This window comes from Pinus tabuliformis, chromosome J (genome assembly GCF_031772625.1).
Source record: "Pinus tabuliformis cultivar Carrire ecotype Pingquan chromosome J, CPIR1, whole genome shotgun sequence".
Taxonomy (NCBI): Eukaryota; Viridiplantae; Streptophyta; class Pinopsida; order Pinales; family Pinaceae; genus Pinus; species Pinus tabuliformis.
Genome location: NC_142295.1, coordinates 377,909,807 through 378,053,985, shown reverse-complemented (window position 1 = coordinate 378,053,985; position 144,179 = coordinate 377,909,807). Strand labels below are relative to the sequence as shown.

Sequence of the window (144,179 nt, the reverse complement as noted above, 5' to 3'; positions counted from 1 at the left end):
AAATGAAAAATTGACTCTATCAAAGTACTTCTAAAAACAGTTACGAATGTAAACGTTTTTCATAACTTCTTAAACTTGAGTGTTTTCGTGGGGTTTTCTATCTACTCATTAGATGTGATGTTGGGTTGCAAATGTTATATATTATATATATATATATATATATATATATATATATATTTATTATATATTATTTTATTAATCATATTGATTAAATGTATATTAAATGTAGTCACATATATTATATTATACAATATTATTATTATGCATATGCTAAAACTAGCCTAGATCCATCTTAACTCCACACTTAGAGGGATCAAATATTTTTTCTCTCTAAAAGAGATTTGCATCTTAAGATATTTGATCCCTCTCTGCCCTTGGTAGCTCTGTAGTTAAGATGGATCTAGGCTGGTTTAATTTGCCCCTTTAAATAAGCTATATTCCACATGAATACCATGGGTCAATACCATGGGTGAAAATCATGAAGTTATTTTTATTTTAACATTATTTTGTTTTATTATTTATATTTTTATTTTCACTAAGTAAAAAAAAATTCACATTATTAATTTAATTTTTATTTTTATGTAATTTGAGCAAGTCAAAATGTTTACCGGACATGACATTACAACATTTGTTCCATACTAGGATGGAGAGCTTGTTGGTGCAATAAAAATATTAATATCTTGTCCATGTGGCATAGAGCTCACATGGTGTTTTGTTAAGGAACTCCATGGTGTAAAGGTCACTCGTTTGAATTCCATACTAGGTTGGAGAGCTTCTTGGTGCAATAAAAATATTAATATCTTGTCCATGTGGCATAGTGCTCACATGGTGTTTTGTTAAGGAACTCCATGGTGTAAAGGTCACTCGTTTGAAACTCTATGGGCAAAAAGTTCATCCATACTAAGGGCTGGTGTGGCCTAGACCTAGTATAATTATCGAGTAATTTTGATGATTTAGATTCCCTTAAACAACAATGACTCAAACCACAAATTAAATATACCAATCATCTCAAAATTCATATAACCTAACAAACAAAATCTTAATAACTTAATATTATCAATTTAAATCTATAATTTATATAAACATATACTTCCTTTCTTAACTTCCTATTCACTAAAAACAAAAAATTATAAATTTCATACATTTTAAACTTATTAAAAATGTAAATCTCATACACTATATACTCATCAAAATTTATTTACCCAACAAAGAGACATCCTCACTTCCTACCCATTAAGATAAAAGAAAAATGTATATGCCATACCTTGTACACACCCAAACAAAACAAAATACATACGCACGTATGTCTAATGAAATTGGCGGGCACATGGCATTTCATAGTCCCAACCCATGGGAAGTCACCTTGTCATAGATTTTATGCTTACATCCACGGTACCACATAATTAGACGTGGTACACCATTGATGTTCTTCTAAAACAATGCCATGACATTGACTTTCTACATAATAATTGAATTAAATAATTAATAAATTAGAAGAAAAAGTAATTAGTTTTGCTGTGTGGATGGGGGTGGTTGTTTTCTTAAGATAAAATACACTTTAAATTAGTATTAAATTGAATTATCAAATAATGTAATTAATGTAATCATATAAATTAAATAAATGATAAAATTGATAAGTATTAATCCATAATAAATATCAAAGTATTTATTTTATAATATATTTCATATTATTAAAAAAAACTAACTAAATTATAATTTTATTATTATTATTATATTTGTGTATAGTATTAAAATTTCGGTTGTTCTTATCAACCAGTATTATTTTGTTTTTCACCAAAAAATAATTCAATTTCCCTATAGTTTAACATTCTGTATTGAATTTTATTATTTTTTATTAATATTTAAAATTATTTATGTGCAATATGATTGGTTTAAGTTTTATACTATAATGATTGTTATTGCAGTTTTTGCACAACACGATGCAATGTGATGACTACCTCGGATTATTTTGCCATACTTTTTTAATGTAGTTGCAATATTTATGCCATGATTTTTAGATATTTTAGATTTTTCATTGTTAAGCTTCATAGGAAACCACCAAAAATTAAAATCCTTGAAAATAGCTCCTACTCATGTAAATACCATTTATCGACTATAATTTAAGAAAGTATCTGCATAAAAAATGGATAGGAACAAGATGTAATTTTTTTTTTGCTAAGTAAGTTTAATCTATTAAAAGAAAATAAAAAGATATTTACAAAGGGGTTCTGGCTGTGAAGGAATACAGCCTATCTCAGCTTGCCGAAGAACTAGATCTAGGACTGCCCCAACAGAGGGGAAACCAGTCTGATAGTGAGGGAGATACAAAAAAGAAGACATCACTGAAAATTTTCCATAGTTTTCTAAAGAGTGCCAATAAACCCACATAAAACCAACAATTCATCCTCCTTGGAGCTCCTACGTGGACAAAAAAGAGGAAGAAAAACCAAAAGTTAGGAGAAGTGCCACCTGGCATTGGTGACTCTGGTGATGAAATCCTCCGTGGCAGGTTCCTCCACTATCGGGAAACCCCAATCATCTGGGTTGTCTGGCTTAGTTTGGCCCCTGTCCTGTTGCTCGCCTTCTCTGCTACCTGCGTCCAGCTGCGGGTCCGACCCGTCCATTGTGCGCCCCTCCATGGCTTGCGTGGCATGCTGTGGTTCTGAATCCTCTTGCAGGCTCCCAACAACGGCCTTCCCATTCCGTTTGGGCCGCCCACCGTGCCCTTCATGCTCGTCTTCCTTATCTCTGTTCCGACTCGGTCCAACTTTGTTTTGACTCTGTCCAGCTCTGTGCGTCTCATCCACGGGGAAGGTCATCGGGATACTCTGCTCCGCTTCCTCAAGAAAGGAGATGGAAATGGTTGCGGTGATGATCGGTTTATTGAGAGTGCTTCTGAAGTGGAATTGCGTGGTATGGGGGTGTGATGCAGGGGCAGAGGGAAGGGAGCAGAGCGAAGGCCTGCTCTACCACAGCCGCTTCTAGTATTGGGATAGCGGGGATTTTCCACCGAGGAAGACGGAGAGCCCGAGGTGCTTCGCCTCCTGACCTGATGCCGAGAGCTCCCACCCCGCGAGCCGCCCCTTCTACTAATCAAATGTTGTCGAACCATGATGGGATGAGAAACAAAGAGAGCACAAGGTAATCTGAGGGGGGAAAGAAAAACAAATTGGGAACAGGTGGAGGGCATGACGCAGAATTAGCCAAGCATAACCAAGCAGCATACCATAGCACAACTTTGCCAGACCAGCTATGCACCAGAGGCTTCCAAACGAGTCCATAGCTGTGCCTAAATTTAACATCAACCGCCTTTCCTTGGATTGCCCCCGCCATTACTCTAGCATTCAATAGAGCCGATGCCCAGCTCGGGCCAAAGCATGCAGAAGTGATGGAAAGATCAGAGTACAGGTTGTGCATATCAGCGCCCTAAGACGTGAAACTAATTGAACTCCCATACCTCTGTTGAAGTCGTGTCCGGCTATAAACCAGGTGGTGTTGGGCAGGCAGGTGTCGTCCAGCCTTGCCGCACCCCTGTCCCATCACCTTAATTAGCAGTATAAGCACCCGCATCCGGGGGGAACAAGATGTAAATTAATGCACTTACTAGAGTTTTATGTTTTCTTCGACACTTTAATAAGTATGAGTAAAAATGTAAATGTGCAGACTTAATGAGTAAGAGTAAAAATGTAAATATGCAATTAGTGGTTGCTACCCAACAAATTTTATGCAAATATTTACCTTTAATACGTAATTAATGTTTCAATTTCATATATCAATTTGCACATTTATAAAAAAAATTGTTCGCTGAGTTCCAATTTTTTTTATTTAATATATATTAAGAATAGTTAGATACTTCAAAAAAAAAAATATAGATTCATTTAATTATTATATAACGACTTATTTATATTATCTAGGTATTTATGGTTTATTATCTAGGGAATTTGATCCTAAAAATGACCTATTAATTAAAAAAAATATTAAAATAATAGTTAAAATAATAAAATAAGAGTTGTGAATTTTGGAGGGAAAAGAAGAAAACTATTTTTTTTATTGTATTTTTGGGTTAATTTACTCAAATTTCAAGCACAAGTTGGGTGCGGAATTAAATTCCACATCCAACGAGTACACATTAGGCATACTTATGAGAAGATAATCATTGATAAAAATTAAAAATACATTAAAAAAACATGGTTGCACAATTAAATCATACAATTATAAGAAAAATAGTTTTCTTCTTTTCCTTCTAAAATATTTACATGTATCTCTCTTTAAATTTAAAGGGTTTTGATTGGTTTACATGTTATGTACATGAAAATTTCATGGACACTTTCAAGCTGAAATTTCTAATGTAAGTGCATGAAAATGAATTGAAATTTAACACATAAATTAAATTATAGTAAAAGAAATTATAAAATTTTACTTAATATCAATAAGAAATTAGTAAACAAATATTAATAATAAATTCAAATGATTATCAATTCAAATAATAAATAACTAAGTAAATAAAACAACTTCATTTTTAATATTTATATTTTTTTAAAGGAATATATTTAGCCTATCTTTCACATATATATCTGGCAAGAATTTAAAATATATCTAGCTATACTTCACACATAAAATGTAAAACCTTCTAGACAATTTTCTCCACAAGAACATTATCACTACAATAAGACATTTTATTGCCACTGGGTAGGACTGGATTCTCCATGGCCACAATGCAGAATTACAATTAACAAAATCCCTGAATTTTCCAATCAATACAACCTAAATTCACTGATTCTAAACCTTAACAGTTACTTGAATTCAATATTTTTACTTTAATTTAGCTATATTTAAACTAAACGGTAGGTACTAGCTACTATGTAGTAATTGTTAATTATAAAAATAATTGATATAGAAGCTATATATATATATATATATATATAAACCACAGGGGCTTCACTCATGAAACTCTGACCTATCACGTGCGTTCGTGGCATATTAAACAATACCCCTAATTTGACTACATATTGGAAAATACCCCTAAAAATCACATTATATAACCCCCTGCCAATACAAACCCAATACATCTTCCCAATTTAAAAAAACCCTACATCCACTAGATATTGCAGGTATCCAATTTTTCATTAACATTTTTTATACCCCTTTATATTTTTCATTAGCTTTGAGCTCCATTTTTTATACCTACCCTTATAAAAACCCTTTATCCCCTATATATTCCCCAATATATTATGTCATTTTTTCTTCAATATAAATTCCCAATATGAACCCACCTAGTATGGTATTTCTCCCCCGGTGAAGCCCCATGATATAAACATGGAACACTATTCTTATCTATGAAGATTTACCCCCACTTTACCATGGATATTCTTAATATGTAAATATACTTTGTTACAGTACCCTGCGCCAATACTAGAGCTTACCGCTATCTCATTCCCAAAAACCATAACTCATTTCATATAACACTTGTTGATATGATAACATTTTTTTTAATTAAAAAAATGAAAAGAACATAACTACTTTGTAGATAAATCTCACCCTTTGATTTGTGTATGCTACTAAAACTATTCTAGAATGTTATGTGGAGGTTAAATTCCTACCATCCACCTAATATTTATTGATAATTAAATTAAAAATTTGAAAGTTTTATTCTCAAATAGATATGTCTATAAACATAATTAACATTTATGATTTCAGAATAATTGACTTTATTATTATGTTATTAATAAAAGTTATTTACAATAAATTAATTATATTATTAATAAAAATTGCAAAAAATAATATGATGTGTAAATATGAAATTATCGCCATTAATACAAAGAAAGATTTACAAAATAGATATACAATCTTTCTTATGAAAATGACTACAATTTCCCTTTGGTGTTATCATTATTAATGTTTTCCATAATTCTGAAATTATGAATATTTGTTATAAGTGAAACATACTAATCATAGTAAAGGAAGAAGTTAAACCTCCATAAGATACACATGGGTGGTTGAAGTAACATTTGAATTTACACATAATTAATTACCAAACATAGCATAACACATTCTTTAATCACAACAAAATAACAAGTATTCAGTTTCAACATATATCAGTGTCAATCAAATCATTAGTATGTTTTCTCTCATATTTCCCCTCACTCCTAATATGTTTTCTCAAATATTTCCTTGTTGTGGGGAAATATGAGAGAAAACATATTAGGGGTGGGGGATATATGAGAGAAAACATATTATCATTTATTTGTTTAGTGAATGCACTTGGGAAAAGAGTTCCATGGGAGCAATTTTTCTCCCAGTCATAGGCACCAACTCATGTAGATGTAATTCTTGTGTTGGGCAACAAAACAACAAGGTAAATTCATTAGCTTTGGCTTTGGTCTTTCTTACTTAGATCAATTTCTAAACATCACAAATGATGAATTAGCATCCCAATCCTTTCCTAATCACAATTGTGTTACTCAACCAACATCTCTTTCTCCTCAACCTATAGGACATAATAAATGGGATCCTCTTATTTTCTAAGAAGTTCCTTAAGTTACCATCACTTCCCTATAATGCTCAACTATAAGCTAGCCAAGGAATCTTCATTGGTGTCCACAAAGAATTTTAGTTGTGATTAATGGCTTAATCTATACTTTTTCATGGTTGCAACATATGGCAGCATAGGACAAAGTAGAATAATCCTAATTGAATCAACAACTAAGAATTATCAAGCTAGATTCCCTTCACTCCTTGGCATAGCCAACCTCAGCACAAACATTCAAGAATAATTTCATCCAAAGATTGAATGGATCCCTTCTCAAAAGTTTTCATGAATTCCTCAGTTGCATGGATTGCATATGTCCTCCCATGAAGCTTGGAAAAACAAAACATGGGACATATAAAACAAGAGGATAAGAAGGCTTGGAATAATGACACCTACATAGTAGCAATAAAACATTAAGGCTCACCATACTTTGCCACTTATTGGTTCATTTCACACATTATGTTCAAAAGAAAATATAACCCTAAGTCACCTTATTACTATTATTATTTTATTGTAGGCCAAATAAAAACCAATAGTAGAGTACTTACATCACTTTTTTTCAATTGAAGAAATCACACTTGGAGAATCTCTCAGGCCTACATAGTCTTGCTCAAGATTAGACTTCAGGACTTGTGGGGACTAAACCTCCACACGGATCCGTTGGACCAGAGCCTCTGGACTAGAGTACTTACATCACTTACCATAAGCTTATGATACTTATCCCACTAGGGCTTGGCTTATCCTCGAGAGCATGAATCATTAACACACTAAAACCTATATATAGTTCATATATGGTATTACATTGGACATTCACCACCAATCTTAGCATCTAACCAATGCAATGTGTTATTATTTATATTTCTTCATCTTGTCTTTGATGACCAAACTCTTAATATTGAATTTTGCCTTCAAATTTTTCTTTATCTTTTGATTAATTAGAAGTAAACTCCTATATGAATCAAGGAAATATGACACTTCAATTACCATTCTCTAGCATCTTCATTACTTAGTGAAATTAGGGCATCTCCATCTCCTTCTTGTTGAACTTCCAAAGTTTTTCATCTTCAAAGTTAGGTTCATATTTTCCAAACCAATCTCTTTACCAACCATATGTTCAAATTTGCCAAAACCTTTCTAACATACATCTTATTATCACTTTTACTAACAAGAAGGTCAACGACATGTCATTCTCATTGTGCTTCTTATGATCTTTTTCACAACATATTGTCCAACATAAAATGGGAGAAGAAGTATGACTAGTGTGATAAAACACAAGGCACAATCTTAATATAGAACCAGAAAGCACATCATACTTAAAGAGGAAGCATGTAAACAATGTTAACATTGAGAACAAAGTGGAGTGTGTGAGATAAAAAGACAATTAGTAGACAAAATGAATATAAACATGAACATGTGGTATAGACATATGATAAGAAAAAAACATGAATATATTAAAAATAAAAACTAAAAGAAGATGAAGAGTTGTAACATAAAGAAAATTGAGTAAATAATTATAGAAAAAGATATTGAGATAGATGAAACTAAATAATTAATGTTGAAGAATCTATAAGATTGTAATAATTATAATTTGATTGTTAAATGTATTATTAGAGTTAAGTAGAGAATGGACAAGAGTCAATAATTATAATTTGATTGTTAAATGTATTATTAGAGTTAAGTAGAGAATGGACCAGAGTCAATAAACATTAGGAAGTGTGAAGTTTGTAATGTTCATTTTCTTTATTTTAATAGTAAAAAAAAGTGAGTAGGTCATTGTCCCTATTACATGTAATCTAGATATATATTATTATAGTTATTGTATAATTGTTTATTTTGGTGTATTTTTAATCAAATTTTAAATAGTTTTGATTTATAATATCATATAGACAATTAGTTAAATAAATATGCTATATGTTTAGTTGAATTCTTCAATACAAAAATCTTTAATCATTTTTTCAAACTAGGTTGAGCCTAGACCAAGATCAACCATAATGTTGGATGAAATAACTATCTACCTCAACGTGGGATGTTGTCACTAGGATTATGTGAGACTCATCAAACTTGGATGCCCCATAGAACAATGTTACCCCCAAAATTGGCTACCACCCTCAACCCCTCCCCATGATATTTGAATCAAAGACCTATGAGAACTAAACCCCACACAAACTCAAACAACCTTTAATCATTTTACCAACTATTTGACCATCTAACAATTCAACCAATTACATAATTAAAAACAACAACAAATCATAAGTGACATGATACATGTTATTGTCTTATTACTCAAATTATAGAGTACAACCCTTATTGCATTACATGTATCTGCCTTATTGATCTTCAATGTCATATCTAATTAACAACTTTTAGATTTTTGTCCATTACATTCTAGCAAGGAATACTTTAATCATAAATGTGATGGCTAATAATAATGTGCACATGATTATAAGTGGTTATATTCTAAGCCAATTTTTTATAGTTGTCTAAACAAATGGCCCTTCAAATCTAACTTATTATACCTACCGCAGGCATAAAATATTGTATCTAGTTTTTGGGTTGACTAGCTATTAGTTTGTTTTGACTAAAAAAAATTGTATCTTGCAAATGGCAGAAAGGCATCAAACACCATTTGGAAAATGCCATGTGAACCAGATGGATGGGCTACCACGCATCAGCAACTTGCCAAATTGGGGGTCTCACACTTCAAGCAACAATTCACTGCACCGAATGTTATCAATCTTCCAGACATCATTAATCTGGCAGGCAACTTTCCTCGTTTTGTGGGACAGGAGGACATTGAAGATCTTACTCAACCGGTCACAATACAGGAGCTGGAAAGCACTCTCAAATGGTTTAAAAAGACAAAAGTCCAGGGCCTGACGGATGGCCTGTGGAGTTCTATCTTGCTTTCTATGATTTGCTGGGTGAAGATTTATTGGAAGTCATTGAGGAGAGTCGGATTACTGGACACATCCATCCGCCTATGAACCAAACTTTTATTGCCTTGATTCCTAAAACTGATGATCCCTCATCCTTCAACGATTTTCGTCCTATATCATTATGTAATTGCCTCTACAAAATTATTGCCAAAATCATAGCAAATCGCATTAAGCCCATTCTGTCCACACATATATCTGCAGAACAGTTTGCCTTCCTGCAAAACCGCCACATCCAAGAGGCTATTGGTACTGCCCAGGAAGCCTTACACTCCATCAAACCTGAAGAACCTCAAAGGCATATCACTAAAGATTGACCTTGCAAAGGCTTTTGACAAGGTTAATTGGCTCTATTTGAAAATGATCCTCACCCATTTGGGTTTCCCCCACATGCTCACTAACTAGATAATGGGCTGTATATCTACTGTCTCCTTTGCTATCCTTATCAATGGTTCCGCCTCTGGCCGTTTCAACATAAACAGAGGTATCAGGCAAGGATGCCCTCTTTCCCCCCTTCTCTTCCTTATTGTCATGGAAGGGCTCAGTAGGCTTATTGCTACTGCCAAAAGGAATGGCGACTTCAGCGGTCTTAAGATTACTGAACAGTACTATCTTACTCGCCTATTATTTGTTGATGACATCTTAATCTTTTTGAATGGAAGTATCAGGGACTCCATAGCTCTGAATAATATTCTTCAGCTATTCTGTAAAGCCACGGGCATGGTGATCAATGGGGAGAAATCTACCAGGTCCATGATGGGGTGCACATATCAGGAATCTCAGCTGGCGGCCCAGCATTTCCCCTTCTTGGAAAATAATTTGCTGGAAGGCATCAAATATCTTGGTTTCAGACTAAGGCCGGATGGGTACAAAATTGAGCACTGGTATTGGCTCATCAACAAAATTGAAAAAAGGATAAACTGCTGGCATCATCGCTTTCTGTCTAAAGCTGGTAGACTATTGTTGATCAAAACTATTCTTGAGGCAACCCCAGTTTACTCGATGTGTCTCACATGGATCCCAAAGAACATTCTTCAAAAAATACAACAACTCTGCAACAGATTCCTATGGAACGGCAACAAAAAGGGGAAGACTTTTGCCTGGACAAGATGGACTTTGGTCACTACACCAAAGAGTTGGGGAGGATGGGGACTGAAATCTCTATCGGAATTCGCCCACGCGCTAACAACAAAGCAAGGATGGTCACTTCTCAAACCGAACAGTTTATGGGCGGAAGTCATCCACCAAAAGTATATCTGGCCCTCAAGCATCATTGACTGGATCCGCAGACCCCATTGGAACCGTCAAGGCATCTCTGCGATCTGGAAGGCCACTCTAATCGCTATGCCGCTCATCAGAGACAACCTGCTATGGCGAATTGGTAATGGATCACAAGTCCGCATCGGTTTAGACCCTTGGCCCGGCTCGGGGAACGCGCACCTATTACCCGATGGTTTGGTCCGATACCTCAACAACAGGGGTATAAAATATCTTGCACAGATTGGTGATCCGCAGCAATCAACCATTTTTACACAGGCTTGGATAACTGACCGGCAGTGGCAATTGACAGATGAATGGCAGTCCAATTGGAAAGGCTACATACAGGCACTAAAGGAAACACACATTAAGCTACAGGAAGCAGAGGATGAATTAATCTGGGCGCATTCAAAATCTGGTTACTATGCTCCGAAGTTTGGATACCACAAGTTGATCGAGGCTAAGAAGCCCGAAATGCTAAAATCCTGGTGGTCTGCCATCTGGCATTTACAAGCTCAACCAAGAACTCGATTGCTCATGTGGAATATTCTGGCTTACAAACTACCAACTGGCTCCATACTCAGGAAAAGAGCATTTGTTGGACCAACATGGTGCGTCCTTTGCAGAAAGGAGGAAGAATCTACTATACACCTTTTTCTTACCTGCGAAATTACAAGGGAATTATGGAATCAGGTCACACATGCCCTCAATTTAAATACTGTTTGGCAGGGCGCGGACATTCCTTCGGCCTGGGAACAGTGGTGGTCTGCTGTGGCCTCAGAAAAAGCTAGGAACCTACCGCTGGTGGTGTCCTGGTTCATCTGGAACAAGCGCAATGCCATAATCTTTGAGGACTGCATAGTCAATTGGCACCAACTTCCACCATCCATATGTGCGGCATACACGGAGATCCCATTTGAGAATAAACATATCACCCCCAGGAACATCTTGCCCGAAATTATAAACAAGAATATGCCATGGGCATATTTTGATGGCGCAGCGCCGAGACAGGGCTGTGGGGGGGGCATCCTTCTTCACCTCTCAGATACACACTATTTCCACCTGAGATTGGGACTCGGTCCGGGCACCAACAACCATGTTGAACTCATTACTCTGAGACACCTCCTCTATTTTGCTTTATCCAAAAACTGTCGGCAAATACAAATTTTTGGGGACTCAAAGATTGTGATTAATTGGGCAAATAACAAAACTATCTGTCATGCTTTTTCTTTGAAACATATCTTGGAAGAAATTGTTTTTCTCAAAACACATTTTGACCAGATCACTGTTTCTCATATCTACAGGGAAAGAAATTCAATTGATGACCGACTCTCGAAAGAAGCGGCGGATCGACCTCTAGGCGATTGGCTGATCGAGGAATATAAGCCGGATGGGATGCACAGATTCTTTCATCGACCATATATCGACGGCCTCCTATAGGGGGGAAATGCCCCCACCTGATTTTGACATGCTATGTTTTTCTCACTGTATATAACAGCCACAGTACAGCTGCGATCTTCTGCTTTTGCTATGATTTTCATTGTACCTAACAGCCACTATACAGAACTTGTTTCGGTATAGCGGATACACTCTATCAGTTTCGGTACATTATTGGTTTTTTGCTGGGACATAGTTTCCTCTCTGAGAGATACAGAACCATCATATCTCTGTTTTGGACTTATTATGATGTAATTTTGTTTTTTTTCCTGAGCAGTGGTATAACCACACTACAGCATATGCCAATGGCATCAACAACATGTAATTTCTTATCTAATAGAAATTATGAACTCTATTTCTTCGGAAAAAAAAAGTGGTTATATTCTAAGCCAATTTTTATAGTTGTCTAAACAAATGGCCCTTCAAATCTAACTTATTATACCTACGCATGCATGAAATATTGTATCTAGTTTTTGGGTTGACTAGCTATTAGTTTGTTTTGACTAAAAAAATTGTATCCTTTTCCAAAGTTTAACATTAGAAATTCAATTTTATTAATTTTTAATGATGTTTTAATCTATTTATTTTTAATATGATTGGTTGCACTCTTATTGTGCAATCATTACATTGTACACTCAAATATTTATGCAATTTTGTTACATACCAACAAATAGATGGTTGCTCCATAGCATTCATGTGGGATATTTGAAATGGTGATTTGAAATGCTGGCCCACAACATACACATGTCATTGCACGCATAAGCCTCACAACCCCTGTCCATGTGAACTCTGTGTGACTATTGTGCTTGGAACCCTCAATGATAGAGATTTAATTTGTGGAAACCAAGGGCTGAGATTGAATTGCTTAAACCTTAACCATTTGGAAAATGCCATGTGAACCAGATGGATGGGCTACCACGCATCAGCAACTTGCCAAATTGGGGGTCTCACACTTCAAGCAACAATTCACTGCACTGAATGTTATCAATCTTCCAGACATCATTAATCTGGCAGGCAACTTTCCTCGTTTTGTGGGACAGGAGGACACTGAAGATCTTACTCAACCGGTCACAATACAGGAGCTGGAAAGCACTCTCAAATGGTTTAAAAAAGACAAAAGTCCAGGGCCTGACGGATGGCCTGTGGAGTTCTATCTTGCTTTCTATGATTTGTTGGGTGAAGATTTATTGGAAGTCATTGAGGAGAGTCGGATTACTGGACACATCCATCCGCCTATGAACCAGACTTTTATTGCCTTGATTCCTAAAACTGATGATCCCTCATCCTTCAACGATTTTCGTCCTATATCATTATGTAATTGCCTCTTCAAAATTATTGCCAAAATCATAGCAAATCGCATTAAGCCCATTCTGTCCACACATATATCTGCAGAACAGTTTGCCTTCCTACAAAACCGCCACATCCAAGAGGCTATTGGTACTGCCCAGGAAGCCTTACACTCCATCAAACTGAAGAACCTCAAAGGCATATCACTAAAGATTGACCTTGCAAAGGCTTTTGACAAGGTTAACTGGCTATATTTGAAAATGATCCTCACCCATTTGGGTTTCCCCCACATGCTCACTAACTGGATAATGGGCTGTATATCTACTGTCTCCTTTGCTATCCTTATCAATGGTTCGGCCTCTGGTCGTTTCAACATAAACAGAGGTATCAGGCAAGGATGCCCTCTTTCCCCCCTTCTCTTCCTTATTTTCATGGAAGGGCTCAGTAGGCTTATTGCTACCGCCAAAAGGAATGGCGACTTCAGCGGTCTTAAGATTACTGAACAGTACTATCTTACTCACCTATTATTTGTTGATGACATCTTAATCTTTTTGAATGGAAGTATCAGGGACTCCATAGCTCTGAATAATATTCTTCAGCTATTCTGTAAAGCCACGGGCATGGTGATCAATGGGGAGAAATCTACCAAGTCCATGATGGGGTGCACATATTAGGAATCTTAGCTGGCGGCCCAGCATTTCCCCTTCTTGGAAAATAATTTGCTGGAAGGCATCAAATATCTTGGTTTCAGACTAAGGCCGGATGGGTACAAAATTGAGCACTGGTATTGGCTCATCAACAAAATTGAAAAAAGGATAAACTGCTAGCATCATCGCTTTCTGTCTAAAGCTGGTAGACTACTGTTGATCAAAACTGTTCTTGAGGCAACCCCAGTTTAGTGGATGTGTCTCACATGGATCCCAAAGAACATTCTTCAAAAAATACAACAACTCTACAACAGATTCCTATGGAACGGCAACAAAAAGGGGAAGACTTTTGCCTGGACAAGATGGACTTTGGTCACTACACCAAAGAGTTTGGGAGGATGGGGACTGAAATCTCTATCGGAATTCGCCCACGCGCTAACAACAAAGCAAGGATGGTCTCTTCTCAAACCGAACAGTTTATGGGCGGAAGTCATCCACCAAAAGTATATCTGGCCCTCAAGCATCATTGACTGGATCCGCAGACCCCATTGGAACCGTCAAGGCATCTCTGCGATCTGGAAGGCCACTCTAATCGCTATGCCGCTCATCAGAGACAACCTGCTATGGCGAATTGGTAATGGATCACAAGTCCGCATCGGTTTAGACCCTTGGCCCGGCTCGGGGAACGCGCACCTATTACCGGATAGTTTGGTCCGATACCTCAACAACAGGGGTATAAAATATCTTGCACAGATTGGTGATCCGCAACAATCAACCATTTTTACACAGGCTTGGATAACTGACCAGCAGTGGCAATTGACAGATGAATGGCAGTCCAATTGGAAAGGCTACATACAGGCACTAAAGGAAACACACATTAAGCTACAGGAAGCAGAGGATGAATTAATCTGGGCGCATTCAAAATCTGGTTACTATGCTCCGAAGTTTGGATACCACAAGTTGATCGAGGCTAAGAAGCCCGAAATGCTAAAATCCGGGTGGTTTGCCATCTGGCATTTACAAGCTCAACCAAGAACTCGATTGCTCATGTGGAATATTCTGGCTGACAAACTACCAACTGGCTCCATACTTAGGAAAAGAGCATTTGCTGGACCAACATGGTGCGTCCTTTGTAGAAAGGAGGAAGAATCTACTATACACCTTTTTCTTACCTGCGAGATTACAAGGGAATTATGGAATCAGGTCACACATGCCCTCAATTTAAATATTGTTTGGCAGGGCGCGGACATTCCTTCGGCCTGGGAACAGTGGTGGTCTGTTGTGGCCTCAGAAAAAGCTAGGAACCTACCGCTGGTGGTGTCTTGGTTCATCTGGAACAAGCGCAATGCCATAATCTTTGAGGACTGCATAGTCAATTGGCACCAACTTCCACCATCCATATGTGCGGCATACACGGAGATCCCATTTGAGAATAAACATATCACCCCCAGGAACATCTTGCCCGAAATTATAAACAAGAATATGCCATGGGCATATTTTGATGGCGCAGCGCCGAGACAGGGCTATGGGGGGGGCATCCTTCTTCACCTCTCAGATACACACTATTTCCACCTGAGATTGGGACTCAGTCCGGGCACCAACAACCATGCTGAACTCATTACTCTGAGACACCTCCTCTATTTTGCTTTATCCAAAAACTGTCGGCAAATACAAATTTTTGGGGACTCAAAGATTGTGATTGATTGGGCAAATAACAAAACTATCTGTCATGCTTTTTCTTTGAAACATATCTTGGAAGAAATTGTTTTTCTCAAAACACATTTTGACCAGATCACTGTTTCTCATATCTACAGGGAAAGAAATTCAATTGTTGACCGACTCTCGAAAGAAAAGGCGGATCGACCTCTAGGCGATTGGCGGATCAAGGAATATAAGCTGGATGGGATGCACAGATTCTTTCATCGACCATATATCGACGGCCTCCTACAGGGGGGAAATGCCCCCACCTGATGACATGCTATGTTTTTCTCACTGTATATAACAGCCACAGTACAGCTACGATCTTCTGCTTTTGCTATGATTTTCATTGTACCTAACAGCCACTATACAGAACTTGTTTCGGTACAGCGGATACACTCTATCAGTTTCGGTACATTATTGGTTTTTTGCTGGGACTTAGTTTCCTCTCTGAGAGATACAGAACCATCGTATCTCTGTTTTGGACTTATTATGATGTAATTTTGTTTTTTTTTCCTGAGCAGTGGTATAACCACACTACAGCATATGCCAATGGCATCAACAGCATGTAATTTCTTATCTAATAGAAATTATGAACTCTATTTCTTCGGAAAAAAAAGTGGTTATATTCTAAGCCAATTTTTTATAGTTGTCTAAACAAATGGCCCTTCAAATCTAACTTATTATACCTACCGCAGGCATGAAATATTGTATCCAGTTTTTGGGTTGACTAGCTATTAGTTTGTTTTGACTAAAAAAAATTGTATCCTTTTCCAAAGTTTAACATTAGAAATTCAATTTTATTAATTTTTAATGATGTTTTAATCTATTTATTTTCAATATGATTGGTTGCACTCTTATTGTGCAATCATTACATTGTACACTCAAATATTTATGCAATTTTGTTACATACCAACAAATAGATGGTTGTTCCATAGCATTCATGTGGGATATTTGAAATGGTGATTTGAAATGCTGGCCCACAACATACACATGTCATTGCACGCATAAGCCTCACAACCCCTGTCCATGTGAACTCCGTGTGACTATTGTGCTTGGCACCCTCAATGATAGAGATTTAATTTGTGGAAACCAAGGGCTGAGATTGAATTGCTTAAACCTTAACCGATTTACCCTAGTCCTCCAACCTCCTTTGACTTTCATTTGCATTTTGGGTTTCACTAGAGCACCACTCTGAGGTTTTGGTAAGGTGTGAGCGGTCAGTTAAGAGTTTGTGGCCATCTGGCTTCTATTACACTTGTAAATTACTACCAAGGAATGCCTAATCTTCCAAAGCTAGCTTGGTGTTGCTCATATATTTTGTTATGCTCTTGACTTGCAAGAAGATACCAGAATACCAAATATGCGAAGAAACATACCCAGAACACAGAACAATAAGAAATAACAGCAATTATTTTATTATTCAGAAAGGAAAGCAATGTTCACTTGCCTCTTCGAGGGGGCAACCTCCAATAGAGTTGGGCTCAATTACAAAATAAGACACAATGCTCCTCGAGGGGAGTCTTTATCCTTTATATAGGATTCATACATGCAATACCATGGGTCAATACTATGGCTTTTATTAATAACATCTATCTAATACCATGGCCCATTTGCAACTAACTATGGTCCATTCTTTAAATCCGGGTCAACCACTTACAATCATTAATATAGGCTTTATTGACTCTTTACTTAACTATAACTATGACTCGATCCTATTACATAAATAAGGGGGTTAGGGTTGGACCCTAACATGCCCTCCCCCATAAGAATAGCCTTGTCCTCAAGGATGAAGCTGCAGAAACTGCTGAAGGATAGTGGTTGGTTCCCAGGTCGCATCTTCTAGAGAGGTGTCTTTCCACTTGACGAGGACTTCCTATGAAATATATCCATGTATTCCTTGAGAAGTCATCTATAAATAATACATAGTACACAGACTTTCCCAGTGATGGAATTGACACGGGTCTAAACACATCACTGTGCACAAGCTCTAATATATGTTTCGCCCTATTACCTGATTCTGCTTCCCATATACACAATTTTCACAAAAATCAAAATCCAGAGAGCTATTAGACATACCTTCTATCATACCTTTACCATGAAGTATTCAAAGGCCCTTCTCTCCACTATGTCGAAGCCTTTGATGCCATAGCATGGTCTTTTCTCTAGAGATCACTAGATTGTTTGCTCCTTTTTTAGGAAGCACAGAACTGTTGCGCCCATCACTAATAGTGCCACCTTGAAGCTTGTACAAAGTTCCAATCCGAACTCCCCACATCAATACTAGTGCTCCCCGAATAATCTTACAGGTATATTTCTCGAACACTATTTTTACACCTGCATCATCCAGCTTGCTTACAAAAATCCAATTTCTGGCCAATGCAGGAATATGTAGAACACCCAGAAGTGTTAGAATCCTTCTGCCTTTCAACTTCAACTTGACTCTTCCGCGACCAACAATTCTAGCCTTCCTGTCATCCCCTAAGAACACATCAACACCATCATATTTCTCATACTCGCAGAACCACTCTCTATGGGGAGTGAAGTGAAAGGATGCACCTGAGTCAGTAAACCATGCCTCATGATCTACATGTGTACTTGAGTAAGAAGCCAAGTACACATCCTCACCTTCATCTGAGGTGGTTTTCGCCTCTGCAGAAGGAGCATCATCAGGTCCATTTCCTTTCTCAAGAGCTTTAGATTTACAGTCCCTTTTCAAGTGCCCTTCCTTTCCACATTTCTAGCACACCTTTATAGGTTTCGCTGGAGATTTAGAACTCCCTCTAGATTTAGATCTCCCACTCGAGGACTTATTTTTGTTTCTGTGCTGGGATTGTCCTCGTACAGGCAAGGCATCACCATTCTGGCTCTCCATGTTTTCCCGTCTCATCTCCTCCGACAACAAGGATGAAACTATTTCATCAAACTGCAAGGCAGTTGCATTGCTACCTATTGCAACAACCAGACTATCCCACGAATCTGGTAGAGAACACAAAAAACTGATGCACTTATCTTCATATGAAATTTTAACATCAACAGATAATAACTAGCTTACCACATTATTAAATATGTTCAAATGCTCTGTCACTAAGTCTCCATCTTTCATCCTCAGGTTATACAACTTTTTTCATAGGAACAGTTTATTCACCAAAGACTTATATTGGTACAAAGTCCCTAACTTGTCCCACAAAGCCTTTGTCGAAGCTTCCCCTGATACATTCAACAATACTGAATCTGAGACACACAATCATATTGTGATCTTTGCCTTCTAATCCAACTTCGCCCAGTCTTCAGCTAACATTGTTGTTGGTTTAGTGTCAGGATCTACCACGATCCATTGACTTTATCCACTAGCAGATCCTCCATCTTGAGTTTCCACAACTTAAAACTCTAACCATTAAATTTTTCGATCTCTATCTTTCCACTACTCGCCATCTTCTTTCACCACAAGAATCAATCCCACAAATCTCCCACTGAATAGGGTCTACCACAGGCCCGAGAAAAAAACCCCTTAGTAGTAAAGATGCCCCTTGAAGCCAAAACAACTCTGATACCAAATGTAGGTTTTAACCCCGTACAAAAATTACCTGCATACGAATTCTAAAAACAAAAAATAAATAATGGCGAGAGTATAAAACATAAAACAAATATACACAGAGATTCCCCCCTAGATCCCAAAATCGGGAATACCAGATTGATTTTTCATTATATTCATTTCAATGTCACAATACATATATATACATGCCTATGCATTTATAAACCCCAATCCATTAACCCTAGATTAGAACATAATCGTAGTTCCCTTAACCAGATCTACAAAATACCATGGGCTAAAAACCATCATGCCCAAAACCATGGGTGAAATCCATGCACAAAAACATAGGTAGGTCTGCCCACCTAATATAGGGTCCAAAAAAAATTTCCTGGGGCGCTGCTCCAGACCCCGTGCAGGGGGGCTACCATCCCCCTCCTTACCCCCCAACAAAGGGGGTAACCACCCCCCGGTAGCACCTGTGGCCCCCCTCCACGTGGGGTAGTTGTGCAAAGAATATAGCACAACCTAGCAGTAACCAACCGAAAAGAACCAAACAAGCATGGATGCTACCGGAGTTCTCCACCTACACCGTGAGGAATTTGAGTGCCTCCTAGTCTCTCAGGCTTTACCGTAATCCACAATCCAATTTAGGGATCATTAGGCCCTACACCGAGACCCACTCTCCAGGCTTTACCGTACATCCCATCTCAGGACTACTAGGTCCAACGGAGAGCAATCCACCTCTTGGCTTTACCATATATCCCGCCATTCATCAACAAGGATTCCTAGGCCCACCGAGGCACACAATCCTGGCTTTACCACAACCCAGTGGCTTTATGTGATCCACAGTTCGGTTTAGGGACCACTAGGCCATGTGTTTGTCATTTAGGAAATCCACCCCACTCAACTTCGAATCCATCCGGCGATCCAGCTCAACCGAAGTATGAGAACCCATCTCATCAAAGCTATCAGGAAATGGCAAGGTTAGGCTAAAAAACACTATCACACCTGGCAAGATCCATGACATAACAACAAAAGAACCACATGCAATACCATGCATGCCAAATCTAGCAAGGAAATCACACATGCAAATCAATACCCGCAAAGAATCATGTTGTAGCTGCTTGATCTTTTTTTCCCTTGCTTGATCTTTGCTTCCTCTTGCCTTCTTTTCCTTTCTTGATCCAATTCCCTAGTGCTCCAAGAAAACTCTAAGTGTCCAAGAGTGAGAGAGAGAGAATAATGAGAGAGCTCCAAAACTGAACTGATCAAGCTTTCCAACTGATCCTCATAAGCCTTTTTATCAATGAGGCCTCTATTTTCTTCATTTTCCATTATTTTCCTTCATTTTCCTTCTAACATGCAACCTGTAAACTTTCACCTCCCTTTTCTCCTAATTTCCATTATTTTCATAAAAAAATGTGCAAAAAATGTCATTTTGCCTTTCCAAAGCCTTTTTCATTGCCTTTGCCATTTTCCTTTAGCCATAATAATCGAAATGAACACCCACTAGGATGCCTTGCCCACCATTAAGCTTGGAATACGTGTCCCATTGACCATGGTCTTATATTTTTTTTACATGGATTTTTAGCCAGGGCTGTTACATTATCATTATGGTACTGTGTAGTTTACCAATTTCAAAAATCCCATAACGACAACCTGAGACCTCTAAGAGAACCCGAGACTGCTTTTCCAAGCTGCTACCTAGCGAGTCAGGCCTGGTAACTAACTCGGGTCTCTACGGAGGCTAATGAACTGTTCACGTGACTCATGGACCTTATGTCCACACTCGCACATCATTTGTCATTATAGAAAAAAAAATCCTTTCTTTCTTCGAAATTCATTTTCCAAAAAAAAACCATAGGAAGTGAGGTAGACCTTTTAAAGGCCACAAAAGACCAAAATAAAATCTGCGCAACTTAGCCCTTGCAACAATTGATACCATCCCAAATCGAGCCCAAGAGCCCACCAACATTCGCCAACCACTCAAAAATACTATGAACCCCCCAAGTAACAGAAACTAGAGGAAAAGCACATGCGCGCGCGCACACACACACACATATTATTTTCTCTATAATTTATTTAAAAATCTCATATTTTAATCTCTATTTTCTACCATTATTTTATATTTCAATTTTTATACATATATCTTCAAATATATTTAAACCTATATCTTTTGTTTTTTATGTTTGTATTTTTCTATTTAATATTTATAATTTCTTTTTCCTAAATATTCACAATATTCTATAGTTATAATGTTTTTAGCTACATTGTTTTACTAATATTTAATGTTTTATCAATATTTAATGCTTTAACAATGGTTTTTTAATGTTTAATGTTTTAATTATGTTTCATGTTTTATTAGTGTTTAATCTTTAATTCATGTTCAATTTTTATTATTAATGTTTAATATTTTATCATATTCAATGTTTAATGATTTATTAATATGTTTTAATAATATTTTATTAATTTTTAATGTTTTATTAATATTTAATATTCAATGTTTGATTCATTTTTATTAATATTTAATATTAATTAATATTTTATTAACGTTAAATGTTTAATGTTTTAATAATCTTTTATATTTTAAAATTTAACAATGTCTACATAATAATCTGTAACAGTTAATCTTTGATGTTTTATTATTTGTACCGCAGACATGCGTCACAGCTCATGTCTCTCTTAAGCACATACATGTTTTTCTTTGTGCAAACAACTCAAAGATACAAACTACTCCAATCATGAACTCATGAGTATATTTAATGTATACTTTTGAAAATATAAAAATTCTGGCTTGCTTAAAAAAATGTTTACCAACGGATATTCAATTTACATAGTAAATATAATGAATAATTAAATGAAAGGTGTTTGGGAATAAACATAACTACCTATGAGCGTAGTTAATTATAATGATGAAGGGTTCAAAATTAACAAAATGTTATGGGAATCATGGATAGAATTTGACTTTCAAACTCGATAATTTGCCCATTAAATAAAGTAAAACCATTAACATTGTGTGCTAAAATAATGAAAATAGGGTTTAGAGTTGCAGATGGTGACATTGTGTGCTAAAATAATTAAAATAAGGTTTAGAGTTGCAGATGGTGATACTCACATTTGAAATTCCTAGTTAATTGGAGCCATTTGGACAAATTTAAACGGAGCGTCTTCCAACATAAAAAAATGACCCACATAAAAAAACGTGTTTTAATTATTAATGCAGTTATTACAATTGGAGGGCCGATTGTAGACATCTCTTTGTCTAATTTAAAATGGAGTCGTCTATCGAGGCGGAGGAATTGCCGGATGGCCAAAAGTAGCTGGAATCTGGGCAAAAAAATTTCAAAAAATCTTGTAGAGGTAGTGTTTGAATCCTGTTTTTGATGGTAGAAATAGATTCAGCACCATAAAAAACGTTTAGGAACCTTAAAATTTTGAAGTTTAACAACTATAACTTGGATTTACAAAAATCCTTGCCGGATTTTTTCTAAATATGACTGGAATTTCCATAACTTTCCGGGCAATTCCTCCAGCTAGTTAGATTACGACATTTAAAATGTGCATTTAGTGTCAGCCAACCCCCGAGTGGGGCATTTCTTTGGAGTCATCTACCGAGGCGGAGGAATTGCCCGGACGGTCAAAAGTGGTTGGAATCCCGGTGAAAAAAATTCAAAAAATCTTGGAGAGATAGTGTTCAAATCATGTTTTTGATGGTGGAAATGGATTCAGCACCATCAAAAACGTCTAAGACACCTAAAATTTTGAAGTTTAACAACTATAACTTGGATTTACAAAAATCCTTGCCAGATTTTCTCTAAATATGATAGGAATTTCCATAGCTTTCCGGGCAATTCCTCCTTCTAGTTAGACTATGGCCATTTCTTTGACTATGCCTGGATGACAACAATTTAAAAATGTGCATTTAGTGTCAGCCAACCGACAAGTGAGGCAACAACCATTTAAAATGTGCATTTAGTGTCAGCCAGCCATCGAGTGGGGCAACAACAATTTAAAATGTGCATTTAGTGTCAGCCAGCCGGCGAGTGAGGCAACAACAATTTAAAATGTGCATTTAGTGTCAACCAGCCGCCGAGGGCAACGCCTATTTCCAACTCTATAGATCCATTAATACACTCCCTACGGACCTCAGGGCACGGACACTCTGACATCTATTTAATTTTCAAGCAAACACTTTCTGGTTAATAGGGATGGAGATATGCATGATGTGATCATCCATCTCGTTGTTTGTATTGATGCCCATTGAAATGAGCGGCATGTCTATCATGGCATGTCGTGTATCATATGCTATCCATTCCCCATACCATCTGATATTAATTGCCACCAAATTTTGAATTGTATAATGGTGCTCCAGATTGGAATTTTGAATCTCAGAACCCGCGCTGCCATATTTTGTTGAACTTGAAAGAAGCTTTGGTCGGTTATAGTTTCTTTGCTCAGCATGAGCTTCCGGACGAGTTCGGTGCTGATCGCGATTGCGGTGGTTCTGGCTATCGTTGCCTCTGCTGGTGAGAAAACTCATTTTAGCGTTTGTTTTGTAAGGGCTTTAGCTTTAATTTCTTCGATTATCGTTGTCTCTGCAGCCGAGGACCAGACAAGAAAATGCATTTTCATTTGGTTCGTCCAGGGTTTAAGCTTTAATTTTTTCAATTATCGTTGCCTCTGCAGCTGAGAACCAGACAAGAAAATGCATTTTATCGTTTGGTTCATCAAGTGTTTAAGCTTTAATTTCTTCGATTATTGTTGCCTCTGCAGCTGAGAACTAGACAAGAAAATGCATTTATCATTTGGTTTGTCAGGGGTTTTAGCTTTAATTTCTTCGACTATAGTGCCTCTGCAGCTGAGAACCAGAAAAGAAAATGCATTTTATAGTTTGGTTCGTCGGGGGTTTTAACTTTAATTTCTCTGATTATCGTTGCTACTGCAGCTGATAAAATGCATTTTCTTGTCTTGTTCGTCCGGGGTTTTTGCTATAATTTCTTCGACTATCGTTGCCTCTGCAGCGGTTTTAGCTTTAATTTCTCCGATTATCGTTGCTTCTGCAGCTGAGAAAATGTATTTTCTTGTCTGGTTCATCAAAATTTCTTTTTGAGCTTTGATTTCTGTGATTGACCGAGTAAATTTCATTTTTTGTTTTGTTTTGGTTTGCAGGGGCTGGCACTGTGGGTATCAACTATGGTCGCAAAGCAGACAATCTTCCCCCGACTTCCAAGGTAGTGCAGCTGATCAAGAGCCAAGGCATCAACAAGTTGAAGCTCTACGATGCAGACCCTGCAGCTCTACATGCATTCAGTGGTACCGAATTATATAAAAAAAAAATATTAAACAAAAATAAATATTTTTTCTATTTATTAATTTACCTATTAAAAACTTTAAAACTTCATTTTACACTAGAAAGTTACTTATAAAGTAAAAAAATTTAATTTTTGGAAAATTTAAAACTATTATTTTATATATTAATGGTTTCCTAAAACCTCTAGATATTCAATTTACATTAAAAAGTTGGATATGAGTTAAGAAAACATTGGTTTCAAGAGAAAGAAAGTTCAATTTTTACTTCTAATTACTTAAAATTATTATTCATAAACAAAAATTCACAAAATTTATTTTATATTATAAATATTTTAAAATTATTATTTATAAACAAAAACTCACAAATTTTATTTTATATTATAAGTTTCTTAAAATTTTTGTTTTTTGAAGAATCTTTGGCGAAAATCACATAGAAAAACTTTTGTCGACGCGTTTCGAACCATCCAGTGTGGTTCATCGTCAGGACAAGTTGAATGAGCGTGGTTCATCGTTAGGACAAGTTGAAGTAGGGCCAAATTTTCTCTTAATTCCACAGATGCACGGATTCAAACGAGGACGGTGCAATGTAGGCAGCAACCTCCATTTCTTTGCTATTGGATTACAGACTGCAAGATGGTGTGATGCAGTCGACCTCCCTTTGATAAGGAGCTGTTGACCAATTGCTGCCACAGGAAAACAAATGGACGGGGGAAGAAAACAAAGAGGAATTGAATACCATCTATTTGCATTTGGATTATAAGCACAGCAGCAGTCCCTGCAGTTGTATTTAGAGACTACAAATAACCAGGGCACAACAGTACATAGTCAACCTATATTTGAGTTGGGAAAATCGTTTGAAGATTATAGTGGGCACAACACAAGGACTTGCATATCTACACGAGGATTCCGATGTCCGCATTATACACAGAGATATCAAATGTCCCAATATACTTTTAGATCACAAATTTCATGCTAAAATAGCAGATTTTGGATTGGCAAGATTCTTTCCAGAAGGCGAAACCCATGTTTCAACCAAAGTGGGAGGAACAATGTAAGTTGTGTAATTGGTCTATTGACTTATTAACATTGTAAGTTCAATGATTCGGAGGATACTTTCAATTAATTGATTCAGCAACCACTGAGCCCTCATTTTCCTGCCACTAAATACGTAAACCATCTAAACATGTACATAAATAGTGTTGAAAGGGATGAAATGGTTCAGAAAATCTTTCAAAAACCCTTTCAACGACCTCTAGGAAAGCACACTCTTCATTTTTGCCATCGACAGTAGAAGGTTCAGAGGTTTTAATGAAAATTTCAATACCATTAATATTTAGAGTGCAGATGCTAAGCAAATACTTAATACAACCAGGAACCAGGAAAATGGGCTACACGGGTACCTGCAAGGCTTACAGATTCAAGGAAGAAAGCTAATTTGTTCGACGCAGAAAACTGATTTAACTTGTACCTGCCATAAAAAAAGCCCATAACAAAACACTGGGCTGAGATTAAAATGGTGGAAGCAAAATGAGAGAGAATGGGATCAGAAAACCCATTTTTGAGAGCACTAACCTGAAATTTGAACAGAAGAACTCTGAGCACTTGAGCGAGCAATTTCTGAACAAGAAAACAGAGCTGTAAACAGGGTATACTGAATAACTAAGGGATAGGTCGTGCACAGCAGAGTGCATAGCAGAAACGGGACATATTATTGCAGCAGGTAGTGGAAGATCCCGGAAACATTATTGCAGTAAGGCATGGAAGAGAATAGGAAGAGCAGAAAGCGGAAAGAGGAGGAACAGAAATGGTCATGGAAGAGAACAGGAAGAGCAGAAAGCTGAAGAGGAGAAACAGAAATGGAGTTGCATGACAGATTTCAACCATATGCCAGTTGAAGGTGCACACCAGCTGTCAATCATAGAAGCAAAAGGTAGACGAAAAAGCTCACTCAAAGGAAGGCCTATCAACCTAAGTATTTTGTTTTTATTTTTTTAATGTAATTTTCATTATGGTTGTTGGTACCATCCCATGACCTCCTTTTCTTCCCCTAAAACATATCATTTTCCTACTTCTTTTCATCATATATCTCTTAAATTCCTTGAAAATTGATTAGTTAATAGTCCTATAGTTATTAAAATGCATTGAAATTGATTTAGGAGTCTTGTGTTAAAGAATTAGAAGTTTTTGGTAAAAAGGTTATAGGAAGTTCCAACATCCTGTAATTGGCTCATTGTTTGACATGTGGCACTACAGTTGGGCTAGAGCGAAAGGCAGGGATGAAAAGTAGAATGTCCAAGCATGGACGAATACCTATCCTACAGCAGAATCGACCTTCCTACATGCGCGGTCAACACAGGTCAAAGCATGGCATACTGGCGACAAAGGCAGCAACAACAGAGCATTCTAAAATTGATTTAGTTTTTGTTCCTTTTTGAAATCAGTTTAGGATGGAAACATTTTAAAATCTCGATGTAGTAAAAGCGGCAACAGCCATATCATGCATGTACATTCGCTTTCGAAATGTAAGGGTTGTAAAAAGACATATGTAAATATAGTCCAGTGTAATAAACAAAGGTTAATCGTTGTATCATTTGAAACAATCTTTCGAACTTAATATCAAAACACAGTTACAGTCGATCCTTGTCTTGTGCGTTGATTTGATAACCGGTTGAATACAGTCCAGTATACCTCTGGAACGCGGACGGGCCCTGCGTTAAACTGGTATACTGTCCTTTTCGTTTCATTCGCACTTAGGGTATCACATGGTTTGCACAGTAGTTAAGATTGGTTTCCGATTTCAATAGTTCAGATTGGTTGTTGATTTCAATCGAATGCACATGGTTTGTGTTTGTGATAATACTTGAACAGTCATCACTGAGATTGTGAAGCGCGTCCTGTAAGGGATTCGATCTCTGTGTTGTCTTTTAAAGCAATGTCATGAACTTCATTTTCATTTTAAAATCTGTTTATGATCTCTGTATATTTTTATCTTGTGGTAATATTAGTGAATGCTAGGTATTTGCTAAACAAGGGTTTTATGTATAATGTCTCTGTAAGGAGATTGAAATCTTGGTTTGCAGTGATACACAGTGTTTAATTTGGTAAATGAATTTAATGACAGTATTGTAATCAGGTATATTAGCAGTGTGACCTGAGTGTTTGGATGATAGGTAACATACCCCAATCTTCCGTAAAGAAGTTATGTGACCTACATCATAACCACTTAGCTAATAATCCTTTATGTCTATATACTTTAGACGCATGCCTCTAAGCTTACGCATCCTGGTCGATAATAAATATGGTCTAGTCTAGTACCCTAGATAGAACACTACATTTTGGCACCGTTGCCGGTGAGGCGTACTTAAAGGATTTAAAAAAAAAAAATCAATAAACAAAAATAAACAAAAACACAGTTAGAAATCATGTCCATTTATGCCTAGATTTAGAGACAATCATGGTAGATTTGTAAAAACCCCCCACCATCTAAAAACTAACCCATCATCATCAGGAGCAGACTCTCTAGGGAATACAACACCAGCTGAGGAAGTTATCCAAGCATTAGAAGAAAAACAAAAATCAGGACAAAGACTTACTCTTATTGAAAGACAAACTTTATTCACATATAAATCGCAGAAGAAGCACTTTCCTAGACCTTCCACCCAAGGGGAAAGTAGCACAGTGACCGAACAATCTTTCTTTAATCTCCTTTTTCAAACAAGTGACACTGACACAAAGAGACCTATTAGAATGGCTGAGGAAGGATCTGGATCAGTACCACGTCAAGGAGATGAAGAGGAGTCAACTTTTAAGTTTCCTATACATGAACCACAGGAAGATGATGAGATCAAAATGAAAAACATACCCCCATCCGTGCTACCAAACTTCTATGGGATGGCTTCGGAGGATCCAGACTCATTCTTGTTCGAGTTTGACATTGTATGTCGAACATATGGGTATACAGATGATGCTCATAGGCTTAGATTATTCCCAGCGACATTAAAGGCATCATCCTTAAGATGGTTCATGAGGCTAGGTGAGCATGCTATAGTTGATTGGGATGGCATGAGGAGAATATTTCTAAGGAAATATCAGCCTTATTGCAGATCCAAAGACTCTAAAGATGATATCTTTAGAATGAGCCAGCAAGAGGATGAAACCTTAGAGGAATACTTAGAACGGTTTGTCTACAACTTACAAAAATCCAAACACCGAACTATGCCTCTTGATCTGATCCGCACAATATTCTTGAAAGGTATCCGAGAGGAATACATGGATGATCTCAACTTGATGGGAAAAGGTGACATTTCTGCCTTACCCTTTGAAGAAATAGCTGAGTTGTGCGAAAAGTATTCAAGGAGTAAAGCTAAAATGGGAAAGAGAACCCTGTCATCCAAAGTCATAAAATCTGCCTCTGCAAGTGTCACAAGGGCTGAAATAGGGAACCTTTTAGAAGATTTTAAAACAGATCTGTTAAGTACTCTAGGGAACCAAATTGACACTTTAAAAGCCAAGAAGAAACAAGAAGATGAAGATCAGATAATGGCTATTTTCTGCCCAAAGTGCCGGAAGAAACATGCATTAAAAGACTGCCCACTAGACAATATCCAAGTTTGTGCTTTCTGTACTGAACATCATGATATGTTTAACTGTCCTAAAGTTAAGGTTTTGCAGAATTGTAATATGGCAGCCAATGCAGAGATGGACAGCATGTATTACATGGGCACAAAGAGACCATGGCAGCCAAGGCCAGCACCTCAAGGTATGTTTCCAAATCAAAATTTGCAATTTCCTATGAATGATCCAATGTATGCACAGAACTCATGGAATGTACCCATGCCATGGCAGCACCAAAACCAACCTCAGCAACAATGGAGACCATCTCAACAGTACTCCCAATCTTATCATACATATCCTCAATCATACCCACCATACTCACAACCATATCAACAATACCAACAGCTGTATTCATCACATTCTCAACCATATCAGCAGTATCCTCAGCAAGTTGTTTATCAGCCTCAACCTATCCAACAAGCACTGCCTGCTCCTTCACCAATAAATCCACCACAACTGCAATTTCCAGCTAACTGACAACCTCCCAAACCCACTCAAATTCCTGCTCAAACTGTCCCAAATCCAAATAATAGAGCAGAGAGGCCAGCTTACAATGTAGAAGAGGGAACCTCATATTCTACACTGCCTTTGCAAAATATTAACTTGAGGTCTGGTAGGGTACTCCACAAAGATTCTCCAATAACAGATAGGCAAGAAGAAAACACAGAAAATGAAAATGAAATGACAAATCAAAGAAAACCAAACAATGATACCAAAGATAAACAGGTGCAACCACTGCATCCACCTTTTCCAGACCGTTTGGTCCAAATAAAACCTCCACTGTCTATACCACAGTTTGATGTCTTAGATGAACTCAAGAATGTCTACATAAAAATTCCACTGCTGCAAGCTATAAAAGACATTCCTATCTATACCAAAGCCATCAAAGACATGTGCCTCAAGAAACCTGCTAGAAAAAGGATTGATCCTCAAACCATCCATGTTTTAGGAAATTTAGCAGGACTTATGACCAATACCATCTCCATGGAGAAGTATGTTGATCCTGGCATCCCCAGAGTGACCACCATCATTAACAACATACGGATTCCAAACACTTTGATAGATCTTGGAGCCGCAATCAATGTCATGACTCTTGAAACCATGAGAACACTCCAGCTCATAAATTTGCAACATACAACGATTGTTCTAGAACTAGTCGATAGGTCCAAAGTGATTCCTGAAGGGATTTTGGAAGACATTATTGTCTCATTGGACTCTTGGGAGTATCCAATGGATTTTTTAGTCCTTCAACCCAAATCCAATTTAGGAGGTCACCCTATCATCCTTGGTAGACCTTGGTTAGTGACTGTTGATGCATTTATAGGATGTCGATCGGGCAACATGATCATTTCAAGAGGGACCGAAAGAAAACAACTCACCCTCTATCCATCGGCACAATCACCAGCAGTAACACACAATTTGTGGCTTGATGATAAATTCAATGATAAAGAAGAAGTACAATTTGTTTTTAGCATTGACCAAGTCTATGATTTCCAAGAACATGACAATAATGATTTGGTAGAATTATTCCTTTCTCAACCTGATATGTCCGAACATTTGAGAAATGAACAATATCATGCTGCAGATGTACTTTTGGCCCAAAACTTCCAGGAAACATGCACCATCCAATCTTTGCAAACCACATTTCACGACATTTTTCCAGTTCAATCCATCACCAACACACAGAGTCAGATCATAGAGATTAGTCCAGGGAAAACACTGAACATAGGCAATCACCTAGACTCATCTCAGCAAGAGAAATTGATTCGACTCTTGAGAAAATACCAAAAATCCTTTGCTTGGGACTACACCGATATGCATGGGATTCACCCCGACACGTGCACTCACCATATCTATACAGATAGCACCATTAAAAAAGTGAGGCAACCACAGAGAAGAATGAACCCCATGCTCCAAGATATTGTCAGAGAGGAATTGCAAAAACTTTTGAGAGTTAATTTTATATATCCTATTTCTGACAGTCAGTGGGTATCCCCATTGGTTATAGTGCCCAAGAAAAATGGTAAGTGGCGCATTTGTGTTGATTACAGACAGTTGAACAAAGCAACGCTCAAAGATTATTTCCCACTACCATTTATTGACCAAGTGTTAGACACCCTAGCTGGAAAATCATCATTTTCTTTTCTTGATGGTTTCAATGGCTACAACCAGATCAGGATCGCCTCAGAAGACCAGGACAAAACCACATTCACCTGTCCTTGGGGCACTTATGCTTACAATGTTTTGCCATTTGGACTTTGCAACGCTCCAGCTACATTTCAGAGAGCTGTGTTAGCTATTTTCGCTGATTTAATTCATGATTGTGTTGAAGTTTACATGGATGATTTTTCAGTATATGGCAATTCATTTGAACATGCATTAGACAACCTTGAGAGATTTTTGAAAAGATGTATTGAAGCTAACCTGTCCCTCAGCAATTAAAAGTGCTTTATGATGTTAAAAGAAGGGATAGTGTTGGGCCACTATATTTCTTTTCAAGGCATCAAGGTTGACCGAGCAAAGATCCAGATCATTGTTGATTTGCCAATTCCACAGAATCAGAGAGAGGTAAGAAGTTTCCTTGGGTATGCAAGCTATTACAGAAGATTCATTGAACATTTTAGTAAAATAGCTTTACCTTTGTTTAAACTTCTAACCAAAGATGTACTTTTCAACTGGAATGAGAACTGCCAACAAGCATTCGAACTACTCAAAAAGAAGTTATCAACCGCACCAGTCTTGAGAGGGCCTAATTGGAGCTTACCATTTCATATCTTCACAGATGCATCTGACACTGCAGTGGGTGCATCATTAGGCCAAAAAGAGGAATCTTGTACTTATGCCATTTATTTCATTAGCAAAAATTTAACACCTGCAGAGTTAAACTACACAGTTACAGAAAAGGAAACACTTGCCATCATTTATGCTGTGAATAAATTCCGACATTACATAACTGGTTATGAAGTCTTTGTACATACTGATCATTCTGCCATTAGACATTTAATGAATAAACCAATAACTAGTGGCAGAGTTACCAGATGGTTATTATTGTTACAGGAATTTAATATCACAGTGTTAGATAGACCATGCAAAGAGAACCAGGTGGCAAATTTTCTTTCTAGACTGCAAAATCCAGGTGAGGTTGTTCCGGTTGAAGATTCTTTTCCAGATGAAAATTTATTTGCAATTTCCATAGTAAATCCTTGGTATGCTGATTTGGCCAATTATTTGTCTACAGGAAGGACACCTCCACACTTTACTGCAAAGGAAAAGAAGAGACTAGTCAAACAAAGTGCTAGATATTCATGGCTTAATGGCGATTTATTTTACACTGGTTATGATATGATCATTAGGAGATGTGTAAGAAATGATGAAATTATTGATATTTTAAAATCGTGCCATGATGAACCGTGTGGTGGGCATTTTGCAGCTAAGCGGACAACATTCAAAGTTCTCACTCTTGGATACTTCTGGCCATCCATTTTCAAGGATGCCAAGAAGTATGTAAAGAGTTGTGACAGCTGCCAAAGAATGGGCAGGCCAACAGCTACAGATCAGATGCCCCTCCAGCCTCAAGTCCACATAGAGCCATTTGACAAATGGGCTCTAGACTTTATAGGACCCATTAACCCAACCTCCAATGGTAAGAAGTACATCTTAGTATGTACTGATTACGTCACAAAGTGGGCTGAAGCAAAAGCATTGGTTAGAGCCACCGAACACACAGTAGTAAATTTCTTTTTTGAAGAAATTTTTGTGAGGTATGGAGTACCAAAGGAAATTGTGACTGATCAAGGTACTCAATTCACCTCAAAGCTAGTGAAGGACATCACAGACAAATACCAAATCAAGCATAGGAAAAGTACCCCTTACCATCCACAGGCCAATGGGCAGGTGGAATCCACAAACAAAACTTTGGAAGGGATCATTACTAAAACTGTGGCAATAAACAGGAAGAATTGGGAAGATAAGCTCAAAGATGCACTCTGGGCTTACAGAATTACGTGGAAAGATACTACAGGATTTACACCATATCAGTTGGTGTACGACAAAGAGGTAATGCTTCCTATTGAGTTTCAAATACATACCTTTAAACTGGCTGCAGATTTGCAAATTGACTTGGACCAAGTGGTGAGCTCCAGTATTGTAGCAATAATGCTACAACTCCTGGGGCTTCCTATCTCTAATTTTATCAACCCGGTAGTTCGTACAAACTTGGAAGCGATGGTGCTATATGCACAGGTACTAGCTCTTGTCGCAGCTGTCACTTGGTCAGCTGGCACAAGTCCGCTAGGGCTCAAACCAACTTCTATAGGCTCTCAGAAGAAGTTTGCTAAATGATGGACGAAAGCTAGCTCAAAGAAAACTAATCTATTTGGCAAAAATGAACTGAAAGCAAACCAAAGCATGGAAACCCTAGGAAACCCTAATCTGACTAGTTTAACTTCTATGATGCAATAGTGAGAGTGCAGATGTCTAAGAATGATGCCATTACCTCTAGTTATGTGAAATGTATGAACTCAAACTACTTTCATGGAGAAGGATGTTGTTTTTATGTTTTTGCTTTAATGGTTGGATTGATTGTGATTTTGTTCTTATTAGGGTTTGGCTGTGCAGAGGTGGATCAAGGAGGAGAAATTCTTGGGAAAGGTTGGGAAGGTTCATAGAGGGTCAAAGGGGTCCCTAACACCCTTCCGGAGAGTCTCACGAAGTTTGGCTGTCAAGGAACCGTGTTTATGGGCTTCTACAGGAAGTCTGCAGGGGTTTCTACAGGAAATTAAGGAATTTCTACAGGATGTGCTGTAAGTGGAAGTTTTGGGTGATGGTGAAGGGGTGGAATGGTTTGGGTGGATAGGTAAGGTGGAGATGAGACTTGTGATGACTCAGGGGCAGAGAAATAGGACAGAGAATGAGTGCACGAAGTGGTTGGTGGATAGAAGGATGGGATCAACAAAAGGACCAAAGGATGAAGCTACGTGATAATGAAAGAGTTGGAAGGTGAACCAATGAACAGCAGTGCAATTTGTGGAAGAAACTCGTGCATGGAAGTGGTGATGAAGGTGTATGGTGCAAGAGTGAAGTGCATGGAAAGATCTGTCATAAACGAGACTATGTTGCAGCATGTATAAATTGAAGAACTGCGTATTTTTGTGGTTGGTATAGGCTGCACTCCAATCTCCAAACAAAGATGGCAGTGGAGACTCCCTCAACCTTTTTCCTTGGAGCTCCAATGTATTATCAACCTGCTAGTCTAACTAAACAACCGAAAGCAATTCAACCATAAGCTAAACTCATTCAATCTCATAAAAACTAACTCAGCAAACCTGTAATTTCGAATTTCATGGTAAAGCAATGAACTAAAGTGCTGAAACAAAAGGAAATTAACATTACAACACAGAGGAGGTCTGTTGCTCTCTTAAAAACTCAGAATTGGATCAAAAGCTGCCTGTCTTTATTGAATAATCATGAATCTAATGACATGCCAAAACTGGCTTACAAGGAGCAAAAACCGAGCTACAACACGACTAACCAAATTGACTAACTAGCTAACCCCAAATTAACTAACTAGCTACACAAAATGACTACCCACTAGCTAACCAAAATGAGGCCCCAAGCCTTCTTATTTATACAATTTGAGGACCCAACAGTCCTCCTAAAAGTTAGGGACTTGGCTGCCCAAGACTTGGAGTTAACAGCAGTCCAACTTGACTTGCTTGGCTGCCCTTGAGCTGATTGATTCGGTGGCCCTTGAACTCCGAGCTGATGGTGGAGAATTCGAGGTAAGGGCCCATAAATGAGGGGGACACCTTCCTACAAATCCTCTAGCTTGTTCTCCCACGAATTTGGCTGCCAAGTGCTCATTAAGACCTTCAAATTTGTCTCCAAGTTGACCAAAAAGGCTACACAAAGCACCCATTAAACTTGTTGGCATAATGACTAACCAAATTCACTCTATTAACATAAAAATAATCAAAAACATGCAATAAACAAATGAGAATGGTGGACTAAGCCAAATTAGGAAGTTGAATGAGCCCAAATAATTGTACATTTTTGGGGCTCATCATCACCCCCCTACTGAAAGTGTTGCTCATCCTCTGAGCAACCAATCTCTCTCCTCATCTGATGGCCCTGATGGCCTCCTTGTCATGCCAAGCTTCTGAAGTGATGTCCTCTTCTCTGTCATGAAACCATGCTTCTTTGCTTCTTCCCACTACTTGCTCCTTTTCCTAGTGAATTCTCAACCTTGGTATGAGTGTGCAAGCGTATTCAATCTGATGGTAGCAATGGTGGCGAAAGGAGATGAAACCAGTGGAGGATGGAAGAAAAGAGTGTTTGCATGCCTCCTCAACAGACTTCAAGCTTCAAATCCCTCTCCATAATTGATTCTGGCCTGCCAAAAGGCTTCTACAGGAAAGTCCTGTAGCTTCCTGTAGAAGGTTGAACCGTGACTAAATTGTGCCCGAACCTTGAAAGAAATGAGTGTTCATGGAGGGGATGGATGTGCTTAGGGTGGCCAACACAGGTGCTGCCTCCTTAGCTAAAATCTTGGCCGATTTCTCCTTTTGCTGCCCTCTTTTCAAACTTTCCTGTAGAAACTGTTCGCTGGCTTCCTGTAGAAACAATCCTCTGTCTTCCTGTAGAACAGTCTGCTGCTTTTCTTAGTGAATCCTCAGCCTTGTTATGAGTGCACACGTATATGCAATCATATGGGAGAAATGGTGCCCTCTTCTCTGTCAAAGACATTCACCAGCACTTTGTGTGAAAGCAAATATACCATCAACTATCACCTCTCAGCTCCAAAGTAAGATCTTCACATAAATCATCAAAGATGAACATCTTGCCAACAATCCTCAAATGCTAAGTTGGACCAGTTAGCAGAAGCCATCACCAAATCACCCCACTTTTCAAAGGCTTTGGCAAGTAGGTTATTGTGCTTAAGCATATTAGTAAATGGAATAAGTAGCAACATACGAACACACCCAAGTCCCAAGTTGAAAACACTTTCCTCTTTTATAAATTTCACAACCATCAGTGAAACAAGGAGACACAAGACAATCAATCAGAACCAAGCCAAAATAGTGTTTTCAGGACTTCCTGTAGAAAGTCCTGTAGCTGATTTTTGGCTTCCTGTAGAACCCGTTTTTACACTTCCTGATTTGGCTTGCATGGCTGGGGTGTCTTCTTCTTCAATTTTGCTATGGTTGCCTTGGTTTTGTCTTCACTTGTTTGGACTTTTTCAGTCCTCTCTACCCTGCTTTGCAATTGTTTCTTCCGGGGTGTTTGTGTCTTTTTTTCACCCGCAGCTTTGGCCACAAAAGCTTGTCCTGTTTCTTGCTTTTCCTGTGGCTTCTCCTGTGCTTTTTCTTCTTGGTTCTTATGACAGAGTTTCATCACTGTGTATATCTCTCCTCTCACCACTGCCCGGGTTATAATACTGCTGTTGCCCCAAAACTCGACTGATCAACAAGAATTAAGCTCTCACAGACATAGTGCAGAGCTAATTTTTACACCAACCATGTAACAATTGCAAAACAGAGATTGGACATGTGCATAGGTGAGTGTTACAATGGTTTATCGCTTCCAACAGAGGAATTTCTTAATAGGAACCATGGAAGAGAATTTGACGCAGAATCAGTTGAACATTCCGTGCACACACAGGAGAACTACTATTATGGATTCAAATGCAAGTGCAAATTAATCAGCGGATGGTGAGGGCATTTCACGGTTGCGTTCAATTGGCTGTTTATGGAAGCTTCCACTGATGGAGGGTGAGCTGGCGAAGTGCACGTTGGCCCCATGCAAACTGTAGTTCTGCAATGGCATAAGAGTTTTCTGCAGCAATCTTGATGGCGGCTGCTCTTGTGCTAATAAAAATTACCAACAAAATCCACACTTCCAGTTGTGTGCAAGTTGACTAACAGCTGAGCGCTCATTCTGCGTGATTTTTGGGGTGAGGTGGCAAAAACATGCGCGTTGGCTTTTTCGAATTGAAGTGATGTTATGAACTGCTGTTGTTAACTATTTGTTCTCTACTTGTATTCAATTCCATTAGTTGCACTAGAGTTTAGAATATTCCCAACTGACTGTGTTTTGTTTTTGAACTTCACGTGAATGGCTGATCCATGCATGCGTGATTTTTGCCTTGCTGAGTGCAATTGAACGTGGCTCCCTTCTTGGCTGAATCCACTCACCTCATTCATTCATGCATTGCTTTAGATTAGATCTATGCAAACAGAGGAACAAGGTTAAGTCACGTACCTGAAATCAAACGGCTGCTTGCGAAGCTTCTTACTGCTGCATGCTTAGTTTTTCTGATTGCATGGGGCTTGGCTGCTAATCCTTGATTGCTTTTCCTTGTGCAGGTGTCCTCTGGCCGGATATGAGCTGCATGCAATCGTTTCCACGTTCAACTCTGCCCGTTCAAGCTGCTGCTACTCCCTGGTCACAAAACCAGAACTTCTTTTTGCCATTTCTCCCAAACGGTAGATCGGTTTGATCTGAAACTTGGTGAGCATGTTCCTACCATCATTATGCATCTCCCATAGCAAATTCGTGATCAATGGACGCACGGATTTCGAGAAAAATGGAAAATGGCTGAAGATTTCAGAGCTCGATTTCTCGGAAACCGTGCATCGGAATCGGCTGAAACTCCTTGGGTAGGCTACTATCACCCACGTGCATCTCCCCATGAAACAGGTTTTAAAACGGATGCACGGATGTGGAGAAAATGCAAAAATGGCTGATGGTGATGGAGGCTGATTTCTTGGAAACCATGCACCGGAATTGCATGAAACTGCTCAGGCATGTTGTCATCAACCTTGTACAACTCCCCATAAAACGGTTTGTCAAATGGATGCATGGTTTTCAAGTTATGGCAAAAACAAATTCTGCTCTATGGATTTTTGCTTCAAGGCACTTTGCATGTGTTTGCATGGTATGACAAAATGAATTTTGGCTGTGATGCAGGTATGGAGATGATGGAGGAGGAGTGGGAAGAGTGCATGAGGGCTTCTGAACCCTTGAGGAAGATACCATGCTTGCCAAACCACTTTTCGACATGTATGCCTAGTCTCCCACAATTTCTACAGGAAGTTCCTGTAGAAGCACAATGAGAAGCACAAGGAGGTGGAAAGAGTGATGGATGAAGGCAAGGGATGGACACACAAGTGCTTGTAGGCCTAATCAATAGATTCCCACCATTAGATTCACTTTTGAAATTGTATTTGGCTCGTCCAAAGGTTCTACAGGATGTTTCCTGTAGAAATACAGAGCTTCCTGTAGAAGACACAGTTTTGAGGAAAGAAGCATAACGACATGAAAAAATGATGGAAAAGGGGTGAGGAATGGAAACATGGATGTGGGTAGGCCTCATGGACATATTCCAAGCCTTCAGGTCCTCCTCGGAGATTAATTTGGCTTTTTTGTAAGCTTCCTGTAGAAGATACGAAACTTCCTGTAGAAGGCACAAAAACTCCTTTGACCTTGATTTGAGTGCTCCTCCCGTCATGAAACGTCCTTCTTTAACCTACAATGTCACTGCTGCAACATGAACTTATTCAATGGAGATTAGCTTTATTTTCTTTTTCTTTTTTCCTCCTTTTTTTTTTGAAAAACAACTAGGGCGCCTCATGGAGGTTTTCACCCTAATTGCCTGCCTTGGGCGCCTCCAAGGGAGGTTTTCACCCAAAGATCTTATTCCATTTTTATTTTCTCTTTTTTCCAACCCATTGACCGCCTCATGGAGGTTTTCAATCAATGAGCCAATCTAAGGTGCCTCCGAGGAGGTTTTCACCTTAGATTTCTATTTTCCTTTTTTTTCATTTTTTCTTTTTTCTTTTTTCTTTTTCTATTTTTTCTACCCTACCCTACTTGAAAAACAAAATCATTTTCAAGTATAAGAATACTTCCAATGGAGCCATGTGCACATCGAGATTAGAGAAAAAATGATGTGAAGGCTCGAAATGCATGCTTGGACAAGTATCCAGATCTCAAAGACCAAATGATCTAGTGTTGAAGGGATCAACCAAAACTGAGGAAGAAAGTACCGCTGCAACTTAGTGACCTTTTGGAACCATATCTCAATATAGCTTTGATATCCTTGGTTCGGTTGCTGATCTGGATCATTCTTCATGTCACCTTCTATCATGACCTTCTGATCTTCCTCTTTTTGTTGATCTTTCTCTTGAATACTTGGAAGATTTGATGGTAACCATGAGGGAACTCTCTCAATCTCTGAATCTGATCTCTTCCCTTCATCAAGTGCAGCCCATGGTTCTTTGATCTCCTCTTTTGAATCTTCTTTTGCTGGATGTGGTCCTTCAATGCTGTCAAGATGATCTCTTTTTTGCAATGCTTTTCCTGAGCTGGTGAACATCATTGAGCTCACAAGGAATCATTTGCACATGTTGTGCTTCAGATTTGCAATTGAGTTGAGCTGCTCCATTGCATGGTTTTGGAAATGGAGGTACGGGTAGCTGAGTGGAGGTGTGAAATTGAGATGGAGATGGATGGCATTGTGGTTGGGTAGGCATTTGGGGTTGCCTTGGTGGAGGAGGAGGCGATGGTTGTGGATGAGCAGGTGGTGGAGGAAAATGAGCGGGATGAGAGTGGTACTGGGGCCTCCACTCCTGATAAGGTGCATTCCACTGAGGCTGTGGTTGAGCATAAGAGTGAAATGAATGAGCAACTGGTTGGGCATAATATGGATCTGTGAAGGAACAAGGAGAATATGACCAAGGAGGAGGTGTAGACCAGGAAGGATGAGCAGGGGGATCCCAAGAAGGCATGAAAGTGGCTTGATAAGGGTCATAATAGGTCTCGGGTATCCCTTGCAGTTCCTGCTGGTAAGATCTAGGTCCATGTGGCCTCCTTTGGTTCATATAATAGAGTGATTCAGTGGCTCCCTTGGCTCTTTGATATGCAGCTTTGATTCTGGGCAAGGAAGGGCACTGATCTGTAGGATGGTATTCTTCACATACAAAACACACTTCTAGGGAGTGCATTGGACATTCGTTCCTAGGATGCTTTTTAAGGCACCTAGGACAAAAAATGACCAAAGCCCTCTTGGCTTCTTCTTGCTTCTTTTGGATCCGCAAGGTATCCAGTTGCATGGCAAGAAACTGCCTCATATCACTCTTGAAATCTTCGATCTGATTTTCAAATTCATCTTTGGACAAGATGTTGCTCCCAACATTTCTACTTGTAGCCATTTGCTTCAGAGGAATGTTTCTTCTTCTTCTCCCTTAGAGGTTCTTCAGATATGTCTTGATGTCCACCCAGGGGTTCTCTCATCACAGCCATCGAAGAAGAACGTTGGCTGTGTGAAGCAGTGGGGGTGTTGTGCAATCATTTTTCTAACTTATCTCTACTCCTACAAAGCATGAAATGAAATCTTTTTGGTTGATTTTTGCTTTTTTTTTCTACTTCTACTTGCAAAATTGAAATAAATTGAACTGCAACTAACTGTCTTGCTAAAATGAAAATGCGGAATTGAAACGAAAGCAGGAAAGGACTAATCTATTTTGCTCAAATGAAATTGCAAGAATGGAAAGGCTAGTCTACGCTTGCAGAATTGAAATACTAATCTACGCTTGCAAAATTGAAATTGCGGAATTGAAAGGCTAATCTAGGAAAGCAGGAAATGCTAATCTATGAAAGCAGGAAATGCTAATCTATGAAAGCAAGAAATACTAATCTACTTTTGCATAAATGAAATTGCATAATGAAAATGAAATAAACTACTTAGAAGAAGTTTGTAGTGGAAAATAGAAGAAAAACGACAATCACCAATACTCTGACGCTTCCCCGGCAACGGCGCCAAAAAGATGGTGAGCTCCAGTATTGTAGCAATAATGCTACAACTCCTGGGGCTTCCTATCTCTAATTTTATCAACCCGGTAGTTCGTACAAACTTGGAAGCGACGGTGCTATATGCACAAGTACTAGCTCTTGTCGCAGCTATCACTTGGTCAGCTGGCACAAGTCCGCTAGGGCTCAAACCAACTTCTATAGGCTCTCAGAAGAAGCTTGCTAAATGATGGACGAAAGCTAGCTCAAATAAAACTAATCTATTTGGCAAAAATGAACTGAAAGCAAACCAAAGCATGGAAACCCTAGGAAACCCTAATCTGACTAGTTTAACTTCTATGATGCAATAGTGAGAGTGCAGATGTCTAAGAATGATGCCATTACCTCTAGTTATGTGAAATGCATGAACTCAAACTACTTTCATGGAGAAGGATGTTGTTTTTATGTTTTTGCTTTAATGGTTGGATTGATTGTGATTTTGTTCTTATTAGGGTTTCGCTGTGCAGAGGTGGATCAAGGAGGAGAAATTCTTGGGAAAGGTTGGGAAGGTTCATAGAGGGTCAAAGGGGTCCCTAACACCCTTCCGGAGAGTCTCACAAAGTTTGGCTGTCAAGGAACCGTGTTTATGGGCTTCTATAGGAAGTCTGCAGGGGTTTCTACAGGAAACTAAGGAATTTCTACAGGATGTGCTGTAAGTGGAAGTTTTGGGTGATGGTGAAGGGGTGGAATGGTTTGGGTGGATAGGTAAGGTGGAGATGAGACTTGTGATGACTCAGGGGCAGAGAATGAGTGCACGAAGTGGTTGGTGGATAGAAGGATGGGATCAACAAAAGGACCAAAGGATGAAGCTACGTGATAATGAAAGAGTTGGAAGGTGAACCAATGAACAACAGTGCAATTTGTGGAAGAAACTCGTGCATGGAAGTGGTGATGAAGGTGTATGGTGCAAGAGTGAAGTGCATGGAAAGATCTGTCATAAACGAGACTATGTTGCAGCATGTATAAAGTGAAGAACTGCGTATTTTTGTGGTTGGTATAGGCTGCACTCCAATCTCCAAACAGAGATGGCAGTGGAGACTCCCTCAACCTTTTTCCTTGGAGCTCCAATGTATTATCAACCTGCTAGTCTAACTAAACAACCGAAAGCAATTCAACCATAAGCTAAACTCATTCAATCTCATAAAAACTAACTTAGCAAACCTGTAATTTCGAATTTCATGGTAAAGCAATGAACTAAAGTGCTGAAACAAAAGGAAATTAACATTACAACACAGAGGAGGTCTGTTGCTCTCTTAAAAACTCAGAATTGGATCAAAAGCTGCCTGTCTTTATTGAATAATCATGAATCTAATGACATGCCAAAACTGGCTTACAAGGAGCAAAAACCGAGCTACAACATGACTAACCAAATTGACTAACTAGCTAACCCCAAATTAACTAACTAGCTACACAAAATGATTACCCACTAGCTAACCAAAATGAGGCCCCAAGCCTTCTTATTTATACAATTTGAGGACCCAACAGTCCTCCTAAAAGTTAGGGACTTGGCTGCCCAAGACTTGGAGTTAACAGCAGTCCAACTTGACTTGCTTGGCTGCCCTTGAGCTGATTGATTCGGTGGCCCTTGAACTCCGAGCTGATGGTGGAGAATTTGAGGTAAGGGCCCATAAATGAGGGGGACACCTTCCTACAAATCCTCTAGCTTGTTCTCCCACGAATTTGGCTGCCAAGTGCTCATTAAGACCTTCAAATTTGTCTCCAAGTTGACCAAAAAGGCTACACAAAGCACCCATTAAACTTGTTGGCATAATGACTAACCAAATTCACTCTATTAACATAAAAATAATAAAAAACATGCAATAAACAAATGAGAATGGTGGACTAAGCCAAATTAGGAAGTTGAATGAGCCCAAATAATTGTACATTTTTGGGGCTCATCACCAAGCACAAAAAGAAAGAATTCAGCAGTTAAATCAGCTGGATGAGATGAGGCAGCAAGCAGAGGAAACCACAATCCTCATGCAAAAACAAATGAAGCAGTGGCATGATGCACACATCAAGAAGAAGCAGTTCAAGGAAGGTGACTGGGCTTTACTTTTTGACTCTAAATTCAGAGATCATAAAGCCAAGTTCACCACCCATTGGATGGGCCCATATGAAATTGTTCAGGCTTACGACAATGGTTCAGTCAAGCTCAAAACTATTGATGGAGAAGATCATTCCTTTACTGTCAATGGTCATCGCCTGAAACTATACACTAAGCCCATCAGCAAGCAAGATTTTCTCCAAACAGTATCTCATCAAAGAGAGGTTGAGATATTGCAGCCCTCAGCTGCAGTATCACTGCCTTAGTTCATTTCCTTTCAATTTCAGAGTCAAAAAGAAATAAAAATAAAAAAATAATATAAAACAAAAACTAAAAAAAAATAAAAAATAAAAAATAAAAAAATAATGGGTTAGATGTGAAAACCAGCCTCTGGCACACTCTAACCCCGAATTCCTACTTGAAAACCAATTCGTTGGCGGGTAAGAATTCTCTTTCTTTTGTTCACTGTTTGATTTATCAACTGAATCATGACTTGAGGACAAGTCAAAATTTTAGTCAGGGAGAGAGGCATCAGCATTTTGTTCTTTTATCTCTCCATTGTAAATTCTTAAAGATTTCTTATCCTATCTCTTCACTGTAAATTTCCAAAGCAGCTTGTTCCAGCATTCCAGAGTTCAATAAATAAGTTGTTTTGTCATTTTTTTATCTCAGAGGGACCTGGTTATAAACATTATGCAGGGGGACCTGTTCTGTTCAGAAGACCATGTTATCAACACCAGCAGTAGAGGGACCTGTTTAAGACACATCAAAGGGACCTGTTAAAAGAAACTGTTACTTCAGGGTTACTTCAACAAAGCTTCATCAAGTTCTACAAGGATTCACAGGTTGCTGGGCACTAAAACTCCATCAAATACCCAGGCTCAAAGAACCTGCACACATATAAGGAGCTGCATGAACATCTTCAAATTTTTCCCAAGGGACCTGTTGCATTTAATCTTTCACAAGGGACCTGTTGCATTCAATCTTTCTCATGGGACCTGTTACAACAAGCAAAAGAGACTAGTCCTACTCAGCATGTCAATACAACAACAACCAACAAAAGAGTAATATGTTTCTTATTCTTAACATTTGATTTCTTAGATTAATTTTTAATGTAATTTTAATGACTGTGACTGTTATGATCGATTTCAAGGGCACTACATCTTCCATCATTCCTTATTTCACTGTTAATTCCTATCATCTGCCATACCCCAACCTATTTCACACTTCTAAATACATCACCATACCCCTACAGCCATACCAACATCTCCCATTCGGCCGAATGCCAATCGAAACAGGGCACGTGGTGAATTTTGTTTTTTAAAAAATAAAGGGAAAGGAACAAGTGGAAAGCGGCCTATTCATTGTATTTTACATGGCCGAATTATGATTCCACCACCTCATTGTATTTTACATGGCCGAATTATGATTCCACCACCCGACGTAGCCAAATGACTCAGAGGACACCTGAAATCATACCCAGCATTGCATATACGCCTTCAGCACTCTTATGGCGACATCTATACAAGCGGTACAACACTCCTCTGTTCTAAAAAATGAATACGCTATGAGGTAAGTACAACTGGGTATCCCACCATCATTCTCGGTTATCTTACGCTGGCATTTGATTTCCCGTGACTTCCACAGTAAGAATCAGAAGCAGTGAGCACCGAAGGAAATATTACCATTTGGGTTCGACTTACACAGTGAGGATTGGAAGCAGTGAGCGCCACAAAAAGGGAAATATAACCACTCGGTTTCGACTCCCACCAAAGTCATAAGACAGTCGACCGACCGAGCATCATACTGAAGATTAAGGGAGCGACACACCAGGTAACAAATTGAAATTTCTTTGTTAAAATTGCAAGACATAAACAGAGAGGGGTTAGAGCACGACCCTCTGCCACTATGACTAATAGGGTCGAGCCGAGTGTGTTCGACAGTTCTCAATATCATGAAGATTGCATTGCAATCCTCAGAGAGATACAGTGGTTACCATTTTTAGAAAAATTTCATGGAAATAACGAAGAGGTTACCAAGCAATTCGCCTTCACATTTAATGGAGAAAAAGCCCTGATAGGTAACTTCTCGTTCAGGGTTTCTGAGGATACTATAGCCCAGTCAATAGGGATTAGTCCAGAAGGGGAGAAGTACTTTAAAACAAAGCAATTTAAAGAGAAATCGTGGACTCAGTTTATGTCTAGATCCAAAGTCTCATCAGTTAACTGGAAGAAAGGGGTTCCAAGAAGTTGGTTGATGCATCCCTGGGATGAGATGGTTTATATTCTCCAAAAATTCATAACCTGCGAAGGCCGTTATAGTATTGTCTATCTATACCATATTAAGTTGCTGCTACACTTGAAAAGACAATGCATTATCAGCCTACCATATTTTCTATTACAAAGCTTAACCAAGATGTCTAAGACCATCCAAAAGCAGAAGGGAAATGAAGACAAGAGCCTATATCACTTTGGCTTAATTAAAATTCTTATTGAGCATGAATTGCAGAGAAGAGGGAAACCGTGGAAAGATTTCTTAGCTGCTAACCAAATTAGAGATGAGGAGGACAAAGAAGAATTGCAGGAGGACTCAGGGTTCATGAAGGATATTGATGAAGAAATCCCAGTATCCAAAGCCAGCAAGGCACCTCTACCTGTGGGCAGCATAAGGACTAGGAACATGAGAAAGGAAGATGCTAAGAGGGCAGAACAAGATAAAATTTTCACCACTTACTCAAGAAGAACAAGGAGGACACCAAAAGCCCAGTTACAAGAAGACCAACTTGAATCCAATGCACCTATGCCAATGGATGTTGAGAGTGGTGACCACTCACCACCAGGGCCAGGAGCTGATATAGAGGTAGAAAGCAATAACATGCAGGCAAAAGGTTCACCACCTCCCATTAAGAGACAGAAGAAATTAGAGAAACAAATTGAAAAATTAAAGGAAGAGCTCATGGAGGCTAATATGTTAGAAAAAGTTATCAAGAAAGAAAATGAGGTGCTCCGAGCGCACAGTAAAGAGATCCAGCAGAAGAATGAAAAGTTAAGGGAGAGAATCAGTGAACTGGAGGCTGAGCAAACGGATATTTGTAATTGGGCCACCAAGTGGTACAACCAGAAGAAGACCCTCAAAGAAAAATACAAAAGATTAAAGCAGGAGCTCAAAGGTCAGAAGGAAGCCCAGGTGAAAAAGAATGTGGACACACTGCTAAAGGCAGCAGAGGCTGAGGCAAGGACAAAGTTCAAGGGAAGTACTTCGGGGTTAGCATGAGGACATGCTAAATCATTCAGTCGGGGAGAGATGTTGGTACCATCCCATGACCTCCTTTTCTTCCCCTAAAACATATCATTTGCCTACTTTTCATCATATATCTCTTAAATTCCTTGAAAATTGATTAGTTAATAGTCCTATAGTTATTAAAATGCATTGAAATTGATTTAGGAGTCTTGTGTTAAAGAATTAGAAGTTTTTGGTAAAAAGGTTACAGGAAGTTCCAACATCCTGTAATTGGCTCATTGTTTGACATGTGGCACTACAGCTGGGCTAGAGCGAAAGGTAGGGATGAAAAGTAGAATGTCCAAGCATGGACGAATACCTATCCTACAACAGAATCGACCTTCCTACATGCGCGGTCAACACAGGTCAAAGCATGGCATACTGGCGACAAAGGCAGCAACAACAGAGCATTCTAAAATTGATTTAATTTTTGTTCCTTTTTTAAATCAGTTTAGGATGGAAACATTTTAAAATCTCGATGTAGTAAAAGCGGAAACAACCATATCATGCATGTACATTCGCTTTCGAAATGTAAGGGTTGTAAAAAGACATATGTAAATACAGTCCAGTGTAATAAACGAAGGTTAATCGTTGTATCATTTGAAACAGTCTTTCGAACTTAATATCAAAACACAGTTACAGTCGATCCTTGTCTTGTGCGTTGATTTGATAACCGGTTGAATACAGTCCAGTATACCTCTGGAACGCGGACGGGCCCTGCGTTAAACTGGTATACTGTCCTTTTCATTTCATTCGCACTTAGGGTATCACATGGTTTGCACAGTAGTTAAGATTGGTTTCCGATTTCAATAGTTCAGATTGGTTGTTGATTTCAATCGAATGCACATGGTTTGTGTTTGTGATAATACTTGAACAGTCATCACTGAGATTGTGAAGCGCGTCCTGTAAGGGATTCGATCCCTGTGTTGTCTTTTAAAGCAATGTCATGAACTTCGTTTTCATTTTAAAATCTGTTTATGATCTCTGTATATTTTTATCTTGTGGTAATATTAGTGAATGCTGGGTATTTGCTAAACAAGGGTTTTATGTATAATGTCTCTGTAAGGAGATTGAAATCTTGGTTTGCAGTGATACACAGTGTTTAATTTGGTAAATGAATTTAATGACAGTATTGTAATCAGGTATATTAGCAGTGTGACCTGAGTGTTTGGATGATAGGTAACATACCCCAATCTTCCGTAAAGAAGTTATGTGACCTACATCATAACCACTTAGCTAATAATCCTTTATGTCTATTTACTTTAGACGCATGCCTCTAAGCTTACGCATCCTCGTCGATAATAAATATGGTCTAGTCTAGTACCCTAGATAGAACACTACAATGGTATGTTTTTAAATTTAAAAATCATATTTTTGATGGTCTATATTTATAGTGTGGGTAATCTTCTTTCCTCATGGCTTGGTTTTATTTATGCATTAAAGGAACAATTTTATCCCTTAGGTTATAAGCAAAAAGCCTTAATGGATTGGCAATACTTAAGGCAAGGCAAATGCTAGGATGTTCAAAGCTTTACCGAGGAGTTTAAAAAACAAGCACTTAATTTGGGCATTGCACTTGACTCACCTGAAGTAGTAACTAAGTATACTGGATCATTACATAGTTATATTAGACATTCATTAATATTGTTTGAACCAACTACTATTGACTCAACCAGTGTAAAGGCCATTCATCTTGAGAATAGGGGAAAAAATGAAAGAGATGATCATTCCAAGAAACCACCTTTCAAACCTCCAAATGGCAAACCCAAAGTGAAAGGAAAGGGAAAGGAGAAGAGGATGGCATCAACCAATAAAGATGAAGGAGAAAGGCCTTATTGCACTCACTGCAAAAAGCAAGGTCATGACGACGATCATTGTTGGAAATTGTACCCGAAAAAGAGACCAAAAAAGTATGGAGGAAAAGGAAAGCAAATGACAGTGGAAACTATGTAGCAAGACCTTGGATCCGATTCTAGAGATGAAGCATTGATCACGACAGCAGGAACAAAAGGTACTCTTACACCTCATGTTAATTCTGAATCACATGAAAGCACTAGTTCAATAGATGAGTCTCTTCCTAATGAATGAAAGAGAATTGAGTTATTTAATATTAGAGTTGTCATAAATCATACAAAAGTGGAAACTTTATTTTATACTAGATCCCAAGCAAATTTAATTTCAGAGTCCTTGGTAAAGAAGCTAGGCTTAGAAACCAAACCACATCCAAAACCTTACCCGCTTGGATGGATACATGATAAAGCAAAATTGAATGTAACTAAGGAGTGCAAGGTTAAATTTGTGATCGCTTCTAAGTTAGTGGATGAGGTAGAACTTGATGTGATACCATTGGATATCTGTGGCATGGTGTTAGGGAGTCCATATCTATATGATATAAATTCCAAATCAAAAAAGATGGGGTAGAATATATTGTAAGGGCTCATCAAACTAAAATCAATGCCAGCCTTGTAAGTGCAGGATAAATGAAGAGGTTGGTGAATTCCAGTGAGGGTTGCATGCTTATGGTTGTAAGGGAGAAGGATGAATAATTATCCGATGCTTTCCATGGTTGTGATCATGTGCATAAAAAGGAATTATGTGAATTAATTTCTAACTATGATGAGATGTTTCAGGAACCAAGGGGATTACCTCCGAAGAGGGAAATCCAACATGAGATCCATTTGTAGCATGATGCTCCTTTACCAAATATTGGCATGTACAGGATGTCGACTATTGATATGGAGGAGATCAAAAAACAAGTGCAGGAACTATTTAACCAAGGGGTCATCAGACCGAGCACTTCTCCGTGCGAATCACTGATTGTCTTAGTGCCAAAAAAAGATGGCACATGGAGGATGTGCGTGGATTACCGAGCACTAAAAAAATCACGGTGAAAAATCGTTACCCTCTCTCGCGCATTGATGATTTACTAGATCAATTAACGAATGTTATCTATTTCACCAAATTGGATTTGCGTAGTGGTTATCACCAGGTCCGAATTGCGGTGCAAGATGTGTGGAAAACTGCCTTCAAGACCAAACAGGGGTTGTTCGAATGGATGGTGGTGCCATTCAGACTTTGCAATGCTCCAATCACTTTCATGAGGGTCATGAATGATCTCTTTAGGCCTTTCACTGATGAATTTGTTCTTGTATATCTAGATATATTCTTGTCTTTAGTAAAAACTGGAATGAACATGTATGCCATGTAAAGAAAGTGCTTGATGTATTGAAAAAAGAAAAACTCTATGTAAAATTGTCAAAGTGTGAGTTTGGGAAAACCTCTTTGGTTTACCTAGGTCATATTGTTGGTCATGGTCAGTTAAAAATTGATCCTTCCAAAGTTGAAGCAATTGTAAATTGGCCTAAGCGTACTAGTGTAACCGAGGTTCGCAGCTTTTTGGGTGCAGTACAGTATTGGAGGAGATTTATTGCCACTTTCTCTATTATTGCAGCACCTTTACACACATTGACAAGTGTAAAGAAAGTCTTTCAATGGGGAGGAGAGAAGTAGAAGTCCTTCGAAACATTGAAAGAAAAGATCAGCACCACACCGGTCTTGGCCTTACCAGATCTCCAACAACCATTCGAGATCGAGATAGATGCCAGCGGATATGCCATGGGAGCTATACTAATGCAACAAAAGAAGATCGAGATAAATTTTTTTCTACGAAGGTTCAGACTCTGAAATTAAAACCCATTTGAGTTGAAATCTTGGTGAAGCTCTGGTCCAAATTTCAGACCTTGTCTCACTATATTTTTGGAAATATAATTTGAGGAAGTTGGGGATTTTGCAGACTCCCGAATTATATTCTAAACAGGTGACCTTGGGAAAATCGTCATAACTTTCTCTCTAAGCATCAGATTGAAATTTCGTAAGAAGCTTCAGAAAGAGGACAGACTGTACGTTTTTGTATATTGTTTTTAGGTTCAAAGGTCGAAACAGTAACACGTGGAACTTCGTACATGTTTGCTCTACTGAATAGGTATATAAGCAGGTCATCTTGGGAGGTGGGGAATAACTCTTTCTTGGAGAATCCAATTTCGATCAAACTGGTGACATTAGAAAGAGGGCATAGAGTGATACTGCAGGTCACAATTTCAGACCTTGGAGATCCAAAATTACAGAGTTATAGTCGTTCAATATTGAGCTCCTACAAAGTGAAAAAAGGTGTGTAGTTTTTTTAAATTTTTGCATAAGTTTGGTTTGAAAAATTAGTTTGAAGGAATTCAAAGGGCATAGTGAATAATTATTATCAGTAATTGATGCCCCAAAGAAAAAAATGGAAACACCTAGTAAGAAACTTCTTGAAATCTCTAGCATGACTCATGAAGAAGAGGAAGAAATGCAACATGATATATCAAAATTACGAGAACAAGTGCAACAAATTTCACTCGCACAAAAAGTGACAAAAGCTAAGATGGATGGTTTAAAGAAAGATGTAGAAGCTAAGTTGTATGGCGTGGAAGCTAAGATGGATGGTTTAAAGAAAGGCGTAGAAGCTAAGATGGATGGCGTGGAAGCTAAGATGGATGACTTAAAGAAAGGTGTGAAAGCTAAGATGGAAGATTTGACAAAATTTCTACAAGAAATGCTTACTAATGGCACAAAGGTAGTAAAGGAAACTCATGATGAGAATAAAATAAATGTTAATCATGATTTCATAGACTCTAACGTTGGATTGAAGAAACACCATGTTCCAAAGATCGATATGAGGAAGTTTGATGGCAAGGATCCCGCAACATGGATACTACAGATGGAGCAATTTTTCGATCTCCATAATGTTCAAAACACACAAAAGGTACACATTGCAACCTTATATTTGGAACCAAATCAGTTTGTATGGTATCGATGGCTTTGCTCTCGTAAACAAATTGTCACTTGGGCTATTTTTATGGATGAAATGATAGCGCATTATGAGGATACAAAAAGCAACATTTTTTTTAGCTAATTGATAAATCTCAAACAAAAGGGTTCAATGATGGAGCACATTGAGGACTTCCAAAAATTGAATATAAGGGTAAAAGATACTTCAGAGGAGCATATGATTGAAGTGTTCATAGGGACTTTAAAGGATAACATCCAACATGAGGTTCGCCTTTGCGAACCTGATTCATTGGACAAGGCATTTAGGTTGGCAAGAAAAATTGAAAGAATAATTATCAGATTGATCCAAGTAGATATCCAGACACTAGTGGCATGAAAAAGGCTCAAAATAAAGTGGCAGAAATTCGATTACCTTGACATCGTCGCCCTGATTCCAATGGCACGAACGACACTCCAATCTGATTCCGTATGAAGAAGATAGAGGTAGTCAAAGTTTGGGGTTGACTTACCCATGTGACAGGCTTAAGGAGGGCACAATTTGGCAAGAATCTAGCATCTGAATCGGCCAATTTTCTGGGTGAAATTGTGGGTCTGTTAATTTGTCTAATATCGCCTAAGGTTTTGGAAAATTCCTAAGTGGGTGGTGGTTATTTTTTTTTAAATAAAAAATATAAACAAATATGGGGCGGACGACCATGACCCCGCCGCCCCTGGAACCTCCATAACAAAAATGATATTAAATGGGGTGGGCAGCCATGACCCCGCCACCCCCCGGAGTCCACCAACAAAAAAATACGCATATGGTGGGGGCGCAGGCTGTCAACCTCGCTGCCCCTCCACCTCACATTCAAACCGCCGGAGATTTGGGGGAGCGGGACACTGGGATCGGCGGACCCACCTTTGATTACACACTACACTCAACTTATACGGAGGCAACGACGAAGGTTTAGGGGAGCGGGCCACCATACCGGCGGACCCTCCTCCCATTTAAATAAACTATAACTGTTATGCATTAAAAAAGGGAGGGGCGGGATTTGATCCCCTGACCCCCCTCAATGAGTTTCCTTGTTTGCCAATGTGCCCAACGACCTTCCTTGGTTGATTTTCCCACCAAACATTATATCAAGACTTTTGCACAGTGCGCCTGGGGGAAGAGAGCGCACACGTATTTCGAGACATATGATTTGCAGGAGGCAAAACTGTGAGCAGGGCTTTGACAGGGGGCGGAACTTTGCCTGAGCACATTTTCCAGGGGGTTAGTTTTGGTCCAATGTCAGAATTGGGAAAGTTTTATATCAATTTTTCACATCTTGGCGACATGAACTCAATGGTGATGCCAATTTCTACAACAGAGCTTTCCATTTTTTGGCCATTTTCTAGATTGGAGGTATAAGACTCCTTTTTGTAAATGTCGATTGTACTCTTCTTTCTCATGCCACTTAATGAATGAAGGCCTCCCCATTGATTGAGCAGGGCCTGGAGACGTAGTCCAAATTGGACGAACTTTGTTATCAAGTCTCTTGTCTTCTTTCATGCTTTTATGTGTTTCTCCTCTTCTCTCATGTGCACATTAAATTTCTATGGTTACACTGTAATTTATCCGTGTAATTCTTTAATACATCTATAATCAAAAGATCTTGGATCATTAAATCCCTTCAAAACGAGTCAAATGGCCTTCGAACTTGTAGATTTGAATAAAACCTGTTCAAATACAAGAGAGAGATTTTTGGAGCGAGTATATTGGAATTTATCAAGGAGATTTCATAGTAAAAAAGTACATATTTAATAATGATTCGTGTTACTATGCCAATGTGACCTGTTGTCATACTTTCAAAAACCTTAAAAGCATATTATTAATGTTTAATAAAGAGCTCAAAAACTTGACGAAGGAATGTCAAAAGTTGATTCAATGTAGTTTTTAATTTGCCCACCAATATATTTGGAGACCTTTGAAGCAACATTGCATTGCACGAGGCAATTGTCGAAACCTTAATAAGATTTTATTATTTTGGCTTTTCATTGAGTGTTCAACAACTCGTATGAGAGGTGGGTGTCAAAACTGTCCAAGAAAATAAGATTTTTGTTGTTGTTGTATTTGTTGCTTTTTCTTGAAAACCCAATTTTTGGAATTGGTGATTCTTCTAGTAATGAAGCATCCATTTATTATAAGTTTAGTCTTTTATTTTTAAAAGATTCACATACTATGCATTCAATCTTGTTAATATTAGTGTATATCCTATGATCCAATGCCAAAATACACTATGAAAAATATATATTTTATCTTTTAGATCTAATAGTATGTATTAAATTATGTAAATCACAACATAAATTGTATTAATTAATCTACTTTTGAGTTCTTATTGATAACATTCAATAGTTTTATTATGTTGGTCATCTTATATGTCCCATAAAGTCTCCTTTAGATCTCTTTAGTCATATCTCATATATACAAATGCTATGGCATGCATAGGTCAAGAACATTTAATTTCCACTTTTGAAGATTTTATTATAGAGTGTTCCATACGATTTCAAACCAAAACTCAAAATTTAATAAATCATTTGTGTTATATAATCATTTTGGTTTTTTATGATAAATATATGAAATTTTTAAACAACTATCTTATTGAAAAATATTTTTTTTTTTTAAGAATTTTTATGAATAAAAAAAATCTGTATTATATAACCATTTTGGTTTTTTTTTATGATAAATATATAAAAATTTTAAACGTAACTATTTTATTAAAGATATTTTTTTATGAATTTTTATTGATTAAAAATTCCAACGCATATCTCCAGACAATTTGGTACATTAAATTTGGAATGTGCCATTCACCGACAGCTTTATCGCCATTTCTTTAATTTAACCAAAAGCAAAAGAATCTCGACCCTGCCCTCCATGTGCTTATCAACATCAGTTCAACTTTATGTAAAGCGGGACAGCTTCGTAAGTTCAATTTTGAAAGTGTCATTCATCACTATTACTCAGAAAGTCTTGCCAGTGTGGCCATTGTCATTTGCATTGAAAAATAAATATATTTTATTAATGCAATTATTACCATGGGAGAAAAATGCTCATCCTACGTGGATTGCGGATTCAGGAAATCTAACCTAGGAGATTAATTATTTTTTATTCCGAGAATTCCGCAACCGACGCACGTTATTGCCATTGCCCCGTTTTCTTTTTTAGCGCGTGAACCCTAAACCATGGACCCGTTTTCTTTTTTAGCGCGTGAACCCTAAACCATGGACATATGATATCCCAGAGGAGATCAACACTTCATCATACCCAAATCAGAGCAAAAAAGGTCTTTTCAAACCCTAAACCCTAAGGTGATTAAAGATCCTCATTTTACATCAAGTTTTTCTCGCGCATTCATTCAACTCCCTCGCTTTGGACTGGAGTATGGAATTCTAAACGAATGTGTGTTTGAACTTTGGATCGCTGCAGCCAGAGGTATATTGTTATTGTTTTCTGTTCGTTTCAGTTGATGTCATTTTGAATCAGATTTTCTGTTCGTTTCAGTTAATTCCATAGCTTCCAATTACCCTAAACCTTGTTAGCGCGTGAACCTTAAACCATGGACATATGATATCCCAGAGGAGATCAACACTTCATCATACCCAAATCAGAGCAAAAAAGGTCTTTTCAAACCCTAAGGTGATTAAAGATCCTCATTTTACATCAAATTTCTCTCGTGCATTCATTCAACTCCCTCGCTTTGGACTGGAGGATGGAATTCTAAACGAATGTGTGTTTGAACTTTGGATCGCTGCAGCCAGAGGTACATTGTTATTGTTTTCTGTTCGTTTCAGTTGATGTCATTTTGAATCAGATTTTCTGTTCGTTTCAGTTAATTCCATAGCTTCCAATTACCCATGGCATTAAGTGCAATGATCTTTATGCCTTCAATAGTATCAATGTTATGTCATCTGGGTTGTAGCAACTGGAGTTGGATATTTAATAGACTATTTAAGAGTTCACAGCTTCATAGTTCTTTTCACGCAGTTCTTAAAATGGTATATAATGGTCATGAAAGGTTGTATTCTTCTAATGTTATGGACCATCGTGATATATGTTTTGATCAATTTTTTGTTCAATATGCTGGTGGTAGTCCCTTTGCGGGTTCCTATGGATGAAATTCTTGTAGTTCTTCTCTATCATGATTGGGATTTTCGGCTTATATTTCTCAAAATATGGATGAAATTGGTATTCTTGAGTTAAATGGAGACCCTTATAGATGACAACTCGTGAATAAAGTTCTAGAAGTTAAAACAAATGGGTTTTCTCGCTTACTTGGATTATGAGCTCTTCGCCGAATTCTATCACCAATACTTGTAAAGGTTTTTTTTTATAGTACTTTGTGTGCCATATACCTTTGCTTATGGTTTGTTTCCTATGTTGGGGTACTTTCTTATTGTAAATTTTTTAGTTTTTATTGTAAATTTTATTAGTTTTCCTACTCTGGATGCCTCGTGCTAGGGTTGTTATGGTGTTGGAGAGGTTCTTTTATGGCACTATAGTTGATGGTATTTACACCAAAACAACATATGCACGTGTTGATCTTGTTGGGAAGGTTGAGAGGAACATTCTTTAAGACCATCCATGCAGTAGTGATGGCCATTGGCATTGTGGGAGAGGCAACTAAAGTTATATTCGGGTTGGATTTGGGATACAATTTGTTAGTATTTCTAAGAATTTTTATCAGTTTTACTTTGGCTTCCATGTATGGCATTGCAGTAGCTTCTTTGTTCATGCTCAAAAAAATTGCAATAGTGATTGGTCATTGATGTATATATTGGACCCATAAGTGACAATGCTAGTGGAATTATTGAGATGGTTGGCATGAGTCATAGGATCCATGAAAGGAATGATGCCCTTGATGCAGCTGAAAACACTACTATCGCCATTGGAAAGGGTGTTTCTATTGGTTCAACAATGTTGGTAACATTTGCAATTTTTGGAGACTTTGTCAACCATGTTGCAATTCAAACTATAGATGTCTTGACACGAAAAGTGTTCATTGGTTTAATTTTTGGATAAGTGCTTCCTTACTAGTTCTCCACAATGACAATGAAAAGTGTCTTCACTAGTGTGGGCTCAGATGAAGTTGAGTCTTCCTTCGATTTTGTGTACTTAACAATTGATTTCAAAAATAGGTGCAACCTAGGGTATTGTTTTGTCAATTTCACCAGTTTCGAAGCTACTTTGATATTCTACAAATATTTCCATAAAAAAATCTCGAAGGGTTCAAATCGAACATGGTTTGTGAGATAATCTATGCATGCTTGTAGGGACTAGAGGTCTTAAACGAATAATTAAGATTAGATAAGTAACCTTGTGGGATGCATCTCTCTAATCTAAATCCTATTAATGAAAAAGAAAGGATGTTAATGATTTGTACTAGTTATGTTTTTGTCTTCTGAATGAGTATTATGGGCTATGCGATGTTGTTTATGAAATGAAATGATAAATTTGGTTTTAATGGCTATATAGCCTTCATATTCTTGCTTTTGGATCCTTATATGCTCCTATCATGTGTTTGTAAGAGAATAGGATTGTTAGATGTTAGTCTTGGTATTGGTTAATAGTTCATCATTTCTATAGGCCTTATCTTATATGAAGTCAAGACTAAGAAGATAGGGGAGGATGACTCCTCAACCCCGTGGAAAACTAGGATGGTTTTTTTTGGTATGAAAGGCCCTTTGTGAGTCTTAACAAGTGAGTTTGGTTAGGACTGGTTAGATAAAAAAAGATCCGAGTTAAATGTTTGTGGTAATTAGAAGGTCATTGTTGGTGTGGAATTAGGTGTAAGAGTAGAAGCTTTCATTTCAAAGAGGAGACTCAAAAGAAGTATTTCTCTCAAAATAGCTAAAAGAAAGTACTATAGAGTTCACTAAGGAACTCTTGAATTCACGAAGGAACTCTTGAATGGTGGAAGCCTCTTAAAGGGATTGAAGTTTCCTGTAAGTGAAAGTGTTTTCCCATTTACGACGCCAACTGGAGGTTTAAAAATCCATGATGTACACCTAATTGGATTGTTGATTAGTTGTAAGGATACCCTAGATTGAGAGAGAAGGCATGGAGGCTTTATAGGAGGGAAATTATATACAATGACTTCTTTGAATTCATTTGAGAATTGATCGGTTTATGCTTGAGAGATGAAGTATATGGGTACCCCCATGGTTGGTGAAGATATCTATAGTTTCAAGAAGTATCTATTAGGTAAACTTGACTTGGGGAAAGAGTCAATGTTGACTAGGTCAACAATAGTGGTTTTGGGTCCATGGTTTTTTGGTTTCCCATGGTTTTGTTCCCATGGATTTATGTGATGAAGCCTTTAAAAGGCTAGGTGAAGACTCTATTGTAATGGGATAGGGGATGCCAATAGTGAAGGCTCACTTGGCTGGTTTGGCTAGGGTTTTGGCCAAGATATAAAATGGAATTATGTTAGCTGGATCACTCCCTAGAGTTGGGGTTTTCCTAGTGTAAACATGGTGTTATGATTGCGTGTTTGAGTTTTGTGGTTGCGTTGATGTTTATCTTAGTAAATTTGGTTTTCTCTCTGGTTAATTTTTAAGATGGTATCAGATCCGAGTGTGGATTTAGGGGGACACCTCTATTGCCAAGGGTTATTTTTTCCTAGTGAAAAATGTGAAGAATTGTGCCTGTGTGTGATTGATGCATAAAGGATACTTGGAAAACCATTTTTTGAAGAGATCTGTGTAGAGGATAGAGTGGAAAGTTATAGTTGAAGAAATTCGAAGGAACCTACCTCACTATGGAACATAGAGGACAAGAGCCATGTGGAGGCCGTGTAAATAAAAAAGGAGATTAAAGTGCATGACTAGTTAGGTATAGTTCAAAGCTTAAACATTTTCATATCACAATGACAGGTACAAGACTTTCTGAAACATCTATCGCTGCCTAGAAGAACTTCACATTTACTTGATGTGGGAATTATGAAAATCTTCGTTGGAAGCAAGTGCAATCTAATGAAGGCAAGATAGGTTCTTGTAGAGGACAAAAATCAATGTAGTTGAGACATTTATAAAGACAACTAGAGTGGAGAATGGGCCATTTGAATTGTAGTATTCGAGTCAACTCTGGTGGCCATGAGTGAATGAAATTATTGGCAAGGAGATAAATGGGCCCATCAATATGGTTGTAGGTGAAATTAATGTGAGCAATGCATTATTCGATAGTACTGTAGGGGATCAGGTGAAGATACAACTAGGGATAGGGTCACATGGGGAGAGCCATAGTGAAAAGGAAGCGTGGAACCTTCTTAGATATTCTATGGTAAACCATTATGGGAGTCTCATTGGAATGATTGTTGAAAAGGATCCTACCAATCACACTATCAGGATTTTATAGTTAAGGAGTGGAGTTTATGCTCCAAGGAGAGAGTGATATCGTCAGGAATTATATGTTGCAATTACAATTTTTCACACTTATTGGGAGCATGTGCTCCAATGCCCAACAAAAATTGGCGAAGATCACAATGATGTTATAGAAGCTTGATAATTCCTAGCATAGGACATCGTGAATAATGCTATTATTCGACCACTGCATGAAACAACTGTAGTGGAATGAAGATATTATGGAACAATGTTGTATCGATTACAAAATACAACATGTGATAGAGATCGAGGGTTTGCATGTTTTATGCCACAGGAAAGCATGGTTGAGAGCCATGGAAATGTATGTCAAGGATGCTCGCAAAGTGTTTGGAAAAATGTTTCAATGAGATGACAGTTTTATTGGTGAGATGTTGTTATGAAACCAACTCACAAAATATAGAAAAGATAGATCAACGACTTCAAAATGAGCCTCTTGGAGAGGGGAACCTCTTTTACATTACATAGATGAACAATTCTTGGATGATACAAATGACAAGACCTCCTTTTTATATATAGGAGTCTAAGGGGTCATAATATAATCAGAGTTGACATAACAATAATAATGTAAGGGTACAACAATAACAATGGTGGGATTCTATGGGGCACAATAATAACAATATGGGGACTACATGGGAACAACAATATAATAAGGGGGTTGCACTAATAACAATAAGGGGTTACACCAGTAGTATTGGGACCTAACATGTCCCTCTCCTTAAAAAAGTGTTGTCCTCAATGCTTGAGTAGTTATGGATACTTCTATATAAAATTCTCATCCTCCCATGTGGAATCTTCAGCGGGTAAGTTTTTCCACTTGATGAGATACTCTGAAATTGATTTATTTCGTACCAGGTTCTTGTTTCCGTGACTGCTTGAGGTTCCATTATGATTTTTCCTTCCTCGTCAAGTTCTGACAATATTGTTTTAACTGAGAGCTTGTCACCTACAACCTTCTTTAAGCATGAAACATGGAAAACTGGGGGCACTCTAGAAGATGCATGAAGCTCCAATTTGTATGCCATAGTACGAAGCTTTTGCAACACCTTGTAAGGACCATAGTACTTTGGTGATAATTTATTATCCTTCTTATCTTGCTTGAGGGATATTTGTTTGTATGGTTATATTCGTAAAAATACCCAGTGGCCTATATCAAAACTTCTTTCGCTACGATGTTGATCTGCCTGTTGTTTCATTCGATTTTGCGTGAAAGTGAGGTTATCCTTTTTATTCTTGATATGTCCTTCTATCTTGAGATTTTGAGGAGTGGTAATTCCTGCCAATGCATTACAAGATATGGCCAGATTCATTTCTTCTTTCTCTGGGGTTGATTCCTTGTGTATATCCTCTTCTTTTGACGTTTTTTGATTCTTTTCTTCCTCCTCTTCATTATCAATGTAAAATAATTTCTTCTTAGCACAATTATGACCTTTAGTATATTTGCCATCACAATTGTCACAAGGGTCGTTTTCTCCTTTTTCTTCCAGATTCATTTCTTCTTTCTCTGGGGTTGATTCCTTGTGTATATCCTCTTCTTTTGACGTTTTTTGATTCTTTTCTTCCTCCTCTTCATAATCAATGTAAAATAATTTTTTCTTAGCACACTTATGACCTTTAGTATATTTGCCATCACAACTGTCACAAAGGTCGTTTTCTCCTTTTTCTTCCAATTGTTGTGGTGTCTAACTTTGTAGGTTGTGGAAGGCTAGGAGCAACAACACTTCCATCTTTATAATTGTGAGTGGTAGGATTTCTTGTTGCCGTAATTTTGCTTTCAATTTTTCTTTCCAACCTGAATGCCTTCTCCAATGAATCAAGTTCCCAAAGACGAACCTCATGTTGAATGTTATCTTTTAAAGTACATATGAAGACATCAATCCTTTACTTCTCTAGAATATCATTTACCCTTATATTCAATGTTTGGAAGTCCTCAATGTGCTCTGCCATTGGACCTTTTTGTTTGAGATTTATCAATTGGCTAAAGAAGGTGTTGCTCTTTGTATCCTCATAATGTGCTATCATTTCCTCCATGAAAATTGACCAAGTGACAAGTGGTTTACGAGAACAAATCCCTTTATACCATAAAAATTGATTCGGTTCTAAATATAAAGATGCAATACATACCTTTTATAACAGTTTCACGTCATGTAGATCAAAATATTTCTCCATCTGTAGTATCCATGTTATGGGATCCTTGCCATCAAACTTCCTCATATCGATCTTTGAAATATGGTGGGTCTTCAATCTAATGTTAGATTCTATGAAATCATGATTAACATTTTTTTCTCATCATGAGTTTCCTCTACTACCTTTTCATCATTAGGAGGCCTTTCTTGTAGCAGCTTTCTCCCACCTTCCTTAAAACCTTCCATGTCTTTCTTCAAATCTTCCATGTATACCATCGATATTAGTTTCCATGGCACATATAAAACTATTTATCTTAGTTTTGATCGCATTCTTCAAATCATCCATCCAATTGTGCTTACTAGGTGTTTCTATTTTCTTGATTCGAGTCAGTATTTTTCTTTCTTTTAGGAGCTCGATATTTAAACGACTGTAACTCTGTAATTTTAGATCTTCAAATTCTAAATTGCTTTCCTGTGGGAGCCCTCTGAGTCCCCTTTATAACCCCACCATCCTGATCAATATTGGATTCTCCTACGATGACTTGATTATAGATTGGTTCAGTAGAGCTAACTTGTACAACATTCCACATGTCATTGTTTTGACCTTCATACCTGAAAATGATACACAGAGAACAATAGTTCGTCCTCTTTTTGAAACTTATTGTGAAATGTTAATCCGATGCTCAGAGAGAAAGTTATGATGATTTTTCCCAGATCACCTTTTTGGTATGTAATTCGGGAGCCTGCAAAAACACTAAATGTATTGGACCATATCTACGAAACGATAGTGAAACAAGATCTGAAATTCAGGCCCGAGCTTCATCAAGATTTCGGATCAAATCTGTTTTACGTTCAGAGTCTAAACCTTTGTAGAAACATAATTATGGCGAAAATTCCATGATGACCTGTTTGCTATGGAATTCTGGAGCTTGCAAAAACCCTAACTTCCTCAGATCATATCTACGAAAATATAGCGAGACAAAATCTGAAATCTAGACACGAGGTTTCGAACAATTTCTGCTCAAACGGGTTTTGTTTTTAGCATACAACTTTGTAGAAAAAAAGTTATAGTTAAAATTTCACGATGACCTGTTTGGAGTAGGGAAACCCTAGAATCCAAAGCTCTGATACGAAATGTTATGAAACCAGCTACGAAAAAGATAGAAAAGCTAGATCAATGACTTTAAAATCAGCCTCTTTGAGGGGGCAACCTCCTTTACATTACATATATGAACAATTCTTGGATGATAAAAATGAGAAGACCTCTTTTTTTTATATAGGAGTCTAAGGGGTCATAATGTAATGAAAGCGGACATAACAATAATAATGCAAGGGCACAACAATAACAATAGTGGGATTTGTTAGCTCTGATACAGTGTGCAACATTTGATGGATAAAAATAGGTGTTGGGCAATACTGATTTTGGTGGAAAAGAGTTTGCAGCAGTTTACTTTATCATTCTCCTTAATTTTCCCTTTTCTCTTTATAACTCCCACCTCTGTTTCATGCTTCCCCTTAAATTCCCCTTATTCTCCTTTAAACTCCTTTATCCCGGTTTTTGCCTCAAAACCCCGCATAAACTCTTTTTCCCCGGCTCCCGCTTGTTTTCTGTTCAAACACTTCAAAACCCCGTGTAAGTCTCATTGTTTGGTTAAAACCTTTATTTGCTTAATTTCAAAACCCATATGCTATTATTCTCATAACCACACGTATACAATAAAAACATAACTTATTGGTGGGCCCTTACCTATCACATCACCTGTCATATCAACCAATATACATGTTAATTCTGGGCCGTCCGATTACCCGCAGAGATCTAACAGTTATCGCAGCCCCTGCTCCCATAAACCGGTCGACTGTTATCCCACGGGGAAGCAGTTTCCCACCTGCCACACGGCGCTATTTCATTGCATCGCTCCTCCATGTACGTAAACCACCCATCCCCGGTAGGTGGTGCGGGGAAACCGCTTTCCGCCCTTCCGGTACGGTCCCCCGCTTGCTAACTTGTGCGCATCTTCCTCGTGCGATGGTCGTTGGTCAATCGCGCCTTGATCTGACGGCTCTCGTCTATCCCGATTTTGTAATCTCCCTATATCCCTCATTAAACGATCTACGCTGTTGATTTTTGCGATTCGACGGTGGAGCTTCGTTCATCCATTCTTGTCTACGCCCGGTAGCTCCCTAAATCCAATCTGCACTGTTCATTTTCGCGATCCGATGGCTGATGTTTCCTCTGTGTCTTCCATCGCCTCTCGAAAGTTTTAATGCAATTTTTGTGTTTTGAGCAGTCTTGCGCACCTGAAGGAGAAAGGAGCCCATGTTTAATACTTTGCGTAGTTTAATATTTTCAGCTGCCACATTCAAAGACAGCATGGTCAAGGACAAGAAGGACAGCTTCGAGCAGATCAAGGTATTAATCACTCATGGAGCCTTGTACACATTACATTCCATATGCTCAGAAAAGGACAACAGAGCAGAAAAAAGGTCGATTTATTCATTAAGACCATCAGATTGTAGCAGAAAAATTATCAGAAGAGTTAATATGAGTGGGTGGTCCATTATGACCCCTCGTGGAATTCATCCGAGTGTTTTTGTAAACAAATTCTATATATACTCAGAAAAAAGATGTAATCAGGTTGATGAGTGTTATTTTGCTGTAACGTTCAACTTTTGGAGATTGTAACTGTTGTGATACTTGCAACGTCTGGTCTTCATTTTCAGCTAATGCAAGTTTCTTTTGCTGTTAATTGCTCACTGTCCACTTCTTCTTCTTGTTCCAGGCTATGCCTGTTTTGCATTTATTCATGTACTGTTAATGTTTAGCATTAGAGGGGCTGTCATCCCACCTGTGTTAGGATTTAGCACGTATCATTGAATTTGTTTGCAGGTTTCTTTTATTTTAATGCCAGAGAGCTATCATCCTATCTGTGTATTTGAAAGCAAATTTACAGACCTTTTAACTGGTTGCAACTGGCCATCACAGGGTCCTGTGCATCTGCTGGTGTGATCAGTGTTCTCCATCATCACATTTTCTTTAAAACTGTGACTAATTGGTGGTTAAAAGCCTTGTAGTCTGGGGGTGTTCACTCATGTCTGGGGTTAAGCATAGTAGAAGTGGTTATCTCGCTTGAATATGCAGCATTTCTTTCATTCATCCACCATTTATCCAACTTTTTGTTGAGTTTGTAATGTTCCCAAGCATCTCTGATATACAACCTAGGAGAGTTTCTTGGGGTGATAACATTAATTGGCGCCGTTGCCGGGGAGAGGATAATTGAAGCTCAGCGTCCCTGGGAGAACGACACAGCTTCAAGATTTGATGATAGACAAGGTTTCAACACAGTTTTTGGTTTTAATAATCTATTTGGCGACTCCATTGGAGGAAGACCATCCTTTGGTGACTCCACATTGAAGTTTTCGCTCAGTTTGTGAGACACACTCGAAGAAATCCTTAGAAATTACCAGCTGAACCAGTGCCTGAACCTGAGAGGACTATTAAATCGAAGAAAGCTTCACAGAAAGGGGCATCAAGATCAGGTAAGCCTAACAAATCTTATTCATCTCTAAAAGATAAAGTTATTGCTGAAGATTTACAGTTTGAAGATTTAGAAATCGACACTATTAATAATGAAATTCTTTCAGAGATTAATTCAGCCCCTTGTTTAGTTAGTTTCCCTTTGAATCTCCGTCCAAAGAAAGCTTTCCATTTAGTCCAAAACATCCCTTTATCTCTGCCATCCATCACATTACTCCCTACCATTCAAGCTGCTAGTATTCTTCCAAATATTCCAATCATGGTAGGACAACAAGCACTTACGAGGATAGAAGAATTGTAGTTGCCAGATATGGACCATTGGTATTGCCTGTGCCTTTAAATCCTATGCCTGTGGGAGAATATCAGAAATATATGCCTAAATTCACTGGTACAGAGGGAGTAACAGCAGAAGAACATCTTGAAGCTTTTTACAGTTATGCTGATAATTTAGATATAAGTGAAAATGATGTGTGGATGAGAGTTTTTGTCCAGAGCCTTGATGGAGAGGCTAGGGAGTGGTTTAGAGATTTACCCTAGAGATCTATAACAGATATTGAAGCATTAGATGATGTTTTTGAAGCAATGAGGAGATAAAAAAGACTTGTTGTATTATCATATTGATTTTGGTAATTTGAAGAGGGAAAATGGTGAATCTTTGCCTGATTTCAATAAAAGATTCAATCGAATGTATAGTAAGATACCAGCTGAGGTAAAGCCTACTCCTACCTCTGCCAAACTCACTTACGCCAATGCTTTTGACTCTGATTTCTGCTTGTTGTTGAGGGAAAGGAGATGTGCCACTCTAGCAGACTTGCAGGATGCAGCACTAGAAGTAGAGTCTAATATTATGGCTGCAGAAAAGTTAAAAAATCAAGTTGATAGAAGGAGGCAGAGAGGTCAGGCTTCTACTTCTTCTACATCATCTTCAGAGCCTAAATTAGACAAAATGACTAAGATGATAGAGTCATTGGCTGCTGAAATTTCTAAGCTGAAAGTTGAGCAGAACTCAGGGAAAACAAGGCAGCAGAACACATTTGCTCCAAGAAACCCCAATCCATTCAAAGAGTAAATGAGCAGTTACAAATAATGCAGAGGGGTGAAGATTCAAAAGAAGATCAGAAAGTTAAAGCTCATTTCCAAAATGTAGTCATGGAAGAGGAACAACTTGAAGAAGATGAGGATGAAATTCACTGCATGGAAGATAAAGGCAGTGCCGCATTTTTGACTTTCGCCGCTTATGAAGAGTCTTTGTTGCAGGAACAAGACAATCAAGAATGGGATAGAGAAGCTGTCCTACAAGCTGAACAGCAGCAGAGGTATAACCTGAGATCAAATGCAAAAAATGTCGAAGAGAATCCTGCCCAAAGAGCTGTTGTCCAAACAGAGCCACAAAATATTAAGCAGAGAAGACTAGCAGCTGATCCAGTCATCCTCAAAGCTCCAGTTCAAGAGGTAAAAAGTTCTGATAAGTCATCTTCTTCTTTCAGCTTTGAGTCAGAAGTTTAGAAATTGAAAATATTTGTGCCTCTGGTTGAGTTGGTGAGGAGTGAAGTATTTAGAAAGCCTATCCTTGAAGCCCTTGAGCTAGAAACCACACAAACCTCCATTAACTTTGTCAATTTGCAAGATGACAAGCCTGCCATTATGTTCAGTCCTATGATTGAACCTGCTGATAATAATTCTCCATCTTTTTATGTCTCATCGACCATTCATGACAAAATCCTCCATAATTGCCTGCTAGATACAGGGGCCAGCCACAATTTAATGCCTAACGCTGTCATGGAAGAGTTAGGCCTTCATATCACTAGACCCTATCATGATTTATTTTCTTTTGATTCAAGGAAGGTGAAATGTCTTGGATTGATTAAAGATCTGGCCATTACCCTAACTCAGCTGCCCATGAAGAGTATGATGATGGATATTGTGGTAGCAGATGTCCCTCCTAAATTTGGCCAATTGCTATCTAGAGGGTGGATTAAGAGACTAGGTGGGATATTACAGAATGATTTATCTTATGCAACTGTCCCAGTTTTTGGAGGGGAAAGCAGGAGATTGTACAGAGAAGCACAGCTGGCATACATCATTAGTGATGAGAAGAATCCTACAAATCATCCCATTATGCAGTGGACACTGATTTTGGAGCATGTATTCTCCAAATAGAAGAAACTCAGAAGGCCTCAATTCAGCTCTGGAAACCAACAGTTCAGGCTGAGGAAGAGCAAGGAAGTCAGGTTTGGGAGATGTTCTTTGATGGAGCATGTTCCAGGGAGACTGCAGGAGCAGGGGTGGTGCTAGTATCTCCACAACAAGAAAGCATTCAACTGTCTTTTAAGCTTGTTTTTCAAGTCACAAACAACAAAATAGAATATGAAGCTCTGCTATTGGGCCTTAACGCAGCAAAGGACAGAGGAATCAAGCATCTGAAAGTGTTTGGAGATGCTGATTTGATCATACAACAAGTAAATAAGACATTTCAGGCAAAACACCCAAGGCTGAAAGCATACAGAGATGAGGTATGGAGAGTCAGAGATTCTTTTGATTATTTTTGTATTTCATATATTCCTATAGCCCAAAATCGGCTTGCTGATTCCCTTGCTGTGTCTGCTAGTCTATTTATACCTCCCATGCCTCCCAAGCTAGTTTATGAAGTCCAAATGAAGTACAAACCTTCCTTGCCTGATAATGTCCAGCATTGGAAAGTTTTTAATGATGATGATGAGATAAATAGGTTCCTTCAAATCCTTGGTGAATTTTCCGAAATGCAAATTGACCAAGATAATGAAGCCTTGGAAGAAAACCCCCAATTCCAGCTTAGAAATAAAATTGGTAAAAACAACATTGTTCAGCTTCCCAGCAATCATATTCCAAAGGGTCTAATTCCTCTTGAAAGACTGTTTGACCAGAAGGATGTGCCTTACAAGGCTGCCCAAAAAGAAGACCAATCTGCAGTTTGTAAGTATGATATAGGAAGTCTAGGTCAGCCTAGATATGTAAATCTGTCCACTCATTTGTCAGCTGATCAAGGCACTGAATACTGCAATTTAATGAGGCAGTTTTCTGATGTGTTTGCCTGGGAGTATAGTGACCTGAAAACTTATGATAAGAGCATAATTCAGCATAAAATCCCTCTGGAGAAAGACACTATTCCCAATGTTCCACCAAGACTCCGGTGCGGGGAGACGCGGGTGCGGGGAGACGCACAGGGGGGACGTGTGGGAGTACCCTCAAATTTTAGGGAAATTTCGGGGGTGCGGGGAGTCGTCGAGGTATATATATATATATATATATATATATATATATAATTCAAGTTCATATTCATTGTTCACTATTCAATAATGAAAGCATAAAAATATTAAATAGACAATTGAAATTTGAATCATTGATCCATCCTCATCATTCATTTTGATACATACATCATTCATATGACATACGCAAGTGACAAGTCTCATTATTGAATTAATTATTATTCATACATACCATGAGATTCGAAAAACAAAAATAAAAATCAATAATAAAATATTCAAATACATTGATTGATATCATTCATCATTCAATGGTTCATCATTCTACAATCTACATTGATTTAAAAACTAAATTCATCATCCATCATTCTAGAATCTAAATGGAAAGCAAAACATACTAGTATATTTTCAAAGTTTGAACACTAAATCTATATAACTCAAAGTTTCAAAGTTCAAACTCAAAAATGGTTAAGAGTGAAATGGAAATGACTTTGGGTTGAAATGAAATGAGCTTTTAACTTTAAGGTTTAGGCTTTTAAGTTTTAGTTATTTAGTTTTAATTTTAATTTTTTTTTTAGACTTTTAAGTTTTAGTTATTTAGTTTAAAAAAAAATAAAATTTAATGGTTTTGAGTTTTGAATTTTTGATTATTTTGAATTTTTAAGTCTTATTAGACAAATTTAAAGGGGGACGCCCAGGCGCACCCTTTTTGGGGAGTCTAAACTCCCATACTGAAGGGGGACGCCCAGAAGCACCCTTTTTGGGGAGTCTTGGGGAGTCTAGACTCCCACACTGGGGAAACGCACCCCCTTGCGTCTCCCCAAGACTCCCCAAAAAGGGTGCGTGGGGAAACGCACCCCTAAGAGACTCCCCGTCCCGGGTGCGTGGGGTGCGAGGGGTGCGTGCACCCAACCCTGGGGGACGCGTCCCCGTGGAACACTGACTATTCCTTTCAAACAGAAGCTGAGATCAATAAATCCTATGCTTCTTCCACTAATTGAAAAAGAAATTAAAAAGTTGCTAGCTGCCAAGATCATAGTTCCTCTTAGATATTCTAAATGGGTAGCTAATCTAGTGGTGGTGAGGAAGAAGAGTGGAGAAATCACATTGTGTGTTGATTTCAAAAATCTAAACAAATGCTCCAAGAAAGACAACTATCTTCTGCCAAAGATGGAGCATTTGCTACAAAAGGTCTTAGGAGCTAAAGTGATGTCTTTCTTGGATGGATTTTCAAGCTTTAATCAGATTGTTGTGCACCCAGATGATCAAGAAAAGACTGCATTCACCACTCCTTGGGGCACTTTTATGTATGCCAAAATGCTTTTTGGGTTGATGATTGTTGGAGCCACCTTTCAGAGAGCTATGGATATAGCATTTGTGGGAGAAAATGAGAAATTTGTGCTTATCTACCTTGATGATATAACAATTTACTCTAGCAGCCATCAAAACCATTTGCAACATTTAAAAAAAGTGTTCTTGAAGTGCAGAAGGTTTGGAATTTCAGTCAATCCAAAGAAATCTCAATTTGCTTTAGATGAAGGCAAGTTGTTAGGACATATTGTGTCTGCTGCAGGTGTTCAGATTGATCCGGAAAAATTCAAAGCAATACAGACTTTGTCTGTCCCTAGATCAAAGAAGGATATTCAGTCTTTTTTGGGCAAAATAAATTTTGTAAGGAGGTTTATTCCAAATTTTGCTGAATATGTGAAGCATATTACCTCCATGTTGAGAAAAGGGTCAGAGGTAAGATGGACTGATGCAGCAAGAAAATCATTTGATTCCATCAAAAAAGCTATTATGGAGGCTCCCACTTTAATAAGTCCTGATTACAGCAAGGAGTTTCATATATTTTCTTTTGCCTCTGAAGACACCATTGCAGCAATTTTATTGCAGACAGATGAAGAAGGTTCAGAACGTCCAGAGGCATTTTTCAGCAAGAATTTGAGGGATGCTGAACTGAGGTATGATATTATTGAGAAACATGCATATGCTCTTATCAAATCCTTAAAAGCTTTCAGAGTTTATATCTTGCATTCAAATATAGTTGCATATGTACCCTCTGCTGCAATTAAAGATGTCTTGACACAACCTGATGTTGATGGAATAAGGGAAAAATGGATTGCAAAAATGATTGAATTTAATATAGAGTTGAAGCCCACCAAGCTAGTCAGAGGTCAGGGGCTTGCAAAGTTATTGGCTGAAGAAAATTTCAGGTCTTTAGGTGTTGATTTCTTGTGCACAATGGCAGAAAATGGTCAGGCAAAAGAAGAGGAAATAGCTGAAACAGAGAGAAAGCAGTTAGTGGCCAAAAATCTAGCTTCATGTAACTGGTATGCTGAAATAATTAATTTCTTGCTGAAGCTAGAGATCCCTTCAGGATTTACTCAAAGTCAGGCCAAAACTTTAAAACTTAGAGCAGCAAAGTAGTGCATTATGGAAAATCTACTGTACTGGAGGGATTCATCTGGAATATTTTTAAGGTGTCTGGACAAAGAACATTCAAAAGAAGTTATGCAACAGTTTCATAATAGCGTGTGTGGAGGGCACCATTATTGGAAAACTACAGCCCATAAAATTTTCAGAGCTGGGTACTATTGGCCCACTTTATTTTCTGATGTGTTTGCTGTTGTTAAATCTTGTGACAGGTGCCAAAGATTTGGAGGAAAACAGTTGAAATCCCTACCCTTAAAACCAATACTTGCAAAAGGACTTTTTCAGCAGTGGGGTTTGGATTTCATTGGAGAAATCAATCCACATTCCTGTGGCCAGCATAGATGGATATTAGTAACCACTGATTATTTTACCAAGTGGATTGAAGCAGTCCCTACCAGGAAGGCTAATGTGGTAATGAAGTTTTTAATTGAAAACATCTTCAGCAGATTTTGTTGTCCACATAAATTAATCACAGATAATGTAGCAGCCTTCAGGGCAAAAGAATTGGTGGAAATGTGTGATTCAATGGGTATTAAACTTGTTCATTCCACCTCATATTATCCTCAAGGAAATGGTCTGGCAGAATCCTCTAATAAAAGTCTGATCAGGATAATTAAAAAACTGTTAGAGGACAATAAAAAGAATTGGGATTCAAAACTCAAGTATGCACTATGGGCTGACAGAGTGACCATTAAAAAATCCAGAGGAAGTTCTCCTTTCAAGCTGGTATATGGCACTGAGGCTGTATTGTCAATTCAATTAACTCTCCCTGTGGCTAAATTCCTTCAAACAGAGCAGAATGAGGTAGAAGACATGGCAAAAAGGATCATTGATCTAGCAGAAATACATCAGATTAGAGAACCTCTGGTTGAAAAGGCTACAACGCATCAGAAAAAGATCAAGGAAGCCTTTGACAAAAAGGCTAAAACAAATAATTTTCAGATTGGTGACTTGGTTTTGAAATGGGGTGCACTAAAGGAGAAGAAAGGCAATCATGGGAAATTTGATGCTGTTTGGACAGGGCCTTTAATCATTTCACAAGTTCAAGGGAACAACACCTTCATATTGAAAAGTATGGGAGGAGAAACAGTTTTTGATGGCCCAGTTAATGGGTGGTTTTTGAAAGTTTATGTTGTTTAAGGTCTTTTGGCCTTAAACACTGTAAATATTGTGTTTTTATCAGTTTCAGTTTAGATGCAGTAGACTCCATGTCCAATGGAACACTGGGAATTTTGGTTAATGTGTTTTCAGCTGGAAAGGAAATGGTTTGCAGGTTCTTGAGACCTCACAGGGAGGATCTCATCCCCAGAAGGAGCCAGTGTTAGCTCTGCTACAGTTTGCAACATTTGATGGATAAAAATAGTTGTTGGGCAATACCGATTTTGGTGGCAAAGAGTTTGCAGCATTTTACTTTATCATTCTCCTTCATTTTCCCTTTTCTCCTTATAACTCCCACCTATGTTTCCTGCTTCCCCTTAAATTCCCCTTATTCTCCTTTAAACTCCTTTATCCCGGTTTTTGCCTCAAAACCCAGCATAAACTCTTTTTCCCCGGCTCCTACTTGTTTTCTGTTCAAACACTTCAAAACCCCATGTAAGTCTCATTGTTCGGTTAAAACCTTTATTTGCTTAATTTCAAAACCCATATGCTATTATTCTCATAACCGCGCGCATACAATAAAAACATAACTTATTGGCAGGCCCTTACCTGTCAGATCACCTGTCATATCAACCAATATACATGTTAATTTTGGGCCGTCCGATTATCCCGCGGAGATCTAACGGTTATCGCAGCCCTCGCTTCCGTAAACCGGTCGACTGTTATCCCGCGGGGAAGCGGTTTCCCGCTTGCCACGCGACGCTATTTCATTGCATCGCTCCTCCATGTACGTAAACCACCCATCCCCGGTAGGAGGTGCGGGGAAACCACTTACCGCCGTTCCGGTATGGTCCCCTCTCGCTAACTTGTGCTCATCTTCCTCGTGCGATGGCCGTTGGATTGGTCGCGCCCTAATCTAACGGCTCTCGTCTATCCTGATTTTCTAATCTCCCTATACCCCTCATCAAACGATCTACGCCGTTGATTTTTGCGATCCGACGGTGGATCTTCGTACATCCATTCTCATCTATGCACGATAGCTCCCTAAATCCAATATGTACCGTTCATTTTCGTGATCCGATGGCTGATGTTGCCTCTGTGCCTTCCATCGCCTCCCGATAGTTTTAATGCAATTTTTGTGTTTTGAGCAGTCTTGCGCACCTGAAGGAGAAAGGAGCCCATGTTCAATACTCTGCGCAGTTAATATTTCAGCTGCCACATTCAAAGACAACACGGTCAAGGACAAGAAGGACGACTTCGAGCAGATTTAGGTATTAATTAGTCATGGAGCCTTGTACACATTACATTCCATATGCTCAGAAAAGGACAACTGATTAAAAAAAAGGTCGATTTATTCATTAAGACCATCAGATTGTAGCAGAAAAATTATCAAAAGAGTTAATATGAGTGGGTGGTCCATTATGATCCCTCCTCATGGAACTCAGCAGAGTGTTTTTGTAAACAAATTCTATATATACTCAGAAAAAAGATGTAATCAGGTTGATGAGTGTTATTTTGCTGTAAGGTTCAACTTCTGGAGATTGTGACTGCTGTGATACTTGCAGCGTCTGGTCTTCATTTTCAGTTAATGCAAGCTTCTTTTGCTGTTAATTGCTCACTGTCCACTTCTTCTTCTTGTTCCAGGCTGTGCCTGTTTTGCATTTATTCATGCGCTGTTAATGTTTAGCATTAGATGGGTTGTCATCCCACCTCTGTGTTAGGATTTAGCATGTATCATTGAATTTGTTTGCAGGTTTATGTTATTTTAATGCCAGAGAGCTGTCATCCTGTCTGTGTATTAGAAAACATATTTACAGACCTTTTAACTGGTTGCAGTTGGCCATCACAAGGTCTTTTGCACTGCTGGTGTGATCAGTGTTCTCCATCATCACATTTTCTTTAAAACTGTGAGTAATTGGTGGTTAAAACCCTTGTAGTCTGGGGGTGTTCACCCATGTCTGGGGTTAAGCATAGTAGAAGTGGTTATTTGGCTTGAATATGCAGCATTTTTTTCATTCATCCACCATTCATTCAACTTTTTAGGGTCTATAATGTATTTGTTAGTTTTTATATACATTGGGTTCATAATATTAATCCCTAGGGTTTAATATTATTCCCTTAGGCTTTTAGTATAAAACCCTACGAATATGAAACCTTACATTAGTAAACCCAAGCGATTGATATTAAAAACCCTTGGGAATAAGAAACCCTAGGGTCAATACTATAACCCCAAGATATTATAAATCCAAGGGACTAATATTCTTAAACCCAATGAGCTAATATTATAAATGCAAGGTATATAAACCCTTCGCTGACCATGATTGACCTACGAATAATATTAAACCCAAGGGAAATATAAACCTATGAATAATATTATACCCTATGAATATGAACACTTAGATTAATATACCAAAGGGATTGATAATATAATACCTAAGGGGTTAATACTAAAAACCCAATGGAATATAAACCCTAGGGTTTTTAGTAATAATCCCTTCAGTTAATATTATTCCCTTGAGCTTATAGTCCCTTGGGGTTTTAGTATAAATCCATTTGGTTTATAGTAAAAACTGTAGCGAATATTAAACCGAAGCGAAACGAATAAAAAACCCAAGCAAATGATAAACTGAAGCAAAAAATATTAAACCCAATTGACTTGTATTATAAACCAAAGACATAAATATTCAACCCCTTAAATAAACAAGTTTGAGCAAAGTTCACCACTGTAGTTTTTCGATAATAGAAGCATTTTTACAATGCACAACTCGGTTATGGTAGACTATGGTTCACTATGGTGACTATAAAGCCAAGGGGTTGGAAAAAATCCTTCTCTTTACATTATCAATCAATAGGGTTAGTAAAAATGTAATAAAAATATTACTACTATAGCATTAAAAACCAAAGCGAATAAAAGTAAACCCAATGAACAAATATTATAAACCCAAGTTATATAAACCCAAAGATAAATATTATAAACCCTTAAATGAACATGTAAAACCTAAAAGATTCGCACAATCCTTCAAACACTAAGAAATGTTGGCTTGTAACAAATGGATGACTTGCCAAATATGATGGAGCTCGGCAGGGACCACGAGATGGCTCCAAGTGAGGCAGGAACGGAAGACCATGAATTGCAGGAGATTCTAGAGAGGGAGAATTTAGATCTAGAAAATTTTCTGGAGTAGGGAATCATTAAAGGGGTTGAATCTTTTCCAAAAGCTGAGTTTGACAAGGTTCAACAGCTCTTCCTCTGGAGATCACAAAAAAATTGATCTGGAGTCAAAAGAAACCATGACAGCCAGGAGAATAGGGGAGTGAAAACGATGGAAGATACACTGGTTCTTTCTACAAAGAACACGGGTAGGAAAAGAGGAAGGAAGAAACATAATGAGCTACTGTCCGAATGTGGAAAACTTATGATTAACTCAGGTAAGATGAAGGATCTTACCAGTTACTCCTTTACAAACCTTTCTTAATGAAGCTTCCAACCTGGAACATTAGGGGTCTAAGAAGTAAAAGGAAACAAAGAAACTTTAGTAATCGAATAAAAGAAGAAAAATCAGATACGATTTTTATTCAGGAAACCAAATGTTCGATGGATAAGATCAGAGAGACACAGAAAATGGTTAATCAAGTATGAGTATCTAGAGGTAAAAGCAGATAACTTGGCGGGTGTAAGGATCATGTTCCAGACTGTATATATTTTTTTTTCAACAGCAAAATGCAACTAAAAGGGAAATACATTAGGATTTCATTTCAAGAAACATATCATAACATTTTCATATTTTTAACTAAGATCAATAGTAATGAAATACATATGTACCGTTCACCAGAAGGCGAGACTCCACTTGCTCTGCTATTGCTGGTATTTCCTTGTAGCTGGTCACCTCCGCGAGTGAATGTTGACGCACTTGATCCGAATGCGAAGACCCACCGGTTAAATATTGTATTATAACCGGTTATAATCGCAAGGTTCACGTCGATATGAAAATATTGTATTATAACCATAGACACCGAATGTTCCCGAACCCCCACCCACACCTACTGGTAACCCTAAAGACAACTGGTGCCACAATATGCAGAAGGTTCCCGATTCGCCAGCTGTAGTTTCCGGTCAGAACAAAACAACAACCAATGATGTCTCCACTGTCGTTCGCAGGGTTACCGATCGAATGGCTCTTGAAAATCTACACGACTTAGGGTTACTCAACCCTACCCCATCCACCGCTCCAACTTCTCATTCACACCATTTTTTCCCTCAGCCGATGCTCTGTTATCTCTAGTCATACAGTTGATCCCCAATGACACAGAGGCAGCACATAGCTTGTTTCTCAACCCTACCCCATCTGCCTCCAACTTCTCATTCACGCTAAGTTTCCCACAACCAATGCTCTGCCATCTCTGTTGATACAGTCAACGCCTGAGCGTGCAGAGGGAGCACAATGCTCGTTTGACCATGGTCAATAGTTGTTAATGTTGTTTCACCATGGCTATCACTCGTTAACGTTTCTTTCACCACGACTGTCAGTCGTTTCACCATAGTGTTGAATGCTTCAACTATGGCATAGATTCAACATCACTCACGGCATCGTGGTTGAGCTCCAGAAATATGGAAAAACCCTAAGGCCATGCAGACAATACGTGAACTTCAGTTTTCCATAGGTAAGAATACACTTCTCAACGAACTAGGTTTATAACCGTTCTTGGAAATCTTTTAATTTTTGAACATATAGGGTTTTGAATCGCTATTGTGTTGTTCTCTCAGCCTCTCTTTCTTGCTTTTTAGGTCGCAGAGTACTTCCAGAGAGCCCTATAAAAATTAGTCGACCAGAACAAGTTTCGACTCCAGGGAACGAATCCCTCTAGCCGCTTACATTTGTGACTCTGTTTTCTTAGAGAGGCACCCAATTTCTTGCCTCACATTTTTCTTTTGATATCTTAAGCCCTCATATTATTAATTAGCAAATTCCCTGTCTTTGCTATGCAGGTATGGTTGTCGGCTCGTTCCCAGCTGTGCCTCTCCTTCTCAGATCAGCCAAGTTCTTAATAATATGAGCTTGTTGCTTCTTTTCTTCAACTTTTCTTTCTTGGTGGATCGTAGACACCACTATCTATTCTCCCATTGTAAAAGAATGCCTTATCCAAGGGTAGTTAGGGTTTACTAGACAATTGTTTACTGAAACAACATGATTATTTTCATACTTTCCATATGTTTCTATTAAATGTTATGCTAGAAATGTTATGTTCAAAATATTTTGAATATGTTTCTATTAAATGTTACAGAACAATACTTTCAAAACTCTAAGGGTTTCTGCTTCATTTATCAGTTAATTGAAATAGAGTTGCATGTATTCTTTCGACTATCTGAGAATTTCGTCATTTTTTGTATTTCACAATTTTTCTTAAAGATGTCGACAACGCAGTAAATTTTTATTGTTGCGGTTCTCTATAGTTTAGGAATTTGAAAAATCCCATAACCACAACATCATTATATATATCGAGTCTATGAAAGTCATGAGGTCTGATGTTTAACCTATTTTTGACCTGAATGTTTTCGAGCTCAATGTTTTGAAGCTGATTGTTTAAAACAAAAATTCTTCAAATATCTACATTACAATATTGTTAAAACCCTAAGGGTTTCTTCTTCATTTATCGCTTTGTGTAATTGTGCACTTTAGAAATTTCAAAAAATCCCATAACCACAACCTCACTATATATATGGGGTTTATCAAAGTCTTTAGCTCCGAGTTTTAACTTGTTTTGGACCTGAATGTTTTCCACCTGAATATTTACAAAATTTATATTTGATATATTTACGGTACATTATTTTCAAAACCCTCAGGGTTTCTGCTTCATTTATCGCTTAACTCAAATAGACTTCCTGTATTCTTTCGACTATCTCATATTTTGGTAATTTTTTTTTCGTTAGACATCTTGGTTAAAGATTTTGACAATACAACTATTTTTTATCATTGTGGTACTATGTAGTTTAGCAATTTCAAAAATCCCATAACAAAAACCTTGGACATCTAAGAGAACCGGGGATAGTTTTTCCAGGTTGTTGCCTAGCTAGCCGAGTCTGGTAACTAACCCAAGTCTCTACAGAGGCTAATGAAATGCTCACATGGCTCATGGACCTTATGTTGACACTCACACATCATTTTCCATTACAGAAAAAATTAAAAAACAATTTAGCTATTTCTTATCTGTAACACCCTCCTCCCACATCTACCCAAGTAATTGGCCAACCGGGGTACATGCGATGAGAGACTACTATTATTGGATTCAACCTCCTATGTGACCTTAAGGAAATGGAATCGACAGAAACACAACATAAAAACCTTCCACATCAGCTACAGGACCCCTAAGAACCATGCCAACACTTTAGGTAGCTTGCCCCTGGGTCCCACTGAAGCTTATGATCACTTTCCCTCTAGACGCTCTCCTGCTAGGGGCATGCCAATATCTAGGGACCTCTGGACACTCTCACAGCCCTGTATGCCAACGTCCAGGGACTAATTTTTCTAGTTATGTGCCAACGTCCCTGGGATTTGAGCCACTTTTTTCGGCCCAAAGCCCAGGTCACTGCCCAGAATGGAATGATATCTTAAGAGCAGTAAAATAACAGGGAAACAATGGAGTAGAAGCAACTAGTTAAACAAACCCTTAACTAGACCCCTACTAGCCATGACAGAGATTTTGTCAAACATATCACAAACATGTAATCTACAGGTGTAAACAACAGAATTAAGAATAGGGATTTCTATGTGATAATTGATAAAAACCATTGTTCCCTCATGTCATTTGCTGCATTATCATCTATTAGGTCATAGATACATTGTCCATTCATTTACAAGTAAAAACACACTAAGAGCCATACATAGATGTTGTCATAAAACATACATATAACCAACATAGTGACAATAGAAATACCATAAAAATATCAGCCATAAAATCCACATATAAACCAATACATTTACACATGAGGACCAAGGGAATGAATTTCTCATTAATGAATGCAAAACCAACTAGAGATGGGACTACCACATTCCACCCGACCATAGATTGGCTGAGCCAAGTCTCTCTTCAGCCAATCACCCCCATGTCATATTCTAAGCATGAATGTGGGACTCATAACTGTAGGTTTTAACCCTTTACAGAAATTACCTGCATATGAATTCTAAAAACATAAAATAAATAACAGCAAGAGCATAAAACATAAAATATATATAAACAAAGATTTTCCCCAAGATCCCAAAATCTGGACTACCAGATTAATTTTTCATTATATTTCTTTCAATGTTACAATACATATATATACATGTCGAAGCATCCATAAACCCCAATCCATTAACCTTGGATTAGAACATAACCGTAGTTCACTTGGTTGGATCTACAAAATACCATGGAATGAAAACCATCATGCCCAAAACCATGTGCGAAATCCATGCACAAAACCATAGGTAGCACCACCCACCTAATATAGGGTCCAAAAAAAATTTCTTGGGGCGCTGCCCCGAACCCCTTGCAAGGGGGCTACCACCCCCTTGCTTACCCCCCAAAAAAGGGGGTAGCAGCACCCCACACAACATATAAGGGGGGCCTTCCAACCCCTACCCTCTCTCCCTCCCACGTGGGGTAGTCGTGCAAACAATATAACACAACCCAACATTCTCCCACTTGTTGTTTTCTTTCCACAGGGGGCCACAAGAGAGCTTAATCATTGATCTAGCCCTGCAATGCCCATTGTTTCTCTACACCAAGAGAACTTCTCAATTCTCACAGACATTTTCAATGCATTTGCAGTATTCTTCAAAGTGTCCACCTTTACCAACAACGCCTTTTTGTCCTCAATCATATTCCTCACAAAGTGATACTGAACAACAATGTGCTTTATCTTTGAATGATAAGCAAAGTTCTTTGCCAATAAAATTGCACTTTGGTTATCACAATCTATCCTTATAGCTTATTGTACTAACCCCATACTTTAACACAATCTCTGCAAACAAACTGCTTCCTTGCTTGCATGAGTGGCTACCATGTATTTTGCCTCTGTAGTTGAAAGTGCCATTACAGAATGTCTCTTACTCATCCAACTCACTGTACTTCCAAATAGGTTAAACACATACCCACTTGTAGATCTTCTCTAATCCAAATCTCCAGCCGAGTCCGCATCAAAAAATCCATAGATGTCCCCAACTCTGTCCAATCCTAGTCTTCCTTGAAAGCACAAAACATAATCACTAGTGCCACGCAAATATCTGAAAACCCACTTCACTACTATCCAATGCTCTTTTCATAGTTTTGACATAAACTTGCTCAATACTCCCATTGTATGTGTAATGTCTAGTTTAGTACATACCATTTCATACATCAGGCTACCGACTGCACTTGCATATGGAACACGAGAAATGTCCTCTTCCTCTTCTTGTATCTTGGGACACTGTTCAACAAATAACTTTACACCTACAAAAATAGGAACCTTCATCGATTTACTATCCTGCATATTAAACCTCTACAATATTGTCTTGACATACTTCTTCTGGTTTAACCAAAGCTTCCTCTTTTCCCAATCTCATTTAATTTCCATGCCAAAAATATAGTTTGCAGCACCAATATCTTTAATGTCGAACTTGGAGGACAATTGAGTCTTCAAATCCTGGGTAATTTCTTTTTCATTTCCAACCAGCAACATATCATCCACATACAAGACCAGATAAATAAAACAGTGACCAATTAATTTAAAATACACACAATGATCTGCTTTGATTCTGGTGAAGTCAAGTCCCCATATAAATGTATCAAATTTTTGATGCCACATCCTTGGTGATTGTTTTAACCCATACAGAGACTTTTTTAACATGCATACTAGTTCTTTCTTACTCTTCACCACAAAGCCTTCAGGTTGCTTCATGTAGATCTCTTCTTCTAGATCCCCATGAAGAAATGTTGTCTTCACATCCATCTTCTCTACCTCAAATCAAAAGTAGTAACAATAGATAAAAGTAATATAATAGAAGTTACCTTGGAAACAGGAGAAAAAATATCACCAAAATCAATTCCCGACACCTGGGAATAACCTTTTGCTACCAACCGATCTTTGTATTTCTCCACCTTTCCTTCTTCATTCTTCTTCTTCTTGAACATTCATTTGTTGCCAATAGATTTCCTTCTAGTTGGCAACTCCACGAGATCCCAAGCCTCATTTTTGTGCAAAGATGCCATTTCATCAACCATGGCCTCTTTCCAGAGTTTTCAATCCGTTGAATCTACTGCTTCCCTCATAGTTCTGGGATCATCATCAGTAATAGATAAAGAAAAATTTGAACAGAAAACAGATGGACTATACTTTTTTGGCTGCCTTCTTTCTCAAATTGATCTCATTGCAGTCGGAGTTTGTGGCTCTTCATCTTCTAATTCCTCTTCTGAGTCTGATTCTTCCTCCTTTAGCTCAAACTATATCTTCTCAGGCTCATTTGGTAGGACTTCATGTTTAATAACATATTTCACTCTCTAAACACCACATCTCGGATGTACACAACCTTCCTTGTTTCTTGGTTCCAAAGCTTATAACCTTTTAAACCATCCTTGTACTCAATAAAGATGCATTTTTTAGATTTACTATCGAACTTTGTTCGTTTTTTCATTGAAACATGTACATATGCATCATATCCAAATACCCTTAGATGTGAAAGAGAAGGTTTCTTACCAGACCATACCTCTTGTGGAGTCTTATCCTCCAACGCTGATGGTGCACTGATGAAGGTGATCTGTTGACCTCGTAACATGTAGTCTCCACCACCTCTTGCCAGAATTCTATCCTAATACGGCACCACTGAGCATGCTTCTTGCCCTTTCCATCAACGTCTTGTTCATTCTTTCTGAAACTCCATTTTTCTTAGGTGTGTATGGAGTAGTCTTCTGCCGTGCTATACCACACTTCTTACAAAGCTCTTCAAATTCCATCTTGCAAAAATCTCCACCGTTATCTGTCCTCAACACCTTTATCTTCTTCTCTGTCTGGTTTTCCACCAGAGCCTTAAATTATTTAAACCTGTCAAAGACTTTAGATTTCTGCTTGTGGAAATATATCCATGTATTCCTTGAGAAGTCATCTATAAATGATACATAGTGCATAAATTTTCCCAGTGATGGAACCGAGACAGGTCCAAACACATCACTTTGCACAAGCTATAATGTATGTTTCACCCTCTTACCACCAAGGGAAACTCACCCGATTCTGCTTCCCATATACATAATTTTCACATAAATCAAAATCCAGAGAGCTATTAGACATACCTTCTATCATACCTTTACCATGAAGTATTTGAAGGACCTTCTGTCCAATATGTCTAAGCCTTTGATCCCATAGCATGGTCTTTTCTCCAGAGATCACTAGATTTTCTGCTCCACTTCCAGGAACCATAGAACTATTGCACCCATCAATAACAGTGCTACCTTGAAGCTTGTAGAGAGTTCCAACCCGAACTCCCCACATCAATACCAGTGCTCCCTGAACCATCTTGCAGGTATCTTTCTCGAACTCTATTTTTACACCTGCATCATCCAGCTTGCTTACAGAAATCATATTTCTGGCCAATGCAGGAATATGCAGAACACCCGAAAGTGTTCTAATCCTTCCACCTTGCAACTTCAACTTGACTTTTCCACGACCAACAAGTCTAGCCTTCCTTTGATCCCCTAAGAAGACATCGTTGCCATCATATTTCTCATACTCGCAGAACCACTCTCTATGGGGAGTGAAGTGAAAGGATGCACCTGATTCAATCAACCATGCCTCATGATCTACATGTGTACTTGAAGAAGAAGCCAAGTACACATCCCCAACTTCATTTAAGGTGGTTTTCGCCTCTGTAGAAGGAGCATCATCAGAACCCTTTCCTTTCTCAAGAGATTTATATTTACAATCCCTTTTGAAGTGCCCTTCCTTTCTGCATTTTGAGCACACCTTTACAGGTTTTCTTGGAGATTTAGATCTCCCTCTAGATTTAGATCTCCCTCTCGAGGATTTATTTTTGTTTTTGTTCTAGGATCACCCTCGTACAAAGAACGCATCACCATTATGACCCTCCATATTTTTTTGTCTCATCTCCTCCGACAACAAAGATGAGACTATTTCATCAAACTACAAGGCAGTTGCATTGCTACCTATTGCAACAACTAGACTATCCCACGAATCTAGTAGAGAACAAAAAAACTGATGCGCTTATCTTCATCTGAAATTTTAATATGAACAGATAATAACTGGCTTACCATAGTATTAAATGCATTCATATGCTCTGTCACTAAGTCTCCATCTTTCATCCTCAGGTTATACAACTTTTTTCGTAGGAACATTTTATTCACTGGAGACTTATATTGGTACAAAGTCCCTAACTTGTCCCACAAAGCCTTCGCTGAAGCTTCCCCTGATACATTCAGCAATACTATTGTGCTCTTTTCCTTCTGAGCCAACTTCGCCTGGTCTTCAACTGACATTGTTGTTGGTTTAGTACCTGGATCTACCGCGATCCACTGATCTTTATCCACTAGTAGATCCTTCATCTTGAGTTTCCACAAATCAAAACTCCGACCATTAGATTTCTCTATCTCTATCTTTCCACTGCTCGCCATCTTCTTTCAATACAAAAATCGATCTCGTAGATCTCCCACTGAACATGGTCTACCATAGGCCCGAGCAAAAAACCCCTTAGCAACAAAGGTGTCTCCTTGAAGCCAAAAAAACTCTGATACCAAATGTAGGTTTTAGCCTTGTAAAACAATTACCTACATATGAATTCTAAAGACAAAAAATAAACAATGGTGAGAGCATAAAACATAAAACAAATATAAATAGATATTTTCCCCTGGATCCCAAAATGGGGACTACCAGATTGATTTTTCATTATTATTATTCCTTTCAATGTTACAATACATATATATACATGTCGAAGCATCCATACACCCCAATCTATTAACCCTGGATTAGAACTTAACTGTAGTTCCCTTGACCAGATTTACAAAATACCATGGACTGAAAACCATCATGTCCAAAACCATGTGCGAAATCCATGTAGAAAACCATAGGTAGGTCCGCCCACCTAATATAGGGTCCAAAAAAATTCCTAGGGGATTTTCTTGGATCCCATGCAGGGGGGCTACCGCTCCCCTACTTACCCCGTGACAAGGGTGGTAGCCACCCCCCATGATCCCCCGGCAATGCCTGTGGAGCCCCTATGCATTGGGTAGTCATGGAAAGAATATAACACAACCTAGCAATAACCAAACAAGAATGGATGCTACCTGAGTTCTCCTCCAACATCGTGAGGATTTTTAGTGCCTCTTAATCTCTTAGGCTTTATCGTAATCCACAATAAGATCTAGGTATCACTAGGCCCTACACCGAGACCCACTCTCCAAGCTTTACCGTACATCCCATCCCGGGACTACTAGGTCCAACGGAGAGAAATCCACCTCTTGGCTTTACCGTATATATGACCATTCACCGGCAAGGATTCCTAGGTCCACCGAGGCACACAATCCTGGCCTTACTACAATCCAAAACGCTAGTAGTAATGCCTTCTTACCAACATCACTTCTTTTTTTGCAATATCCAAAAGAAATTAACATTCTCATTACCCCCTAGTGTTCAAATGTTTCAATTTCAAATATAATTTCAATATTCAAATTCAATTTCCAAGATCTCATATTTGACATATAAATATCCATATTTTCATTTGATTTTTTCCAATTTTGAATATTTGAAATGCATATTTTTCAATATTATCAACTTTAAAACTTCTATTATATATATATATATATATTTATATATATAATTATTAATAAACCCATTTTTTTTGTAAATTTTGTAATATTTCCAACATTCATAATATTCTTAAATTTTGTTATTCTACACCAAATTGGTGTATGAGAACCCCTTTGTTTGTTTGATTTCCACCTTTCTTCCATTTTTATCCTAACTATGAATGCCATTTGTATGATTGTTTCAGCCAGACTAGTCGTTATTTGGGATACACCCTCCTCAAGGCAGCGTCTTCGGTGTAATTGATATGGAAAACGAAGTGGACGTTACAATTCTTCCCAGGACGGAAGATCTGGTAGCCTGGCTTGTTTGGTTGGTTCCAGTTATATTTTTGCTGTTATGGGATGTGTGGAAGGCGTGGAAGAGGAGGGCTCCCTGGATTCCAGGACAAGCACTTGTGCTCGGCGCCCTTATTATTCAATTGCTCTCTTTCGTCGATTATTCGCGTATGAGCGGAAGACTTATGATGTGTGTGCTCATTGCTTATTTGCTTCCAGTAATGGCCCGTTCCGGCTCTGTTACGGTGGGGAGCGACCTTACAGCATTGGCATTGAGTGTAACATTCCATGTTGTCTCTGTGGTTCGGTCTGTTTGGAAAGTGGAGAAGCGAAATGAATCGTTGAGTGCTCTTGCTGCATCATCCGAAGGGTTTGACCGAATAATTTCCACTATCCTAATCTTAGCGGTTATATATTTGCTTGTGCTGTTAATGAAGGCGGTCATGAGCGGTAGAACCATTTGTAGGATCAGGTCGCAAAAGATTCCTTCAGCACTCTCGTGTTGTTGTACTCCATGTGATAGGCCGAGTTATAATGATATTAAGGATCACGTCCTCAAATGTTGGCTTGTGGCGCGTCTCTACCAACCTGATTATGTCTTGGTCAGAACAGGTTTATGTTCAAGGGCCTTCACAGTTGTGACAGTTTGCATTGGGGTCCACGTCATTAAGCAGACATACCTTCAATTTACAGATAATGAGTCACTCAATAGTGTGACTAAAAGAACGCTGGTTCAGTTTGTGATTGTTGGTCAGTGTGTAATCGTCCTAATAGGATGGATCGTCCTTCTTGTCAGATGTGTGACTTCTCACATGCAGGGTATTGAAGATGTGCAGATTCATCTCAACACATACTTACCAAAACATATCAAAATACGTGTTAACCCATATGTTAAATCAATAGCAGTGGTTGACAAATGTCAATTTTCCAAGTACGAAGAGACTTTGAAGATGTTACTAATTCCAGGAGAGAGTGCCTCGAGCCTGTGGATAGCCAATCAATGGGGCTTCAGGAAAGTAGAAAGGTGTATGGACCAAGGCCAAGAAGACGGTAAGCGCAGTCCCTGTGAATTGATTTGCTTACTAAGGTCCCAAACAGTGACCACGGAAGGTGAAGTTGGAATATCTGCTAAAGAAGCAAAGGCGCATTTGCAGCAAGCTAACAAAAACTCGTGGAAGAGGACAGCAGTCTCATTGATCCATTTTATGATTTACTTTTATGACGGCAGTGATGATTCTGTACCTATTGAAAATGCTATGCAATGTTACATTCAAGGATGGGAATACATGAACTTTGTTGACGGTTTAAATGAGGAAGTCAAATCACTCGGTCGGCAAGCCGATAAAGAGTTCGACAGTCTCCAGCACAGTTGGCATAAACGTGCGCAGCCTGAGATGCTGGAGACGAAGATCAAACAGCCACTAAGAGACCAATTGGAAAGTCGTTCCAACGAGGAACGACGTAATCTGCAGAATTTCAGGGACTCGACGGAAGTTGCAAATAATTGCTTGTTCGAAACATGGACAGTCATCGATCCTTATTTATCAGCTCCCCAAATTAATAAAATCCATCTGTTACAACGCGTATTGGCAAAAGTTTATTTTGTTTACATGACAGAAGACGTCAACAAAGCAGTTCTTCAAAAGTGCAGTAAATTGGCTGAAGAGGGCATGGAAGAAGAAATATTGCATGTGGCCTTTTTATCAGCTAAAGCACAGGGAGTACTGGATAAGGTACAAATTAATTAATGTAAATCTATATGTTAATATCATTTATTTATTTTAATTTATCCATTTTTCAGGAAAAGTACATCTCTGGATATCTTTCATTGTATTTTAGAAGAATTATTTCATATATATATATTACTATTTCTATTTTGTTAAGATTATTTTTAAATTTAATTTATAGATATAATTGAACTCAATTACTTTATACATATTATTCTAAAGCTACTATAAATAATAAAAAATAAAGAAAACTTATTTTCCATTATGAATTTATTTTTAATTTTATATTAATTTAACCTATTCAAATTTATATTACGTGGATTGGATTTATTTTGTTTATTCTACAGGTTCGCGAACGAAACGACCGAGTTGAACTCCCACACAACACTGATCAGGGATCGATTAGCTCACCCATTCAAACTGAAATTGAACTGGTAAGTAGGATAGAGTAACTGTCACTGATCAGCTTCTATCTGTTACGTCAATTAATACAGCCAAGTGCGTAAATGTTGCTAATCACAGTAGATCAATGTTCTAAATATATTTTCTGCTTCATCAAGCTTGATGTCTACCCTCTACACTAAATTCATTGCCTTCAATATATTTTCTTCAGCATTAGTCTTGATGTCTGCCCTCTCTATTAAAATCATTTTAAAAATTAGCATATATTACAGTGTATTTATTTATTTTAAGTGAGATAAAAAATGTATCTCCAAAATTTTGATCAAATTATCAGCGTTTCAATATTCCAACATAATGCATATCACTTTTATAACTTATACTTATAATGGGTTTTCAAATAGAAGTTATAATTTTTTTGCCACCTTATTTGATTACAATGGTGTATGTTATGACATTTTTGTAGAAGTGATAGAATTTCTAGATAAAACAAGGAAGAAGACACCTTTAGCAAAGAATCCATAAAATTTTGAAAAAAAAAGGGTAAGAAGAGCTAAAGAAGAAAAAATTTATGCTTGTACAAACTGCACTTCATACCCAAAACAAAGGAATCCAATGGTACATTGATAGTGAATTTTCAAGCCACGTGACAAGAGAAAGTATTTCACTTTGGAAAAAGTTCATGAAGGTAGTGTGATATTTGGAAATAATGCTACCGCAAGGATAACTTGAAAAGGTACTCTTAGTCTCAATAATGGAAAAAGTTCATGAAGGTAGTGTGATATTTGGAAATAATGTTACCGCAAGGATAACTTGAAAAGGTACTCTTAGTCTCAATAATGGAAAAAGTTCATGAAGGTAGTGTGATATTTGGAAATAATGCTACCGCAAGGATAACTTGAAAAGGTACTCTTAGTCTCAATAATGGAAAGACTAAAACAACAATATCATATATGTTGAAGGTTTGAATCATAATTTTTTTCATGTAAGTAAAATGTGTGATCAAGGACACATTCTCACATTTTATTGTCAAGGTTGTGAGATAAGGAAGTCATGCATAGGAAAATTAGTTGTATATACAAATAAAAAATAAAATAGTGTATATATTCTTAATGAGACAAAGGGAGAAAAATGTTGTATGGTACTACTATATTAAAGCTAGTTATGACATATAAGAATGGGCCATATGACAACATCAAGGCCATACACTATGCAACTAGTAGGATTGGTTGCATAGTCTCAAGCTGCATCAAAATAAGCTCTATTGCAAGTAGTGAAAAGAAGATTCCTATCTGAAGGGAACCCTTGAATTTGGCTTGTGGTACTAAAGAGGTGAATATTTTACTCTAGTAGAATATATGGATGCAGATTGGGTAGGGAGTGCTAGATGATAGGAAACATACAAGTGGAGGAGCATTCTTTCTGGGCGACAATCTAGTGTCTCGATTGGTCAAGAAATAATCTTCAGTTTCTTGATCCAAAAGAGAGGCCAAGTATATATCATTAGCATCATGTTGCACATAAGTTCTTTTGATGAAGCAAACACTGAGAGATATTAAGGTAGAGTATGATCATCCAATTTCAACACTTTGTGACAACAAAAGCACAATAAATATTTCAAAAGGAAACGACCCAAGGGACCCAGGAGAATTCCGACACAACACTGATCAGGGATCGATTAGCTCACCCATTCAAACTGAAATTGAACCGGTAAGTAGGATAGAGTAACTGTCACTCATCAGCTTCTATCTGTTACGTCAATTAATACAGCCAAGTGCGTAAGTGTTGCTAATCACAGTAGATCAATGTTCTAAATATATTTTCTGCTTCATCAAGCTTGATGTCTACCCTCTACACTAAATTCATTACCTTCAATATATTTTCTTCAGCATTAGTCTTATGTCTGCGCTCTCTATTAAAATCATTTTAAAAATTAGCATATATTACAGTGTATTTATTTATTTTAAGTGAGATAAAAATTGTACCTACCTCACTATGGAGAATAGAGGAGAGGATCCATGTGGGGGCTGTGTAAAGTGCATGACTAGTTAGGAATAATTCAAAGATGTAAAATTTTCATATCCCTACGGCAGGTACAAGACTTTCCAAAACATCTATTGCTGGCTAGAAGAACTTCACATGTACTTGATGTGGGAATTATCAAAATTCTCATTGGAAGCAAGTGCAATCTAATGAAGGCAAGATAGGTTCTTGTAGACAAGATAGGTTCTTGTAGAGGACAAAGCTCGATGTGGTTGAGACATTTATAAACACAACTAGAATGGGCCATTTGACTTACAGTATTCGAGTCAACTATGGTGGCCATGAGTGAATGAAATTATTAGCAATGAGATAAATGGGCCCATCAATATGGTTGTAGGAGAAATTAATGTGAGAAATGCATTAGTCGATAGTACTGTAGGGGATCAGGTGAAGGTACAACTAGGGATAGGGTCACATGAGGAGAGTCATAGTGAAAAGGAAGCGTGGAACCTTCTTAGATATTCTATGGTAAACTACTATGGGAGTCTCATTGGAACGATTGTTGCAAAGGATCCTACCAATCACACCATCAGGATTTTATACCTTAAGGAGTGGAGTTTATACTCCAAGGAGAGAGTGATATCGTCAGGAATTATATGTTGCAGTTACAATTTTTCACACTTATTGGGAGCATGTGCTCCAATGCCCAACAACAATTGGCGAAGATCACAACGATGTTATAGAAGCTTGAGAATTCCTAGCATAGGACATCGTGAGTAGTGGAATGAAGAGATTATGGAACAATGTTGTATCGATTACAAAATACAACATGTGATAGAGATCGAGGGCTTGCATGTTTTATGCCATAGGAAATCATGGTCGAGAGCCATGGAAATATATGTCAAGGATGCTCGCAAAGGGTTTGGAAAAATGTTTCAATGAGATGATGGTTTTATTGGTGAGATGTAGCCATGAAAATTATCTCTAAATAGAAGAGTATGAGGCTCGAAGCATGTTAAGGTGAGAGGATTGTAACATAAATGTTGGATCAATAAAAAAAATGTCATAATGGAGTCAAATTTTCAAATTGCATGTAAATAGGCATACTATTGTAAGACCTCGTAAGGCATGCGTAACCCTGGGAAATTTCTAGTAAAATCTAGTGTTAGAACTAGGTGATAAGGAGCACGATAACTTGGGTATAGACTTTGAGGGGGACAAGGGATAGAGTGAACGAGGCTAACTCACTTGGATGATTTGGTTGGATTTGGTCAAGGGAAATCCCAAGTTAAGGTTTAAGGGGGGAATTGTTAGGTAAAATTGACTCAAGGAAAGAGTCAATGTTGATTAGGTCAACAGTAGTGGTTTTGAGCCCATGGTTTTTTGGTTTCCCATGGTTTTGTGCCCATGGATTCATGAGTGAAGCCTTTAGAAGCCTAGGTGAAGACTCTATTGTAATGGACCAAGGGATGTGAGTGGTGAAGGATCACTTGGCTGACTTGGCCAATGGTTTTGCCAACGAATCTAATGGAATTCCCTTAGCTGGGATTTTCCCAGTGTTCAGGTTTTCCCAGGGTAAACATGGTGTTATGTTTGCATGTTTGAGTTTTGTTGCTATGTTAATGTTTTTCTCAGTAAATTTGGTTTTATCTTAGACATAAGCTAAGACTTTGACCCTACCTTTCTAACCTACTTTCCTTGGAAAAAATTCCGGGACTAATCATCGAAGGTTTCAAACCTTGGAATATGCTTGGAAGATTTATTAAAAGCATAGAAATTTGGGGATTGCCTTGAAAATTTAAGGATTAACTCATTAAATTTATAGAGTTATGTAGCAGATGTTTGGAAATTCAAGGATTGACCAATTGCATTTCTAGATCTGTATGGAACAAGTTTGTAAATTTGGGGAACAAAGTCATTGGCTTCATCCCTTGGTCAAATGGATGACACGGGGGCCATGACTTGGAGCTAGTTGGAGGGAGTTTCAAGTTATCAAGTTATTATTATCAAGACATTTGGATATTGTGCCCTATCGGTTAGGTATTTCACTACCTAGAATCCCTGATACTAATAGAACCCACATTGTTGAACAATTAACAGAGATTGGAAGATTTTGGGACTGGTCAAGTGATGGATCAAGACATTGGGTATTTGGTGTTAGTTAAACCCCAAGAAACAATTGACATGAAACCACTGACACTAACAGAATATGACATATATGTCAATTAAAATAGACCAAATGTTTGGGGGATGAAAATTAATAGATATCAACAATCAAGCATCAGGCATATGGTGGTCATGTATCAAGAGAGAAAAACTCTGGTAGTTAGGGTTTACTCTCTATATATAATAATCCTAATACAAATTCTATGTGAAAAATATGGTGATATGGAATTTCCATGAGGCATGCCATGTGGCAAGTAATGTGGTAAACTGACATGGGATAATATTTCCATGTCTCGGCCATGTGGCAACTGACTTAGTGAGAATACATGGTATGGCATGGATCAGATTGCACAACAGGAGGCCAAGTGATAGGAAATGGCTAGAGGTGACATGGGTGAATTTTTTTAGATATTAGGATGTTGTTCCATTTAGTATCAAGTGTGAGGAGGTTGAGCATTGGTAGTTCAAAACTCTGATATCGGGCTTTCCTCCCGACAATTTCGAAGCCTAATAAGAGCCTGATGTGGTAGATGTTGATGTGGTGAGTCAAAGTACACCCAAGGGGTTTCCATGTGTTAGCTATGTGGTCGGGGATGTTGTGAGGTGACATGTCATTATGATGTGGCACCAAGGAAGATATGTGATGATGTGGCATGTTTTTGTCTTGGAAAGCATTGAAACAGATGAACAAGTGGATCTTGAAGAAGAACTCATTGTGCCCTATTTGAAATAAAGAATATTAAGAAAACAAATTTGAAACAAAAGGAGTATCTATAGAAATATAAAGAGGAGTGTCATGATGCAAGATCAAAGATGTCATAAATCCTTGAAGAAAGATAATAGGGTATTATTAGCCTAAAGGTTCAACTACAAGAGGAAAAAATATAGAAGAATTTTATGAGAGTCTAGTTGAAGGAAAAAGAAAAGAATTGCAAGAAGCTAGAAGATAAAATTGTTTCCTTAAGAAAAGAATACTAACACATTAGATGAAATCGTCAGTTGTCAAAAGTCACCATTCATTAAGATTGATCTTGTCTATGGTATGAATAAGAAGAATCCTAAAGAAAATTCAAATTATTTGGATAGAAAGCCACCAAAGAAACTAAATGAATGAAAATATAAAAGCTATGTTTATGTTCTCAAAATATCCATCTAAAATGAAGGAAACATGAATAAATAAAACGAATTCCTACATAAACTTGACCTTTCTCACAATGACAACATTGAAGAATTCATAAGATATTTTCCATCAAGGTGGTTTGCACAACTCGATACTGAAACTCCTTTATTGGTTATTGATTTTCTTGCAATCAATTTGGTCATAAAGCAATATATTGTAGAGCACATGCAAGAAATACTAATGCATGGAACAAAAATAGAAGTACTAATGGGTTTTCAAATAGAAGCTATAATTTTTTTGCCACCTTATTTGATTACAATGTTGTATGTTATGAGTGCAACAACATTGTCACGTCATAAAAAGTCCTAATTTGTAATCCCACTATGCACGGGATGGATGATGTAATGTTTGTGTTTTGACATGTATAAACTATTGTATATCCCCACTTGGGTGGGTGGATGAGTCAAATTTGGTATATCCCCAGTTGATTGGGAGATGGATGTATGTATGAATCTTTGGTGATAGGAAGATCATTGGTGATGTATGTATAGAGTCATGTCATCTTTTTGCAGATCTTGCTTATGCTCAGGGGGGCATGGACTCGATCACAAGAGCTCAATCAACATATCAGAGAATTCAGCTGGTACTCAGGGGGAGCATGACCCTTTTCCCTTGATGACAAAGGGGGGGAATGATTGGTGTTGTTGTTGCCATCAAGTCCAAAGGGGGAGATTACTGGCATTATGATACAGGTGATATAGGTATTGTCCTTGATGGCAACTCACTTAGATGACAGATCATAGTGCAGCAGGTCAATAGCAAAGATTTAATGATCAGAGAAAGGTATACGCAGGTTCACCTTGACAAAGGAGTGTATACACGTGGGTTAACAGACCAAAAGGTGTGTATAACATACACACGCAGTTTCACAGAAGGAAAGGCGCGTACATGTTGGAAAATTAAGTTTTGGTCCGTGGTATTTGGTCCATGGTATTGGTCCAAGGTATCTGGTCCGAAGTATTGACCCCAGGTATTTGGTCCAAGGTATTGGTCCTAAGTGGTTTTGGACCATGGTATTGAGAAAGGCCTAAAACTATAAAAGGAGGAGAAGATCATTAGGCCAAGGAACTCAAGTATTGAATATTTGATGAAGAGCAGGATCTAGTGTACATTGGGTTATGGTGCATAGCTGGATCTGAACCAAGGATGAACCTTAGCGCTTGATGAAGGATAAGATCTAATGATGGGTCAAGATCTTAAGGCTTGAAGTGAAGTATCTTTATGTGGTTTGATCATTTATCTAAATAACTGGTGCATGTTGTAGTCTGTAAATATGATGATCTAGGTATAACTGAAGTCTGGAATTATTGTAATGTTTAAATCATCATTTACAGATCTGTATGCAGGTTCACTTTAGAAAAGGCACGTATACAAGGTGGTTCTGCATATCAAAACAACGTATATATCATAAGTTTGATTTGCAGATCTATACACAGGTTGGTCTTGAGAAAAGAGCGTATGCACGCAGGTTCGACACATGGAAGTAGCATATACCTTATAAAATATGTTTTAGCTGCTTCTGTTTGCTGTTGCAGTGTTGGGTTCTGGTTACTGTATTCTGTTTACAACATTCTGAAAGATCAGATTGAAGGGTTGTCAAAGTGATTGATTGATTTAGTTGTGGTTGGTATAAAGGAGATTGGTTGATGCAGATATATTTGATGATTGAATGATGTTATTGTTGGATCCAATCTGAAAATTTATGAAACGTGGTCCCTGGAAGAAAAGAGAAGGTTGTAGCCTTCTGTAGGCTGGCACCTACGTACTAGTAAACATATCAGCTAGTACAAGAGCTAGGGGGTTGTAGCTCCCTTCCAGGAAAAGCTGGAGAATGAGAGAAGGTTGTAGCCTTCTGCAGGTAGAAGCTTGCGTACTGGTATAAGTCTGCACAAGTACAAAAATTGTAAAAAGAAGTTTCTTATGATTAAAAAGATAGAGGCGATTGCAGCAGGTGGTTTTCACCCATATTGGTTTTCCACCTTATATCTTGTGTTCATATGTGTGATTTTCTGTTTTGTTTTTACTGCACCTGGTTACTATTTATATGATTCTTGTTGGTGAGGTAAATCCCCTCTGCGGACAGAGGCGATCCCACTAGTCTAATATAGATCTAGCCACAAACAATCCGCGCTGCCGTGCAAGTTCCTACTTATATATTAAGAGTGAATTGAAGGGACCAACCTGTAGTCCACGCTATGGTTGAAGCAGTTAAGTTGGTATCCCCACTCCCTCGTTCCGACACGTCACAGTCCTCACGATCCTTATAAGTGAGCTCCTGTACATGCAAACGAAGAAATAGATACAAGCATACAACTCACTGATAATAACAAGTATACTTCAGTCGGAAAAGAAATAAATCACGTTACTATGATAAATAGCGAGATTGGAATTATAACAGCAGTCGCTCATTTATTAATAACATAAAGGAAAAATTACAACCAAGTTCCGACGCTGTGAACTTTCCCTTTGACTGGGCGAGCAGTTATACGTCCTGCAGCAGCATTCTCCCTCTCTCAGAATCTCGGCAGCATAACCCCTCTAGTATGACTCTGACAACTCAATAACTACAACACTCTTACTCCAGAAGTCTCACAAACTCCATCACAAACTAGCTTGTCTTAATGAACAATGACAAGCTTTTATAGTTGAAGGTGGTAGAAGGGTTCGATGTACAAGGACACACTTCTGTGAATGGGAAATATCCATGAAAAGCTTCAAAAGCCATAAAGATGGATAAAGCTCGACAAAAGACTGACTTTTTATCCTCAGAAAAGCTCCATGTAATGAAGGAAACAACAGTGGGACGTGCATTAAGGCAAAAAGCATGACTAAATTTGGTTGGCGCGACTGTTGCTCTAAGACAGGGCGCCAATGGGCGCGCCCTCTTTGGAGGATTTCCATCATTGGCGCGGGTATAATACTGTGAACTTGCGCCAATGGAAAAAGATAACTTTCCAGGGGAAATCAACAGAAGATGTCTTCAGGGAACTTGGAATACATGCTCAGGGGAACACAATGCAGGTGTTTTTAGACTTTGTTACTTCTCATAACTCCAAGAATGGGTCCTCCAAGGTACGACAAGAGGAGTAACAGGGATGGTGACAAATTACTGTGTAACAGATGCCCCCCAAAGCATGAGGCCCGAGCGAGAGAGAGGGGTGAAAAGCTTTGCAAGAACATATATAGCCGCTGTCGAGAACCTGTACTGATAACTCAAACATATGACATACGTGGCATGGTCGCAGCCATCCATAAGAGAGTACATAACAAAATAGATCCATAGCATGGACGCAGCCATCTGATGAGGATCAATGGACTGACTCAGGTATGGTCGCAGCCATCCAGTGAATGAGTCAAGTATCAAGAATCACGCCTGGATTACAACAGACACAATCGAGGGTCTTGCGCTCCATCTCGACCCGAACAAGAGTACAAGTCCAAGCATGTGAATATATGAGTTGAAGTCGAACATGCATGGACATCGTCTGATTACCAGTCAATAATGGAAACCGTTAACAGACGCGAGAGGTACCACCAATAATGACAATGGCCCTCAAGGTACTATAGGTACAATCTACGGCGTGCGAATTAGTGATCTGAAGTCGAACACCCGTAGAATCATTCGATCGGAGGCCAATGATGAAAACCTCACGACGAACCTGCCATTGAGGCATGCAGGCTCCAAGGTACTGGAAGGGAGTCTCTAGATCATCTTCCCGGATAATGAGCTGAAGTCGACAGGAAGTGATCTTGATCGAAGGTGGGCCATAATGTTTCCCACATCATCGACACGAGACAGAGATAGAATGTTTGTGAATCAAGATGGTGTGAGCTATCAGAGGGAGGTTGTTTTTTTTCAGAGGTCAACTTCTCTTGAACATATCGGCGGCACATTAACGGAATTGGCAGTACTTGACATCAATGTATCAAAGGTCATGATGACGAGGCATTGAGCAGATGAGAGGTCAAATAGGGTACCCAAGTCCATGGAAGCAAGTGAACGATATGAGATGAAATATCCCCACCCCGGACACGAAAGCAAAAAGTGCCATGTTCAAGAGCGACATACTGCCGTTACGGTAATAATTATGGTTAAAAAAGTTTATTTTTCCCCTCGCCATTTCTGGCGAGTACCCCAATTATTTTTGACAAGCTTGATGGGGATAGCATATGCTTGTGTTGTGACAAAATCCGATGTCATTAAGTTTTAACGAGTCTGACAAAGGAGGAACTCGACGTCTTTTCATGTTTAGAGAGTTTGAAAAGACCGCAAAAAGGAAACTCCAGGGGTGTCCTTTTTCGTAAAGTTGTGTCTCTCGGGTCCGAAAAAGTATAAAATAATACCCGAAAGAACCGCCCGATCATTACAATCGAGGAGTACTTTTCGTAAGTAGTGATTTTGACCCGAAAAAAGTAAAAAAGCTGTCAAGACCACGTCGCTTCATGACCACTAACGAGTTCGAAACGACAAAACCCGGTAATCTTTTTAAGTTTTAACGGTCGACAAAAAGAACTTAAAACGACCGCCCCTTATTAACGTTTAACGAGCCAAGAGGAGTAGCTCGGCAATCTTTTTCTCTTTAAATGGTCGGAAAAGAGCTGAAAGAAGACCTTCCATTTTATTCTCTTTAACGAGTCAAAAGGAGAAATACTCGGCAATCTTTTCATATTTTTCGAGTCAGAAAAGAGCTTAAAGGCGACTCGTCCTAGAGGAACGAGTGGTATAAAGGGTAGCAACTGGTTCCGGTAATGGTGGAACTACTCAAAACATATGAAGGTCAAGAGGCTGGCTAGTAAAACCACTCATCGTTGCGGTTCCTTAGGAAAGGAAAACACCCAAGTGAAAGTATATGATTGGCCAAAGAGATGGTGGCGATGGAGAGAAACCAAGGTTCATCTAGCAGAATTTGGCAGGTAAAAGGCAATCACGAGGTGTAAATCAAGTGTGGGTTCATTTTTATACAAGCTTGAACCATAAAGAACTCTGCTTGAATTCGGTTTCATGTTTACACAAGCTTGAAACGAAAAACTATGCTTGTTAAAAATTTGCATGCCCCCAGTATAATAGCGCAAATCTAGATAGCGCAAATCGAGATAGATGCCCCCCAAGCTTCATGGCTTTCACGGAGTGGAAGGAATGAAGGTTCGCTTGGAAAGACTCGATTTTTTTTTTTAAAAGGAGGGTGTATGCCCCCGGGCTTCAGTCACGCGCCCGGGTCGGCTGCCGTCATTAGGATGACGGGCTGGGTGCCGAGGGGTTGCTTGTGGAAATAAGACCATTTAGGAACGGTAGATGACTATATGTGAAATGTGTACCGGGAAATGAAAGTTGGTCGACAATTCTGATCGTTCTTCTTTCATGCGGAAAACACATCACTCTAAAGAGTGAAGACACAATAGCACGGATGCGATAAATATAGTCTCGTCCAAGGAGTAGATTGTAATCTAACGGACCTTGGACTATCATGACACCCAGTTGAATAGTCTTCCCTTCCAACGTGATAGGCACGTTGGGAAGAATTCCTAAAGGTCGAGTGGTCTCTCGATGGAAACCCGTAAGGTTTCTCATCTCGGGTAGGAGCAGTGGTGAACCAAGTGCTTCCCAAGCTGTGGAAGATAGGATACTCACAGGAGATCCTTCATCAATAATGGTACCGGCCATGACCATTCGATAGACTTGGACTATAATTCGAAATGGTATGGACGCTGGTAACCGAGGATTGACTAGTTGATCCCAATTAAAGGAAACAACTAGGTTGCTTGGAGGTGGGACTGGATAGACAGCCGGATATGATTCTAATGGACTTTCTTCCTGGCGTGCAGAAATAAGAGGGACAGTCACTTGATCATTAACGTCTATGTCAATGAACATAATTGGAGTGGTGAGTTCTTCATTCGTAGTAGTGATAACATCATCTGAGGAGGTAACATCTGAATACGAAACCGGGTCACTTGTAAGCCGGACCGTTTGACTGTTGTCTGGTTTGGATTCAGATGTTGGATCATCTAGGGTTGGAAGTTCTGAATGCAAAACCGGGTCACTTGTAAGCCGGACCGCTTGACTTTCGTCTGGTTTGGATTCAGGTTTTAGAGCACCTAAAGATGGAACTCCTGTAGGCAAAACCGGGTCACTTGTAAGCTGGACCTTTGGAAAGACCGGGTCACTTGTAAGCCGGACCTGTGGACTTTCATTTGGTTTTGACTCAGGTGGTTCATCATCTGAAGACATAACCAAGTCACTTGTGAGCTGGACGTTTTGAAAGACCGGGTCACTTGTAAGCTGGACCTTTGGACTTTCGTTTGGTTTGTATTCAGATGGTTCACCTTGGATGATAAACTTTGTGGGAACAAAGTGTGGTGTAGATGATGAAGGTAAATCAACACTCATCCCGACCAGGGACTGGCCGGGGGCAGGTGGAGTATAGGTAGGTTCAGGAAGAGGAAGTTGTACCAAAGAAGAATCATGTTTGGCCACTTGGTTAGCGGAGATATGCTCTGTAGTTGTAAAAAGACGCTTATATGCAGCGGGTAGTCGGGGTAAGGAATCCGACGGACTTGCCAAAAGACGGGAAGCTTCAGGCACAAGTGGACAAAGGCGAAGGAGATGGTTACCTTCACAAAGTCGACAAGGGAAACGAACCTTCCCTTGTCTGTTACCAACTAGCAAGGTATCGTCGACTTTCGACGGCATAGGATGACGGGCTGGGTCACGAGACCATATGTCTAAGACCCTGGAAATACCAGGACAATCAGAAAGAAAATGGTCCCCTTTGCATAATCGACAAGGAGATCGAAGCTTCCGTGGAGAAGCAGAAGGTGGTTCCACTTCGGATAGCTTCGGGGTAGATACAACCTTTCCCTTAGGAGACTTCTTTTTTTTGGTCTTCTTCCACTTCTTCTTAGCCACCCGGTTACTGAAATCGACATTGTCACCAGGCGAAGTGGAAGATGAAGACGCAGCCGTAGGCGAAGAAGGGGAGGGATCCATTTTAGAACGAACATGATGTTGTTCGGGAGGAGGAGGCGGTGGCGGAACATGAGTTACCACACTTGAGACCATCGTATTTGGAAACAACCATACGGGCAAACCGATGGTGAATCCAGGCAAAGCCAAAGTTGCCATGTATTGAACCCCAACATTTCTGACAGTAGGAATGGGACCAGCCGGGGGACCACCTTGGCCGGTGGGCCCAGAGAAGGAAGCCATTGAGAAAGAGTCCTACTCAAACTAAGCCAATCTTAACCGGGATGTGTAATCGTGGTCAAATAAATTTTAAGACACTGACTTAAACTTGTCCTTTTCACTTTTTAAGAGTCGAGAAAAGGGCGAAAAGATGACTCTAGTCTCCTTCGAATGTTTAATGAGCACGAAGTGACAAGAAGCTCACAGGCACCTTTTCGTTTAAGGAGTCCGAAAAGGATCAAAAGTGACTGCTCTGGAATTCTAGGTAGAGGGTGTGCCAAACTCTTCGCAAAACCGCAGAATACTTTTTAGGGTACGGGCGGTCAATCTTCCCGAATGCTGTGTTCAGTGCATTGCGAATCGTAGGGCGGCTGACACGGCTTCCTAGGGATAAAGGCTTTATTCCTATAGGGGTCTCCCTATATACTCGACGGTACGTGGGAGCACAGTCCGTATTGGCACTTATCGTTTCACCGTGGAGGAATCACCCAACCACTCGACGGTAAGCTACCAGGTTTAACGACACCGGAACACGTCTCTAGCCTAGACCTCTAGAATATTTGCGTTAGGTTCCAATGCGTTGTTATGTTCATTGAGTTCATTTTATAGTTTATCTTTAATTATGTCTCTGTTTCTGGTCCTACCGTATGTGGTCTCTCCAAAGTTCCTAAATGCAATCTAGATGCTGTAATTATACCGTTTTGTTCGATGAATCCTACGTACAGAAGAGTAGAGATCTTTTTCAAACAAAATGATGATCAAACAAGCACCACAGATCCTAATGTAGCTACTAACGGGAAATAAAAATTTTTCTTTTTCCTTTTTCAAAAGCGAAAAACAATAAGAAAAGCTAACTAATAATGCAAACTAATAATGCAAAAAGCTGCTTTGTTTTTTGATTTTAATAATGCAAAAAGCTATTTTGTTTTTTTGATTTTTTTTTCAAAATGGCATGATGCATGTAAACAAACTTTTAGGAGATATCCACAAACACAAACACAACTTAGTCAATGGACGCAGAACCGATTCAGAAACAAGAAGACAAGCTGTCAAAGCAAAGGAACATGAAGACGTTCAATCAAGTCAAATAAGATCCAAGCAAGATAAAGGTAACTCACTCGAAAATATAGGATATCAAATTCCAACAACTACCAGATGTGCGCGGAAAACAACTGACCAACTGACTCGATAACCGACATGCAAAGCCACACTAAGGTCCAGCACACTCCCAGAAGCAGGAAAAGATATGAAAAGCAGAGTTTGAAGGGTTGTCAAGTACTAAACAGGCAAAATTCACAGGGCTGGCGCGACTGTGAACCTGCAACTCGCGCTAAGAGGGAATTGGCGCGGGTGTCTGTGGAGCAACCTGCGCCAGCTGGCGCGACTGTGAGAAGAAAAACCGCGCCAGGCGAGGTGACTGAAACAGAAAGTAAATAGGACAGCCTAGGGTCTGACTGATAATGACCAGAAGATTCACACAGCAAGTAGTGATCTCAGAATCGACCCAGAAATTTTATGACAAGCGAGAAAGACTGACATGCAAGGTATAGAATGACTGACATGCAAGACACGGAACGACTCCCCAGCGGAGTCGCCAATTTGTTGGTGAGGTAAATCCCCTCTGCGGACAGAGGCGATCCCACTAGTCTAATATAGATCTAGCCACAAACAATCCGCGCTGCCGCGCAAGTTCCTACTTATATATTAAGAGTGAATTGAAGGGACCAACCTGTAGTCCACGCTATGGTTGAAGCAGTTAAGTTGGTATCCCCACTCCCTCATTCCGACACGTCACAGTCCTCACGATCCTTATAAGTGAGCTCCTGCACATGCAAACGAAGAAATAGATACAAGCATACAACTCACTGATAATAACAAGTATACTTCAGTCGGAAAAGAAATAAATCACGTTACTATGATAAATAGCGAGATTGGAATTATAACAGCAGTCGCTCATTTATTAATAACATAAAGGAAAAATTACAACCAAGTTCCGACGCTGTGAACTTTCCCTTTGACTGGGCGAGCAGTTATACGTCCTGCAGCAGCATTCTCCCTCTCTCAGAATCTCGGCAGCATAACCTCTCTAGTATGACTCTGACAACTCAATAACTACAGCACTCTTACTCCAGAAGTCTCACAAACTCCATCACAAACTAGCTTGTCTTAATGAACAATGACAAGCTTTTATAGTTGAAGGTGGTAGAAGGGTTCGATGTACAAGGACACACTTCTGTGAATGGGAAATATCCATGAAAAGCTTCAAAAGCCATAAAGATGGATAAAGCTCGACAAAAGACTGACTTTTTATCCTCAGAAAAGCTCCATGTAATGAAGGAAACAACAGTGGGACGTGCATTAAGGCAAAAAGCATGACTAAATTTGGTTGGCGCGACTGTTGCTCTAAGACAGGGCGCCAATGGGCGCGCCCTCTTTGGAGGATTTCCATCATTGGCGCGGGTATAATACTGTGAACTTGCGCCAATGGAAAAAGATAACTTTCCAGGGGAAATCAGCAGAAGATGTCTTCAGGGAACTTGGAATACATGCTCAGGGGAACACAATGCAGGTGTTTTTAGACTTTGTCACTTCTCATAACTCCAAGAATGGGTCCTCCAAGGTACGACAAGAGGAGTAACAGGGATGGTGACAAATTACTGTGTAACAATTTTGATGCACTGATTAAAGATCAACATATGATGAATTAACTGAATCATAAGTTTATAGGATATACGCTAGTTACCTTAAGCACAGTTGCGTATACACGTGAGTTCCATTAACTGAAGTAGCATATATAAATCTAATTATGGAAATGAAAAATTATTGACTTGCTAATACTGATTCACCCCCCCTCTCAGTATTATTTCCAAAATTTTGTAGATCCGATCAAGGGAACTACGATTATGTTCTAATCCAGGGTTAATGGATGCTTTGGAATGTACATATATGTATTGTAACATTGAAAGGAACATAATGAGAAAAATCAATCTGGTAGTCTCGGTTTTGGGATCCAGGGGACAATATCTGTGTATATTTGTTTGATGTGTTATGCTCTCGCCTTTGTTTATTTTCTGATTTTCGAATTCGCATGTAGGTAATTTTTGTACAGGGTTAAAACCTACATGTCTCAAGCACAACTTTCTTAGTGTAAGCTAGATGTGTGATAATTACTATAATGTGACCTTTCGATCCAAATATTGTGAGATATGACATGAAAATAATGGAAATTTGGTGGGAAAGGTAGTCAAAACTCATAATAACACATATGTGTTTGATGACTCCATAATAAGATGCTATCTGAGAAATAAAAATGAAACTTGGTTATGGCATAGGAGAATTGGTCATATGAATTTTAATAGTTTAATAATAATCAGTAAGTTGGGAGTTGTGAGAGGATTTCCAAGACTGTCAAGGCTTGATAATTCAGTCTACAAGTCATGTCAATTTGGTAATCAACTAGGACTCGTTTCAAGGTAAAGAAATTCTTTTCATCTAGACCACTGCAACTAATTCACACATATATCTATGGCCCAACGAGAGCAAAAAGACCAAGAGGAGAGGTATTTTATGCTGCTTATTGATGATTTTACCAGGGCCACTTAGATCACGCTCTTAAAAGAAAAATCAATAGTGCTTAAATATTTTAAGAAGTTTAAAGCTCAGGTAGAAAATTATATATATCTAAAGATCAAATGCTTAAGATTAGACAGAGGAGGAGAATACACTTCTATATAGTTTCAATAATTCCATGAATAGCATGGCATAAGGAGACAGTATTATGTGGCCATAACTCCATAGCAAAATGGAGTAGCTGAGATAAAGAATGAAACAATCCAGGAGATGGAAAAAACTATGATGGATGAAGTTGAAGTACCTCACACCTTTTTGGAGAAGCAGCACATGAAGTAGTGTACCTATCAAACAAAACACAACTCAGGCCTTATAGTGATAAAACTCCCTTTGAGTTGTGGAAGGGGAGACTTGCATCAGTAAAACACTACAAGGTATTTGGGAGAAAATGATTTATCAAAAGGAATGATAAAAATATGGGAAAGTTTGATTCACAAGTTGATGAGGGTATATTTCTCGGGTACTCTGCTCAAAGTAAAAGATGCAAGTGCTACAATAAAAGGACAAAGAGAGTTGAGGAATGCATTTATGTAGTAGTAGATAAAATAGCTCCACAATCTAAGTCCTCCAAAGGAAAAATGAACTCAAATGGAGAATTGAGTTCAGCCATCAGGTCCTCAGATCATGAACATACAGAAGAAAATAATGAAGATGTATAAGTGAGCACAAATCCAAGGCCCAAAACACCGTCCAGGTATGTATAGAAAGAACATCCTGAGATTCAAATCCTTGGAGATCAAAAACTTTGGTCTTTAGACCAGAAGGAAATTTGTTGGTAGTCCAAGTTGTGCAAATCTTGCTTGCTATCTCAGGTCGAGCCTAATAATATCAGTTAGGAAAGTAAGAACAAGTCTTGGGTGAGAGCTATGAATGAAGAACTTGATCAAGTTAAGAAGAATGATAATTGGGAGCTTGTTCTAAGACCCAAAAAGAAAAACATCATAGGAACAAAATAGGTCTTCAAAAATAAGCTAAATGAGCAAGGTCAAGTAATTAGGAACAAGGCTCGACTAATCTGCAAAGGGTATGCCCAGATAGAGGGGAGAGATTTTGAGGAAACATTTGCACTAGTAGTGTTATGCAGAATTTATGACTGTGGATAGAAGTGTCTTCCCTAGACCTAGTGGACTGGTCTAGAACAACAGAAATCAAAGAATATAAAGTTCCCCTTAGAGAAATTGAAGAATGGAAAGAGGCTTACTTGGGATTTATCGCAAGCTCTTCTCTCCTCTCGGCTTGTAAGCTCCAATTGTAACTCTGATTTCTATAATTAGAACTTGCACATACAATCAACAGAAGCCAAATATCTACAGAATATATGTAGCATTATCCAATTACTCTATTCAATGGATCAAAAAAATATTGAAATAAATGAATGTAAACATAACATAGCACATATAGGAAATCAATGTACTCTTTATATTAATATGAATAGGAGAGAGTTTACAACCAATAATAGTATCTGACCTTGTAGAGATCTCCCCAAGTTTATTTCTCCTTCCTTGTCACAAAGCACACTTCAATATCACCCTAATGCATGAAGATGCTGGCTCTCTTAGATTCAAGACATCAACATGAGGGTATGATTAGTCTCCAAAAGTAAACCTTGATGTTGTAGATGGTTATAAGTTTATAGGAGAGGGATGGTAATTTAGGAATTATTGTCCATTTACCAATATAGGTTTGAGATCCACTTAAGAGGGGAGGATGAGTTCAAGGGATAAGAGGTGATATATTCAAGGTAGGATCAGATAGGATTCAAACTTCGTATCCAAGGTAAATGGTTGATATAACTCCTAAAAGCTTCTTGAAGAGGAAGCTTCAGGATTCTTTTTAATTTTCCCAAATTTTTAGAATCAACATTCCCCCAGTAAGGGATAACCTGTTGCTGATGAGTGCTGGTGCAAAATGGAGCAACTTGTTGTTGAATGCAAGTCCCTAAAGGGACAGGGTGTGTTGGGCCTTAAAAGAACTAATTTGAAGTAGTTAGACCCAAAAACTCAGGGATTTGGAAGAGTCATGCTTAGGGCTTTGTGTAGGGACGATGACAAGGTGTTCATGGATGTGGATTGATTTGGTTTGTTGGCCTTTTGACCAAATGCGACAAAATGGCCTATAACGGATTTCCCCTTAAAGCGCAAAGTCAAAAACGATTGTTGATGACTGAAGTGCTTTACCTTGTGAGTAGTTTAGATCAAGAACAACTGGTTGAGACCATTATTTATTACAATACATTTCATCATTATATCTTTGTTGAGGGAGACATACCCATGCTCAACACATAAGCTAACATTACATGTATAATGATCAAGAAGTCATGTCCACTAATGTCAAGGTGTGGATCCATGATTGGATGATTGTTTTTATGATCATAGCCATCATGCTTTGTAATCATGTATTAATCCTGAAAGCACAACCTGGATGGATGGAACTAGCTCTGGGGTCTTCTATCTTGTTCACTCGATCGTCCAACGTATGAGTCTAACCATGCAAATAAAGGAGTTGAATTTTAACATGTAAGACACCATCTAATTACCGTCCAATGATGTAAGTCGTTAACGGATGCGAGAGAAACCACCAATGATGTTAAAGACTCTCAAGTTACTACAGTAAAATCTATATGGTGTGAATGAATGAGTTGCATTCGAACACCACACAAAATTTGTCGGTCGAAGGCCAATGATGAAAACTTATCACCGAGAGCAAGGAAGCTTGTCATTGATATACAATTCCCAAGGTATTGAAGGAAGAGTTTCTAGGTCAACTTTCTGGATAATGAACTGATGTCGATAGGAAGTGACCCATCGCAGAAGGGTTTTGATGTATCGCCCATCATTGACATGAAATGGGTATCATGATTTGACACAGAATAACGCTAATGTGGAACTAGTTCAGGAATGCCAGACATGGAATGAAGGCTTAAGAGTATCCTAGCATATATTAACTGAATGAATTCTCTTGAACATATCAGTAACACTGGGTGGAGTTTGCAACATTGACCCAAAACTGAAAGCGAATGATTTGATATGGTATTATGAACCAAAAGACAACATATTTCCCAACCCAACAACCACAAAGATGAGGTGGAAGAGTGTCACGTTCAAGAGCGATTCACTACCTTTAATAGGTGGAGTACCCTATTTTCCCAATTTTCCCAACCATTTCTGGTCAGTAACTCTTTATTTTTTAACAAGCTTGAGGAGGATAACATATGCTTGATCTTCAAGTTCATCCTTCGTATGAATCCATCTGAGTATTTTTTACGAACCCTGAGAAGGAGTGGTTTAGTATCGTCATGTTCGACGAGTCCATCATTATTTGATGTTTTTACAAGTCTAGTGAAGATATAACTTGATTCCTTTTTCATGTTTAGAGAGTTTGAAAAAGAGGCAAAAAAGAAAACTCCAAAGGTTCCTTTTCGTAATTAGTCTCTCCCAGTCTGGAAAAGGGTTAAACTTATATTGAGTATACGTATTTTAATTTAATTTAACAATTTTGAGAAGACAAGTGCTCAACAATATTTTCATATTTTGGGAGTATGAAAAGAGATGAAAGAGGACTCCAGGGGATTCTTTTTTCGTAAGTTTATAGAGCTCGAAAAAAGTGATAAAAGTGTGTTCTCCAGTAAAAATGATTTGTTTCAATACAAACATCACTAAATACATTAAAAAACTATAAACCTTCTCAAAACACCACCAAAGGATTAAAAATATCTATTTCATGATAAAATTGAATCATATTTAGGTCAAAACATTAAAATATTAATAAAATAATAATGAAAATGGCCATAAAATAGGTAAAAGGTAATTCATTTTCACCATTTCACATTTTACCTCTTGGTGAGTGAGTTCTAAGTGTTTTTTCCCCCAATATTCTGCAGCTGATTTCGACCAATCCAGTGGACCATTTCAAGCCCCACAACTTCCAGGTAGGAGCTATAACCTTCCTCTTTCTTTTCATGCATCTATTTTGTCATTCCATGCAATTTTTTCTAGTTTTTTAGGGCCTTAGGGTTCTAATTTCTTGCCCTAGGTCCAACACACCCCCAGCATGTCGAAAGGGGAACTGAACAGGCTGAAATTAAATTGGGGAGGGAGCTATAGTGTTTTGTTCCCCTTAGGGGGGTGTGCTAAGCGCAATTCCCATACTATTTTTTCTTGTTTCTCTCAAAATTTCTCTAGTTTTTTGCATGAGGTTTTCCCTAATGATCCTTCTTGTAATGTTTCAGGTATCTACCAGAACAAAATGGCTTTAGTATGGAGAGAAAGAGAAGATGAGGAAAAATATTTAACTGTAGTTAATGATCCTGCCACTATCCATCCTTTGAAAGATTGCGGGCTCTTGAAATTCTTTTGGCTTCTTGGTATGAGGCAACAGATGGAACTATTGAGGTATCTTATCCGAGCATAGGATGTTCATGCTTAGGCATTCATACTTGGTCTACATTTGCTTTAAATATAGGTGGAAGATATATACTTCTTGACTGGTTTATTGAGGCAAGGTTCCCCCATCTCCTTATCTGATTTGAGGAGGGGTGGAGAGACGGTCAAGGATTACATTAGTGCACATTGTGGACCGAGATCTCAACCGACCAATGATGGTAAGATTGAGATCAAGGATGTGGTGTTATTTCCTCTAAGTACAATCATATGTATCATTTCCAGATTGGCTGGTAGTGTGACTCTACATTTTTCCAACAAATCTCATATGCAGTATGCTCTAGAGTGTATGGAACCAACATTATTCAACTGGAGTGGGGGAGAGCTAGTAAACAGGAAGGAGCAATTGACCAAGGCAAAAGATGGACAGATGAAGAAATTTTGCTATGGTTTGATCTTGATTTCTTTTGCCTTAGAGAGGATTCCATTTCTCAGGCCAGAACACATCTCACTCGAGCCCGTAGATTTGAGAGTCCCACAGATGAGGAGGTGGGTGGATTTGATATCTAGACATGCATGTTCGTCATCAATCAGTTTCATGCTTGTGTTATTCAGATTGTTATGTATGAAACTCATTATGATAGAGGACTATCCGTATGTAGTGATGGATTTCCATAGAGACCCAAAGATTTTTCTTCCTAATGGCAAGCGATGGGGAGTCATAGGTAAAACAAGAAACATTTTGACCATTTTTTTATTTTTAAGTTTTACAATTTTTTGTGATTTTTTATGTATCTGAGAATAAACTATTGATTTTTTCACATGCAGATATTGGGCCCATTCAACCTGTGGGTTCTTCTTATCTTCATCGTGCAGGAGACCCACAGTAGGCACCAACAACAGTACAAGTTGTTGCTACAGGACAAGGGGTACTAAAAGATCTCAATGTGGCTGAGACCCTTGCAGAAGTTGAGAGTCACATGGAGGGGTTGGCCCACAACATAGCTAATACTAGGGTCAAAGGGTTTCCTAGGAGACTGCAATGACATACTATTGGCGTTCCTTGGCATATCAGTCGATTATTGTGCAAGATGGCTCACACAGTGGCATGCTATCATGAGCATTATGATTAGTCTACTAGGAAGAGTATAGCCATATTTTGGTTGCATGTATATTTTATATCATGTGGCCAAATGTGTCTCAGGCAAACATTTTGTAAAACCAAACTTTCACACACACACACACACACACACACACGAATATATAGATATATATCTATCGTCCGTGTTTCTTATGGTTCTATTATCTCATTCAATTAATGTGATTTGTATTGAATTTAATTTACATGTGTCACACATTTCTATCTAAAACATAACTATATAATGCATCTGTCAATGTGCTTATATTTTTAGAAATGTGTTGATATTGGATGAAATCAAAGTATCTTTCCAGAAGGTGAACCCTCAAGAACATATGAAGCATAATTGGACTCCTAGCTGAATGGACATTAGTCAACCGTAGTACTACACGTTGTGAGTCGAGTCTATTAACTATATGGTGGATACCATGGGAAATAGCATCAAACAATAGTTCAATCATTGCGTTATACAGGGAAATGTTATTTATAGAGAGACCGATACAAATCCCTTGTAAATTCACTAACTTGCCATTCAGAGCATATATAGCCCATGTAGTGGAAGAAAGGTTATGAGTACTACGACTAGCACCATCAACATAACCAACATATGGTTGGAGGGATGCCAATATCTACAAACCAAATGTAAACAATATTAACATAAACCGTAGGAAACTCCAAAGGCAACCCATTGCAAACATACTCAACACACCTATATACAACATGTACATAGTGTAATTTGAAAAAACTTAAGCATAGTATTTATTAAGGTACATCCCATTTCTAGGATACACCAATGGAAATCCATCGAAATCAACAAGCTCATAGGCCCCTTTAGCAAGAACATGTTTGACAATGCACAGACCTAGCCACATTGGCTCGAACTTCCCCGATCCCAATTTATCAGACTCTTGGTCATATAACAAGACAAGGTCTCCTTCCGGGAAGACATGGGCTTGACACTCTTGTCATATTTCACCTTGATACATTTCTTATAGGCTTCATTAGCCATTGCAACTTCACGTCAGGTTTCATCTAAGCGCGTCAATTGTAAGAGACATTCCTCTTCCGTATAAGTGGAAAGGAGGAGTTCAACGACAAGTTTAAGAGACAAAATTTCACATTCAATTCGAAGGATTTATTCCAGGACATAAACCAATTGGAAAAGTGTGAACCCAGTATTAGTCCTAACAAAAGTTTGATATGCCCATAAGGCAACATAAAGGATCAAATTTCAGTCCAATTTATGGACCCCTATCATATGTTGAAGTATTTTTTTGAGAGCTTTATTGATTGCCTCAACTTGCCCATTCACCTTAGGGTAGTAAGGAGCAAAACTCTCATGGGAGAGCCCCATCTTGGAATTCAGTTCAGACACCATGTTATTACGAAAATGTTTTCCATGGTCCATAACTATAGCTTGTGGAACACCAAACTGTGAAATGACATGGTTGAAGAAAAAGAGAGCAACACTTTTTCTGATATTAATGTATGTAGGCATTGCCTTGGCCCACTAGGTAAAATAGTCAACCACTATGATGATATATCCATGCCCCCTAGCCGAGCGAGGGTTACATGTCATGAAATCAATGCCCCATTTCACAAATAGTCCAACAGTGATAACAGGATGCAAAGGGGCGGGCAAAGAATGCATCTTACGATTGTATATATGGCACACATGACACTTTTGGATGGCGAGGATGCAGTCGCAAAATATGGTAGGAAAAAAGTAACAAGCACACATGATCTTTTGCGCGGTGGCATAACCAGAGAAATGACCACCACATGCCCTAGAATGACATTCATTTAAGAATTTCTTGGCCTCCTCATGTATGAGGCACCTTCGAAAAACCGTATTGATACCACGACGATAAAGGGTCTCGCCGATTATAGTATAGTTCTTGGCTTGATATCGAATACGTCATTGGTTAGAGTGAGAGGTATCATACCAGAAAGTGTGGTTATGGAGATATATGATAATGTCTCCATACCATGGGTTAGATGATGATATCAGGAACAACGACTCATCCGGAATATAATCACCAGACATTGTTTCAGTTTCAGCAATGGGAAGGTCATAAATTAGCTCAATAAAAACTAAGGATTTCTTTGACTTGGATTTGATGGACTCCAAATAAAACTCTTGTAGGAAGAAAATCCACTTAGGGTACTTTCCCCCCAACAATTATCATGAAAAAATGTACATCATGGGGTTGCAATTGGAAGCAACCATAGTTTTGTGGAGTAGGCTGTAATGGCGAAACCTCTGGACAACTTGGATAACTACCAAAGCTAAATTTTTGAAATGAGTATAATTGACTTTGGTATCATTGAGATTTCAAATCAAGTAATAAATAGGATGTTCAATCCCTACATCATCCTCCTAGATTAATACCATTGCAATGGTAGTAACTGCAGTGGCAAGGTACAGGAAATCATTGCGTTGGTAAGCTGGGGAATATAACAAGGATGCCTGAATCAGAACATCCTTCAACGCATCGAATGCCTTTTGAGAAGTGTCATCCCAATGGAAGGAACCCCTTTCTTTAAAAAGTGAGTAAATCCTTTGGCTAGTTCCACGTAGTTGGGAATGAATCTTCGAAGAAAGTTATTCTTCCCTTGGAAACGTTGAAACTGGAGGAGGGAATAAGGAACAAGAAGATCAATGATTGCCTGTACTTTCAATGGGTTGATACGAATTCAATGCTTCAATACAATGAAAAAGAGAAGTTGACCGGAACTTATGTAAAAGACACACTTTTGTGGATTGAGGAAAACGTTTCAATGTCTACAACGTAACAATATGGCCCTGAGATGCATTGGGTGATCAACCCGATGTTTTGAGTGAGAAGGAAAATTGTTCAAATATGGTTGCAAAATATTTTTGATGACATGAAAGGCATAATTCATTTCCCTCTAAACCGTAGCCCCAACATTCTTCAATCTGAAAGAGAGATTTCTATATGCAAATGTGCCCTAGGGATAAATAAACACAGTCTTATGTTGGTCCATCAGGAGAATGTTGATATGATTATAGCCAAAGAAGCCATCCATAAACAAAAATATCTCACAACCAGCACAATCATCAACAATCTGGTCGATGATCGGGGTAGGATAATTTTCCTTAGGACAAGCATGATTTATGTCTCGATAATCGACACACACACAAATTTTCCCCTGTTTCTTCATGACAGGAACAATATTTGACACTCAATTAGTTAAAGGTACTTGGTAGATGAAACTAGCACATAGAGGTTTTTAAAATTTGGCTTTAATAGTGGCATCTTTATTGGGATGCATTGTACGGAGGCGTTGTCGAATTGGTTTAGCATTAAGATAAGTCTTAATTTCATGCACTTTTTTTTTTTATCAGATTGATACCTGACATCTCCTCGTAAGACCAGGTGAAAACGTCTCTAAACTCCTGGAATAAGGCTTTGTAGGACTTAATCTCATCGGGAGAGAAAGACACACCGATATGTATATTCTCAACAATGCTAGGTTTGATCAAAATATCGAGAGGGATAGTGTCTTCAATATTTGACAAGCTCTTCTCAAAATCGACATCGTGAATGGATACTGAATTTGTAGATGACTCGACAATATTGGGTTGATATAATTCACTAATATTATCCTTGTAGGAATCTGGCAAGGAGGAACTATGATGATGATCATCCCATGACACATCATCTGGCATCATGATCTCCATGTTGCTCTCATTAGTAGAAAACGTACGAGTGAAAGGATCAGATGATGTGCCATAATCTAAGGAATAATCTACCCAATTGATCGAAGAGGATGGATCTAAATAAGCAGCAAAAGTCGAGTAGATGACTTCATAGTCGAGCTCAATGGGGTTAAGCGACATACGATTACCAAAACTGTTGATATGAGATTCATCTGGCACTACCCAAGGATCAACTAGAGTAGTACAAGAAGATATTAATATAGGAAACCGAAGTAATTTTGTATGGAAGTGAAGGAGGAGGAAGCGAAAAGGTTCCCATGAGAGAGGAATCCTTAAGCAATCCAACCCCGACATGTTGATACGGGTGTGGGTTTTCCCCAATGAGAGGGATGCTTCCAGTAATTGAAGGATCAGTGGAAAAGAAAGTGAGATGATCAATGGCTATGATACCACCTTTGTGAGGAAAAGAAATAATTCTAAAATATTTTGAAACAACCACATCCATGGCATAAAACCACGTACAACCTAATGGAATATTGTAATCTAGTGGCCATCGATAAATGCGACTTCTATAGATACAATCTTGCTGCCTAATTCTACTTATAGAGAGTTCAAAATTCCATAAGGTTTATAGCTTCTTCCATTAAAATCCTTCATAGTGGTTTGTGACTAACTTAATTGGGGATAACAAATGGCGTTCCAGCAAGATGAGACATAATACAGGTTGAGGCTCCCTCATCCAAAATGGAATGATGGATATTCTTACTGCAAACAAAAACCCAAATCATTAAAGATAATTGAGCTGAAATTCGAGGTGTATGATTCTCATGGTTAAAAACTACTAGGTTTGAATTCAAAGAATCAATACATCCACTTGCAGAAAGAAACGAATTCTTTTGGGCGAGACAATTTTGCAATACCTCGAGAGTGGACATGGCTGAGGGAGATTGAGCCATATCCTCAACTATTTTATAGTACTGAGCAGCTCTTGCATGACGGTTGAAGGTAGATTAATGGATAATGCCTTTGGGAGGATTAATTGTCAACTCAGTAGGCATAGCATTTCGACTAGGATCCAACAGATATGTAGTTGAACTGGTATGTTGATCAGTAGCCATACCATTGGAGGGATTTGAATTATCGTAGTATTTACTTCAGGTGGCCACCATAACATCATTTTGCGACTTAGCGGAGGAAATCATCAAAACTGAGTTAGAGGAAGCAGGATCCTAGGAAACCATATTGGTCTCCTAATTTAGAAATGGATCTGTCAACACAGTGGGAGTAGTGGATGATTTAAGGAACTGATTTACTTACACCCGGTGTGGACAATCCTGAGTGAAATGTTCCTCATTACAAATCAAACATGGGTAATGAGGTTTCTACTTTTCTTCAAAAGGTTGATTGTTTTGTTTATCCTGTGGAGGGTTATCTTTCTTCTTTTTACCTTTTCCCTTCTTCTTACTTCTTGTTTGTTGATATTTACTGTTGGATGATTGAATAGTATTGATCTTGGAAGTAGAAGGCATAGGAGTGGTGGAAGGAGGGTTTTGAGTAGCCCCAACAAGAGTGAAATCAAATGGTTTACTCGTCGACTTCTCGCTGGTAGAACCAATCATGCTGTCGGTTACATGTGATTCTTTACCAGGAGGTTGAGGAAAAATATTTGAAGGTTGCAAAGCATTTGGTATTTTCTCATAAAGCTTGCCATATTGGGTATAAATAAGATCCAAATACTGGGCACGAGAAATTACTTTCTCTTCGGTCACAACTTTTCCCTTGGCAACATCTTCTGTGATAGGTGGTAACAGAGACATAATGAACCATTCAACTAACAATTGGTCAAGAGAAAAGATTCTAACCAAACGACGACGACGTCGCCACTCATGAATGTGATCCAAGATGTGAGTGGAATTAGTTTGTTTGAAATTGGTTAAAAGTTCAATTTGAGTCTCATATCAGATGGGTAACTCGAAATGTGTTAATAATGTGTAGCCAAGGTGCTAAAATTATTGAACGAAGCTCTTAGTAATTCAATATACCATTTCGCTGTCGTACTGGTGAGTGTAGATGGAAAAGCTGAAAATGAATAATCATTATTGGGAGAGTTCGAAGAACACCACAAATGATAATTCATCACATGTGTGGATGGGTCTTCTCTAGGATTTCCACTGAATTTTGGGATATCAATGGGCAACTTCATGGGAATAACCGACCATCAAGGAGAATGGGCAATGGGATCATTTCCAACCTCGGGTAATTCCAGAAATTTGAGAGTTGCTACGAATGGCAACTTCCTATTGAGGTCCAGTGGAGGATATCCTGGATAAGATGGGATGGCCTGGGAAACAGGTATCTGTGCTCTAGGATAGGAAGTATTTTGATAACCATAATATACACAACCTTGCTTCCCAACTCCAAGATAACCTTATAAAGGTTGAAATGGTCAGGTTTGGATTTGCTAACCATAAAGAATTTGAGGGATACCTTGATACGATTGATATTGTTTCCCTATGGGATTTTGCATCATCCCAACATAAGGTTGGTTAGGTTCTGCATGTTCCATAGCACATACATTCTGACCCATTTGAATTTTAGGAATGGTCTGACCAAGCGGTTGTGATTGTAAGTTACCTTGAAAAGTTTGGGTATACAAGGCTTGAGAAGCACCAGGTACTGTTGGGACAGGTTGAGTTAAAGATGCAACCTATAAAGGTTGACTCACATTCACTTGAGCTTGAACAAGTTGAGATGTAGGTTGTGGAACAAGGATTTGAGATGTAATTGGAACATGTATATTTTTGCTTGTAGATTCAAATTGGTTATGTAATATGCTAAAACATAAGACTTAAATCTACTCTACTCGTCAGCGGAAACAAAAATTGATCGATGAAAACGCTAAGCAGAAAAGGAAGAATTTCAATCATACATAACACAATATTGTTTTGGAGAAAGCCACATCTAAAAAACCCTTCTATCTGTATATTGCATTAATCAAAATATCTAAGAAGAAAATACAATTCTTGTTCAACCCAAACAATCTCTGCACAAGTACAATCTATCTCAATGCTTCACAAACCAGCTCAAGCCAATACTTAGCCAAATATGTTATCTACCAAGCTCCTACTTACTTGCGCTCATAAGATCCATGCACAAACTTGTGCTTCCTATTGCTTGGTATCACCAACTTGTGCTCACAAAAACAATGATTAAACGTGTGCCTTCATGCCTCCTTTTAAAGGCAATTCGAATGGTTAAAATTAGTGAGTTATCTAGTTAAGGAATGATTTCTTTTAGGTCTTCTTCTGACTACATGCACCATCTATACAACTTGGAAAATTATACAAGTAATAGTACACTATCCTTGAAATATAATCTCAACTAGGTCTTCCTCTAAACTGACATGAATGAGTTATTTATGAGTGAATTACCAGTTATCTGATTAATCATTACATATGAATTAAATCCAATTTAATTCACTTGACCTCTCACTGGTTCCTCCAACTGTTTGAACTAGTTTAACTGACTATAACTCAGTTAGACTGAGTTAATTAATTACAACTCAAAAGAACTCAACCTGGACCCCTCAAATTTAGGAATCACTCTACATGACTGTAGTTAGACTTCAAACTCGAATTTCTGATCCAACTAAGTCAACTTAACTTAGTTAACTGCTACAAGCTGCTATGAGAATAGAATTACAATTTAATTCCTAATTTAATTCAAGGACGAATTAAATTAATGTTTTCTTAATACTATTTTTAACATTTCTTGTTGCTATTTTCAACACTTCCTCTCAACAAGAAAGGCATTCAACTCTATCCCGATCCGGTACCTTTGGAATGTTATGCATGCAACTCTTGTCACTGTTTTTGTTGCTACTATAACATCTGCAACCAAAAACCATCCAAACAAAATAAACTGAATCAACTATGTCTACAATTGTCTACTAGGAAAACTGTGTTGCTGTTGAATCTACTCCTGAGCCTCTTGCTCTACTGTCAACACTGCTCTACACTCTTCAGTATCTGATTAACACTGATCCTCTTGCTACTGAATATTGTGGGCCCCCATAGCAAGATAATGATTCATGAGACAAAAAACACCTCAGTGGACCCTGCCTAAATTTCTGCAACTCTTGGGAATATTGCTTCACATCGCCCCACCTCTCACTTGGAGGTATGGTTGCATGTGCTCCCTATGCCCACTTGGCTCGAAATCCCCCCCTACTGGAGGTCTCTACTTGAGTGGATGTCTCCACTCGGTCTCCTCTATGCTTCTCCAATTATGGCTGCTCCACAATTTGTTGAGACTGCTTCTGAGGCTACATGTTGAGAGGTAATTCATGCTCCCTCTCAACCACCAAGTCTCTAACCTTTTCCTTTCTCCTCAAGCCTATGCATGCATCTTGTAACTCAAGTGTATACAGGTTCTTCACTCGCACCCCAATTTGGTTCATCTTTCCCATGGTGAAGTGTCTAAGGAAAACCTTCCCTTTGCTAAAAATCTCATCGTCTGGGCATTCTGGAAACTCAGATCCACGTTGTAACTGTCCTACTGTCACAATTTTTTTTGGAAAAAAGCGATGATTTTAAATCGACGATATCTCCCTCATCCAAACTCCGATTCGACCGATTTTTTTTTTCAATTTGGGTATTTTTTTGCAAGGAATCCAGATCAGCTATTTTTTGTGAAAAAATTTCACATAAATTTTCAGATATGCTCTGCAAACTCGCCGCCCAAAACAATTCCTTCTCTGATACCATGTAGATTTTTGCTTGTAGATTCAAACTGCTTATGTAATATGCTAAAACATAAGACTTAAATCTACTCTACTCATTAATGGAAATAAAAATTGATCAATGAAAACACTAAGAAGAAAAGGAAGAATTTCAATCACACATAACACAATATTTTTTCGGGGAAAGCCACAACTAAAAACCCCTACTATATGTATATTGCATTAATCAGAAGACCTAAGAAGAAAATACAATGCTTTTTCAACCCGAACAATCTCTGCACAAGTACAATCTATCTCACTGCTTCACAAACCAACTCAAGCCAATATTTAGCCAAATCTATTGCCTACCAAGCTCCTACTTCCTTGCGCTCACAAGCTCCACGCACAAACTTGTGCTTCGTATTGCTTGGTCTCACCAACTCGTGCTCACCAAAACAATGATTAAACTTGTGCCTTCATTCCTCCTTTTAAAGGCAATTCAAATGGTTAAAATTAATGAGTTCTCTAATTAAGGAATGCTTTATTTTAGGCCTTCTTCTTATTGCATGCATCATCTAAACAACTCGGAAAATTATACAACTCATAGTACACTATCCTTGAACTCTAATCTCAACTAGGTCTTCCTCTTAACTGACACACATGAGTTATTTATGAGTGAATTATCAGTTATCTAATTAATCACTGCATGTGAATTAAATCCAATTTAATTCACTTGACCTCTCACTTGTTCCTCCAACTGTTTGAACTAGTTTAACTGACTATAACTCAGTTAGACTGAGTTAATTAATTACAACTCAAAAGAACTCAACCTCGACTCCTAAAATTTATGAGAATCACTCTACATGACTCTAGTTAGACTTACAACTCGAATTTACTGAGCTAACTAAGTCAACTTAACTTAGTTAACTACTACAAGCTGCTATGAGAATAGAATTACAATTTAATTCAAGGAAAAGTTAAATTAGGATTTCTTAATACTAGTTTTAACATTTCTTGTTGCTATTTTCAATAGAACAGGTTGAGAAACTAAAGACGAAGCCACAACCGAACCAGGTTGTATGGGCATGGTAGGTTGCCAAACATTAGTAGCCATTCCCGAATATGGAGGACTCATTTGAGGTTGAGCACTAACTTGAGGAGATGGAAATATCCCTGCAATAGTTTTCCCCTCTACCAAAAGAGAAGGGTCGTACAGAGGCAACTTCCCCTCAAGAGAAGGATTCATAATAGGAGGTGGATTGGGTTGTTGTAGGCGTCCATACCCACTAACATAAGGACCAGTCTACTGCTGAATCATAGGAGTAGATGGAGGTATAGGAGCAAATTGTGTAATGCTCATCAAAGAAGTGCTAGATGGAATTCCATATGTAGATGACATCGAAGAGGTCCATGGACTGGATGTTGCGCCAGAAAAGGTACCAGACAAAGAGTGGTAACTAGGCAGGATAGACGGGCCACCATTCAAATGTGTCTCTGGTGATGTTACAAACATGGATTAAGTTGCAACATAGGTTGTAACAGTCATGGTAGTAGAGATAGGTTGGGAAAGCATAGAAGATTCAGTCATGGTTAACTGTCCCAAAGAGGGTTTCCAAAGGAAACTTAATGCCGGGTTGAAAGGAAAAGAATTAGACAAAGGATTTGGTGATGGAGTATGAGGAGAAGGAAAAATATGGGCCTGATAAAAATGAGTCCCTACTTGAATGGGAGAAGAGGGTTAAGGTTCTTGTGGAATCTCTTTGATACTCACAAGATTAGGTGGATGTGATCCACTGTTGGGTCCAATATATATAGGTTGCGGTTTTGTCTAAGACACAAGAAGAGAAGAGGAAGGACCTGAAGTAATAAGTGCATATAACTGAGGTGCCTCAGGTTGTGTCATCTCTTATTCAGTATATTCAAGTTCAATAACCTTAAGTGACAAGATTTCAGGTGCTTCAGTTTCTGTTATCACTCAGGTTGTCCCTCAGGTTGTAAAAAGGGATACGGCCGAGGTAACCACAGACCAACTTTGGACTACAGGTTCTAGCCAACCTGCAATCAGAGAGGGCTCTCTCTTTCTGATTTAGATTTGTTGAAAATGATTTTAGGCTAGGTATTGGGTTTGAGGGGTTTTTGTTTTCGTTTTGGTGGGAAGATTGATGTCTTCAAGTAGAGAGGCTAAGCATAGTCTGATAAGTTTCAAACCATTGGGCATGGAGTCGAGGAGGAAGATCGGTGGTGCATTTTCTTGGTCACAGGAGAGATATGTGGAGCAAGGTAGCTGCACATGAAACAATGTTTCAGGTTTAAAGGATGGAATGAATGCTAAGGAATGAGAGGGAATCAAGAATCTCTCTTTCAGCTTAACAGAGGGAAGTAACAGAGCTTTACCTAGGGGCAATAAAGAATCCCTAGATAATTGGCCAACATAGGGGAATTAGGGTGAATATGAGCTAGAAGGAATTCATATTCATTACCAATTCATTCAGATGAAAACATATAGAAACAACAGAAATTGAGCATAGAGTGCTGTAAACAAATTCTAAGCTATTCTTTCTTTCTGCTATTCAGATAGTGGTTAACAATAAAACAGAGGTAAGATGCACTTATTGTTCTAGGTTGCAGCACAAGAATTCCACATTTAGTCTCTAGAAATCTTTAACAACACATCACACCGTCATACTCCAGCTCTTCAGCAGTTTTTGATTATAGAAAAAGTCTCAGGTATACAGTGCGAGTCTCTAGTGAGAGTTATCAATTGACCAACCCTTGAAACAATACAGTGGGTCGTATATATAGAAAAAAAACTCTTCAAAACTGCTTATTTACAGTTTGACCTAAACAGGTCTGAAAGAAAGATGATTACTTTAACCTAATCCTATCAGAAATAAATGCATGAAAATATCTCAGGCTGCGCTGAGGGCAGCCGTATCAAAATTGAGTAAATTATGTTGTCCTCGGTGGCTTGGTGCAGTGTTTTCTGAAATAAATGAGCATGGGTTTCTGCTTCTTTGCTGTCCGGTGGCTTTGAATGCTTTAATTGTGATTTGAAGGCAGGGACGGGCTTACGCCTCTTGATTTGACTTTCTGGGAACTCATTAATGTTGTTCAGGTGCTTCGAGCCCCTAAAAAATCTTGGCTGATACTCTTTGGCTCTTCTTCTCCATCTGATACTCTTTGGCAAAAACTGGGCTGCTGTTCTGACGTGCTGTGCGTTAAATCAACATTTAATGGCCGCTGTTCGGCCCTCGGTTTCCTTCAAAACTGTCTTCTGCTCCTTTCTGAGTGCTTCGCGAAGAAAAACGGGTCATTCGGCGCCTTTCGGGCTTGCTGGGGGCTGCGTGATGAAAAGATTCCCCATTTTGGCCTAATTTATCCAGCGAAATCGAACTGATTCCGGTGCTCTAGAGTGCGATTTTCGCCCTTCGCGCCAAAATTGCTGATGACGTCAGCATGGTGGGACCTTGTACGACGGATGACGTCATCACGTACGGAGGTGAAGCGGTGGCAGGATATAATCTAAAACACCTTTACTAGTGTGACTTCATGCTTTAAACTTTTGTCTAGACTATTTTCGTAAAATACAATGTTCGCAAAAATTCAAATTCAAATTTTTTTAATTTGGAAGTAATTTAGAATTTTTTAGTACCTATAGTCAATTCTTACTCATATGAACCAGTCGATGATTCCATAGAAAACTATATTCATTCAGCTCATAAGATACCACCACTGCTTCATTAATTTGAGTACTCCCTTCTAACTTGTACTTAAGGTTTCTCATCTTTATAGCCTTCATAACCACCAAAGCATCCTTCAACAGCTTATGACACCACCTTGACCAATAAATTTGTAACCTCTACACGCAAGTCTCTAAAAATCACTAGACAGCTTGGCCTTTGGCTTTTGTCCTTGTATTTGATGCCACTTATTGGTAATTAGAGCCCAAATCAAATATTACTAGATAGAAATAATGTCAGGAAAAGAAAAGATGAATCACGAATAGAACACAAATTTATGTCGTAAAATCTCACAGTTTGTAAAGGAAATATCCACCAGGAAAAATCAGATTCAGAACCAACTTCAACCTCCAAGGCTACAAAGAAATATCAGATTTAGCACCAACTTCAATCTCTAAGGCTACAAAGAAATATCAGATTTAGCACCAACTTCAATCTCTAAGGCCACAAAGAAATATCTATCTTGACACTTTTACATAGGTTGCATGAACTACTGCCTTTTAGTAAACCAACACTGTTATACAGAATACCAAAATATATAAATGAAATAAACTATTTTTAATTTAGCTTTTTATTTTCCACAGAGAAAAAACAACCTTCTATTAAATATAAAGAGAAAGTACATAGGTCAGAGAAGGAATTTTCTCAGTGGCCATTGATAATGATGCATAAATATCATTAACCTGTCAGTCCTGTAGACCTGGATCTGTAACAAAATATCTAAACACACTAAAAGAAAAGGTATCAACATAAGCCGAGACAAAAAAGTCATTACAAGATAGCAAAACCTGCTCGACAAAACGAACAGAACAGGGGAAGATCATTTCCAGAACAGGGGAAGGTAGTGAGCCCTGCAGACAGCGAAAACAGTCTCATTAAATTGGGATATAGCCAGCTCCTTTCAGAACTCCATGCTCGAGCTGCCGGTTAATTATAAGGTTGGGATCTGAGTTGCAACCCTCCTTTGAGAGGCGATCAGCTTCTCTATTTTGGATCCGGTAAATATGCGAAATAGAGAGATATTGGAACTCTGCTTACAGTAAATATGCGAAATAGAGAATATATTGGAACTCTGCTTACAGGGCTTTGATCTGAGCTTTCATGGATCAAGAGCTGAACAGTTTAATGAACCCCTGTCATTTGCCAATTTTATATTTGATTTAGAATCTCCAAATACAGTGATCCCTGAGACTAAGCCAAGTAGCACAATGAAAGACCACCCAAAAAGCAAGTAGTTCGGCCCCAGATCCCAAATCCCAATGAAATCTATAAGAGAGCTCAGGCTCAATGTGAATGACCATACCACATCCACAAAGGCTGAAAGATGATGCACCATCAAAGAAAGCTACAAGAAAAGCAGACCAAGGTCACTAAGAGGGGAGGACTTTTAAGAACAGGGGCCAAGAAATCAAAGAATTCCAAATAATATAATAAGATGTTGCAGCTGGTCCTGGCATTACTGATCAAAGATGAGGGCGTTTTTAGATTTCCATATGCGCCATATGATTGAAGAAGGGCAACGTTTGATGAGATTTGTGATCCACAGTCCACCGGCCAAGGCAAGAGACAATGTCTAAACGATCCCAATCAGCAGGATAGTTTATAAGAAGTAGCACCCAAGTCCAAACCTAAGTCCAAACCTATGACACAAAGGGCCAAGGCAAGAGACAATGTCTAAACGATCCCAATCAGCAGGATAGTTTATAATAAGTAGCACCTAAGTCCAAACCTATGACACAAAGGGACAGTGGATGAAAAGATGATTTGTGTTCTGACACATTTAACCTTGGATTTGTTGTCCCTAGTTCTGACACATTTAACCTTGATTCTCTTCTTTTTAAGAAGGCATTTGACTTGCCTTGCAACATGCTCCGAAAAAGGGAAAGGAATCTTTTTATGTGGATAATAGATTTGGGAATATATTAGAATCAGATCATCAAAAGAGAGGTTAATTATTGACTTTTTTCTTAACTATTAATTTCAAGGTATTTCTAAAAGCTGTAGTCTAAAAATTATGTTTTTTTGCGTTGAAAGTTATAGAAATTCTGGTCATATTTTGAAAAAATTTGGCAGTAATTTTTGTAAATCCAAATAAAAGCTGTCATAATTCATAATTTTAAGTGCTCTTGACGTTTTTGATGGTGCTGAATCCATTTCCACTATCAAAAACATGATTCAAACACTGTATCTACACGATTTTTTGAAATTTGTTTGCCCAGATTCCAACCACTTTTGGCCGTCCCGACAATTCCTCCACCTCAATAAACAACTCCTTTCCGAAACTTACAATTTACATAAGTTAAGGGCCCAATAGATCTTTAACAAAGGTGACAGGCTTGCATCAGAAGTTAATGGCCCAATAGACCTTTAACAAAGGTGACAAGCTTACATCATGGGCGAAAGATTAAGGAGATTGTGAGCGACAACTACAGATTGAAATGCCCAATCACTCTTGCAAAACGAATGACCAGCCCAACGATTTGTCATTAATTTTTTACAGCTCAATTGCACCCTCAATCAATTGTGCATTTTGTTCAATGAATCAGCATCGTAAACGTCTCGATCGGTATTCCATCACTAAAAAACATCAGTAGACTTTGTGCTTGTGATCGTATGTGGCGACATAATAAAATATATACCTCTTTTCTTTTGTTTATTCTCCAGGATGGCCAAGGAAACAACCGTGGACGTTATAATGCTGAACGGAGAAGCAACAACGATCAGATTGATCAGGTTTAGAATGACTATCATTGAAACTGAAATTAAAGTAGTAAGGGAGAGTAACTCTCACCGGTCAGGTTCTATAAGTATATTTTATTTACTGGGACTGAAATGGAGGAGGTAGTTACAATAGCTAAAATGTAATAAATATGTTTTTTTTTTCTGTATGAAGCTTGATATGGACTTGTCTCCTGTAAAATCATCTTAAATGAAGGAGGTAGCTACAATAGCTAAAATGTAATAAATATATTTTTTCCGGTATGAAGCTTGATATGGACTTGTCTCTTGTAAAATCATCTTTTAAAAGCATGGATTTTATAATATATTTAATGTGTTTTTGGAATGGTGGTTAATATTTTACTAAGCATCTTTTTAATGATCAAATTGGTGTTTATTGGCCAAAGAGGCAATGTACAGTTCACTATGGGGGAGGTAGACCAATAAAGATATTTTCTTCTATATGAAGCTTGATATGGACTTGTCTCCTGTAAAATCATTATAAAAAGAAAAGGGCAAAGTATGGATTTTATAATATATTTAATGTGTCTTTGGAATGGTGAATAATATTTTACTAAGCATCTTTTAATGATAAAATTGGTGTTTATGGGCTAAAGAGGCAATGTACAGTTCATTAGGGGGAGGTGTTGCAGTGGACACTTAGATCAATAAAGTATCATATTTAGAATTAGATTTCATAAAAAAATAATGTCAACTTTATTATAGGAGAGATGTTGTATAAAGATGATGCTTATAATGATAGATGTGATAGTAGATTATAATGATAGATGTGATGGTAGATGCGATGTTCTGTTGAACTATTACATTAAGTAAAAATTGAAATAATAATTTCATTTAATGTGATGGTGCCTTGAAGGCTAAGGCATATAACATCTCCTTTTCTCAAGATCAAGGTGCAATAATAATATCAAGATGCAACATATCACATTTGGGAAGAAGGCTAAGGCATATAACATCTCCTTTTCTCAAAATCCTAACCTAAACCCACCCAATTGACTCATCATGAAAATACAACATTCATATAAATATTAAATGCAGTCTAAAACAAAAATCTATTTGAATACGGGGGTTCACATATATCTAAATTTTCTACAAATATTGGACATCTCCAACATGGGCTCATTACTTTGAGAAATGTGTAGGGTGTTTAACATTATCCAGACAATGCTAAGCTCAGCCTCTATATTATTATTCACTTCATTGTGACACTCTGCATCTACACTTCTTCAAATGCATACGCAAGAACTCCATTGTTATTGGCTTCTCAGCTATGAGCATCTTCAAGGCTAGAGAACTAGGTGCCTCAGAGGCATTCAAGATCCAGCCATGTCAGACACAGTATGAGTTTCACCCTTTTCTCAACAAGAAAATTGGGTATTAAAGCAGCCATGAGTATTGTTACGCAGGATGACTATAAATCTAACAGAAAGGGTGGAGGAGCAATGGATATTGAAGGGCAGTTGATAGAGGGAATATCTATTGTAGGGCATGAGACATGTATCATACTGCTTGCCTCAAGGTGGCCATTGACATTGGGCGGTGTCCTTCCAGAGTTGTTGCCCAAGACATCCTCTTCATCTCCCATGCTCATATGGATCACATTGTAAGTGTTTTCATTGTTAATTGGTATTTTTTTAAGGGGTTGTTAAATTTCTGATTGCACAACCCGTGGTTCATATTCAAAAGCAACTATACCTCAATCTTTTTGAATGTGTAGAAAGCTCCATGGGAATTAAAATTATAGTTTGAATGCTATTCACTTGAAATATGCAACTATACCTCAATCTTTTCGAATGTATAGAAAGCTCCTTGGCAATTAAAATTACATTTTGAACGCTATTCACTTGAAATATGGCAGCAGACTGGTCCTAGATATTGACATGTTTATGTGTAGAGCTTGACATATGCCTTTTGAGGTGATTTCATATTTCTGTTTGTGTTTGCTTTTAAACAATTTGACAATTTGTCATAGTGCATATTTCTCTATGGCCTCAATGTTACTATGAGAATTTTTCGATGGATAATCAGTCTAATATCATAATTTGAATAATAGATTAATTGGTTTTTTTATTCATCTCATAAAATTTATGGATATGTAATATTATGAAAAATCACATATTTTTATTTCATATTATAATGGATGATCAAACAATAATATAATCTATGAAAATGTTTCTTATAACAAAGATTAAAAAACATTAACACAATTTTTTACCACCATTTTTTTATTATATATTATTGTTTTATAGTTTAAGAAATATTTAAAGAATAATTGTTTTATATTTTAAGAAATAATTAAAGAATAATTGTTTTATATTTTAAAAGATGATAAAAAAATGTAATCTATTAAAATGTTTAATATAATAATGATTAAAAAACTTTTTAATTATTGTTTATTCCCCAGCATAATTTCAAGTCACCATCCTTTTACTATAAAGTAAAATTTACAACCAACTTGCTCATTTGGATTTCTTGGCAACTGTAAATAGGCAAATTAATGTGATCAACTCCAACCTTGAAAATATTTTGTGTAACCTAAAAATGCACTGGCCTTATATTTTCACATTGTCCATTTGTTCCAACTCGCCACAACAATAGTGATTGATTTTACAATCATGTTCACTGTAAATTTTACTGTTGTACAATCGGTTGAAATGGTGTATAAATCGGACAGGTCACAACAATAGTGATTGATTTTACAATCATGTTCACTGTAAATTTTACTATTGTACAATCGGTTGAAATGGTGTATAAATCCGACAGATCTGAGATGAATTGCGCTATCTCTAGCTGCAAATGCAAGGATATCCGCACAAGAAACTGTTTTGGGACAGATGGCTTCTATTTTTAATTTTGCTCTGTCAATCACCTCGAAACCGCGGAGGCCTGGATTGTTAACAAGCGAGTCTTTCTCGGCTACATTGTTCTCTTTTGAGTCAATGAGAACAAACCCATCGCATCCCTGCAAAGTGAAAGGATGCTTAAAACATTAAGTTAGCCATAAATGTAGATTGTTAAAATATAATAAAGATTCATAAAGATTGGAATGAAAAGCAATTTTTTGAGACTTTTAAAAGAACTGTAAATCGTATATTAATATACAAAGTTTTTGAATCATTCGGAGATAAGAGCATGCTTTGGTTTTTTTCTTTCATTCTTTGTTGCAAATTTTGGAGAGTCCAGAGCCTCGTTTTTTAAGGTAGTTTACTTTATATCTACTGCATGGTCTGCTTTTGCGTGTATGTAGTGTGATGAACTATGTTAGATGAAGGTGGTATAGTGTGATGAGCTATGTTAGATGAAGATACAAAGAAACATGAAGCAAAGGGTTATTGGTAGGTACAATTTTTAATCTAACTTTGACATCACCCAGACTGAAAAAGGGCATGGATTTGGCTTTCAAATCCCTCCATCCTTTCATGAATGTCGATGAAACCAAAAATTATTCCTATTAATTAATGAAGAGCCAACGACAGAACAATAGCTAGAAAACATTATGTTGTTGAAAATACAACGTTCATAACAGAGGATATAAAAATCCCCAAATGTACATCGAGCTACAAGCCAAACATTACTAGGGTGGAAATAAATACACTAAAAATACTGCAAAATTATTGGAAATAAAATGGAGGCTCATTGAAATAGGATTTCACAGCAAGTACATTTGGCAGATATTGAAGAGGAACTATGGTAGATTCCAGAAAATGATGTAGATTATAATAATAGGCCTTCCATCCCGAAGCAGCAGAAACAGAGGAAGATACGGTCGTTGAACAAACATTTATAAAAAGGGGGTCTTCATCCCTTACATGCTTTAGCTGGTGTTTTATCAGTGAAGATCCATGGCGACTGCACCGCGCACTGGTGTTGCGACTCAGAGAAGGGGGCGTCCCACCGTTAAGAAATTGTTAAGCGCTGGTGCTGCTACTCAGAGAAGAGGGTGTGCCACGGTTAAGAAACTGTCAGGTGTTGGTGCTGCGACTTAGAGAAGAGCGTGTCCCACCGTTAATAGGTTGGAAAGATAGGAACTAGAAGTTCCACGAGGAAAAATGGAGATGATGTAGATGTTTCTAATTCAATTGATGATGTGGATGTTTCTTAAGAAATCGCTCAACGCATCTCCACTTAGCGCCTGTAACTATGATCAAACGATGAATATTAATTCTATCGTCTAACAAAAAAATCAATGGCTCAGAAATGTATAGGGTGGCACTGGAGGGGAGTTCTTCCTAGAGGGAAACACATTACGGCGTAAATATTAATAATAATAAAAATAAAAATAAAAATTTGATTCAAGTCAAGCTTTTATATTGCAATTTTATAATATGAAATATTTTTAACTATGATATTTAAGAATTTTAAAATACAAATATTTTTATACATAAATATGTGAAATATATATAAAATATAAATATTAGCTATAAATTAAGATACATTTTATCATATAAATTAAATCAACATATATTCATCTTAAGTATGGATCTAACATGAGTGGAGAGGGATCAAATTTCTTTACATGTAAACTTCTTTAGAGTGCAAAATACAATGTGTAATTTTTCATTATTTAAATTGTATTTTTAATGCTATATAAAGTATATATAGTACCCATCAAATATTTTAACCATAAAAACTTATTTTTTCATCACTGATGGACAAACAAACTTACAAACTCACGATCTACCAAGCATCGAGAATAATCAAATTTGATCGTTGAAGAGGTTTGGGGTTTTCATTTTGAGAGATTTGATCACTCTTGGAGTTTGGTATCAGGAGTTAAAATGATTTATGCCAATAATAATAAAACATAATGTCATAGCAATTAAAAAAATAATAAAAGAATTGATAAAAATAATATGTGAAACCGACTCAATTTGATGTATTGGAATTTTATTTTTATTAATAAAATTACAAACAATCTAAATAGTGAAGATTCATATTTATAGCAATGAAATTTCAAAAAATAATATAATTTTTTTTTTTGGCTAACCCACGAAGGGATTTGTACCAGTAATCTTTTCACGAGTATCTTAATATTACACCCATTAACCATAAATTCAAAGCCCCATGGACCATAATTAAATTTAGTTAAAAAACATATAGAATATCGATACTTACAATAAGCTCACACACACACACACACACATATATATATATAGATTTTATGTTGAAATTGTAGCAAGAAATGACTTCTTTAACTTGTGCCTTGGTCAAAGATACTAATTTGAATTCAGTCTTACAATTGCCTGATTTAGCTAAATTTAGTTAACATGTGTGATGTGGCCTATCATTGAGTTAGATTCAGTTAATTTGAGTTAGATGATATGGAATGAGTTGTGGACTAGTTGATGACTAAAATTAGCTATCTAGTGGAGTTAACTCTAGTGTCTATTAGTTAATTGATCTCTAGTTCTAGAATAGATATAGGCTTGAGTTTAATTAAGTAGTTTACTTTCCGTTAACTCAACTTACTCTCAGTTAACAATATCAACTACTAAATTTAGCCCTTGCAGGTCATGTAATTTGAATTTCCTATTGAGATTGAATGAAGACATAATTGTAATCAATTATACAGGTTTTTGTGTACAAGCTTGGTTGAGCACGCAAAGCTAATTATCTTGGGAATTGTGCAAGGAAATAGGAGAAATTCTTATTTTTTACGGGAAGATTTGTGCTAGGAAATAGGAGCTCCTAGCAGGCCTTATTTTCCTAGGTGTTGGACATGTCTTGTAGAGAGTTGATCAGTATTGTAGGGAGCTTCATGCTTGATACAAATTCTATGGAATAGATTAGATTGCTCACTTGATTCAATGCAAGCAAGAGGGGTTTTTCCCAATTGTGTTCCCCAAATACATTTTGTGTTCTATGTGTGATTGCGTTTCTATTCATTATTTTCTTTTCATAGTTTTTTTGGTAGAGAAATCTTGTGTCTTTTGCGATCAATTTGCTGTCATTAACAATTGCAAGGTTTCAAGGTTTTTCTACATGGTATTAGAGCAGAAAACAAGATAGACATCGAGTTCCTTTATCAGATTCAAATTTCTTTGGAGAGAAGATCAATTAGTGCAAGAAATCTACAACTACAGGAATCATGTCATCCTATGGTTTGAGGACAGAGTGTGCCCTAGAAGGGACCTCAAACTTTTTTTCATGGAAGGACATAATGGAGGTTGTGTTAGATGATAATGGGGATTTGGAATACACCAAAATTGATATCCCTAAACCTCCTACATCAGATGCACATCAATTGACTCAATGGAGGAAGGACACTGCCAAATCTAGGAGGATGATACTAGAAGGAGTTAGAGGCCATATTTTTCTAAATTTGCATGGGAAGGAGACACCATTCCATATGTGGAAGTACCTTACTAATATGTTTGAAATTAGTAGTGATGCCAAAAAGCTAACTTTAAAGGACAAGTTGAGGAACATTTGAAGGGGAAAGAATGAGTCCATTGTTACATATCTATCCATGTTTTCTTAAGTGAGGGATGAACTTGGAGGTGTTGGAGATACAATTTCACCACTAAATCTTGTGACCTTGCTCTTCTTGGGCTTCCCAAATCTTGGAAAAGTTTCTAGGATGTAGTGAATGATAGATATAAGCTCCCTAATTGGGAGAGACTGTGGTCAGATATTGTGCAGGAAGAGATGAGAAGGAACATAAGGGATGGAGTCTCTTCTAGTTTAGAAGATGAGGAGAACTTTGCTTTAGAGGGAAAATGGAAGAAAACCAAGGGAAAGAAGGCCCAAGGAAAAACCGAGTCTAGTTAGAATGAAGGTAAGGAAAAGAAGGATCTTAGCAAGATCAAGTGTTTTCATTGTCATGAGTTTGGAAATCATACTACAAAATGTCCAACAAGAAATCCAACAAACATGTTGCAGCAACAACAGGAGGATAAGAACTCTCTTCCCAGTTTGAATTGGATTTTCTCTTCGATAGCTTGCATGGAAAGCTCAGTTTGAGGTAGTGTGTGGTACATTAACTCGAGAGCTTCATTCCACGTGACAGGGAATAAATATTTCTTTAGCATTTTGGAGGAGAAAGACATGCAATTTGATATCGAGCTTAGAGATAATGGAAAATACATGACCAAAGGAGTTGGTACAATGAACTTTAAGAGGTAGTATGGTTCCCTTTTGCATCTCAAGAATGTGATGATTGTTTGAGGATTAAATAAAAACCTTGTCTCAGTAGCATTCCTTGAAGACAAAGGGTATGATGTAGTATTCAACAAAGGGAAGGCCTACCTCAAGCATTTTTCTTTAGGACAAGTTAATAAAATTGGTGTTAGGATCAAGAACCTGTACAAATTGGAGGTTGATGCATGTGCAACCTTGAGTAGCAAGGAAAAGAGTTCTTAGAGTAGAGATGTGGTGGTTGAGTGAGAATAGGATAGAGCTCTCAAGATGGAGCCTTAGCCAATATCTCGGTTTCAAGTTAATCTAGTTGGCAGTTGGGCTGACCAGCATGATAATGATGATGAGGATCATAGCTTAGGGAAAGTGGAGGCATACATTAAGTTAAAGACTTCCAATATGGGGAAAGTTCGAGCCAAGTGGGTAGAGGATTTGGTTGTGGGAGTTGAGTCTCCCAACATCAAGAAGCTTACACCCAGATACATAGGGTGCATGGCACTTATTACTAAAGTGGTGAAATCATAGAGCCTTGTGGTAAATACAAAGTCTTCAAAGCATGTTCCCCATAAGGAAGCATATAAGTCTTCTAGTTCGGATGGAGCAATTGCAGCAATAGAGAACTTGGTAGAGTTGAAGACAAATCTAGGTGGACAAGGTTCTTCCAAGAATCCCTTCCTCATTAAGAGGGAGTGTTGAAAATGTAGCAAGGAATGGATTCTTTGACTTGTGCCTTAGTCAAAGATACTAATTTGAATTCACTCTCACAGTTTCTTGAGTTAACTTTCAATTAACATGTGTAATGTGGCCTATCACTGAGTTATAGTCAGTTAATTCGAGTTAGATGGCATGCAATGAGTTGTGGACAAGTTGATGGCTAAAATTAACTATCTAGTGGAGTTAACGCTAGTGATTATCAGTTAACTGGTCTCTAGTTCTATAATAGAGATAGACTTGAGTTTAGTTGACTAGTTGACTTTCTTTTAACTCAACTTACTCTCAGTTAACAACAACAACTACTAAATTTAGCCCTAATAGGTCATGCAATTTGAATTTCCTTTTGAGATTGAATGAAGGCACAATTGTAATTCATTATACAGGTTTTTGTGTACATGCTTGGCTGAGCAGGTAGAGCTAATTCTCTTGGGAATTGCACAAGGAAATAGGAGAAATTCCTATTTTTTAGGGGCACATTCGCACTAGGAAATATGAGCTCCTAGCAAGCCTTACTTGCCTAGATGTTGGGAAAGTCTTGTAGAGAGTTTATCAATATTGCTAGGAGCTCTAGGCTTGAAGCAAATTCTATGTAATAGATCAAATTTCTCAGCTTATTCAATTCAAGCAAGAGGGTTTTTTCCCAATTGGTTTCCCCAAATAAATTTTGTTTTCTATGTGTGATTGTGTTTCTATTCATTTTTTTCTTTCCGTAGTTTTCTTGGTAGAGAAATATTGTGTCTTTTGTTTATATTTTTATCTCATTAATAGTTGCAAGGTTTCAAGTATTTTCTACATGGTATCATAGCAAAAAACAAGATAGATACCGAGTTCCTTTATTATATTCAAAGTTCTTTGGAGAGAAGATCAGTTAGTGCAAGAATTCTATAAGTGCAGGAATCATGTCATTCTATGGTTTGAGGAAAGAACATGCCCTAGAAGGGACCTCAAAATTTTATGTATGGAAGGATATAATGGAGGTTGTGTTAGATGATAATGGGGGTTTGGAATACATTAGGACCGATATTCCTAAACCTCCTACATCAGATGCACAACAACTGACTCAATGGAGAAAGGACATTGCCAAAGCTAGGAGGATGATCCTAGAAGGAGTTAGAGACCATATTGTTCTAAATTTTCATGGGTAGGAGACACAATTCCATGTGTGGAAGGCCCTTAATGATATATTTGAAAGTAGTAGTGATGCTGAAAATCTAACTTTAAAAGACAAATTAAGGAACATTCGAATGGGAAAGAATGAGCCCATTGTTACTTATCTATCTAGGTTTTCTCAAATGAGGGATGAACTTGGAGGTGTTGGAGAGAGTTCCACCAACAGATATTGTGAGCCTTTCTCTTCCAAAATTTTGGCAAAGTTTCTAGGATGTAGTGAATGGAAGAGATGGGCTCCCTAATTGGGAGAGTTTGTGGTCAGATCTTATGTAGGAAGCGATAAGTAGGAACACAAGGGATGGAGTCTCTTCAGGGTCATAAGATGAGGAGAAATTTTCTTTAGCTGGAAAAGGGAAGAAAGCCAAGGACAAGAAGGCCCAAGGAAAAACTGAATCTAGTAAGAATGAAGACAAGGAAAAGAAGGTTCTTAACAATATCAAGTGTTTTCATTGTCATGAGTTTGTACTTTATGCTACAAAATGTCAAAACAAGAAATCCAACAAGCATGTTACAACAACAACAAGAGGAGAAGCATTCTCTTCTTAGTTTGAATTGGATTTCTCTTTGATAACTTGCATGGAAATCTTAGTTCCAGGTAATTTGTGGTACATTGACTCAAGAGCTTCATTCCACATGAAAGGGACTAAATAATTATTAAACAATTTGGAGGAGAAAGACATGCAATTCCATATTGAGCTTAGAGATGATGGAAAATACATGACCAAAGGGGTTGGTATTAAAAGGGATTTTGGTTCCCTTCTCCATCTCAAGAATGTGATGTATGTTCTAGGATTGAAGAAAAACCTTGTCTTAGTAGCATTCCTTGAAGAGAAAGGGTATGATGTAGTATTCCACAAAGGGAAGGCCTGCCTCAAGCATTTTTCTTCAGGACAGGTCAAGCAAATTGGTGTTAGGATCAAGAACCTCTAAAAATTGGAGGTTGATTCATCTATAGCATTGACTAGCAAGGCATAGAGTTATTAGAGTAAATATGTGGTAGTTGAGTGAGAGTAAGATAGAGCTATGAAGATGGAGACTCAACTAGTATCTCAGTTTCAGTTTAAGTTAGTTGGAAGTTGGGTTGACCAGTAGGATGATGATGATGAGGACCATAGCCCAGGGCGAGTGGGGGACGCCACTTAGTTAGAGACTTCCAGTATAGGGAAATTTCGAGCCAAGTGGGCAGAGGATTTGGTTAAGGGAGATCAAAAGAGAGTTGAGTCTCCTAACATTAAGAAGCAAACACCCAGGTACATAGGGTACATGTACTTATGACTAAGGTGGTGAACTGAAAGATCCTCGTGGGAAAGAAAAAGTCTTCAAAGCAGGTTCCCCAAAAGGAAGCAGATAAGCCTTTTAGTTTAGAAGGAGAAGCTGCAATAACAAAGAACTTGGTAGAGTTGAATATAGATCCAGGTGGACAAGGTTCTTCCAAGAATCCCTTCCTCGCTAAGACAGAGTGTTGAAAATGTAGCAAGGAATGACTTTTTTGACTTGTGCCTTAGTCAAAGATGCTAATTCAAATTCAGTATCATAGTTGCTTGAGTTAGCTTTTAGTTAACATGTGTGATGTGGCCTATCACTGAATTATAGTTAGTTAATTTGAGTTAGATGGCATGCAATGAGTTGTGGACTGGTTGATGGCTAAAATTAGCTATGTAGTGGAGTTAACTCTAGTGTTCATTAGTTAACTGATCTCTAGTTCTAGAATAGAGATAGACTTTAGTTTAGTTGAGTAGTTGACTTTCTATTAACTTAACTTACTCTCAGTTAAAAATAATAGCTGCTGAATTTAGCCCTAGTAGGTCATGCAATTTGAATTTCCTATTGAGATTGAATGAAGACACAATCGTAATTCGTTGTTGTATACAGGATTGAGCCTTGGTTAAGTAGGGAGAGATAATTCTCTTGGGAATTGCACAAGGAAATAGGAGCTCCTATCAAGCTTTATTTTCCTAAGTGTTGGGAAAGTCTTGTTGAGAGTTGATCAATATTGCAGGGTGCTTCAGGATTGACGTAGATTCTATGTAATATATCAGATTACTCAATTGATTCAATACAAGAAAGAGGGGTTTTTCCTAGTTGGATTCCCCAAATAAATTTTTTCTTCTATGTTTTCACATTTTTTTGGTAGAGAAATCTTGTGCCTTTTGTGATTAGTTTGCTCTCATTAGCAGTTGCAAGGTTTCAAGGATTTTCTACTCTCTCTCTCTCTCTCTCTCTCTCTCTCTCTTCATATCTATATATATGTATATGTATATGTATATGTATATGCATATGTATATGTGTGTGTGTGTGTGTGTGTATATATATATATATATATATATGTGTGTGTGTGTGTGTGTGTGTGTGATTCATTTTCATACTTTTGAAATTCAAGTTTATATTTAGCCTAAGATAACAACAACAACTACTAAATTTAGCCCTAATAGGTCATGTAATTTGAATTACCTATTGAGATTGAACGAAGGCACAATTGTAATTCATTATTGTACAATGTATACAGGCTTGGTTAAGTAGGCAAAGCTAATTCTCTTGGGAATTCCGCAAGGAAATAGGAGCTCTTAGCAAGCCTTATTTTCCTAAGTGTTGGGAAAATCTTGTAGAGAGTTGATTAGTATTGCACGGAGATTCATGCTTGAAGCAGATTACATGTAATAGATCATATTTCTTATTTGATTCAATACAAGAAAGAGGGGTTTTTCCCAATTGGGGTCCCCAAATAAATTTTTTGTTCTATGTTTCTGTAGTTTTTTTGGTAGAGAAATCTTGTGTCTTTTGTGATTAGTTTGCTCTCATTAGTAGTTGCAAGGTTTCAAGGTCTCTCTCTCTCTCTCTCTCTCTCTCTATATATATATATATATATTCGTAATTTTGAAATTCATGTTTAAATTTAGCTAATAAAAATATAAAAGCATAATAGTTACAATAGTCTCTCTCTATATATAGATACATATAATCTATGCTACTTACATGTAAATATTGGAAAATAAAATAAATATTTTGTATCTTTAATAAAAAGATGTTTTTTACAACTACATATTCGTCAATTTATGATGTTTCAATAGTATAAGTGTGTGTGTGTGTGCATTTTCCTCTTTTTATTTTCATTTTTTTTTTCTAAATAGCTTGATAATAATAATAATTAAAGTACCTAGTGGGGTTGTCTTTTTTCCCTTGTGTGGTGCTCCTATCCCGAGACCACCTAAGTTGAATATGCCACCTAGGGAACAAGAATACCTTATTTGGGTTCCTAGCCTAGGATATCTTGTCAGGTTCCCTAACTCTTCAAGCCCAAGTCCAAAACCATATCGTAATGTGTCCAGGTTCTAGGTGCCAAACATATTTTGATTTCCAACTCCAAAATCCACTATCCATTGCCATGTTTTCCTATTTCCCCCTCCTCTCAACCCTCCTTTCCCAAAAATTCTCTAAAACTCCATGTGACAAAATGATCCTCACAAAATAAAAATAAAAGTACGCCCCAATGCTCCCCCCCAACACTTATCCTTCTCATGAACTCCCAAAAAATATCTCCCCTCATTATTACCACATAACTCTATTAATAAACTCTTGAGCCCACCCACACCTTATCTCTCGTGCCTACCCGATTGTCCCCTAGTTAATGCCTCTAGTTGTCAATTCATTCACCCACCACTTAATAAATGCATAATAACATAATGTAATCCTTAAAGTTTAGTTCAATCAATAGAGTCATAAGAATTCTAATTAATTTAAATACTAATTTAATCATAATGACATATAAACCAATAATCAATTATTAATTAGGATTAAGGGCTAATCACTAATCAAAATTAAGGCTAATCAAAGTTTTATATTAATTAATCTTAGGACTTAATTATAATTTAAAATCATTAACCAAACATCTAGCATAGTAAACCATAAAATACTAGCTAATTTGTGCAAGATGTGGGTATGTAGCTAGCATACACATACCGTGTATGTATACCAATAACACCAAAAAGGATATATCACAACAAATAGGCTAACAACCTAACATCGTACAATAGGATCAATGAGTGGAAATTACATTACAATAATCTCTCTCTCTCTCGATATATATCTCTCTCTCTCTCTCTCTCTCTCTCTCTCTCTATATATATATATATATATATATGCTATGCATATCACATTTAAAAATATTAAAACATGTCAAAGAAATGTGTGATGTGTATATGTTTGTAGCTTTATATAGTATGAGGGTTTTAATAAAATTAGAAGTAAGAATATTTTCATATAAACAAATGTTAAATTTATATGAATATAAATAATATTATAAACAACCGACATAGATCCACCTTAATTTTGGATCTAACAAGTGTCTAGATGGATCAAATCTCTCGAGGTACAAATCTTTCCTCAAATTTTGTACTCAAAAAGAGGTTTTCATTTTGAGAGATTTGATCCCTCTCAATGCTTTGTATATCTAAAGTTAAAATTGATCTTTGCTGGTTGTAACATACATTTATGTCACAAAATATTCAGTTCGTGTAACCAATGTATCTCTGCTAAAATAATATTGATGTATTTAAGGGAACGATAATTGTTGTATTGTTTTTGTAGCACAAGTGTACCAAAAAACACCCCCTTAGCAGTGGATTGTTACCTACAAAAGATCACAATCAAAATTGGTGTTGTCAGTGGATAAAATTTAATAAACAAAACATTGTAAATAGTGGAAACAATTCATACATAAACATAAATTTAAACAAAGAGATGCATAAACAAAACAATGCTCAAATGGAGCAAACACATCAATAATATATGGAAAAATATCCCTTTACTGATTGCTGATGGTAGAGGTTGAATACAATTAGAGTCTTAGACACTTGAAGAGAATTATTTGAGCTAGGGAGCTCAAATATCCTCAGCAAGGGGGTTTCTTTTCCTCAATCTCTTTGCATGTTTCTCCTCTCTCTCAAAGAAGTGTGAAGACTCTCCAAAGGGCAGATTCCTCTTCACTCACTAAGATGTTGGGTTGCTTAGAAGAAATTTGGCCAACATGCTAGTGCTCTTCACTTCCTTGGAATGGTAGTTTTCTCAAACGACAATTTGGCCAGCATAGCAATGTCTCTTCTTTTGGCTCTCCCATGGCCTATTTATATAGATTTTTTTGAATCCCTTTTCCCTCTCTTGGTACATGTATAATAACATGAGTAGGACAAGAGGATTCCATTGAGGGCTACACTTCTCCAAGGCATCTTGAATTCAGCTATACTAGGCCGATCTAATGTCAGAAAATCAACTCCAAGTGTGTAGAGTGGTCCTGGACTACTGAGTCATCTTTTCTACAATTGCGTGGATTTTGGAGGTTATGCCGCGTGTGTGTGTTTATCGAAGAAAGATACGCGATAACTTAATTAATTTCCTTTATAAAATTTGGACCTTAGAAAAACTTTGATTTTTTAAACTTCATAATGTATTCGGCTAGAAAAATGTCCACCTGTGCATTTTGCTGGACATTTTTAATGTCTTATGGATTGTACTAACAGGTGTATGATTTTTCGGTGTTAACAATTGTCCCCTGATCTATGAGTTTAGGAGAAAACGTATAGCCAAAATACATCATGTTTTCATTTCCTTTGGAGAGTCTGATTAACTTTTCGAGAGAGAGGATAACTTGTTGTGACGATGAGTAGAGAAAAACCCCTTGACTGAGTATGAATGATACCCATTCTTTGGTGAAAAAACTACAATAATGGTGTGTCTATAATAGGTGGGCATGTCCCATGCTTGTTATTGTGGCTAATCGGAACTGCTCACAATCGGATAACAACTGATTTGTGTCCAGTCAACGTGGTGGTTTTTGATGTGCTGATAGCTGGCAATGAAAATTGTTGATGCCCTCAAGGGCAGTTTCTCGTCAAATAGGAGAAATATTATTCTCCTATGCATATCTTGGTGAAGAACTTTGTTGATGGGTGTCATGGTATCCATAGGTATTTGGCAGCAGGTACATCCCCCATATCATAATATAAGCACTGCTGAATGAGGTGCTTAGTGATGTGGGGGTCTTCGACTAAGTGAATGAATTGCAACAATAACTATGTATGGCACCATCTTGACATGAATGATTGAGTTGATGTCGAATGTCAAGGGGACCAATGACATCACTGGGCAATAATGGTTCCCAATATGCCACCTGAGGATATCCCTATTAAGGGAGGGAGTATCCAAGGTACTACCTCTTTCTTGGAATATATTTGTTGAAGTCGACAGGAAAGGGGTGTCATTCGCTTGACATGGTGAGTCGATAAATCAATGTGAGATATGAAGATATTGTAATAACTTGGGTTAGATAGTCATGATAGCAAGGGATATCGATATTGGAGGATACAAATAGTTATTCTGAGGTCAGAGCTTGATATGCAAGCAACAATGGTCAAAAACATGCTTTCTGATGATCCTGGAGTCGGTAGGATTTCCAGGATGGGTGTAAGTGATTTTTGATGGATGTGAAAAATGGGGGTGATTTGTTGATGAGTTGTGACCAAAGGTGATTAGAGACTGTAGGTGGGCGAAGGCCATGAATTGTAAAAATCAAATGTGGAGAAAAATATTTGTACACTTGCCAAAAGAATAGGGGTTGGTTTAGATGTAAAACCACGGAGACATGTGCTCCATGATGATAGTAACCTGTGTAAAGGTGTAATGTATTTGCTGAGGGTGGGGGCCCCATTAGTTAGTCTCCATGTTGGGTGGATGAGGAGGGTGAAGTGGTACAAAATGGGCTATGTAATGTGGATGAACGATAGGCCAAATGTAGGACGCAGAGTTGCATCCGTTAGTATTGTGAGAGGGCTTGAGAAATGGGGTGAATGCGTAATGAATGCGACATAATGAGATTAAACTTTGAGATATGCATGCGAGATGGTTCCCGGGCCGGAGTGAGTGGTCATGGCTCCTTTGTGTGAAGAAGGATCTACAATGATGAAGGGATCCATGGGGGAGGAGGGTGTTTCTATCGACCGTTGTGAATTCTTATCATGTACAAGTGTGAGATGGTGGTAAACATGGTCGAGATGATGGAACTTATGGCACATTTCAGAGAAATGATGTCAGGATCTGAAAATATTTTTAGGGAGAAGCCTATCATGCTGAGTGGAGAATGATACCTGCTCTCTTTGTGCTTGTCGAGCTGTTGGCTGAAGCAAACCATGTGTGATGTTCCTGAAATGGATACAACCAAAACTTGTAGTGAAATATCATTCAGGATATACATATACAATGAATGTTATGGACTTAGAGAGTTGGAGAAGTACATGACATGTGCGATAGGCTGAAAAAATGATTTTTTGTATTTACCGGAATGAAGGGTTCCATGATGAAGATGTCGTGGGATTGATCTTTGTGTCTCTTTCGGTTTTGTCAACAGAGATCTAAGGCTTTTGTAATTTACCCCAATAGATGGAAAAAAGGTGATAGATAGGGTCAAGGGGCCTAAATATCAATCATTTTCATTTCTGATATGTGGAGGTCAGAGAGCTTTCCTAAAGTGTTTCTTGTCGTTGCAGTCAGCCTATGCACCCGAGATTTGTGTGGAGAGAGACAAGTAAGAGCTTGAGCCCTAGCTTTTGTGATTTTGAGTTTTTTAGGTTAGGTAGGTCATACAGGGGTCCCCTGTATGACCTTTTTAAGGTCAACCTAGGTGACCGTGCGGGAGACTCACCTTGAGTCGCACGGTGTTCATGGAAAACCCACGTTTGCATGAAGACCCCATGTGAAAGGAATACTTAGACGAGCATTGCGCGCATCTGATTTTTGGGTTTGCACGATGAGCCCTTTGGAGGTTTGCCACTCATTTCCCAAGATTTTTCACATCGTGTGTGTTTTTGAATGAGATACAGATACACGTACTGTGTGCTATTCTGGAGGATAGGAGCACGCACCGTGCGCCTGTTTAGGAGGCAGGCGTGCGGTGTGGGAAAAATGGTTTTTTCCCCCATTTTGATTTTTTGAGGACCTAAGGGGTTCTCTTTTTTGACTTGTGGCATCCTGGGTGGTAGGATGATTTGGAGAGAGCAAGAATGGGTGCTTCTCTGAACTTTTGTGTCACAGGATGCTGGAGTGAGGCATCAACTAACATAGTGGGGGTTATTGATGTTTCTTCAGAACCCATTGATGAGGTCACAAGATAGGTTCCTGTGATATTTGGTTAGATGTTGGGATGTGGATCATCAAGTGATGATTTTCCTTCATTAAAACCTCCATATATCGTTGCAGATCGATATCTATTTCATCACTGGTTTGATGTCGTGAGGGGAGGTGCTTCCCTATCCACTTCTAGGAGGGGATGCTAGCATGAGGGTTTGGACTGATGGGAACTGTGGCCCTAACCCTATTTTAGATGGCTATGTGAGGATAGAAGAAGTGGAGGATCTAGCTGAGTGAGTAGCGCTAGCTATGATTGTTAGATTGGTGGGGTTGACATCCCCCAACTAGTGCTTGGGGCTGCATATATCAATTCTGCAAAAACTATAGGTTGGGGTGTTTTTTGACTAGGCACAACTATTACATCAGGGGATGATGGCTCAACTTACCCAAGTTCAACGTTTGATGCTGAAGAGTTTTTGTTATGGGAGTGTGCTTTGCAACATACTCTATGAGTGGGTGGTTATGCTCTGCCCTGTTCTTGTAGTACTGGCGGGGACTCATTGGGAGCCTCACATGCACCATTGGGGACGAGCGATGTAGCGGGAGGGTGGAAGAGAGGTGGGTCATTACTGGGACAACGTGGTACAATGTTGGTTTGAGTCTAACCCCCAGCTGATTTTGGACTACCCGTACCATGAAGTTGACTTTTGGGAGATCCAAAGATGGGGCTTCTTCTAGGTGGTGCCTGGGGACCAACATGTATATGTTTTTTGTTTCTACATTTGTATACATATGTGTGTTTTTATGTATTTATGATTTACGATGATATTGACACTATGCTTTGTTTACTTGCAGGTGCAAGGCCGCAATGACGTCCACTAACCTATCTAGTTGGCCACGATTCGAGACACATGGGCATTACGGGAGACACACTTGTTCCTCAGAGACCTTGAGTACCGAGGCCACCGCCTACTACTCAGGGTGGCTCAAAGTGACTGGTGCAATAGCCTTGGCTTGAGATTGGTGGGCACTCCAAAGAGGGGGTTATGGATATAGAGAGACTAGTCGCGTGAGCTGAGGAGGCTGAGGTGTGATGAAATGTTGCTGAGGTAGAGTTACAGTGGTATCATGACTCCTGAGGACGAGTGAAGTCCTTGATCGGAGGTGTGCCCTTTGAGGGATGGGCTCACCTTCCATAGGTTTTGGTTGAGATGATGATGTCCCAAGAGAGGGAGCATCGATCGTCTTTGCACTGTATTTCTATGGCAACGACTAAAACAGGGCCCATCTTGGCTCTTGATGTAGTGATTGGGCCACCAGGACCCTAGGGAGTCTGGCTATGTATTATTTTGTTTTTTGGTCGAAATGATGTATGTACGAGGGAAAGCAACCATTTATGAGGATGCTCCCCTGTATTTTTGCTGACTTATCCTTCCTAGCTATGGGACAATGATTTTTTGTGCTCATATATATTTTTTGATGTATATAAGAGGCTATTTTTGGCGGCTCTCATGATGTGATACATGCATCCATACTTCTTGGTGTATTTATGCATTTATGTTTCTAGATGTATCTTGTGTTGATGTTTTTATATATCTTGATGTTTATATATATGTGGTGCATGCCAGTCGAGGATTTGATTAGAGATGTGATTAGCTATATGTTTTTATCTCTGGGTATATGTGTAAAAGTGATTTGGTCAAAATATCTAGGCAGCATTTGTGCATGCCGTTACTTCAAAAAAAAGACATGGATCACGCACTTGGAACGTCCTATTTAATTGTCATACTACGAGCTAGGAATCAAGGAATAAATGCAAGTGATGTATACCTAGGTGGTGGGCATTGGCCAAGAGGCCTATGATGGCATCATATTCTGCTCGATTGTTGGTGGCTGACCCGATACAAATTCCATTGAATATACGAGGTGTCTGGTTGAGAGAGTATATGGCCCATATTGCAACAACGAGATTTTGCGACCATCGAGATGCGACATCAACAAACCCATGGTGATAAGATGGTAGAAGGTCCATCTGTTGACATGAGATGAGAGAGAGATTTTTAGAATACATCCATGATGAGGTGATCATGATAAAAAATAAGTCATTGTACATACATTCTTACTCTAACATTTTATGGATGAAATTTTTTGAGGTAGATAACATTGACAGGATTTTTTAGGCAAGTCCCATCAGGATCTGATAGTATGTATGCCCGCTAGCAGAGGCAATGCTTGATGATGCATGGGCCCTTCCAAAGGGTTTTGAACTTTCCATGTCCTATTTCTTCTTGGGAAACATCATAGCAGAGGACTAACTCTCCCTTAGTGAATATCCAAGGGGTGATGTTGCGGTTGAACAAGGCCTTGACCCTCTTCTCCTGGGCTTCATTGTTCTGGAAATTCGTGTGGTATAAAGGTATCGGTTGTGCTATGGGTAGGGTTTCTCTGAATCGGTTCAGAGCTAACTGAATAGATTGTATGAGAGGCGGTGCTACTCATAGTGTGGGATGTTGATGCCGTGTTTTCGTTGCGCGACAGGATATCTTGTGGAGGTATCCATCTCTAGGGCGAGGTCTTGTTATGGCGTGGCTTGTTTGTGTGGATTGGTTTTAGTGTTTCTCTTGCTGCATAGAACCATGTAAGGTATTGACAATTCCTTGTGTGGTGGAATTGAGACCATATGTGACAATAACACTACGTAATTTTTTCTTGGTTTGAGAGGTGCTTATAGGGAATGTGGGCCATTAAGTAGAAGATGTCATTGAACCTACTCATTTCGCGACATTTATTGATCAAATGGTTGGATTTGTTGCATAATGTGCATGCGATGGGCAAATTTCTTTGCCATGTGGTTTTTTATTTCTTTTGGCATGGTCTATAATGGTGATGGTGATTGGAGGTGAAATGACGGGGGCCTAGCCGTCTCTTCTCCTAAAATACACATATGACATCTATGGGTCCTTCTTCACTGGGTGGGGGGATGGGTTATGTGGATTCCATATTTGAGTCCAGTAGATAAGGATTTTTCTTTACGAATTTATGTATGAAATTCAATGTTTTGCGGAATTGGGGAAGGTGAGGGCACCTCCTTTTGTGATGGTTCTCCTTGCATATGGTGCATATATGGTGTTGATGCTTAGTTTTTCTTCTTTGAGCCTCTTGGGTGGTTGGGTGGACCTGGTAACATGTCCATAACTATGGGAAAAAGTTTACCAGATGAGTAGGGTCATCACATATAGCACACGGTAAAGTAGAGGAGTGGAAATACTACTTATTTTTCCTTCATGTGTTCTAGGCAGGTGCAGAGCTAGACAATTCCTCTTCCTAAATGTAGAATATGTTTTGACATTTATCATCCTGTGGAGGTGGGGTTAGCGCTATTGGCTCGTTCTTGTTGGCTTGGATGATCCCTTTGAATTTCTCCTGGAGTTGAGTGATATTAGGACAATGATGAGTATAGTGTCCATATTTATTGCATATAGCGCACACATGGTTGGTTCGTACTTCCTTTTTACGCAAGGGTACAAATTTCTCTCCCTTTAGTGAAGCTAGGGTTACTAATGTTTTAGAGGAATTCATGATTGTTTTTAACTCATCTATTTCAGGGCATATATGAGTTGGGTGCCTGAATTCCTCACATAATGCACAGGGTTGCATGGTCTTGGAGGAGTTGGAAGTTTAGCCTTTTTTACCATTTTGTTTCGCCCTTCTTGAAACTCCAGTTGTGGTAGGCATAGGACAGTTTTGAGTAGGGGTGGTCCCATGAAGTGGAGGTACAGGGAAGCTTCCTTCATGCATGTGTCTTGATTTAGCTGACATGGTCATGGTGACCATGTACCAAACTGGTATTGCGAGAGCCATATTTGGTAATGTGAGGGTTGCCATGGCTTGGTGTGATACAAACTCGGGTGGGGGGCATAAGAAGGAGGTTTGCGTAATGGCTTGAGGTAAAGTCCTGAATTCTTCAGTTGCAGGGGGTGGGGTGTCTGGAACTGATTCTAGGGTTTGGCTGTTGTTTGATGAAGTCATCATGCACACCGATGCTCCGGTATTTTGGACAAGCTCTTGTCTTACCGAAGGGTCTCCTGAGAATGTTCCTAGGAGAGTTGATGACTTAAACTGGCCCAAGCTGAGCTCAATGTAAGTAGTGACAACCTCTTGGGAGGACGATACTAAGGGAAACATGCCATATGGTGT

At 38.2% G+C, this 144,179-nt stretch overlaps 2 protein-coding genes across 8 annotated transcripts; both read left to right on the top strand.

Moving 5' to 3' along the window:
* Positions 1-23,710: 23,710 nt before the first annotated feature.
* On the top strand, positions 23,711-24,749 carry LOC149227306 (glucan endo-1,3-beta-glucosidase 11-like). Its single transcript, XM_089380460.1, has 2 exons — positions 23,711-23,849; positions 24,493-24,749. The coding sequence occupies exons 1-2, from the start codon at positions 23,783-23,785 to the stop codon at positions 24,747-24,749; spliced, it is 324 nt and encodes a 107-aa protein (XP_089236586.1). The 5' UTR covers positions 23,711-23,782.
* Positions 24,750-54,422: 29,673 nt separating this feature from the next.
* Positions 54,423-123,089, top strand: LOC149227305 (uncharacterized). Of its 7 annotated transcripts, none has more exons than XM_089377751.1 (5): positions 54,429-54,698; positions 54,903-55,026; positions 84,087-85,910; positions 86,252-86,338; positions 122,772-123,089. In XM_089377751.1, exons 3-5 carry the CDS (start codon positions 84,147-84,149, stop codon positions 122,844-122,846), a joined length of 1,926 nt encoding a protein of 641 aa, XP_089233877.1. In that variant the 5' UTR covers positions 54,429-54,698; positions 54,903-55,026; positions 84,087-84,146; the 3' UTR covers positions 122,847-123,089. The 7 variants fall into 7 exon arrangements, 6 of the variants coding, with proteins under 6 accessions (XP_089233877.1, XP_089233876.1, XP_089233873.1 ...); XM_089377750.1 differs by having other exon boundaries at positions 54,843-55,026; positions 84,091-85,910; XM_089377747.1 differs by having other exon boundaries at positions 54,843-55,026.
* Positions 123,090-144,179: the final 21,090 nt, after the last annotated feature.

Excerpts from the sequence above, each read along its gene's own strand:
- LOC149227306 (XM_089380460.1), top strand. The coding sequence starts at position 23,783 with ATGAGCTTCCGGACGAGTTCGGTGCTGATCGCGATTGCGGTGGTTCTG. Across the intron at positions 23,850-24,492 it reads GGCTATCGTTGCCTCTGCTG|GGGCTGGCACTGTGGGTATC; the intron begins GTGAGAAAACTC and ends TTTGGTTTGCAG.
- LOC149227305 (XM_089377752.1), top strand. The coding sequence starts at position 84,147 with ATGGAAAACGAAGTGGACGTTACAATTCTTCCCAGGACGGAAGATCTG. Across the intron at positions 85,911-86,251 it reads CACAGGGAGTACTGGATAAG|GTTCGCGAACGAAACGACCG; the intron begins GTACAAATTAAT and ends TTTATTCTACAG. Across the intron at positions 86,339-122,771 it reads TTCAAACTGAAATTGAACTG|GATGGCCAAGGAAACAACCG; the intron begins GTAAGTAGGATA and ends TTTATTCTCCAG.